The 144,179-nt window shown below is 40.6% G+C and overlaps 3 protein-coding genes across 10 annotated transcripts in view; 1 reads left to right on the top strand and 2 right to left on the bottom strand.

Moving 5' to 3' along the window:
• Window positions 1-8,459, bottom strand: part of Top2b (topoisomerase (DNA) II beta) — a 65,582-nt gene extending 57,123 nt beyond the window's left edge. Inside the window, exon 1 of the mRNA NM_009409.2 lies at window positions 7,939-8,459. Within this exon, the coding sequence (NP_033435.2) occupies window positions 7,939-7,986 (48 nt within the window). The 5' untranslated portion in view covers window positions 7,987-8,459. The remainder of the gene's footprint in view (window positions 1-7,938) is intronic.
• Window positions 8,460-61,738: 53,279 nt separating this feature from the next.
• On the bottom strand, window positions 61,739-124,351 carry Ngly1 (N-glycanase 1). 3 transcript variants are annotated; one of them, NM_021504.3, is made up of 12 exons: window positions 124,168-124,351; window positions 118,909-119,023; window positions 112,865-113,101; window positions 103,025-103,190; window positions 95,644-95,866; window positions 92,851-92,972; window positions 91,780-91,925; window positions 90,192-90,302; window positions 82,730-82,894; window positions 78,992-79,177; window positions 63,174-63,351; window positions 61,739-62,806 (listed from the first exon to the last, which is right to left on the bottom strand). In NM_021504.3, the coding sequence occupies exons 1-12, from the start codon at window positions 124,296-124,298 to the stop codon at window positions 62,631-62,633; spliced, it is 1,956 nt and encodes a 651-aa protein (NP_067479.2). In that variant the 5' UTR covers window positions 124,299-124,351; the 3' UTR covers window positions 61,739-62,630. The 3 variants fall into 3 exon arrangements, with proteins under 3 accessions (NP_067479.2, NP_001349361.1, NP_001349362.1); NM_001362432.1 differs by having other exon boundaries at window positions 62,128-62,806; window positions 124,166-124,351; NM_001362433.1 differs by lacking the exon at window positions 82,730-82,894 and having other exon boundaries at window positions 62,128-62,806.
• Window positions 123,857-135,013, top strand: Oxsm (3-oxoacyl-ACP synthase, mitochondrial). 6 transcript variants are annotated; one of them, NM_001359882.1, is made up of 4 exons: window positions 124,489-124,626; window positions 129,562-129,708; window positions 130,867-131,874; window positions 132,595-135,013. In NM_001359882.1, the coding sequence occupies exons 3-4, from the start codon at window positions 130,898-130,900 to the stop codon at window positions 132,995-132,997; spliced, it is 1,380 nt and encodes a 459-aa protein (NP_001346811.1). In that variant the 5' UTR covers window positions 124,489-124,626; window positions 129,562-129,708; window positions 130,867-130,897; the 3' UTR covers window positions 132,998-135,013. The 6 variants fall into 6 exon arrangements, with proteins under 6 accessions (NP_081971.1, XP_006518164.1, NP_001346811.1 ...); NM_027695.4 differs by lacking the exons at window positions 124,489-124,626; window positions 129,562-129,708 and adding an exon at window positions 123,857-124,188; XM_006518101.3 differs by lacking the exon at window positions 129,562-129,708 and having other exon boundaries at window positions 124,442-124,543; window positions 132,595-134,822.
• The last annotated feature ends 9,166 nt before the right edge of the window (window positions 135,014-144,179 follow it).

Here is a 144,179-nt window from a genome sequence, read left to right as displayed (position 1 = left end):
TAAAAGTACAAACACCCTGGCTGTACTGAGAACAGGTACAGGAGAAACAAGAAAGACTTCTGCCCTTGTTATTAACAATAACTCTATCTTTATAAGAAGATGTGCCAATAGCTTAGCCAGTTTTAACATTGTTGCTGATAGCATTAAGAATACAGAAAATTAGTTTCAACTAGCACAAACTGTAAACTATCTACACATTTTCTTCAGAAACATCCTCCCAAATCAAGCTTTCCCTAAGATAAAAAGCATGCAGACACTTATCACAGGGTTAGAGATGTATGTGCCCTCACTTATCTGACACCTGCTGTGCTCCAGCATGATGGGAGGTATCTGGAATATTCCAATACTTACATAAGAGCTCCACCAAGTAAATGCTGCCATTATGATTCCCTAATGTATGTGGAATGAGGTCTGAAGAAAACTTAACATTTAACAAAGCCAAATTATGAAACTATGTGATCTTAGTTCACAGCCCATACTTTCCATCATGCTATTATAGTATGATTATCATGCTATAATACTAGCTAGGTACACACACTCTGAAAAGGAGATAAAATCCTTCCCTTTTTTATGTCAAAGTAAAAAGATCAGTAGACAGAAAGAGACAGGCTTATCTCATACTCTGATTAGGGTACAAAAGAAGTTGTTTTGCTTTTAATGTTTTAGAGGAAGACTGTGGTAAAGAATGATGGTTAAGACTTAACCCAATTCACAGCCCACAACTGTCTCTGCCACATGCCCTACTGATCTATTTTCTACTTCCTGTTTCCCTAATGATAACTAGGAAAAATAAAAGTGTTTGTTTAAAACAGGGGTTCCATTTGTAGTGAGGTTTTACAAAGATGCACAAGAGGGTTGCTTTTAAAAGTGTACTTAGAATGGAACTCTCACCATCTAAGTGTTTAACAGACTTGAGACTACAGGTGACCAAGCATACTTCTATTCAATTTACAAAAAGTACTTCTAAATACTGTGACATTACCTTACTGGAGAATTTAGTGCTATCTACAAGTGATGAATGATTGCCACAGAAGGAAGGATTTGAATACCCAGTTCATCAACCATAACTGAAGGTGGAATATATAACCAGACTTTTGCTAAACATAACAAAAGATATAAAAAAGGAAAAGATATGGTCTCTGAATTGATAAGTTTATGTTATTGTTAAGACAAAACTATCATACATAAATATTCCCTAGAAGGGCATATGTTTTAGATAGAGTAACAAAAGTTTGATTTAAAAACAGCATAAACCAAAAATATAAATAAAAAGAGCATAATCTGAAAAATAAGTTTAGTGAGACTCTTAAGGTAGCCATAAAAGCACTTAAGATTTAGACTGCTGGGGCTCGAGATGGCTCAGTGGTTAAGAGCCCTGGCTGCTCTTCCAGAGGTCCTGAGTTCAATTCCCAGCAACCACATGGTAGCTTATAACCATCTATAATAAGATCCAATGCCCTCTCTGGCACACATGTATACATGCAGACAGAGCACTCATACATTAGTCAGACAGACAGACAGATTGATTGATTGAATGATTGATTGATTGATTGATTGATTGATTTAGACTGCTAACCAGGTGCCAGGTGGTCCTGGTGCTTTTTTGATCTGAAGAGGCAGGTGGATCTCTGTGAGTTTGAGGCTAGTCTGATCTACAGAGCTAGTTCTAAGACAGACAAGGCTACACAAAGAAACAGTCTAAATCAATAGACTACTAGGCAAGAGGAAAGAGGCATTCCTGATGAAATGTAAAGGGATCATCAAGTATGGAAACTATAGGTAACTAACCTCAATGGAGAGGACACACAGATTATGAACATAGACTTAAAGGCCCACTAAACTCAAGTTTTTAAAACAAAAATTTAAAGTGTTTAAATATAGTGACTGTACTGGCTGGTTTTGGGTGTCAACTTGACAAAAGGTAGAGTTATCACAGAGAAAGGAGCTTCAGCTGGGGAGATGCCGCCACAAGATCCAGCTGTAAGGCATTTTCTCAATTAGTGATCAAGGGGAAAGGGCCCCTCGTGGGTGGTGGGTGGAACCATCTCTGGGCTGGTAGTCTTGGGTTCTATAAGAGAGCAGGCTGAGCAAGCCAAGAAAAGCAAGCCAGTAAGGAACATCCCTCCATGGTTCTTCATCAGCTCCTGCTTCCTGACCTGCTTGAGTTCCAGTCCTGACTTTCTTTGGTGATAACAGCAGTGTAGAAATGTAAGCTGAATAAACCCTTTCCTCCCCAATGGCTTCTTGGTCATGATGTTTGTACAGGAATAAAAACCCTGACTAAGACAAATTGGTACCAGAAGTGGGGTATTCCTGTGACAACCTGACCATGTTTTGGGGAGGGTTGTGAAAGGACTTTGGAACTTTGGGCTAGAAAATTGGTGTTAAGAGCTCTGTGGGATGATGTATAGGAGCTTGGAAGATAATGTTGAGAACAGTGCAGAAGATGGAGGCCTGGCTTGTGAAATTTCAGAGGAAAAATTAAAGCCTCTTTTCAGGGCCATTGTTACTTTGATTGTGAAGATTCTGTGGTTCTGGTTAGCTGGGGCTGAAGAATCAGCTGTGATTAACAAGATACCAGAACTAGTAAAGTGAAACTTTTCTATTACTGGGACTATTGATGCTGGTTAGCTGGAGCTTAGAAATTAGCAGTGATTAAGAGAGACCAGCATCATTGAGGTGACATCTTCTGGGAAGTGTTTTCTGAGAGCACAGAGGCTATGTTCCAGAGATAGCCATGGTTGTACCTTGTGCTGTGGCTGGACTTAGTAATGTGTAAGAGTTACCCAGGTGGTACTGGTTTTGAAGGCATGAAGGGGTCATGCAGAACAGCTGAGGCTCAGCACTGTGAGAGGTCACAGAAGGCCATTGGTGAAAGTGCAGCCTCAGTTGCAATTGATGGCCCAGGACTGAAGGGGTCACGCAAAGGAGTTGAGGCTTGGCACCATGAAGAGAGCCTATGAGAGGCTATTGTTGAAGCCAAGTTACAGTGAAAGACAGCAGCATTTTGGAGATGCCAGTACCATGAGATGACTACCAAGAACAACAACAGCAGTGGAGTACAGGCGGCTGGAGCCTAGAAGACAACGTTTGTGCTACAAAGGGCATGGCTGGAGAAGTGATCCAAGCCCTTGGCGGAGCCCAGAAGATCGTGAGTTAGATCCCAGACATTGGATGGTTAGAGATTGATTTTTGCTTTTGATTGTGACTGTGCCCTGATATTTTTCCCTCTTGAAGAAGAAAGTATTTTAGTGGAGCCCACAGTTAAGAGACTTTGAATTTTAAAAGATATCGGACATTTTAAAAGGATTGAACTTTTAATATGTAAAGACTGTGGGACTTTTAAAGTATTTAAGATCTTGGGGATGAATAAGAACGTAAGGGTTGAGGCTTATTAGTGATGTGTTTGTATGTAAAGTTGACAAGGGGTCAATTGTACTGGCTGGTTTTTGGTGTCAACTTGACACAGGCTGGAGTTATCACAGAGAAAGGAGCTTCAGCTGGGGAGATGCCGCCACAAGATCCAGCTGTAAGGCATTTTCTCAATTAGTGATCAAGGGGGAAAGGCCCCTCGTGGGTGGTGGGTGGAACCATCTCTGGGCTGGTAGTCTTGGTTCTATAAGAGAGCAGGCTGAGCAAGCCAAGAAAAGCAAGCCAGTAAGGAACATCCCTCCATGGCTCTTCATCAGCTCCTGCTTCCTGACCTGCTTGAGTTCTAGTCCTGACTTTCTTTGGTGATAACAGCAGTGTAGAAATGTAAGCTGAATAAACCCTTTCCTCCCCAATGGCTTCTTGGTCAAGATGTTTGTGCAGGAATAGAAACCCTGACTAAGACAGTGACTTTTTAAAAAAATTACTAATATCCACAATACAGGCCAACAAGATAGCCCAGTAGTTAAAAGCACTTCCCATGAAGGCAGAAGGAAAAAAAAAACATGCCCAAAGCTGACCTCTGCCGTCCATATATTCACTGTGATTTGTGCACCTATACACATGCACAAACACATACAATCAATAAATGCAATCATTTTTAAAGAAAAATGCAGACAGAAAACCATAACTGAGCAAAGTGTAGGATTGTGGAGCTCAGTTAAAACTGATTCATCTACAACACAACTCCTAAACCTATGGCTCAGGAATCACTGTAAAAGGGAGGACAGAAAGACTGTTAAGAGCCAGAGAAACAAGAAACTTGCTGTGATATTGTGTCTCCTAGGACTCTCAGAAGCTATCTCCATGAAGTCCTACCAACCGGGCTGCCTAAACATGACCTGAACGAGGCTGACATGAATAGACATGTTAGCTAATTGTGAAGATGGCGAGATCAGGAAGCCTCCGCCCTAGAGAAACAACTACAGGCAACTCAAGAATGCTGAGGATAGTGGAAATAGTTTTCCCAAGGGAAGAGCACACCAACCAGATAGCCAATGCCCAACAGCCCTGAAAACATATATACACAAGTAGCATTATATGGATTGAGCAGGTTGTATTTATATATTTAGGAATACTAATACACACACATATATATGTAACAACAATTAAAGAAAAACGACTATGGATTTGAAATAGAGCCAGGGGTAGTACATGGGAAAGTTTGGTGGGAGGAAAAGGAAAGGAGAAATGATGCAATTATAATCTCAATTATGTTTTAAATATATGTTTAAAATATCCACAGCAGGGGCTCAGCAGGTAAGGGCACTGACTGCTCTTCCAGACATCCTGAGCTCAATTCCCAGCAACCACATAGTGGCTCACAACCATCTGTAATGGATGCCATCTGTAATGGATGCCCTCTTCTGGTGTGTCTGAAGGCAGTGGCAGTGTACTCACATACAACAAATAAATCTTTTTTAAAAAATTCATGGCAAAAATATAAATATGTGATATACTATTATATATTTTTTAAAGAAACTATAATGTTGTGACTATATCGTTTAAAGACAAAAACTTTCACATAAAAACATTGTAAAGTAAAGGTAGGTAACCCTGAGATGAATTTTACTGAAGCCTGATAATAGATAAAAAAGTATACAATTCTGGCTATCATGTTTTTAAATATTTTGTCACTTTATATAGCTTATTTTATTTTTAGTTAAAATAGAATTACATTGTTTCCTCCCTTTCTTTTTCTTCCTCTAACCCATACCATGTTCTCCCACTATATTAATCTACAATCCAGAGTATTCATTTGAAAAAATATGTCATTAATTTATAGCCTAGTGTTTTCTCAAAAATTTGCTACAACCTGATTAAAAAATTAGTATCTTCTACTAACCAAGTCTTACAAGCTAAAAATTCAAGAAACTTGACTGCTTTAAATTTAGTGTGTATTTAATTTTAAATAGTTACACTACATTTTTCTAATTTCAGTTAGGATACTAAAAACCAAAATCAAATCAAATTAATCATTATAAGCAAAAAGTAGTGTTAAGAACCCCTCTATTGCATTGTGTCTGACACTAAAAGGTAATCTTTCATCACAAGAGAGTATCAACACACAGACTGAAGGTAGTACAGCAACTCCTTGGCTAACATAAGGTAGGTGGATTAACTCCAGTTTTGTATTACTATTCACAAACAGATGGCAACATGAGACTAGCTTCACTGTCGCAGTAAGCCCCCAAACTCCCACAATGAAAATCTAACTTTTCACCTAGCTAAATAATCTTATGTAAAATCAAAAAAAAATAAAAAAATAAAAAAAAAGATTTAAGCTCTCTGAAAAAAAGTCTCACCTGCAATATGTATTGCAGACAGAATATGAGCCTATGTCAAAGCCCACATCAACTCACTGTAACATCTTCCAGTAAAGAAAACCAGCCAGGCCCTGTGTGATGGCTCACATGTGTAATCTTAGCACTCATGAAGCTAAGGAAGGAGGATCATAAGTTCAAAACCCATCTAGGTAGGAAAATGTGCATATATACACTCTCTCCTCTCATACACAAATGCACAAGAATTTAAAGCAACCTGTAAGCTTTATTACAGACATAAAGATGCTCGCTCTAGAAACATAAAGCAAGCACAAACCTGAAAGAGGACTTCTAATGTGATTGTCTTTTCAATAACCTAATTCAACAAGAAATATTATTTAAGATCAAATTCTATTTTACTGTAATTCCCATAATCTAGTTTATAGTAGATTTAGTCAATGTGACTATTTTAGTTTCAAATAGATTTTTTCTAATTTTGAATGAAACTCTACAAATTTTGCTCAATTTTGTATGTAAATTAAAGTTTCCCCATTGATCTTAAAAGGAAAGGTGCCCATTAAATTGTTTATAAAGTTAATAACAGCAAATTAAAATATTGCTACCATGAATTAAAAACAATCCAACTGTGTCACAAAATGTTTGCTATGGTGACAGAATTTGAGAGATGCACTAGCTGCTCTTCCAGAGGAACTGGGTTCCAGAGGATCTGGGTGGCTGCAGTTCCACAATATAGATGCCCTCTTCTGGTCTTCCTTGCCTAGGCACCAGACACTTAAGTGTTGCACAAGCAGGCAAAACACCCATACACATAAAATAACAACGTAAAAATATTTGCCAAAAGAGGGGAGGGGGAACTAGAGAGATAGTTCAGTGGTTAAGAGCACTCACTGCACTTCTAAAGGTCCTGAGTTCAATTCCCAGCACCCATATGGACGGTCACAATTTTCTGATGCTGTCTTCTGGTGTGTGAAGTACATGTAGACAAAAGCACTCATATACATAAATAAATCTTAAAAAGAAATATTTGCCATTGTGGAACCAAGTTACAGACAAACTTCTCAGATGTCAGTGCTTCACAATTACCAGTGACACTGGCATATGATCACACATGTTCAGATGTTTAGTTTTAGTATCCGATAAGGGACAGTAATTTCAATCATTCTTTTCATGGACACTTATCCACTACCTTACTATCTAACTTTTCTTCTCCACGCTCGCCTTCTATACTGTCTAGAAGTACGTATGTCTGGAGATTTGAAGATAAGTACCTGGCAAGTTACACTGTAAAGTATCTTCTCGAGGCCCTGCAAATGCTGAAACTGTTTTTCTGCTCTTCATAGAAACATCCTTTTTATAAACAACACTTGTCGATAGAAACGACTGCTACCCCAGCCTCATCGAAACCTCAACCAAACAAAGAAAACAAGGAACAAAAATGCCAACCAATACCAAAGTTCCTTAGTGTGTTCAAAAGGCGGGGAACTAGGATCCTCTGGAAGGGATGTGTTAAAGTCCCTGAAATGTGTAAATTTTCTGTCCAAGCTGCTGGCCTCATCTACTAAGTCCGGTGTTTTGTTTGGGAAATGACCCTGGTCTGAACTCAGTGCTGAGTAAGTGAAATGCTGGAGTTATCGATCTGTCCTGGGAGCCGCGTTCCAACTGCTCCCGCTGCACTTGCTAAGTCCACCTCCCTCCAGGAACTGAGCTCTGCAATCCTCCAAGTTCAGGCTTAAGCACCCCCTCACCTCCGAGGGACACCCCTGGGCCCCCACACGGTGTACACGGGAGGCTGACGTAAGTAAACTCTTCTTTTAATCCCGCGGGCGGTCTCTAGCCTGCTGTCAAAGTCGTCCCAAATACCCTCTCTGCGGAATGAGCCTTTTCTGGGGAGGCGCAACCCGCAGTGACCATTCAAGTGCACATTCCTCTGGGACAGGCCGCCGGAAGCCGTAGCATACCGGGCACTATTTTCTGGTGCTGCACTTATGGAGGGTTGGCCCGGAGGCTCGCATTATCGCGGTCCCCCCACTCTCGGTGTGCACCCTGAAGTTTCCGGTGAGCATTGTTCAGCAGCCTGAGCCTTGGTGGAGGCGAAAGCAGAGAGAAAGGGCACACGGGGCTAGGCCCCGACTGCAGCCTGACAGGGCGCCCGCCGCACCACGCTCTCACCCCGCCCGCGTCGCCCGCGGCCCACGAACAATGCGCCCGCCCGCGCCGCACTCACCACCCAGGTCAGCGCCCCGTCAGAGCCCGCGAGGCTGGACTTGGCCATGGCAGCGCCTCCCGTGCAGGCCAGGGGCTGCTCGCGCTCCGGGGACGCCGGGCCCGCCGCTCGCACTGACCGCTGCGCGCAGCACTCCTAGCCGCGCCCCATCGCGGGCCCGAGCCGCTGAGGAGGCCGCGCTGCCCGCCGCCCTCAAACTCGAGCGCGGCGCCCGGGCCTACAGAGTGGTCGAGGACTAGGAAGGGCTGGCGATGCGGCGCGGCCTTCCGGGACCCACGCGGGCGATTGGGATCGCGGATGAGGGACGAGGTTGAAGCGGGCCGGCTAGGACTCGCGAGCCAGAGCCCTGACAGGAATGAGCCGCTGCTTCTCCTCAAGCCACCGAAGCCGCAGAGTCCTCGCCGCGGTCGCCGCAGCCTCAAAGGCCGCCACTGCCTCAAAACCGCCCAAGCGGCGTCTGAACCGGTCCTCCGGAGCACAGTCCAAGAGGGACAATAAACAGAGCCGCCGTGGTGGCCTCCCTTTAGTCCGGCATAACACGGCACACACAGGCGCGCTCCGGGAGGGGGAGGGTGCGGTGGTCACCGGCTGTCAGTCAACCATGGATCGTCCAATCACAGCCTTGTCACTACAGTACTTCGACCAATCCCAAAATTTCAGGCCCCTAGGGGGGCGGGACCCGAGGGGAAAACGTCATTGCGGGTAGCAACTGAGAGGCAGACTTGGGTTTTTTGTTTGTGTCTGAGAGAGAGTGTAAGGGAGAGCGAGGCGAGTGAATGGGGTTTCCGTCAGAAGGGAGAGCAGGCGGCTGTCAAGAGTCATTCCGGGGCATCCAAAGGAGCCGGGAGTCCTGGGACAAGGGCTGTGGAAACCTCCGGACTGTGTCCTGCAGACTTGCCGCGAGGCCGCGGGGGGAGCGGGAGCGGGGGGGGGGGGGGGGAGGGTTGGGGGCAGGGAGGCAGGAAGCCCTAGCCGCCCCCAGGGACTGGGCCCCGGAGGGAGCTAGCGAACTGCAGACGGGACCGTGCGCCGCCTAGAGCAGCCGGACCCCGCGCTCAGGCCCCAGGTTGCTGCTGCATCCGCCCGACCCCCGACCGACCGTCTCTCTGCCTTGCCCCTAAACAGGGCAAGCGGTCTTCAGTGCCACCAGTTAGGGAACTTGGGGTGCTAAGAGTGCCCAGAGAACGTTCCCGGGAAGGAATGCGAACGGGTCAGGACTCCCTTTTCTGGCTACAGACCTTTCCTCCCAACAATGCAGACAGGTCCCTGTCACTTCTCAGCTTTCAGGTACACATCATGAAATAGACTTTTTTCGTGTGGAAGCTTTCTAAGAATAAAATTTGCAACGCCAAAGCTTTTGGCAGATGGAAGAGCTCTTGACTTCACCCAGCCTGTAAATGGAATTGCATTCAACAAGTTCTCTTTGGGCATACTCCCAGCCATGCTCTGTCAGGCGTGGCAATGGGTTTAAAGGGACAACAGCCTCCTCCGACGTCAATCTTCCAAGAGTGACTAACAGGAGGACACCACACCGAAGAACTTTACCCAGCTAGAGCTAACAACTTTCTGTGAAAGTATTTCCTTGAGTCTCTCCGGCAGCTGAGTGCTTCCCTTAAGGGAAACTTTGGGGTCACACCTCTCAATCGCTGCTGCATTCTGAATCCAAGTGGGGAGCTCTGAAACACGGAAATCATTTCAATGTAGTTCTTAATTAGCTCTCTGGAGACCGTGGAATTTCAGTTTATTTGGGGATTCTGACTAAGAACACCAAAACCTTTCTTTACTTTGAATCTAGTGTTAAAGCTTATAAAGCGCTAGGCAGGATCTAAGCTGGGCTGCGCCCCTGACTCTAAAGCACCACAGTCATGTTACCAGCTTTCCCAAGTCCATCATCGGGCCTTCTTACCTGGGGACTTATACTCATTTATGTATTGTGACTTTACATCCCTAAGTACCCAAATACTTCATGTTAGAAAACAGATGATTTTAAAGGTTGGGAATTTTACAGATAAATGTATGTATGCTTATATAAAAGCCAAGCTGTCCCTTTCTCTGATTTTGAGAGGTCTTGCTGTAGCTTAGGCTGACCTTGAACCCTTGATCCTTTATCTCAGGCTCCCAATCGCTGGGATTCCACGAATAACCACCATATTCAGCTCTTGTCTTCTTTTTAAAACATCATTTTAAAAACTCTTAAGCTTCAAATTTTGAACCCAAAATCCAAATAGTTAATTAGTAAAATTCATCTCCCTCTGATGCACTGTTTAAAAGTCATTGGCTTTATAAGTGTAAATAAACTTTTCTAATTATTGTTACTAACCTAGGGGCTGGAGAGATGGCTCAGAGGTTAAAAGAACTTGTTCCTCCTCCAGAGGACCCTGGTTCAGTTCCCAATACCCACGTAATAGCTCAAGACTTTTTTGTAACTCTAGTCCAAAGGATCCAATGGCCTCTCTGGCCTTCTTGAGCACAAGGCACACAAATGGTGCACAGATATACACACAGGCAAAACAATTGTATACATAGTTTTTTTTTTTAATTCAGTACACAAAATTAAATGAGCAAATGAATATTTTAAAGCAGACATTTGTGACAATTAGGTAAATCCCAACTGCTGAAAGACTTTTTATAATAAAACCAGTTGCTCAAAATTTGACCACAGAGTTTCCATCAAGAATACTGTTCAGTAAGTGTATCGTAAGCAGAGATCCTGAGTCAGACCCATGCAGGTTCTCTGGCTGTTGGTTCAGTCTCTGTGAATTCCTGTGGGCCCAGGTTAGGTGATCCTGTAGGTTTTCTTGTTGTGTCCCCCTCTTCCCCCTACAACCCTTACCTTATTTCTTCTTGTGGGACACCCAACAGTGGTAGTGGAGGGGGTGTCTCTGACATTTTTGCCTGCTTTTGGGATGATTTTCCTCCTACTGGGTTGCCTCTTCCAGCTTAATATAAGGGGAGGTCCCTGGTCTTATGGTAACTTGATATGCCATGATTGGTTGATATCACTGGGAGGCGTGCTCTTTCCTGAAGGGAAATGGAGGAGGAGTGTTTTGGGGGAAGAGGGGAAATGGAGGAGAAGGACTGGGAAGAGAGAAGGGAGAACAAACTGTGGTCCAGTTGTAATACATGACAGAATAAAAAAGAAAAAAGCAAAGAAAGCTTTCTTTCACTCAAGAACCAAAAATGGTGTTCATTCTCTAACCCAGTAAAGATGTAAAGCATTAAAGCTGAGTGCATTTGTAATTTGTTCTTCTAAATATTAAAAATGGATTTTCTCATATTTCACATTTAGAAATAAGTATATACATTTGCAAAGATATTTGTATTTTCATTGATATACTCATGTCTTTTAAATTATTTCTATTTATAAAGTATTTTTCAAAAAGGAATAATATCAAGTAATTTCAATTTACAGACTTTATAACAATAGCTGTTTCATTAAAAACTATATCAAGATTGGAGATTAGTAGTAGATAGTGGTTGTGGTGGTGGTGATAGTGATGATGATGATGATGATAATGATGGTGGTGGTGGTGATGGTGGTGGTGACAATGATGGTAATGATGGTGGTGGTGGTGGTGATGATGATGAGGATAGTGCCATGTACAACTTAAGAAAGTACACCTACCCTGAGCTATTCCTAGTCTTTTCTTTTTGTTTTGTTTCATTATTTTTACTTTTTACTTTGAGACAGTCTCTCTAAGTTTCCCAAGCTGACCTTGAACATTCTATCCTCCTACCTCAGATTCCACATTAAATGGAATTATAGCCCTGGGCTACCAAGTCTGGCTATATTTGTCCTTGTGTCTTTTAACTACTATATACTCATTGTATATGTATACCTACTACATTTGAAGACAACTTAAATTCAGTAACAAGCATGGCTCATAATGAAAAACTTTTGAAGTCAAATCTATGTCCACAAGTATAAAATATTGTATATATAATATTATATATATGTATATATGAATATGTATATCTATACATATACATACACACATATATATATAAGTTTCTCATTAACAACCATGGAAGTTCAATATCAGTTGTTGCTTTGGGTTTCTGTGTCTTTTGCTTTGACAGTGTTTCACTATGAAGCCAGCAGAACCACTATCTACTACTAATCTCCAATCTTGATATAGTTTTTAATGAAACAGCTATTGTTACAATACTCTGTAAATTAAAATTACTTGATATTATTCCTTTTAAAAATACTTTATGAATAGAAATAATTTGTGGGGAGCCGCCCTCACATTCGCCGTTGCAAGATGGTGCTGACATCCTGTGTTCTAAGTGGTAAACAAATAATCTGCGCATGTGCCAAGGGTAGTTCTCCACTCCATGTGCTCTGCCTTCCCCGTGACGACAACTCGGCCGATGGGCTGCAGCCAATCAGGGAGTGACACGTCCTAGGCGGAGGATAATTCTCCTTAAAAAGGGACGGGGTTTCGCCATTCTCTCTCTTGCTCTCTTGCTCTGGCTCTTGCTCTCTTGCTCCTGAAGATGTAAGCAATAAAGCTCTCTTGCTCTCTTGCTCTCTTGCTCTCTGGCTCCTGAAGATGTAAGCAATAAAGCTTTGCTGCAGAAGATTCCGGTTTGTTGCGTCTTTCCTGGCCGGTCGCGAACGCGAGTAAGAATAATTTAAAAGACATGAGCATATCAATGAAAATACAAATATCTTTGCAAATGTATACCTTAAGGTCTTACACTTAGGATCCTCTTGCCCCAGCCTCAGTACCCAGACTGCTGGACTTTCAGTCATGCAAGGCTTACAGGCCTATTAAGTGCCTGCTGTGTTAAGTACTCTGGGTAAGGAAACTGAAAGAGACAATGAAAATAGTTCCCACACTGACTTGATATAATTCTGTTATACATTTTTGAAATGTGTTGTAGAATTTTGAGCCAGTGTTTCAGGTCCAAAGGTAATTTTGTACTTGCTTATTTGCTACTCAATAGCCTCTTAAGGTCACACCTATCACTAAACTTTATACACAGTAGCTAATTTAATCAATAAATAAATATAGAAAAGGTCTCTTGAAAACAGCCCTGTACTGCCGTGTAGAGTTCTACTGAAACCATGCATTGGTCTGATATTGAGATTCAACATAATGCCAGATGTTTCAGTCAGTAAGCATTTAGAGCTGCTACTGCTGCTCCAAACTCCAGGCTGACTCCAGGCAGATACTGAGTATATACAAAGTTGCTGGAGTTAGAGCAAGGAGGAACGTTACAGTATCTGGCATTCAGTGTACTTAGTAGATAGTTATCCAGGTTACAATTTAACATTTAAATATAACTTTGTTACATTTCAGTTTTCTTCAGAAGCGGGATCAAGAGAGGGAAGAAAGGTTCTCTCAAGGTAGCATTTTATTTTTGTAGTGTGTCTATAAGTAACTGTTGTAGATTAACTCTGAATTGTCAGACTATTTAATCTCTCTCTCTCTCTCTCTCTCTCTCTCTCTCTCTCTCTCTCTCTGTGTGTGTGTGTGTGTGTGTGTGTGTGTGTGTGTGTGTGTGTGCGCAAAAGTACAGAGGACAGCTAAAGACAGAAGTGATGACCACAGTCCTAAGCCTGAGTGTCATCACTACTAGAAAAAACAAAAACCCAAACAAACAAAAATATCAAACTAAACATCTATTATCATCATCATTAAATCATCATTAATTTTCTTTTCTTTTCTTTTTTTTTTTTTTTTTTTTTTTTTTTACACTCCAGATTTTATTCCCCTACTGGTCCAACTTCCAACTGTTCCACATCCCATACCTCCTTCCTGCCCCCTATCTCTACGAGGATGTTCACACCCATACCCACCCCACCATATCTCTACACTCCCTGAGGCCTCCAGTCTGTTGAGGGTTAGGTACATCTTCTCTGACTGAACCCAGACCCAGCAGTCCTCTGCTGTATATGTGTTGGGAGCCTCATATCAGCAGGTGTGTGCTGCTTGGTTGGTGGTCTAGTGTTTGAGAGATCTCAGGGATCCAGATTAACTGAGACTGCTGGTCCTCCTACAGGGTTGCCCTGCTCCTCAGTTTCTTCCAGCTTTTCCCTAATTCAGCCACAGGGGTCAGCAGCTTCTCTCCATTAGTTGGGTGCAAATATCTGCATCTGACTCTTTCAGCTGCTTGTTGGGTCTTTTGGAGGGTAGTCATGATCCCTTTTTGTGAGTGCTCCACAGCCTCAGTAATAGTGTCAGGCCTGGGACCTCCCCTTTGGGCCTGTCGCTGGACCTTCTTTTCCTCATGCTCCTCTCCATTTCCATCCCTGCAGTTCTTTCAGACAGGAACAAATATGGGTCAGAGTTTTGACTGTGGAATAGCAACCCCTTCCCTCACTTCATGCCCTGTCTTTCAGCTGGAGGTGGGCTCTACAAGTTCCCTTTCCCCACTGTAGGGCATTTCATCTAAGGTCCCTCCCTTTGAATCCTGAGAGTGTCTCACCTCCTAAGTCTGTGGTACATTCTGGAGGGTCCCCCCTCTCCCCAATCTCCTACCTCCCAAGGTTGCCTCTTTCCATTCTTTCTGCTGGCCCTCAGGGCTTTAGATCTTTCCCCCCACCTAATACCAGATAATGTTCCCCTCTCACCCCCACACCCATCCCCTTTCCCTCCCAGGTCCCTCCGTTCCTCCCCCCCCATTGTGGTTGCTTTCTTCTCCCTCCCAAGTGGGACAAACTGAGGTGTCTTCACTTGGGCTTTTCAGCTTGTTGACCTTTTTGAGTTCTGTAGACTGTATATTGGGTATTCTGCACTTTTTTTGGGGGGGGGGGGCTAATATCCACTTATCAGTGAGTACATACCATACTTGCCCTTTTGGGTCTGAGTTATCTCACTCAGGATGATATTTCTTAGTTCCATCCATTTGCCTGCAAAACTCAGGATGTCCTCATTCTTAATAGCTGAATACTATTTACATTGTATTCCACTGTGTAATGAACCACATTTTCTGTGTCCATTATTCTGTCGTGGGACTTCTGGGTTGTTTCCAGCTTCTGGCTATCACAAATAAGGCCACTATGAACATAGTGGAATACATGTCCCTGTGGTATGGTGGAGTATAGTTGTATTGCTGGGTCTTCAGATAGATCACTAAACATCTTTAGTTCCTACCTGTAATGAATATAGGATACTTAGTTTTGTTTTCAAGGAATTTGGCTTGATTGAGCCCAGTAAGCTGTTCTGATCCTAGTTCTAATTACTTCTATAGACAGAAGGGACATCTTCATTCAATTTTCCTTGATATAAATCAATAATGATCCAGGGCTCTTAACTGCTCTCCTGAATTCAATAATGTAGAAAATACAATTAGCACATGCCTGACTTAAAACTGTTCTTGGCCTTTGCAATGGAGTCTAATAGAGTGGATTTTCTCAGCACAACTGTTTTGTTGTGAACAGCTCAGAACACCAGGTGCTGTCATCTGCCTGCCCTTCACAGACCATAGCCCAACACTGTTTATCTACATCAGCCCCTCTAAGGTCCTTTAGGAGTCATAACTGAAGAAACACAGCAGACTTTGTCTGCTCCCATTTATGGATTAAGAAACTCCATAGCTAGAGCTGTCAAGTTGTTTTCATCCTGTAATCTGTTAAAAATATTTTAATTGAGAAGTGAAGCCCAGGATGCATTATAAATATCAACACTAGAAAAATCTCACGTGGAAAGCCTCAAAGTGAGAGGACTTCTTAAATAAAGCAGAGAAGGAAGTTGAAAGTCACTGGAGGTGTTAATGGATTATCACAGCGCTGAAGCACACCCACTCTTAGTACACCAGTTAGCAACAACAAACCAAGTTATTCCTTCTTTTCAAACTTTTAGATTAATCTCAGTATTTTATGTAACTATTACTTTGTCTAGCATCTTTGCCTAAGATTGTCAGAAAGCAAGAAGATGCAGAAATCTAAAGAAGGTTGATTTCTTAAAGAACATATTCCTGTTTTAAGTGTTTGGGGAATAGAAAAACAAAGCCAGCCTGCTTAGTAAATCCCACACTGTATAGTGTTGCAGAACCACATTAAGAGTCTGGCACATAGTCAATGTTCAGTAAGTATCTGATCAAACCATGCAATGATGTGTTGGTACCCTGTGCTCAGATGTAGCCATTTGACATTTACTCTTCAGTATCTTACACCTTGGGTATTGTTCTTTGAATACTAGAGAGGGTCACAGTACCTAAAACTGTTTGAATTAACATGTTACCAAAAATTGATTAGGAATTGAATGGGCCAGGTACAGTGGCACATGCCCTGTGACACTCAATAAGCATTAGTGATCATTGCAATTTTGAGGCCAGCCTAGTCAACATAGCAAGCTCCAAAAAGGCTGGCCATGGTGGGGTTGCTGGAGGAAATTGGTTTCTCTTTGGAAATAAGAAATAAGATGGTGTGAGCAAGGAAAGACAAAGACAAGAGAAAGAATGGAGGGCAGAAAGGGGACACTCGAGCCATGGAAATCAAACATGGCCTCATAGTGCTTACCCTTCACTTTGTAAGGAGATTTTCATCCCACAGTTGGTTCAATATGGGCCAGGTTCTTTCCTAAATATCAGCCCAAGATACAGGGGTGTAATCAGTCTTACTGTATTCAATAAATAAAAGGCCAAGAAACTCACAAAGCTGTTTAAGTAGTGGGAATGAAAATTCAAAACCAAGCAGAGAATTCAGAATTCTCCCTTTCTCCAAGTCATACCCTTCTGCCACAAAGCCAGGCATAGCTGGCAAAATAGAAAATGTGGCAGTATGTTGGTACCTTGGAAGTCCCTTGAAAAACAGTCCTTAGCCCTCACCATTGGCTCTCAGCACACACCCTCCCTTCCCCTGTGGGAGGGGTGAACTCTGGTGACAACTATAGTCCTTATCACTGACTAATCATCTTCAAAATCAAACTGCATCTGCTTTGGTTTGCCTTATTACTACAAAGTCAATTGCCTTTAAAGTGTAAAATATGAAAGAGAAGCTGAGGATACCGGTCCCTTGTGTTTTGTAAGTAAGCCTTTGTCATTCAAACCCTAGGTCCTTATTCTAAAGATACAGTTGCTTTCCAATGCTGAGGAGAAAAGCAGACCAATGCTGGGACTAGGCTTGTGTGCACACTTGTACAGTTTCCAATGCACAGAAGCTATTTTTCAAAACAAAGGACAGAATAGTTTTCAAGGTGTTTAGTCACACAGATATGACTGGCATGTGGATATCCCACCACCCTGCTTACACACAGAGATAACTAGTCTTTGGGGGTCTCAGCACCCTGCTTATAATCTACATTATGTCTTACATTTTTGTGTCTTTCTTTCCAGCTTTTTGCAAATGATGTCTAAGTTCACTAGAATTAAATATCTCTGAGATATAAGAGTGAATTTTGGAAAGTTTGTTTGCAGAAACATGCAACATGCAATAGGTTTTCATGTGTAATGATCTAGACAGCCTGGTTGCATTTTCAATTTCTTAGGACACATGCAGGGAAGAAATTCTTGAACATAGTCAGGATTCAGTAAGCAGCTCTACAAACTTCACAGTAAGGCTCTTTCCAGAAATCTCTATTAGCATCCTGAGGAAATGTTTTAGAGAAAAGACTTATGGAACCAGTGTATGTTATCTGTTATCAGAACATGCTTATTTTATAAGTTTAGAACATTCACACCTCCTGGAGCCCAAAAGCTCCCCTGCTATGTATATGCATATAGACATGAGTACATGTACCTTACATGTACCAGAAAACATACTCTATATTGCACAAGTTACACAATTCACATATACCCCAACCTAAAAACAACTCAACTAGCCATTGCTGAGAGAATAGACTTATTTTATTGTGTGTGAGTGCAGTGGAGTCCTGCCCAGCAATAACTATGGCTAAACAAACTATGAATCCCAAATAGTATGATAAAGAAGACAAGCAGAGGGGAATAGACACTGTAAGCTGCCAACTACACAAACTTTTAAAGCATGTAAACTTTAACTACACTAATAGAAGCCAAGATACAGGCACCTGTGTATGTAAGCTTGAGTATGGTCATTTCTATTTGCTGGATTAGGTGATACTGTGAGTGTGCTCATCCTAAATCACCCAGTGCACACTTGTGCATTCCATACTTTGTGATACTGCTACATTTTAAGAAAAATGTTTTAGAGGCTGGTGAGCTGGCTTGGCTGATTTTCCGGAGGACTTGAGTTTGATCTCTAGTATTCACATGGCAGCTCAGAGCTATAACTCTAGTTCCAGGGGATCCAATGCTGTCTTCTGGCCTACCTGTGCACCATGCATACATATGATACACAGAAATACATGCAGGCAAAACACCCATCCACCTAAACTAATTAAAGAATATTCCTTAACATGGAAAGAAAAATATTTAGTTAGATGCCTTTAATCCCAGCATTTAGGAATCAGAAGTAAGTGATTTCTGTGAGTTCAAGGTCAGCCTGAACTACAAATGAGTTGCAGGACAGCCTGAGCTACAGGCTATCTTGCAAAATAAAAACACTATCTTGAAAAATAAAAACACCCTCAGTGGCTAGTCTGTGCAGGTGACAGTGCGGACTAGAGAAGCTACACAGCTTCTGGGACAGGCCCTGTTTTGGGCTCCAGACATCCGGGCACCTTCCCTGCCAGAGGAGAGGTGTTGGTCCAGGAGGGCCCTGCCAGAGCACCTGGGGGAGCCATCTTGGGTCCTGGATACTTCAGTGACTAGTCTGTGCAGGTGAGAGTGCAGACTACAGAGGCTACACAGCTTCTGGAACAGCCAGAAGTGACACAGCTTCTGGGAGAGGCCCTGTTTCAGGATTTCACCTTTAGTCAGTAGGCAGGTCCGAACACCAGATATCTGTGCACCTTCCCTGAAAGAGGAGAGTTTGCCTGCAGAGAGTACTCTGATCAGTGAAATTCAGAAGAGATCTACATTCCCAGGTCTGCTGAGAGAGGCTAGCAGAATCACAGGAGGAACAAGCTCCAACGAGAGGCAACTATAACAACTAACTCCAGAGATTACCAGATGGTGAAAGGCAAACATAAGAATCATACTAACAGAAACCAAGACCCCTCACCATCATCAGAACCCAGCACTCCCACCTCAACCAGTCCTGGATAGCCCAACAGACCTGAAATGCAAGACGTGGATTTAAAATCCTATCTCTTGATGTTGGCAGAGGACATCAAGAAAGACTTTAATAACTCCCTTAAAGAAATACAGGAGAACACTGCTAAAGAGGTAGAAGTCCTTAAAGAAAAACAGGAAAGCACAAACAAACAGGTGATGGACTTGAACAAAACCATACAAGAACTAAAAAGGGAAGTAGACACAATAAAGAAAACCCAAAGTGAGACAACACTGGAGATAGAAAACCTAGGAAAGAAATCTGGAACCATAGATGTGAGCATCAGCAACAGAATACAAGAGATGGAAGAGAGAATCTCAGGTGCAGAAGATTCCATAGAGAACATCGGCACAACAATCAAAGAAAATGCAAAATGCAAAAAGATCCTAACACAAAACATCCAGGAAATCCAGGACACAATGAGAAGATGAAACCTGCGGATAATTGGAGAACATGAGAATGAAGATTCTCAACTTAAAGGGCCAGGAAATATCTTCAACAAAATTATAGAAGAAAACTTCCCAAACCTAAAGAAAGAGATGCCCATGAACATACAAGAAGCCTAAAGAACTCCAAATAGACTGGACCAGAAAAGAAATTCCTCCCGACACATAATAATCAGAACAACAAATACAATAAATAAAGATAGAATGTTAAAAGCAGTAAGGGAAAAAGGTCAAGTAACATATAAAGGCAGGCCTATCAGAATTACACCAGACTTTTCACCAGAGACTATGAAAGCCAGGAGATCCTGGACAAATGTTATACAGACACTAAGAGAACACAAATGCCAGCTCAGGCTACTATAGCCACCCAAACTTTCAATTACCATAGATGGAGAAACAAAAGTATTCCATGACAAAACCAAATTCACACAATATCTTTCCATGAATCCAGCCCTTCAAAGGATAATAACAGAAAACAAACAATACAAGGACAGAAACTATGCCTTAGAAAAAGCAAGAAAGTAGTCCTACAACAAACCTAAAAGAAGACAGCCACAAGAACCGAATGCCAACTCTAACAACAAAAATAATAGGAAGCAACAATTCCTTTTCCTTAATATCTCTTAATATCAATGGACTCAATTCCCCAATAAAAAGACATAGACTAATAGACTGGCTACACAAACAGGACCTAACATTTTGTTGCTTACAGAAAACCCACCTCAAGGAAAAGGACAGATACTACCTCAGAGTGAAATGCTGGAAAACAATTTTCCAAGCAAACAGTCTGAGGAAACAAGCTGGAGTAGCCATTCTTATATCGAATAAAATTGATTTCCAACCGAAAGTTATCAAAAAAGGCAAGGAGGGGCACTTCATGCTCATCAAAGGTAAAATCTACCAAGATGAACTCTCAATTCTGAATATCTATGCTCCAAGTACAAGGGCAGCCACATTTATTAAAGAAAGTTTAGTAAAGCTCAAAGCACACATTACACCTGACATAATAATAGTGGAAGACTTCAACACTCCACTCTCACCAATGAACAGATCCTGGAAACAGAAACTAAACAGAGACACATGGACACTAAAAGAAGTTATGAAACAAATGGATTTATCAGATATCTACAGAACATTTTATACTAAAACAAAAGGATATACCTTCTTCTCAGCGCCACATGGAACCTTCTCCAAAATTGACCATATAATCGGTCACAAAACAGGACTCAACAGATACAAAAATATTGAAATTATCCCATGCATCCTATCTGGTCACCATGGACTAAAGCTGATCTACAATAACAACATAAATAGTAGAAAGCCAACATTCACGTGGAAACTGAACAACACTCTAGTCAATGATTCCTTGGTCAAGGAAGAAATGAAGAAAGAAATTAAAGACTTTATAGAGTTTAATGAAAATGAAGCCACAACATAGTCAAACTTATGGGACACAATGAAGGCAATCCTAAGAGGAAAACTCATAGTCCTGAGTGCCTCCAAAAAGAAACTGGACAGAGCATACACTAGCAGACGGACAGCACACCTAGAAGCTCTAGAACTAAAGGAAGCAAATTCACCCAAGAGGAGTAGACAGCAGGAAATAATCAAACTCAGGGCTGAAATCAACCAAGTGGAAACAAAAAGAACTAATTAAAGAATCAACCAAACCAGGAGCTGGTACTTTGAGAAAATCAACAAGATAGATAAACCCTTAGCCAGACTAACTAGAGGTCACAGGGACAGTATCCTAATTAACAAAATCAAAAATGAAAAAGGAGACATAACAACAGAATCTGAGTAAATCCAAAACATCATCAGATCCTACTACAAAAGGCTATACTCAACAAAAGTAGAAAATCTGGATGAAATGGACAACTTCCTAGACAGATACCAGGTACCAAAGTTAAATCAGGATCAGATTACGATCTAAACAATCCCATTTCCCCCTAAAGAAATAGAAGCAGTCATCAATAGTCTCCCAACCAAAAAAAAAAAAAAAAAAAAAAAAAAAAAAAAAGCCCAGGACCAGATGGGTTTAGTGCAGAGTTCTATCAGACCTTCAAAGACGACTTAATTCCAACTCTTCTCAAACTATTCCACAAAATAGAAACAGAAGGTACTCTACCCAATTCATTCTATGAAGCCACAATTACTCTGATACCTAAAACACACAAGGATCCAACAAAGAATGAGAACTTCAGACCAATTTCCCTTATGAATATCAATAAAATCCTCACAAACCGAATCCAAAAACAAATCAAAACGATCATCCATCGTGACCAAGTAGGCTTCATCCCAGGGATGCAGGGATGGTTTAATATACGGAAATCCACCAACGTAATCCACTAAGACAAAAACCACAGGAAAGCATTTGACAAAATCCAACACCCCTTCATGATAAAAGTTTTGGAAAGATCAGGAATTCAAAGCCCATACCTAAATATAATAAAAGTAATCTACAGCAAACTTGTAGCCAATATCAAACTAAATGGAGCAAAACTCGAAGCAATCCCACTAAAATCAGGGACTAGAAAAGGATGCCCACTTTCTCCCTACCTATTCAACTTGAAGTTCTAGCCAGAGCAATTCGACAACAAAAGGCCATCAAGGGGATACAAATTGGAAAGGAAGAAGTCAAAATATCACTATTTGGAGATGATATGATAGTATATATAAGTGACCCTAAAAATTCCACCAGAGAACTCCTAAACCTGATAAACAGCTTCAGTGAAGTAGCTGGATATAAAACTAACTCAAATAAACCAATGGCCTTTCTCTACACAAAGGATAAACGGACTAAGAAAGAAATTAGGGAAACAACACCCTTCACAATAGTCACAAATAATATAAAATACCTTGGTGTGACTCTAACTAAGGAAGTGAAAGATCTGTATGATAAGAACTTCAAGTCTCTGAAGAAAGAAATTGAAGTAGATCTCAGAAGATAGAAAGATCTCCCATGCTCATGGATCGGCAGGATTAATATAGTCAAAATGGCTATCCTGGTGAAAGCAATCTATAGATTCAATGCAATCTCCATCAAAATTCCAACTCAATTTTTCACTGAGATAGAAAGGGCAATTTGCAAATTCATCTGGAAAAATAAAAAAAACTAAGATAGCAAAAACTATTCTCAACAATAAAAGAATCTCTGGAGGAATCACCATGCCTGACATTAAACTGTACAATAGAGCAATTGTGATAAAAATAAATAAATGAATAAAACTGTATGCTACTGGTACAATGACAGACAGGTAGATCAATGGAATAGAAATGAAGATCCAGAAATTAACCCACACACGGAAAGTCACTTGATCTTTGACAAGGGAGCTAAAGCCATCCACTGGGGAAAAAACAAAACAAAACAAAACAAAACAAAACAAAACAAAACAAAACAGCATTTTCAACAAATGGTGCTGGCACAACTAGAGGTTATCTTGTAGAAGAATGGGGATTGATCCATTCTTATCTCCTTGTACAAAGCTCAATTCTAAGTGGATCAAGGAACTCCACATAAAACTAGAGACAATGACATTTATAGAGGAGAAAGTCGTGGAAAGCCTCGAACAAATGGGTACAGGGGAAAAATTCCTGAACAGAACAGCAATGGCTTGTGCTGTAAGATCCAGAACCAACAAATGGGACCTCATAAAACTGCAAAGCTTCTGTAAGGGTAAAGAAACTGTCATTAAGACAAAAAGACCACCAACAGATTGGGAAAGGTTCTTAACCAACCCTAAATAAGACTGGGGGCTATTATCCACTATATACAAAGAACTCAAGAAGATGGACTCCAGAAAATCAAATAACCCCATTAAAAATGGGGTACAGAGCTAAATAACGAATTCTCAATGGAGGAATACCGATTGGTAGAGAAGCACCTGAAAAAATGTTCAACATCCTTAATCATCAGGGAAATGCAAATCAAAACAACCCTGAGATTCCACCTCACACCAGTCAGAATGGCTAAGATCAAAAATTCTGGTGACAGCAGATGCTGGCGAGGATGTGGAGAAAGAGGAACACTCCCTCCACTGTTGATGGGATTGCAAGGTTGTACAACCACTGTGGAAATCAGTCTGGCTGTTCCTCAGAAAATTGGACATAGTACTACGAGAGGATCCTGCAATACCTCTCCTAGGCATATATCTAGAAGATGTTCCAACTGGTAAAAAGGACACATGCTCCACTATGTTCATAGCAGCCTCATTTATAATAGCTAGAAGCTAGAAAGAACCCAGATGTCCCTCAACAGAGAAATGGATACAGAAAATGCGGTACATTTACACAATGGCATACTACTCAGCTATTAAAAAGAATGAATTTATGAAATTTTTAGGCAAATAGATGGACCTGGAGTGTATCATTCTGGGTGAGGTAACCCAATCACAAAAGAACTCACATGACATGTACTCACTGATAAATGGATATTAGCCCAGAAACTTAGAATACCCAAGAAACAAGATATAATTTGCAAAACACATGAAACTCTAGAAGAATGAAGACCAAAGTGTGGACACTTTGCCCCTTCTTAGAATTGGGAACAAAACACCCATGGAAGGAGTTACAGAGACAAAGTTTGGAGCTGAGACGAAAGGATGGACTATCCAGAGACTACCCCACCCGGCGTCCATCCCATAATCAGCCACCAAACCCAGACACTATTGCACAATTCCAGAAAGATTTTGGTGAAGGGACCCTGTTATAGCTGTCTCATATGAGACTATGTCAGTGCCTGGCAAATACAGAAGTGGATGCTCACAGTCATCTATAAGATGGAACACAGGGCTCCCAATGGAGGAGCTAGAGAAAGTACCCAAGGAGCTGAAGGGATCTGCAACTCTATAGGTGGAACAACAATATGAACTAACCAGTACCCCCAGAGCTCATATCTTTAGCTGCATATGTAGCAGAAGATGGCCTAGTCGGCCATCACTGGGAAGAGAGGCCCCTTGATATTGCAAACTTTATATGCCCCAATACAGGGGAATGCCAGGGTCAATAAGCAGGAGTGGGTGGTAGGGGAGCAGGGCAGAGGGATGGTATAGGGAACTTTCGGGATACTATTTGAAATGTATATAAAGAAAATATCTAATAAAAAATAAATAAAAAAGAGTGAAAGATAGAATTAAATTATAGGGAATAGGTGTTCATGAGTTAACCAAATTTACAAAAAAAAAAAAAAAAAAAAGAAAGAAAGAAAGAAAAGAAAAGAAAAAGAAAAAAAAACAATAAAACAAAACAACAACAGAAACCAACCAACCAACCAAACAAACAAAAACATTGCCTCAGAAATGAGGCATAGTGACATAATATATCTACAATTCTAGCACTCTGGAGCTAAAACAGGAGAATCAGAACTCCAAGGTCATTCTTGGTGGCTTCGTAGCAAGCTTAGTCTTAGGATACAGGAGACCACATCTCAAAAGAAACAAACAAACAAAAGGAAACTTGACAAAGCGAGTGTAGAAAAGCAAGCTCACCAATGCTTCAAATCAGAGCAGGAGTGTTAGGGACCTTCCACCCATGTGTTTTCTTTTTGACTTGAGTACAAAATTATATGATTAGAGATTCAGTAAACACAGCCTAGAGTCGGTGTGATAGAGACATGAAACCCACGCAGAAGTAATGGAGAGCTGTAATAAAATTTCTTAGCTGCCATATTTGGCTTTACATCTTTACTTCCTAAATCTCAATTTTCAAGAGGAAAAATGTAGGAACATATGAAATTTCTTAGTATCAATAGTCATAACTATTATTACTTATTGGTATGGTGCTGGCACCTTTCCTGTTTATTGACTTTGATCCTGTTTGGATAGGCGTCTGGGTTTTTGGCAATTTATGTGATTTTTGTTAGTTTGTATGGTTAGGAGCTTGATCAGTGGTGTAAGTTGTTATTGTGAGAGCATCTCACTATAAGGTCCATACTGATCCGAGACTAGCTATATAGTACAGACTGACAGTCCTCCTGTCTCAGCATCCCACATGCTAGGGTGCCATTCAGACCAGCTTGAATTAGGCATTTGTTTCTCAAAGTTCTCAAAATTCATCATGTCTTCTGGTTATAAAAGGCTATAGAAGAGGGTTGTATAGGACAAGCAGACCTGCAAATGGTTCTTTAGCATAGCCTCTCCCTCACCTTCTCTTGCACAGCAGGGCTCTGTCTTTCTGGGGCATTCCAGGTATGCCAGCACAGCAGACACTCAGCAGGAGCCACCCATGGAATCTTGAGCTCTGTTCTGAGAGTTCCTTTACTTGTTTCAGGCACATCTTAACTCCCAACTCCCATAGTCTTGCCCAGCCAGCTTGCTCAGCGAAGGCATCTGCACGTGGCTAAGCATTGGAGACTGTGAGGCTGGATAATCACTTTACTCAGATCCATCTTCTCAGTTCACGAGCAGGCTCTCAGGCTGGAGGATTGCTGGGCTGGAAGTGGATGTTTTGTTACACACTGCGCATTTCAAGATGCTACAGTGGTTCCTGCTCTTTACCTGCCAGAAGCCAGTATCATAGCAACAGCCACCACCATCACTATTCTCCCTGTGTAAACAGTGTCTTCAGACATGCTGCGCCTTAAAAGACAAAGCACCTTCCCTCCCTGCATTGGTGAGAGTTACTATCATTTTCAATACTGTTAAAAAGATTTGGTGAATAACTTGTCATTATAGCCGGGCGTGGTGGCGCACGCCTTTAATCCCAGCACTTGGGAGGCAGAGGCAGGCGGATTTCTGAGTTCGAGGCCAGCCTGGTCTACAGAGTGAGTTCCAGGACAGCCAGAGATACACAGAGAAACCCTGTCTCGAAAAACAACAACAACAAAAAAAAAAAAACAAAACAAAAAATAACTTGTCATTATTATAAACCACTTTATAGAAGAGAACACTAGGGCTGGAAGGTTGACTGCCAAATGTTCTGCCAAGGTGAGCAACAAAGTTTCGATTTTAACAGATACGTGTCTTTTAAAAAATCTTTTCAATATTATTCCCCAAGTGATACAAGGAGGCATTGAAGACAAGTTTAAGGAGAGTAGACAGAACAGGGAACATTAGTATTTGCTAAGAACAAAAGCAAACAAACACTAAAATGGTTCCAACCAATATCCTTCTGACATAAGTTTCTCAGCTTCCCCAAAAGGCCAAAATCATAATAACAGTATGTAGGCCAAATAGAAAACTTTAAGGAGTTCTTAAGCAATCCACAGATAATGCTTATCCACGCTCAAGCGCTCTGAGAGTGAACCTAAGTTGGAGGGCTATCAGATTCCAGGTCACTGCTCTAAGAGGTACTGGCCAGGCAGCTTCAGCTCTATTGAATGATGGCCCTACATATTCTGTATTTCATATCCAAAACAGGATAGATATTGGTAAGAGAAGAACACAAAGTTCCTAAAGATAGTAACAAAAATGCACAATTATATAACTGTTTCTATTAGTTACTCCATGTCAGATATTCAACATAAATCCTTTGGCATCTGTTATATGTAACTCATTCTACCAATATTTATCGAACACCTTCTGTGTCAGCCAGGTTAGCACACACTAAAGAACAATTAACTAGAGACAGAACACACCTGTCACAAAGCATGTGGAAGGAAAGACAAGAAATACCAGCTGTTCAAATCTGTAATTACCTGGGGGGGGGGGGGGGGGGGAACAGCAGGGTACAGAAGAGGAGGCTGTTGGGAAAACTATTGAGCTCTGAGGATGGAATGGGTTAACACACCAAAACTTCCCAACAGTATATGTGAGGCTGAGGCAGGAGGGAGAGGACAATCACAGCTGAGAAGAGATCTCATCCAGATCCGGTAGGGTTGGCTCACATTAAGGATTCTTCTCGTAGACCATGGAAAACAAGAAAAAGATGAACCACTGAAGGATTTGTAAGAAGTACTACCACGCAACTACAGTTGGAGTTTACTATTTTATTTGTTCTAATATATACTATATGTTATATTATGTTATATATTATGTTATTTGTTCTAATATATACTATATGTTATTATTTAATATATAATAAATATATCGTTTTCTCATCACTGCCAAAAGATCAAGTATCAATTCTTTGAAAGTAAGCTAGGCTGGGTACTATGTTTCCATCCTTTTACTATTGGCAAAACTAGACCTTCTGGTGAATTATTGTCTCCCTCCTTCTAGCAGCAATGAGTCTTTCTTTCATAAACTTAAAAGTAGTTTTTCATCATCTGACAAGGGATTGATGTCTAGGATTTATAAAGAACCCAAAAATTGCACATAGAAAAAGAACTGGAGAGACAGGTCACTTACATCAGGGCTTCACTGTTGCCCAGAGACTCCACAGCATTTGTTTCTAGAGAGTGGTCATTTTGAGTGGAGTGAAATGCAATTACAGTGTGGCTTGGTTTGCATTTCTCAAGCTTCACAGATCATATCTATGCAATTTCAACACTTAAGAGTAAGACTCTGCCTCAAAAAAAAAAAGGAGGGGGAAATAAGAAGCACTATGTAGAGGAGGGGGACTGTTGGAGGAGGAGGATTGTGTGGAGGAGGAGGAGGACTGTGTGGAGGAGGAGGACTGTGTGGAGGAGGAGGACTGTGTGGAGGAGGAGGAGGAGGACTGTGTGGAGGAGGAGGACTGTGTGGAGGAGAACTGTGTGGAGGAGGAGGACTGTGTGGAGGAGGAGGACTGTGTGGAGGAGGAGGACTGTGTGGAGGAGGAGGAGGACTGTGTGGAGGAGGAGGACTGTGTGGAGGAGGACTGTGTGGAGGAGGAGGACTGTGTGGAGGAGGAGGACAGTGTGGAGGAGGAGGATTGTTTGGAGGAGGAGGACTGTGTGGAGGAGGAGGACTGTGTGGAGGAGGAGGACAGTGTGGAGGAGTATGTCCAGGAGGATGAGAAGAATAATCATGTCACTTGCAGGAAAATGAATGAAACTGGAGATTTCTGTTAAGTGAAGTAAACTAGATCTAAAAAGGCAAATATTGCAATCTGCCTCTCACATGTGCAATCTGCACTGTAAATTTTTAAATGTAAAATTAAAAGGGATTATGTGGAGAAAGAAAGAATAAAAGGGAGGAGAAACCAGAGAGCATAGTGGGGGTGGGGATAGAGACATATCATTCATGTTTTCTCTTAACACGTAGATTTTGTGTATATACATAAAGTCAAATGTGTATGAGTACATACATGTACCCACACTGAAAGACAAACAATTTGGGAGGAACAAGGAGACCAGGAGGAAGGGGAAGGAAAGGTCTCAGACTGCAGGAGCTGAGCTACACCTTGTGAGGGACTCCGACAGCTGCGTAAGAGGACATAGGGCAGAAAGGCAGGTGCTGGGTTCCCTAGCTTCTGACTTTGAGGGAATTCTTATCACAGGACAGGACGTTCACTTTCTGATGCAGCCACCTCCCACCTCTATTTATTCACCTTGCATTCCTTGTCTATCCAATCTCAATCTCTTTCACTCTTTCTAATTCATGTTTTGTTTATTTTTGAAACAAGGGCTTCCCAGTAACCACAGCTGAATTGGAACTCACTGTGTAGATCAGGTTAGGCTCAAATATCAGAGCTCTGACTATCTGTTTCCCAAATTCTGGGATTAAATGAAAAAAGTCAGCTATTTTTAGTCTCAATTTTTTTTTGTTAGATATCTTCTTCATTTACATTTCAAATGCTATCCCAAAAGTCCCCTATAACCTCCCACCGCCGTGCTCCCCAAACCACCCACTCCTGCTTCCTGGCCCTGGCATTCCCCTGTACTGGGGCATAGGATCTTCCCAAGACCAAGGGCCTCTCCTCCCATTGATGGCCATCCTCTGCTACATATGCAACCAGAGACACAGCTCTGGAGGGAGGGGGGTACTGGTTAGTTCATATTGTTGATCCTCCTATAGGGTTGCCAACCCCTTTAGCTCCTTGGGTATTTTCTCTAGCTCCTTCTTTAGAGGCCCTATGTTCCACCCAATAGATGACTGTGAGCATCCACTTCTGTATTTGCCAGGCACTGGCATAGCCTTGCAAGTGTTATCAGGGTCCTGTCAGCAAAATCTTGCTGGCATATGCAATAATGTCTGGGTTTGGTGGTTGTATATAGGATAGATCCCCAGGTGGGTCAGGCTCTGGTGGGTCAGGCTCTGGATGGTCCTTTTTTTCCATCTCAGCTCCGAACTTTGTCTCTGTAACTCCTTCCATGAGTATTTTGTTCCCCATTCTAAGAAGGAACAAAGTATCCCCATTTTGGTCTTCATTCTTCTTGAGTTTCATGTGTTTTGCAAATTACATCTTAGGTAATCTAAGTTTCTGGGCTAATATCCACTTATCAGTGAATACATATCATGTATGTCCTTTTGTGCTTAGGTTACCTCACTCAGGATGATATCCTCCAGATACATCCATTTGCCTGAGAATTTTATAAATTTATTGTTTTTAATTTCTGAGTAGTACTCCATTGTGTAAATGTACCCCATTTTCTGTACACATTCCTCTGTTAAGGGACATCTGAGTTCCTTCCAGCTTCTGGCTATTATAAATAAGGCTGCTATGAAAATAGTGGAGCATGTGCCCTTATTACAAGTTGGAACATCTTCTGGGTATATGCCCAGGATAGGAACTGCAGGATCTTCTGGTAGTACTATGTCCAATTTTCTAAGGAACCGCCAGACTGATTTCCAGAGTGGTTGTACAAGTCTGCAATCCTACCAACAATGGAGGAGTGTTCCTCTTTCTCCACATCCATGCCAGCATCTGCTGTCTCCGGAAGTTTTGATCTTAGCCATTCTGAGTGGTGTGAGGTGGAATCTCAGGATTGTTTTGATTTGCATTCCCCTGATAATTAAGGATGTTGAACATTTTTTCAGGTGCTTCTCAGCCATTCAGTATTCCTTAGGTGAGAATTCTTTGTTTAGCTCTGAGCCCCATTTTTAATGGGATTATTTGATTTTCTGGAGTCCATCTTCTTGAGTTCTTTGTATATATTGGATAATAGCCCCCAGTCTTATTTAGGGTTGGTAAAGAACCTTTTCCAATCAGTTGGTGGTCTTTTTCTCTTATTGACAGTTTCTTTTGCCTTACAGAAGCTTTGCAGTTTTATTAGGTCCCATTTGTTGGTTCTGGATCTTACAGTGAAAGGAAATAAAACTTGAGACATGTTATTCATGTAATTTATGTCAAATAGCCCAAAGAGTTGTTTGTGAGCTTTGAAACCTGGGGCTGAGAACATAGCAGAACAGGCCAGGACATGCCCGGGCAGGCCTGTCGTTACATGTCCTGACTGGCCTATTGCCTCCCTATCTCCCGCTCTTCTGACAGTCTGTTGATGTTTAAATGGACCACTCATGTAAAACCGTGCCAATTCCTTCCCCAGCCCCACCCCTTTTCTATAAAAGTCCCTAGCTCCCAAGCCTGGGGTCGAAACCACTGTCTCCTGTGTGAGATACGTTTCGAACCGGAGCTCTGCCATTATGGCTCCACCATGTGGTCAACACCTCTGTCTCCTGTGGGATATATGTGTCGGCCGGGAGCTCCGTCATTAAACTACCTCATGCTTTTACATCAAGATGGTCGTCTGTTCGTGATTCTTGGGTGTGCGCCGAACGGAAATTGAGTGGGGGTTTCCCCACTAGGTTCTTTCAACAGCACAAGCCATTGCTGTTCTATTCAGGAATTTTTCCCCTGTGCCCATTTGTTCGAGGCTTTCGCCCACTTTCTCCTCTATAAGTTGCATTGTCTCTGGTTTTATGTGGAGGTCCTTGATCCACTTAGATTTGAGCTTTGTACAAGGAGATAAGAATGGATCAATTCGCATTCTTCTACAAGATAACCGCCAGTTGTGTCAGCACCATTTGTTGAAAAATCTCTTTTTTCCACTGGATGGTTTTAGCTCCCTTGTCAAAGATCAAGTGACTATAGCTGTGTGGGTTAATTTCTGGGTCTTCAATTCTATTCCATTGATCTACCTGTCTGTCATTGTACCAGTACCATGCAAGTTTTGGTTTTTTTTGTTCTGTTTTGTTTTCTTTTGTTTGTTTGTTTTATCACAATTGCTCTGTAGTACAGCTTGAGGTCAGGCATTGTGATTCCCCCAGAAGTTCTTTTATTATTGAGAATAGTTTTTGCTATCCTAGGTTTTTTGTTATTCCAGATGAATTTGCAAATTGCCCTTTCTAACTCTGTGAAGAATTGAGTTGGAATTTTGATGGAGATTGCATTGACTCTGTAGATTGCTTTAGGACAGATAGCCATTTTGACTATATTAATCCTGCCAATCCATGAGTATGGGAGATCTTTCCATCTTCTGAGATCTTCTTCGATTTCTTTCTTCAGAGACTTGAAGTTCTTATACAGATCTTTCAGTTCCTTAGTTAGAGTCACACCAAGGTATTTTATATTATTTGTGACTATTGTGAAGGGTGTTGTTTCCCTAATTTCTTTCTCAGCCTGTTTATCCTTTGTGTAAAGAAAGGCCACTGATTTGTTAGAGTTAATTTTATATCCAGCTACTTCACTGAAGTTGTTTATCAGGTTTAGGAGTTCCCGGGTGGAATTTTTAGGGTCACTTATATATACTATCATATCATCTCCAAATAGTGGTATTTTGACTTCTTCCTTTCCATTTTGTATCCCCTTGATATCCTTTTGTTCTTTAATTGCTCTGGCTAGAACTTCAAGTACTATATTGAATAGATAGGGAGAAAATGCACAGCCTTGTCTAGTCCCTGATTTTAGTGGGATTGCTTCAAGTTTCTCTCCATTTAGTTTGATGTTGGCTACTTGTTTGCAGTATATTGCTTTTATTATATTTAGGTATGGGCCTTGAATTCCTAATCTTTCCAAGACTTTTATCATGAATGGGTGTTCGATTTTGTCAAATGTTTTCTTCTCAGCATCTAATGAGATGATCATGTGGTTTTTGTCTTTTAATTTGTTTATATAGCAGATCATGTTGATGGATTTTCGTATATTGAACCATCCCTGTATCCCTGGTGTGAAGCCCACTTGATCATAACAGATGATCTTTTTGATGTGTTCTTGGATTCGGCTAGTGAGAATTTTATTGAGTACTTTTGCATTGATATTCATAAGGGAAATTGGTCTGAAGTTCTCTTTCTGTGTTGGGTCTTTATGTGGTTTAGGTATCAGAGTAATTATGGCTTTGTAGCATGAATTGGGTAGAGTACCTTCTGCTTCTATTTTGTGGATTAGTTTGAGGAATATTGGAATTAGGTCTTCTTTGAAGGTCTGATAGAACTCTGCACTAACCCATCTCTTCCTGGGCTTTTTTGGTTTGCAGACTATTAGTGACTACTTCTATTTCTTTAGGGGATATGGGACTGTTTAAATAATTAATCTGATACTGATTTAATTTTGTTATCTGGTATCTGTCTAGGAATTTGTCCACTTCATCCAGGTTTTCCAGTGTTCTGTTGTTATATCTCCCTTTTCATTTCTGATTTTGTTAATTAGGATACTGTCCCTGTGCCCTCTAGTTAGTCTGGCTAAGGGTTTATCTATCTTGTTGATTTTCTTAAAGAATCAGCTCCTGGTTTGGTTGATTCTTTGAATAGTTCTTTTTGTTTTCATTTGTTTGATTTAAGCCCTGAGTTTGATTATTTCCTGCTGTCCACTCCTCCTTGTTGTATTTGATTCCTTTTGTTCTAGAGCTTTTAGGTGTGTTGTCAAGGTGCTAGTGTATACTTTCTCTTAGTTTCTTTTGGGAGGTACTCAGAGTTATGAGTTTTTCTCTTAGGAATGCTTTTATTGTGTCCCAGAAGTTTGGGTATGTTGTGGCTTCATTTTCATTAAACTCTAAAAAGTCTTTAATATCTTTATTTCTTCCTTGTCCAAGGTATCATTGAGTAGAGTGTTGTTCAGCTTCCATATGAATGTTGGCTTTCTATTTATATGTTGTTATTGAAGATCAGCCTTAATCCATGGTCATCTGATATGATGCATGGGATAATTTCAATATTTTTGTATCTGTTGAGTCCTGTTTTGTGACCAATTATATGGTCAATTTTGGAGAACGTAGCATGAGGTGCTGAGGAGAAAGTATATCCTTTTGTTTTAGGGATAAATGTTCTGTAGATATCTGTTAAATCCATTTGTTTCATAACTTCTGTTAGTTTTAATGTGTCTCTGTTTAGTTTCTGTTTCCAGGATCTGTCCATTGATAAGAGTAGGGTGTTGAAGTCTCCCACTACTATTGTGTGAGGTGCAATGTGTGCTTTGAGCTTTACTACAGTTTTTTTTAATGAATGTGGATGCCCTTGCATTTAGAGCATAGATATTCAGAATTGAGTGTTCATCTTGGAAGACTTTACCTTTGATGAGTAAAAAGTGCCCCTCATTTTTTTTGTTTGTTTGTTTTTTGTTTTTTGGGTTTTTTTTTTTTTTTGATAACTTTGGGTCGGAAGTCGATTTTATTCAATATTAGAATGGCTATAGAATGGCTACTCCAGCTTTTTTCTTTGGACCATTTGCTTGGAAAATTGTTTTCCAGCCTTTTGCTCTGAGGTAGTGTCTGTCTTTTTCCCTGAGGTGGGTTTATTGTAAGCAGCAAAATGTTGGGTTCTGTTTGTGTAGCCAGTGTGTTAGTCTATGTCTTTTAATTGGGGAATTGAGTCCATTGATATTAAGAGATATTAAGGAAAAGTATTTGTTGCTTCCTGTTATTTTTGTTCTTAGAGTTGGGGTTCTGTTCTTGCGGCTGTCTTCTTTTAGGTTTGTTGAAGGATTACTTTCTTGCTTTTTCTAGGGCGTAATTTCCATCCTTGTGTTGGAGTTTTCCCTTTGTTATCCTTTGAAGGGCTGAATTCGTGGAAAGATATTGTGTGAATTTGGTTTTGTCATGGAATACTTTGTTTTCTCCATTTATGGTAATTGAGAGTTTGGCTGGGTATAGTAGCTTGGGCTGGTATGTGTGTTCTCTTAGGGTCTGTATAACATCTGTCCAGGATCTTCTGGCTTTCATAGTCTCTGGTAAGAAGTCTGTTGTATTTCTAAGAGGTCTGCCTTCATATGTTACTTGACCTTTTTTCCTTACTGCTTTTAATATTCTATCTTTATTTAGTGCATCTGTTGTTCTGATTATGTGTTGGGAGGAATTTCTTTTCTGGTCCAGTCTATTTGGTGTTCTGTAGGCTTCTTGTATGTTCATGGGCATCTCTTTCTTTAGGTTTGGGAAGTTTTCTTCTATAATTTTGTTGCAGATATTTACTGGCTCTTTAAGTTGAAAATCTTCATTCTCATCTGTACATCTCATCTTCTCATTGTGTCCTGGTTTTCCTGGATGTTTTGAGTTAGGATCTTTTTGCACTTTGCATTTTCTTTGATTGTTGTGTCCATGTTCTCTATGGAATCTTCTTCATTTGAGATTCTCTCTTCCAAATTCTGATGCTCAAATCTATGTTTCTTGATTTCTTTTCTAGGGTTTCTATGTCCAGAGTTGTCTCCCTTTGGGTTTTCTTTAATGTTTCTACTTCCTTTTTTAGATCTTGGATGGTTTTGTTCAATTCCATCACCTGTTTGGTTGTGTTTTCCTATAACTCTCTAAGGGATTTCTGTGTTTCTTCTTTAAGGACTTCTACCTGTTTAGCAATGTTTCCCTCTAATTCTTTAAGGAATTTTTGTGCTTCCTATTTAAGGCCTTCTACCTGTTTAGCCATGTTCTCCTGTATTTCCTTAAGTGAGTTATTAATGTCCTTCTTAAAATCCTCTACCAGTATCATGAGTAATGATTTTAAATCTGAGTCTTGCTTTTCAGGTGTGTAGGTGTATCCAGGACTCTCTGTGGTGGGTGTGCTGGGTTCTGATGATGGTGAGTGGTCTTGGTATCTCTTAGAAAGATTTTTATGTTTTCTTTTCATCCTCTGGTAATCTCTGGTGTTAGTTGTTATAGCTGGCTCTAGCTGGAGCTTGTTCCTCCTATGATTTTTTTAGCCCCTGTCAGCACTCCTTGAAGTCCAACTCTCTCCTGAGTCTCAGTGGTCAGAGTACTCTCTGCAGGCTAGTGTGCAGAGGTCTAGAGCTCAGCTCTGCCTCCTGGCTGAAGATGAAGGGAACCTGTCCCAGAAGCTATGTTGCTTCTGCTGCTTGCATGCTCTCCTGTGCAGACTGGTCTCTTTGAGACCTGGGATACAAGATGGTGCTCTCACCTGGTCCTGCAGATAGAGCCCTCCCTGGAGGCAGCCTTTCCTCTGTCGGGGCAAAGTGCATAAAGGTCTGGGTCTCAGCTCTGCTTCCTGGCTGAAGATGAAGGCACAAAAGCTGTCTCAGAAGCTCTGTTGCTTCTGCAGCCTGCGAGCTCTCCTGCACACACTGGTCTCTCTAGTTTCAAATTTCTTAATTCATCCTTCCAAAATATAATTTCTCCAGGTCTCTAATTCCTCCCTCTGGGAAACAAAAGGACTCAAACTTGTTGTTTCCTTCCAACTGAGCCATTCAATGGTGGTTTTACTTTTACCATTATTCAAATGTAAGATTGACAATTTGAGAAATATGACCAGTTAGTGGCTTGCCTCTTCATAACCCATTCTGAGAAACTTTTCTGTAATTTGTTATAAAATTCAAATTCAACATTTCAAATTTTACCCACATTGTTGTCTTCTGAATGCAAGAGCACAGCCAGGCTTTTTCAGAGGAAGGAATGAGAGCTCCTACTGTTTCCCAGTGGGCTCTAGAACACAATAAATACTCTCACAATCTGGGAAGAGCAGGAGATGGGGGGAGAGAAAGGGAAGAAAAAGAGGAAAGAGAGTTGGGGAGAGGAAGGGAATAACTAGATTCCTCCTGTTTGGCTTTGAACTTTTCGAAACGACCTTTCACTGCTTAAAAAGTCATTTTTGTACTGGGCCCTCTTGTTAGCCTGTCCTCATGAGAGGTCACAGGACAAAACTTGAAGTCTTGGGGAACTGTTCCTCCAAGCTCAGCCATCCAGTGTCTCTCTCCTAAAGGCAGCCCGAGCTGAGCCAGTCTTGTGAGGAGGAGCCAGCAGGACACCCTCTCCAGCCCCACCCCTGCCTCCAGACTGTGCATATTTGTATTAAGTTGACTTGGTTTTTCTTGTTCCCTCCTTCTAGCAATTTGCTACATTTTTTTTTTAAATATTACATTTTCATGAGTTTAAAACAGGTCATTTAATCACTGGCTAATACCCAAATTATGGAACAGTCAAAAATAAAAAGTAGCAATTCCACAAACCCAGAGGGTACATTGCTAAAATTTCTATTTTCATATAAACAGGTACTGGAACATGAGAAAATTCTAACGTTGAAGACAAGGAGCCCTGTGGCTGGACCAGAATGTATTGATGTTCTCCAGGTGTCTTCCTTTCTTACCCCAACTTCCTACCACTAGAGCAAAGGAAACATCAAAATAAAGGAGAAAAAAATAAATAAATAAAACAAAAAACAAGACAGGTGCTGTGCCCTCCTTGACAGCGACACTTCAGGATCCTGTGCTGGAAGAAGACTAGAGTCATGGGGTGACAAAAATCCGGAGCCTTAGGAAAACTTACACAGCAGCAGCAGCTTAATTCCACAGCTTCTCACAGGGTCACCACAAAGTTCCCAACTTTCTGCAACTAGGAGGGATGCCTGTTGTGTGTGTTTTTAAAGTGCAGAGAAATTGCAAATATCCCTACAGGTACTGTTGAAACAGTGTTTTTATACATTAGGTCTCAAAGCTAGGACAAACTGCTAACTGAAGTGCCAATTAACATATCAAATTGGACCTGCTCCCGGGTTCTCCACTAACTCTGCAGCCCAGGGGCCTGACTTCCCAACCTCCTGCTCCTCTGGCCCCCATGTAACACAGCCTTTTTGAGTATGCCAGTCTCTTGGCCCAGGTTGCCCCTCTTGGTTGGCAGTTTCTCTTCCCCCCTCGCCCCTCTCCCCTTTCTTCCCATGGCCCAGCTCAGTCAGGGTCATGTTTACTCTAGACTCTCCAGATGTCTCTGTGTCTGGCTATGCTGGCCTCTTTATCTACAACAAACTTTTCTCCTCCACCCTACTTAGGAGCTGTCACGTTCTTTTTCTTCTTTCTTTTTTTCACTCAATATAGTACTACCCTGAAGGTGGCTTTGCGAGCTATGCCCTGTGTCTGAGACAAGAGCAAGAGGAGAGATCTGTGGAGAGCAGACATGGCATGGTGTAGCCAGCAGAGAGAAGCTTGCTTGATTGGAAGAGCCAGATGAAGGCTCAGATCAGCATGACCATGTTTCTCTACCACTGTAAGCTGGCCTCAGAGTACAATGCCTGCAGTTACTTTATATCCAAACATAGCTCCTCAGGACACAGAGAGGGCTATGCAAAAAGAGATTGCAGGTGCTGTGTTCCCTTAAGTATACCTGAGTTATGAATATACTGTATGGTATAATACATCTAGTCTCTCTTAAGCACTGAAAAGCACTTCCCTCTTCCTCTCCCCCTCCTCCTCTCTCCCCTCTCTCTGTCCTTCACCCCTCTCCCCTCACCCTTCTCCCTCTCCTCTCTCTCTTTCTGTTGTTTTGTTTTCTCAAGACAGGGGTTCTCTGTGTAAGAGCCCTGGCTGTCCTGAAACTCATTTTGTAGACCAGATTGGTCCAGAACTCACAGAGTTCCCCTGACCTCTGCCTCCCAGATGCTAGGATTAAAGGTGTCTACTACCACTGCCTGGCTACAGTGCCATTTTTATTTTTCAATAGAGGTGTGTCCACTCATGGATGATATTCTTTCTTTAACTTTAAAATTACTGTGCACATAGTCTTTTGTTTTGTTTTGTTTTTCGAGACAAGGTTTCTCTATGTTCCCCTGGCTGTCCTGGAACTCACGCTGTAGACCAGGCTGGGGCCTCAAACTCAGAAATCTGCCTGCCTCTGCCTCCCAAGTGCTGGGATTAAAGGCGTGCGTCACCACGGCCCGGCACACTTAGTCTTTTAATAACTCTCCCAAACCCACTTTTTCTATTCCTAAATATTTAACTTTTACTATTATAGAATGTTGATAAAAAATAGTTAGAAAACAGCCATTTAAGGCAAAACTTTTTTATTGAAAAACTTCAATAAAACGTAGTGTTTTACTAATTCATCTTACATGTTATTTTTAAACTGTTTTTTACTGGCATTTAGTGCACATTTTATAACAACTATAAATATCTGTAAATATTTATAACCAGCCATAAATATCTACTCCAAGAAATATCAGGAACAGGCCTCGGCCTCTGAAATGCTGTATCTCGTCCCACCTTGAGAAGGGTCTGGAACTCTTCTTCATTCAGGACTAACCACACTGAAAACTCAGAAGCTTGGATTTGAACATGTGCCCCTCCTTCAAGGTCTTCTCTGCTGTCTAGGCCCCTCCTGTGTGCTTATGTATACCATAAGTTTTCAGTAATTATTCAGCTACAGAACAATCTTCTCCACATAGAATCCTAAGAAATAAATGGGTGGAAAGGAAGGCTCAGAAACCACCAACCGAGCTTCTGTGTAGCAGCTGAGTTCTCGACTCACCAGAGAAAGAAAAATTCTGAATGATACAGGTGAAATGAAGAAAATAGCTCCACTTAAAAACAGCATCCAAAAGCAGAAGATAAGCAAGAGTGCATATAACAAAAGAAATGTACTATTTGCACTAAATGATGCTGAATTGAATATTTAACAGATTTAAATAAATGGAATGATTTGCCATGCTTATGGACTGGAAGACAGAACTGATAATATGCGCCCGCCCCCCCCTCCAAGCTCTGATTGACAGTGCAACACAATCGTTGGCAGGATGCCAGCTGTCATCTTTGTAGAAATTAAAAAAAACTGATCTTGAAATAAAGCTAAAGTCATACTTTCTGCTTCCATACTCTCTACACAGAGGAGTAACCAAGACACTGAAACACTGACAAAGGGTAATTATCAAACCATGGGAATACAGTTATGGACACCAAGAGTGGTCTTTTCAACAGATGACACTAGAAAAACTGACTACCCAGGTTGAGCCTGAGGTTAGATCCTCCCAGCATATGTAACATTCACAGAAATAAGGAAGAGACTTGGCTGGGTGGTGGTGGTGGCCGATACCTTTAAATCTAGCACTTCGGGGGCAGAGGCACGAGCAGTTGGGGATCTCTGTGAGTTCAGGGCCAGCTTGGTCTATAGAGCTAGTTCTCAGCACCCACATTAAGTGTCAGACAATTGCCTGTAACTCCAGCTCCAGGGAATCTGGCACTTTCTTCTGGCTTTCAAGGGCACCTGCAATCATGTGCACAGAGCCACTCACACATATACACACATTATTTAAAATAAAATAAATGTAGTAAAAGAAAAAAGAACCTAGTCTTAACTATTTTACAATATAAAATCTGACTTATTCTAGCTGGAAAATTTGAACTCCAAGCTATTTCCTATATTTAAGTTAAACACTAAATATAGAAACTATGTAAAAAGTTTGTTATGGCGTGATGAAAGCCCACATCAAAAGAACTTTGTGTTCTCAGCTAGAAGTGTGTCAAGAACATGCTAGGAGCTTGATTTTCATTAGGCTAAATATGAGGTCAGGGTAAATATAACTAAGGGCTAGGGTTCAAACTTAAAGAGAAATACAGAGAGACTCAGCCTGGAAAGGAAATACGAACCCAGTAACCATGATTGTAGAAGCCCCTGGAAGTCACATTTATTCCTTTGTCCTCCCAGGACTTTTTAAGTGTAGAGGCCAGTGTTTAAAAATAAATGAGAATCATTTATTCATTCAACAAACATTGACTGCTAGGCTAAAGCCTGGTAAATATGAACAAATTATTCTGTACTGATTGTATTATCTATTTTATATGATTTTCATGTCTGAAATACTTTATAAGTTATTAACCGATAAATTGTTCAATTTCAGTGTTCATTGATAGTAACTATTAATACTATTGATGTCAGGATTTTCTACATAGGAAATCATTTTTTCCTTACATTTTTATATTGTGTGTTCACATGGTCATCAGAATGTGGAGTTGGTTTTCCCTGTCTACCATGCAGCTTTTGGGGATTGAATTTAGGTTCTCAGGCTTGGCAACAAGTACCCTTCCCTACTGATCCATCTCAGGTGTATATACAGTATTTAAATATATATATATATATGTATATATATATACACACACACATACATACTAAAGGCAGAGCTAGAATTAACATTAAGTGAAAATTAATTTTTCAATTGATCCTAAATTTAAAAACTCTGAAAACTTGGGGGTTGGGGGGAAGACACTTAATTAATTTTGTTTGGCTTTTCAGAGTGCCTAAAGTTTGAGCCCTAGCTCATCCAGTGGTCAGTGAACATGTTGCTGGTGTTCTAATAAGACTCAGCATGCACTAGGGCTGCTTTGGGCCCTAGGGTATGGCCCCAATATTGATAAAGGAAAAGAAGTGTTTTCTCTCATTGCTCTCTGAATAGAATCTCCATCGCATCTTCCCACCGTTCAATCACAGAGCTCCTTTCTGAAGTTGTCCGTAGACCCACAGAGGCATAATTACTGAGTGGCACAGGGGTAACTGTGGGATGCTGCCTTATCGGAGCCGTCATAACAGGGCTGCTACTAAAAGACTCAAGGGAAAAGCAGCAGAACGATGATGACAGGCGTCCTTTGCTTGGCTGAGGACTAACACGATAGCCCTTTCTAATGTGCTTGCTCAGCTCAGCTTCCCATATGAATGAGGCTGTCTAAATCCCAACACAAGCCTCTGCCCCATGGAAAGTTCACATCCAGAGCAAAAATGGCAGAAAGATCTATTTAGGTTGAAAGGACAGAGGACAGAAGAGTTTTAATGCATGCTTTTCCTGTGTGTTTTAATGCATGCTTTTCCTGTGTGTTTTAATGCATGCTTTTCCTGTGTGTTTTAATGCATGCTTTTCCTGTGTGTTTCAGTTGAAGTGAGCACCAAGTTCTCTGTCTTTCTTCTAATTTCTTGTGGATGTTTCTAGCAGAGCTTCTACAAACAAGCTCCATTAGACCTGTCTCTTGTCAAGCAGCTCTGACAAATGTGGACCTACCTGATCCATATGCTGTCTTCATTTTGCTCAGGCTGAGAGCGTTGACCACATTCCTCTCAGCCTCTCTTCTTCCTACCTTTCCGTTTTTAAATTGCACAACTGGCAGGACTTTGGGTCTGACCCCCTCCCAGGCCTTCAAGAAAAACAGCAAAGAACTTTCGGCTTCAGTATGCCTAGGATTTGGGAGGAAGAATAGACAGTCAGATGGACAGCAGCCTGGGGCTGGAGTGTGAATCCAGCATTAGCCAATTTTGCAGATGTTGCCTCTGCAGGTGGAAACCAGGTGATATTCAGAACAAACACAAAGGAACAGGGTCTCCAGGTGCAGCAGGAGGCATCTGTCCCACTGGCCTGAGGTCTGGCCATGGGCAATATATGACATGTTTTACAGGATGGCCTTGACTGTTTGGCCTTATCTGCAAACTATTGCTTGTTTGGAAATTCATCGTTGCTTCCCATCTCCTCAACTAATAACCCTGCCTCTTTTTGTTGAAAAATAAATACATTTAGAGCCATCAAGAACATCCTGCAGGGTGGGCCATAGTTTCTCTTACCCACATTCAATTCACCCCTGATTCTCAGCAACAAGCAGAGATGGCTTTTCCGATGCTCAAGTCTATGTTGCTCCCCCACATCCACTCTCAAGCTTTGGTTTCACCTGGAATATCCTTTTCATTTGAAAAAACAGATGCCAGGGCCTGTACTAATTCTGCCCTCTGGACAACTTTGGCTTTCACTTTCTCCCTTTATTCAGTCAACCTCCTAGGCTTCTGTGTCAGCATTCCTGGGACTCTGACACTGGCTCTCTCTGTGGGTCGCCTCTGTAGTTCACATCAGGGTGCTTTTTTTAGTGTCTTGTTGTTTCTTCCATAGCTCCTTCACAAGCTCATTTCCTCTATGTGGCAAAGCTGCCTCTGCCTCCTGGGTCAGCCTATGCTCCCTGACCTCCTCTTATGGCAGCTTTAGCTGATCCCCAGCTCCTGCCCAGCCTCTTGGGTACACCCACATGGCTAAGGAGCTTGCACACAAGCTTATTACCATAAATCCCTTCATATACACTATGTAATAAGCACTAGGCCAGATTTTATTCCAGCTGCTGGGGATGGGACACTGTAATGTATGAATACCTCTCAGGGCAAGGGTGGAGACAACAGCTAACAAATAGATATCAAGTACTCTTTGAGGGAGTAAGACAAGCTCCCTCTTTGAAAGTTGCCACTTGGGTACGGACCTGAAGGGGAAGGAAGCTCAGTGTGTGTGTGAGTGGGGTTAGGGGTACTAGAGGTTTCAGGATGAGGAAAGAGCAAACAAGACCAAGGCATGGGGCTTCAGTCATGGTCCGAGAAACATGGGGGGGCAACTCAGTAATAGAGGTGGTGGAGGGCGAGGCCTGGGAGGTAGCAGATGCCAAGGAAAGGTACCAGTATTCTCTGAGGAACTGGTGTTATAGCTAACACTAGAGCCTCTGAGTTTTGAACAAGGGACATACTCTGACATGGTGCTCCTGTGTTCCAGCTTATGTCGCCAACTTACTCAAAAGTCCTCGGTACCTGTAACCCTGGAAACTCTCGTTACCTTTAAAAAATATTTTTTATATACAGCTTGATGGCAATAGTAGTTTTCTATGACGATTTTTTTTTGGGGGGTGGGGTTGAGACAGGGTTTCTCTGTGTAGCCCTGGCTGTCCTGGAACTCACTTTGTAGACCAGGCTGGCCTCAAATTCAGAAATCCGCCTGCTCTGCCTCCTGAGTGCTGGGATTAAAGGCGTGCTCTACCACGTCCAGCTTTCTATGACGATTTTTATATTTTGTTTTTGTTGTTTTTATTTTGATGACAGGTCTCACTGTGTGGCCCAGGCTGGCCTTGAATTTGAATCCTTGAACTTGAATCCTACTCATCCTGCACCACTGTGCTAGCCCAATACTACTATTCTTAAGGACAATTGCTGGCAGTATGTAGTTTTAAAATTAAATTTCCAAATGTAGAAAATAATGGCAATATTTATAATTTTATTAGAATCCAACAGAAGTCTTAAGGTAAAACTCGTCATAGCTTGTAGGCCAGGAGTCTTCTCTCTCTCCCAGGCTGCAACAGGAATGCCCATGGTTTCTGACAACTTTCAGGAGGGCAAAATCACACCATTGTGGTTATTTTATTAAGGGAGTGGCAAGACTTGCAGGTCGTCCAGGTCTGGGCCATGTGTGCTCCACATCCAAGGCACAGGCTGAGGTTCCTCGGTGAAGAAGTGTGAGTTCTGGAGTGGGTAGAGCTAGTTCCCCAGCTGGAAGGGCTCAGTTCTGCTTCCTGCTTCACCACCTAACCCACCTAACCGTTAGGGAAGTGCACAATTACCTTCTTATTTTGAAATTTGTTTTATATCAGTTGCCAAGGAAATCAATGATTTCTTAGAGGCTCCTTTCATCCTTACATTCCTGATAATTAATATCTTAATTAATAATTGCTCACCTAGTCTGTGTGGCAGGAGATGGAAGGTTTGGGAAGTTTAGGCCTGTGCAGTCTCCAGGGAAACTGGTTATTCTGGAAACTTTAAAATATCCCTGTACATGAAAAGAAAATAAGCACACCCAGACATTATCTACCTGAAGAAGTCTTCTTTGTCCACTGCAGCCAACCGGAGGCTGGAATCTTAATGTTGCCTAATAATGAAAGAACGTGTTCCATCCTGAAACTTTACTTTCTGCATCAGCTGGGGAGAGCAAGAAGCTGCTGGGCAAAGCACAAGGCGGTGGGATGCCTCCTGGAACCTTAGCTGCTCTGGACTCTGGAAACATGGATGCTAGGAAGATACAGGAGACTGACTTGCCAGTTCTTCCGTTTTGAGTTCTCACAGCAAGGATCCTGGGTTCTTGACAGTACAGGAAACAGAGACTTGAGAACAAAAGACTTAGACGAATTTTATCAACACCCCCGGAGTGTGCATCAGCAAGCAGGATTCCACTAAATTGGAGGAGCTGGAGCTGGAATTAAGGGCAAGGATTGTTGAGGAGGTGGGGAGGGGGCAGCTTGTAACTGCAAAGAAAGGGCTTCTAGCTAACAAAGAAAAGCAGATTAAGAGCAGAGAGGCCTCTCTGTGCTTTGCACCAGCAACCAGGTGACTGGCAAGCAGCACAGAGCCAAGGGGCCCTGGAAGATCTGTGAGTCCTAGTAACAAAGATGGAAATACACACTCTTCAACTAAACTAAAACTTCAGTTGAAGGTAAGGAAAACAAAGGCGGGGAGGGAGGTGGAAGGTGTTCTCAAAATGGGCGGTCCCTGTAACTCCCTCCAAACTGAACAACATAAGTACCTCACAAAATCCAGCTCCTGGGGACTCCCCTGAGAACCACTAAAGAACACATCAAATTCAAGACATACAAAACCCTAGGTAGCCTGAGACACAGGCTTCAGACAGCCAGCAAGCAGACAAGCCCCTCCTCCCATAAGCCACATTCCTCTTCCAGCTACAGGCCAGTCTGACCAGAGCCAAGCTGGAGCACTCCCCAGGGACAAGCAGGAATGCAAAGCAGAGCGGAATTGAGCTCTGGGAAGATTCATATCCAAGTGAGTTTTTATGAGGCTCACAAAGGACGTCAGAAAAACTAAGGCCAACTGGAGCACAGCCCCTTCTGTAAATCCCTGAGGTTGAATGAAGTGCCCCAGCTAATGAGAACTTCCTTTTGGAGAGAACTGTTCAACAAAGCTATTAGTTGCTTGGATATTGGGAGAGAAACCCAGTGATTTATTAGAGTTTGAAGAAAAGTAGAAACACTCATTCATGGTCTGAGTTCTTAAAACCTCAACTTCATCTTATCTATTGGTATGCTCCATTTTTTCCTTCTCCTCTTCCCTTCCCCTCCTCTCTTCTTCACCCCATCCTCTTTCCTCCTTTTAATCCCCCCTCCACTTCTCCTCCTCTATTGAATAAAGTCTCATATTGTAGTCCAGGCTGGTCCTGAATTTGTGGTAATCCTCCTGCCTCAGCCTCCAGACTGCTGAAATTTCCTGTGTCGAAATGTGAAATACCATCTTAAAACACTGTGATGCTGTACAAGGCGAGAAGAGAGGAAGTAGTGCTTGCTATACCTGAACCCTAAGCACCAGTTCGCACTGCCAGAGTAAAACACAGTTCTCATCTCACAGGGGATGAAAGAGTCCACTCTGGAGCCAGGTATGAATGACTATGGCCCAGGAACACAGACTCAGGTAAACCCAAAAACATGTTCAAATGTAGAAACAGGTTCATAAAAATTTCACCATTGAAGAACATAAAGTCATAAATCAAGGCTTTTTTCAAGGCCATTTATGGGACTAGAAGGTCAGAGGTTACAGTAAAGCAGTGTCAGATGCTCTCTGACAACATCCTAAGCTTTGGGTTTGGTGAAAACGTGTGGTCTAAGATATTACATTGCAAAAAGTAGTTACAAGGTTAGGTCAGGCAACAAGGAGAGACTGGCGAATGGCTAGTGTAAGGAATAAAGGCAGTCCTGTGGCTCTGCAACACTCCAGCATCCACCACCACCATGTTCTCAACACCTAGTCTGTGTGTTGTTTTAACTGTGCTCGAGCCTTTCAGACCTAAGCTGCAAAGCTTGTTCCACAGACTCTTAAAGGCCTTATGCAAGACAGCCATCATTATAGACCATCACTGAACCCTGGAAAGATGCTCTAACATCTGGTGTACTGAGGATACCAAGGTACCAACATTCCTATCAGCAATCAACTATGATGCCTTCAACCCAAATGGCAGTACGTGAGCAAACTCAATGTACTAGGGGAATCTCGGAAGCCTCTCTTCCTTGGTGTCAAAGAAAGTCCCTCAGGATACAGAAACTTCTGGGAGGTCCTGGTGGGCAGGAAGAGAACACAGAGCCCTACACAGAAGGCCTCTTGTAGAATGATAGAGAGGAACTGAATGCCTCTTCTTCATTGGCACAGCAGGGCAATACACAACTCTGGGTTGCCAAGCAGACCAGTCCCCATTGGCAGAGCAGAGAGGACATTTGAAATCCTCTCGGAGAGGCACTGATTGTGTGTGGTGCTGGTAGCTGGGGGTGGCAGGCGCGTACCTTCAAACCCCAGGATTGGTATGTACTCAGTAGATGTTCCCATGACCAAGTGAACTAAGTTCAGTCCCATCCTGTTGTAAACTTATCATGTAACACTAAACATTCAATTCAGTTTGTGCCTTGGCTTTTCCATGTGCTTAGTAGGCATGAGGCCTGAGAGAAGCTCTGTGTGAAATGTTCTGAGAAATTCAGAGTTGCCTTTCCTTTGTTTGTTACAAATTATGGGCAGGTGTCAAACTGTCAGTGTCAAAAAAGATACCATTATAGTATCTTTCTTCTGATCAAAGTCTTCTTTAGCTGGATACAGTGCCTCATGCCTGCAATCCTGGTACCCTTGAGGCAGAGGCAGAAGGACTGACAAGAGTTCAGAGCGAGACCCTGCCTTCATTTCTTTTCCTGGTACTATGGTCAACCATCACAACAAAAGCAAAGAAGAAAGGGTTTGGCAGACAGTTCAAGAGTTCACAGTTGTTGCTGATGGGAAAATCCAGGCAGCAGCAGGCATTGGAAACAGCCAGTCAAGTCAAAACCCCAACCAGGAAGCAGAGAGCAATGGCAGCTGCTGCTTAGCCCCCTTCTCTACTGAACCAATTAAGGATCTGTAGCATTACCGTCTCCAGTCAAGGAATGGAGGCACTCACAGTGGGCAGGGCTTCCCACATCAAGGAAATCAAGAGAGTCCAACACATGCACATCTCCCAGGTGATTGTAGATTTTCTCAAAAAGACAACTAACATTAACCATCACAGACTCTGTCTTAAAACCTTCCAAGCCAAAGGTTTCTCTAGCTTATGAAAACATTTTCCTCCTAAGTCAAAGCTAATCTCATTATAATACTTTAAAATCTTGAACTTAAATTGATTTATAACAAGTGAGTATTAAGAGCTTTTTGTTCTCCATTTTAAATATGCTCCACAACAATTTATTTAATTAATAGCACAGTAACCTATATATCCAGTTTTAACTGTGTTAACTACAGCTTTATCTATGACTGACTGAATACTTTTACTACAGCAAGCCTTGTGATTTTAACTAATATTTAATCTTCACAACAACTCAATAAGGATATCATTTCTTTTCTATATATGCAAAATCAGGCATTAAAATGGGACTCCAGCGAGGACAGAACAGAACCAGCCTCTGAGCAGATCTATACTTCCCAATCTTTCACTCCTCTTTTCATTCTGTCAATGAACTGACTCTACAATAGACCTATGAGGCCAGCCAGATGGTTCAGTGGGTAAAGGTTTTTGCCATACAAACTTGATGAGCTGAGTTTGATCCATGGAACCACAGAAAGATGGACAGAGAGAACCAACTCCACAGTTACTCTCACCTCCATGCACTCACTGTGGCAAGTACTCCTCTCAACTCAAATAATAATAATAATAATAATAATAATTTGAAGGAGAACTTTTAAAGATTTATTTTAGTGTGTATATTGTGTATATACATGTGTGATGGATATCTATGTATTACAGAAGAGAGTTTTGGATCTCCTGCAGCTGGAGTTACAGGTAGTTGTGACTACCATGAGTCCTGGGAATTTAGGTCTTCTGAAAAAGTAGCAAGTGCTCTTAACCACTAATCCATCTCTCTTTGCCTCACTGAAAACAGTGAAACTAAACTAGTTAACTCATTGTTTCCCCTTTTAAAAAGTTTTTTATTTTTAATTTCAAATATATCCATTTTGCCTGCCTGTATGACAGTGAACCACATGCATGCAGTACCTGCAGAGGCCATAAGAGGCTGTTGGAGCCTTTAGACCTTAAGTTATAGACAATCCTGAGTGGAATTGTGGGTGATGGGAAAACAGGGCCTGTACAAGAACAGTCAGTGTTCTTAACCACTGAACCATTGTTGCATTCCCCAAACGTTTTTCAAGACAATGTCATACATACACACACACACACACACACACACACACACACACACACACACACACACATACACACATACAAAGTCTTGGACAGACTAAAACTTTTGGCAATCCTCCTGTGTCTTCTGAGTGCTGGGATTATAGGCATGTAGCCACTGTGCAATGGACTAATTAGTTTAGAATAAGACACCTCCACCATGAGAGGCAAACATCCAAACTCACTGCTGATCCTGCCTCAGTTGGTCACACTTACTCTCCTTCATTATTTGGTATAAACTGTGTCAGATGTACAGCAGACACACAGTTTCTGACATTCTCTAAAATCAGACAACAGTTCTGATAAAGACTAAAATAAAGCAGAAAAGATTATACAGTGGTTGTCATGTAAAGATATTCCTTTAAAATTTTAAATATACACCAGGCATCACGGTAGTGCAGGTAGTACATACCTCTAATCCCTGCACCTACAAGGCTGAGGCAAGAGGATTAACTCCGAGGCCGGTTTGGGCTACCTGGTGATGTTTGAAACAAAACTGGGCTCCATTTAAAATGTCTTTTAGAGACAATTCCCACTGACAGGCATCAAAAGTCTCTACATCAGCTATTGCCTCATATATTTGGCTGATTGCACTAGGGCATGGAAAACCTGTTCTATGACTACTCTGGGTCCCTGCCAGGTTCCAGCACAGGTACTGTCTTGTACTTCAGAAGAAGAAGTGTGTAGTGTCATCACACCAGCTGGAGGCAAAAACGCTTGAGAAGCAAGTTGAATTTGGCTTGCAACCATCTGCACACATATTGAGTCTTCAATATTCTAGCAACACAATGGGTTTATATAGAAGTAGCGCCACTCTAGCCCAGGAGAGAAATATTATGCTTAGGTTACAAGCCAAGATAGTCAACAACAGCTCTAAAGAATCATGCATGTTTTAAATAACTTTGAAGCAGAAGCTGACTTCCATTTTCCTCAGTGCTTGGCATGTGTGCAACTTGACACTAACCTACACTTAGAAAATTCATAGTATGAAATTAGAAAAGCTGAAAGAGTTCTGACCAAGGAATCAAATAGTTATGTGTATTACAATCAATTGGGCAGGAACAGTTCACGTAAAGCAGTGGTTTTCAACCTTCTAAGGCTGAGACCCTCTAATACAGTTCCTCATGTTGTGGTGACCCCCAGCCATAAAATTATTTTTGTTTCTATGACAAAACTGTAATTTTGCTACTGTTATGAATCATAATGTAAATATTTTTGGAGATAGAGGTTTGCCAGAGGGGTCGTGACCCACAGATTGAGAACCACTGGCCTAGGTCATTTAATATTAGCCAGAATCATTGAATCAACTTCATTTGCCTTGTTTACTGATCAGTGTCATCCAGAAGACATAACATAGAGCTGCATTGTTAGTTAACATTATCTGACATCCTACTCTGCCTTTTAGAAGAGTTAAGAATGAGAATCAGCCTAAGATCAAAAATTTAGGTGACAGCAGATGCTGGAGAGGATGTGGAGAAAGAGGAACACTCCTCCATTGTTGGTGGGATTGCAAGCTTGAACAACCACTCTGGAAATCAGTCTGGCAGTTCCTTAGAAAATTGGACATAGTACTACCGGAGGATCCTGCAATACCTCTCCTGGGCATATATCCAGAAGATGTTCCAATTGGTAAGAAGGACACATGCTCCACTATGTTCATAGCAGTCTTATTTATAATAGCCAGAAGCTGGAAAGAACCCAGATGCCCCTCAACAGAGGAATGGATACAAAAAATGTGGTACATTTACACAATGGAGTACTACTCAGCTATTAAAAGGAATGAATTTATGAAATTCCTAGGCAAATGGTTGGACCTGGAGGGCATCATCCTGAGTGAGGTAACACAATCACAAAAGAACTCAAACGATATGTACTCACTGATAAGTGGATATTAGCCCATAAACTAAGTATACCCGAGATATAAGATACAATTTGCAAAACACATGAAACTGAAGAAGAACGAAGACCAAAGTGTGGACACTTTGCCCCTTCTTAGAATTGGGAACAATCACCCATGGAAGAAGTTACAGAGACAAAGTTTGGAGCTGAGACAAAAGGATGGACCATCTAGAGACTGCCATATCCAGGGATCCATCCCATAATTAGGCTCCAAACGATGATACCATTGCATACACTAGCAAGCGTTTGCTGAAAGGACCCTGATATAGCTGTCTCTTGTGAGACTAGGCCAGGGCCTAGCAAACACATAAGTGGATGTTCACAGTCAGCTATTGGATGGATCACAGGGCCCCCAATGGAGGAGCTAGAGAAAGTATCCAAGGAGCTAAAGAGATCTGCAACCCTGTAGGTTCAACAACATTCTGAACTAACCAGTACCCCGGAGCTCTTGACTCTAGCTGCATATGTATCAAAAGATGGCCTAGTCGGCCATCACTGGAAAGAGAGGCCCATTGGACTTGCAAACTTTATATGCCCCAGTACAGGGGGATGCCAGGGCCAAAAAGTGAAAATGGGTGGGTAGGGGAGTGTGGGGGGGAGGGCATGGGGGACTTTTGGTATAGCATTGGAAATGTAATTGAGGAAAATACGTAATTTAAAATAAATAAATAAATAAATAAATAAATAAATAAATAAATAAATAAAAAAAAGAAAGCATGGGTGAGGTGGGAATAGTTTCCTTCTGACAAGAAAATGACACAGCTTGCAATAAAAGCCAGGAACTATGCTGGCACAGAGAGAGAAAGGACAATGCCCGTGAAGCCCAAAGCACAAGTAAAAGCCCTCTCCATTTGGTTTTATCACAATAGACATTGTCTATTATTTGTCTTTGGCATCAAAATCAACCTCAATTTCTGCCATGTTCCTGTCCTCCCAGGACACTTCAGCATTGTATGAACACACAAATGAACTGCAATACATTGTTGCAAAAATTATCAAAGATACATGGAGAGAAAGGGAGCAAAAGAAGGGGAAGGGAGAGAGAGACCCCATAATGATGTCCATGGATCCCAGTATTTTAACATTTCATTCCACTGACTATTTGTCTTGGCTGTGAAGATCAATTTAATATTCCTGAGTTATAATACAATATACAGTATAATTACTTAAAAAAAATGAGAATCAGCAAGGATAGCAGAGAGAACAACATATATAGATAGACTCACCCTAGGATCCATTTTAACCAATTTACAGATTTTGCCCAACTTGCAAGATTTCATTTTATGTACCATTTTCTTTAAATCTGAGTTAATTATTCTAAAATTTGTTGATGGTTTGCTTAAGGTTAATTGTCTCAACTTTGAGAAATACTAAAGGGCCAATGGAAATCTCAGTGCAAACTTCTACACTGGGCCTAGATATCTCCTTAATCTAAAATGGGTGTGATGTCTTAGTCAGTTTTCTATTGCTGTGGGTAAGACACTATGACCAAAGCAATAGAAGAAAAATAGTTATTTCGAGCTTATAGTTTCAGAGGATTAGAGTCCATGGCCATCATGTTGAGAGCCTGGCAATCCACAGACTTAAAACAGAGTTAGCAGTGTTAACTGGGCATGCCATGGTCTTTTAAAACCTCCAGTGACACTTCTCTTCTAACAAAGTCATAGCCCCAAATCTTTCCCAAAGTGTTCCAACAACTGAGAACTGAGTGTTCAAACATTTGAACCTGTTGGAGCCATTCCCATTCAAGCCACCACATGTGGCTTGTCTTGAGTGTCCTTTAGGTCTGGGCTAGTCTATAAGGGTGCTTGAATGTGGGTGGCACTATTTCATAGGCTGTGCCCTGCAATGAGTGAAAAGGGAAAAAAGGAAAACACCAGGTGAACATCTCGGTTTTGTGACTATGCACACAATGTACAGCCACCTCAGGTGAACATCTGTCTGTTTTCTGGCTGTACACACAATGTACAGCCACCTGATATTCTTCCCACCAGGCCTTCCCTGCCATGGTAAACTGGGTCCTATCAGATGGCAAGTTCAAAGAAACTCTTCCCTTGCTTAAATAATTTTTGTCACAGCAGTGGGAAAGTAACTAATACAATGCTTAAAATCCACAGGCTCATATATTCATTTGATTTGCAAAACATCTATCCAGTAGTGCAAAACCCAACATTATAATCTGTTGTAACAGATGACAAGCACATTGGATGAACCTAAAAAAATAAAACAATAAGTCAGATTGAGTCTGCACAAGGAAGCAGAACAGGCTGACTTTCAAGTGGAGGTTGTTGAAATCATCACCTCCATACTCAATGTGGTCCAAATCACAACTAAGAAGATTCGCTAAGAAGAAGTGCAGTTAAAGTGTTAATCCCTCAGGTACTTCATTGTCAGTGGTCATACCAGTAATGGCACAGTGCTTTTAGCAGTAGTCATTTTCCATAATTAACAGTTCATGCTCAGGACTCACAGGCACAAGTTAAAAACGGATTCAGAGGCTCGTGTTTGGAAACCTGACCATGCTGTGGTCTAGCCAGCAATCACCATTTGGGGAAATTCCACGCCATAAGTGGGATGGGGAGTTCACTTGTGAAGAACAGAAGAAATGTTTGAGCTGAGGACTAACATGAGTCCGTAGACATTTTGTTTGTTTTTGTTTGTCAAGACAGAGTTTTCTCTGTGCAGTCCTGGCTGACCTGTAGCTCTGTAGACCAGGCTGACTTGGAACTTGCAGAGATCCACCTGCCTCTGCCTCCTGAGTGCTGGGATTAAAGGTGTGCATCACCACCACTCAGTTCAGTAGACTATTTAAAGATCATGTGCTTTACAGTGCTATGTTCTAGAATGTTCTGGAGAGAGACACCAGCTACAGAAACAAAACGAGGAAGTATGAGGGCTTATTTCTATATTGTGAGATTGGAAAGGAATGCATGGAGGATAGTAATGTTTTAGAAACACCCAGAAAGGAATTGAGGAGGCACAAGTGATAGTGAAGGGAACTGAGGCAAGGATTCGCCACAAATTAGCCTGTGGGATGCCTTGCTGGTGATCAGTCATCTGGCTATGTGATTTTTTTTAACTTTAAGTGTCTACTAGGATTTCATTAGATAAGGCTACTAGGAACAGGTGATTTCTTAACACACTTACTTCCTGCTAATTATAACAAGCAAGGTATAATATTTATTGCTGTTTGTTTGTTTATTTATTTATTACAGAAAGCTGGGGTTTAGCCTTGTCTTTAAGACCTTTCTTTCCTAAGCAGTGTTGACTACATCTGATCAAAGTACAGCTGCTACACGGAAGTGCTGCCTCCACTGGCAAGTTATAGGAGATAGGGGCCCACTCATGACAACCACTGTCTTTCACAACCTCTGGCAGCTCTAAGAGCTCTGGGGAATAAAAGATGGGGGTAAAAAGGTTTACAGTCACATGTCCTTGCAAAGTCACCGCCATCCTGCAAGGCCAAGCATATCTGCCATGGGTGAGGGATGCCCTCTCCTAGTCTCAGTGTATTCATCTTTACACTAGAGTGAAAAGGCAATGGGAAGAGGAAGTGCATCCCTATACTAATTGCATCCAAAAGCTCCAGCTGCTTTCACCCAAAAGTGTAATCCAAAAGGAGTCCAGGGAAGACCCAGTACTGAGGGGGTAGCAGAAGCCAGAGCTCTCAAACCAGTGAACCTTTGCAAGTGAAGATTTGTTTGGACAAAGGGGTATACTGTGGGACACACTGTAACATACTGCAGCTTCCATGGAGAGATTTTTTTCTTTTCTGTTTTTATTTTTTGTTTTCTTTTGGTGTGGGGGAGGTTGCAAGAGTGGAGAGCATATACAAAGGGACGGGGAGATGAGTGGGATTGCGGTGCATGATGGGAAATTCACAAACATTTAATAAAAAAAATTTTTTTTTAAGGCCTCAAACTTTCTGCTTACACGCTCCCACTGTGATCTTGGTGCTGCACGGAGACTGAGTGGCTTATTAGGGTTCTATAGCACACAGCATAGGAAGGCATCCAGGCCTAGCAGGAGAGAAGAGAGGAAGGCATACAGCACCCTGGTGTTGGCAGAGCATAAAGGTGACATCTCCAGGTGTTGCTAATACAGGAAACTGGGCTGCTAGTGACATCATCTCAGAACTGTTCTAGGTATTTTTTAAAATACTGAATTTTTTAAAAAGTATTTTCTTTTCTTGCCATTTATTATTTTGTCGTAGGAAATCTGGCACAAACAAAAGAGGAAACCAATCAAATTACTGACATATTTAGCCTGCATGAGTTCTTGACTAAATATGTCAATGGAAATTAGGGGTCTACCCACTTTGTGTCTCTGCAGAGTAGCTCCACAGACAGAGTATGAACCAACCAAGCAAAGGACAAGTGGGCGGGCACTCAAGAGTAGTCCCTGCTTTCTTATCTCCTCTGCAAGCTTGGTCTGAGAGAAGAAACTACAAAAGGCTGGAATTACACCTTTTTCATTAAAACCAACAAATAAGCAAAGGCAGCCAGAATGCCATGGGAAATGACAAAGACAAAGCCCATTGGTAAACTATTGAGGAAACCAAAAATAACCAAATTTAATCACTGTAACCATTGTAATCTCCCAAATATTAGCTATTAGTCTGGAAATGGCCGGCTTGTTGAGAGCACAACTTCTTCCTTGAGAAAAGGAAAGCACCAGAGACAGGGTGTAGGAGTTCCAGGCTGTAATCGTAGCTCTCAGAGACCAAGGCAGGAGAATTGCCATGTGCTGAGTTCCAGAAAAAAAAAAATGGACCAAGCATCTGGGAGAGCCTGAGAGGGGTGAGTGCTCACTGGGCTGTGAGTACCTCAGTCTGAATATTCAAAACACACATAAACTTGTGTGCCATCACACACATGCAAAAACACTACTCCTGAGGCAAGACAGCAAGCAGGGACAGAATTCCCGGATGCTTGCAGGTCACATCCCCTGGTATATGCAGGACCACACCAGAGAGATCCAAACTCCAGGCAGGTGGAAGGCAAGGATCAGCAGCTGAACTTGTTCTCTGAGCTCTATGTTCTGTACTGTGGCACCATGCACCTGCTTGTGTGCTCGCTCCCCTCCCTTCCCACATACTCAAGACAGGGACTTCTTAATAAATTCACTAGCCTGAGTCTAAGAATTTTGACACAAAAATCACCGGTGTAGCCCAGAGTTCTATCTCTCTAATGCCTCCTCCTTCTGGTGAGCAGTCCTGGTGCTATGGGTGGGATGCAATCCTCATCCTACGGTCTGATATGTCTAATGATCCCAGGCTCTAGGCACCAGCAAAAAAGAAGAAAAAAGAAAAAAAAAAAGAAAAAAAGAAGGAGCAGAAATATCAAATATACATTTTCTTTTCTTCCTGGTTCAATTTATGCATTCTCATTGTAAAATATACTAAAACATAAACCAACAGTTCACAGAAGGGATTATTTCATAAATAGAAGTATAATTTACTCAGTATGTAATTCATTCTGTGATGAGGGAACTAAAAATTATATTTTTATCAGGAAACAAGGCTTAAATACATTCAATCTGAGAAAAACAATTAACATACACTCACAAAGCAAAATGAAGTTTCCATAAATAAACTTAAAAAAAAAAAACTCATGGTTTATTATGTGAAGCATTTGAGAAGTCAGGTGTCGAATGGTTCTAGTTGTAAGAGCCATTCCTTTCTCTAAATCTGTGAATACCTAGAGCCAAGGGTCTATGGAACAAGGAGGGAGAGCAGAAAAAATGGTGCTGAGCAACTAGGGGCTGAGGTTCTCACACCCACCTATCTGGAGAGAAGAAGTCTGGTGTTTAGAGTAGGGCATGTAGGCATACATCTATAATCCCAAGGGGGAGACTGCAGCAGGAGAGTTGTGCCAGGGCAGACAAGGCTACACAGCAGACTCCATGCCCCAAAGGAGGGCACACATTAGGTTCTCACTGGGTCTTTGGGTAGCTCCTCTGCTTCTTACTATTTTCAGAAGACATTTTATTAAGGAAATGCTGGGCCTTCCCCCAGCAGGAGAGGGCAGGCACTCCACAGTCGGTGTCGTGAGATGCTTGAGTCCCAGCAAAAGTGCAGCTTCATTTCCTCAGCCACAAAGTTCTGGAACTCACTACCTCACAACTCATGCTACAAAGCTCTCCATCACTATTCCTCTTCAGCATTTAAAGTTTCAAATTTGAGATTACAGGAATTGTGAGATCCTTGCTGGCTATGTTTATTAATAGGAAATCAAAGGCTGTCTTTGTTCCTTAAGTCTTTTATATCTGCAAGGGATATCACACCATTTCAGACAACAGTGTTTCTCCATCCAGGAATTCAGTATGAGAAATATGCCTTTGTTTCCAAACATTCACTTCCACAAAGCCTAGATCATTCCCAAATAGTAAGCTCACTGATGTCACACAGGACATCCTGCTCTAGGTCATATTTAAGAGCCGTCTTCAGCATACTATTTATGGCTGCTAGGCTGCTTCCTTTTCTTCCTGCTAAGTCTCTTTCCTAGTAGGAATGGCTTCAGTACTTATAAAGTAATAGAAGGTATTCATCTTCCCAAGCACACTTGATAGAGAGGATAGATTCCACTCTGTGGTGTTTTCTGATAATCATAAATTGGCAAGCAAATATCAAGGTGGGGATCTTATATTATAGGGTCTCTCCTGCATTGAGGATGACAAACTTCAGGTCTAACCAAATGACTGGAGCATCAGCTTGCAGAAGGATGATAATTCATTCCATGCACACAGGCTTAAACATATGCAGATCAGTAGTGTCTTAGTATTTATTTGCACAGCCAGAGACCACACAATAAACAAACTCTAAATTTCTGATGGCAGGTGCTTTTGGAGAAGGGGGTACCCAACTATCTGGGTACCAAGAAAATAATGAGAGGTGCCTTTGGAGAAGGGGAGAGGGGAACAAGAGGGTCCTGAGGAGCTCTTGGTACTGTTGTTTTTCATTAGAAGATGTAGATGAAAGCAAAAGTTTATATTACTTAAGGATTTCTTGTATCATTTATGTTTGGGGGGTATATGCTCATGAGTGACAAACAGCAGGAAGCACTCTTAACCACAGAGTCATCTCTCCAGTCCCAAGTTCTTCATACTCTTGAGAGGAAAATACATTGTTTCATACCGTACTATCTTTAGTTTTATTATTTTTGCAATTTTTTGTATTAGTTTTTAACAGTAGGATAATTAAATAATGGCAGAGGTATCTGGAAAGAACAATAAAGATAGTAATGACTTTCTTCTTTTTTTCCCCTTTGGGTTTTTCAAGACAAGGTTTCTCTGTGTAGCTTTGGCAATCCTGAAACTCACTCTGTACACTAGACTGTCCTCAAGCTCATGGAGATCCACCTGCCTCGGCTTCCCAAGTGTTGGGATTAAAGGCACAGGACACCTCACCATCCTTTTTTTAAAATACGGTTTTTCTATGTAGTCAAACTGACCTGGACCACTCAGTCCTGTTTCAGTTTCTTGATACTGGAATTACAACTATGTGCCACCATGGTCATAGCCTAATGATGATTTATTTTCTTTAAACTGAGAATGCTCTAGAGAGCTGGCCAGCTCTGTAGAGATGGTTTCCCAAAGTGCAACAAGAATACACTTTTCAAAATACTCTGAGCCACTTATAGTTTGATTTTAAAGACAGCAACAAAAACTGAGTACATTTGTTTCACAGGCAATTGGAAGAAACCGAGGAAAGACAGGAACTAACACAGAGACTCTTATTTTGGTATTGATAAGAACGATTGCTGGAAGCTTTAGCAACCTCTTCATGGGTCCTAAGTTGCTGCAATGTTAAGGATAGCTGCCTCTTCACAAACTACTCAGCATTTCTAACTATCTTTGCTTAAGCAACTTGCATTTTAAAAAAAAATCTATATTAAATGGCTGAAATATAAACATAAAGCTATAAAGTGAAGATTCTCATAGGGCAGAACACTTCTACGCAGGTAACTCTTATATGGGACTGTGTACAAAAATCCATGATCAAATAAAATGTGGAGTGTATTGGTTTGACTTCGATTTTTACATTTGATCTACACGGAATCAGAATATTTAAGAACATGGGTGCAAATATATTAGAAAAGAGTGACTGGCACGAGATGTCACTGAAGCTGGGGGTTTACAGAGGGAGGGTTGGGGCCTGCAGGGATTCTTGTCCTAGAGAAGGCTTTGCCAGCTGCTCCTACATGGGGGTATAGGCCTGTACAGATACAGGCTTTGCCAGCTGCTCCTACATGGGGGTGTAGGCCTGTACAGATACAGGCTTTGCCAGCTGCTCCTGTTTGGGGTATGGGTCTGTACAGATAGACTACAGCAGCCACCACATATCACTTCTTAACATGCATGCAAAATCCAGATGTTATGTCAAATATCTTCATTTAAAAGTTTCAGTTGAAAAATACTGGAGACAAGCCACCACTGTGAATTGTACACAATGCCCGGAAAGAGGAAGAAAGCTGGGACAACTATGAAGCTAACAGTTGTGGCACAGATCTACAGAAGAAAATTCCTGGAATTTCTAAAGCTTAGGCAGCAGGATCCAGAGTTCAAGGCTAGCTTGGGCTACCACCAACACTGCCTCAAACCCCAATAAAACAAAATAGAAAGGCAAGGTGAGGCTCTTACAGGATTTTATAATGACTATAGTGAAGTGAGAAGAGAGGTAGGCTTGGTTTACATCTTCAAAAAAGAAAAAGGAAGAACTCAAAAGAATATATAAACAGGAAATTAGCAGAAAGCAAAACTAGCTAAGGAAAGTGGCCTCTGAAGTGGCCCCTGCATCTAGTGGCACCTGAGAAATCGACCTCACAGTAAATCTCCAGGGTTTCATATGGCAGGATCGTAAACATGGCACACTTACCATAGTTATCCATTGCTGTGTAACAATCGTTCCATGTCTCTTAAGGCCACTTATTCTCAAGGCTCCGGCACATGCTAGGAATGCAGCAGTGCTGGTCCTGAGTGGCACAGCTCTGACCTGTGCAGCACACTCTCAGGAAGTGCAGCCTCAGAGCCCCTGCGGAAGGGCTAGTCAGTGCTGGCTTTTAGAGTGAAGGGCCATCTCTTCCTTTTCTGGAGTTAGCTGGATTATCCCAGAGTCACAGAGGAGAGCCTTTCCAGAGTCAGCAGGCCTTTAATGACGGACCTCAGAAGATCACAAGCATACATTCATCAGCTGACTGGACACAGAGCCTGCTCTAATTTTGTGTGGAATGGGAACAAGGGACTTCAGAGGCAGGGAACACTGGCTGGCTGCCACCACTGCAATTTAGCTTTTGCAAAAAAGGGAGGACATTGCTGTTCGTTAATACCATTGTTAAGTGTATAGCCACCAAAATATTAAATGCACATATCTTTGCATATATTCTATGTGAAATATGTATAAGGATGTTCTACACAATAAATCTAGCAATAAAAAGAAAACAACAGTCTGTAAATAAAGTGACAGTATAAATTACAAAACAGTGTGGTATAAAATGAGGAGATTAATGACTGGAAATGAACAGATTTCTAAAAGTGTTAATAAAGCTAGCAGAGAGAGGCTGCACATCCATAGAGAAAAAAACCCAAAGATATGAAAGCTGATCTATGCACACAGGTGAAGCCCACAGGAAGTCTTGGGTATCCCACATCAGTAGTCTTGCTGGTCACCTCTGGAAATAGTATAGGGTTGGGGGTGGAGGCAGCAATTTTTATTTTCATGACTATCTTGTTTGAATTTTTAGCTAAAATAACTTTACCAATTGAAGCATTTGTGTAGCTGCCTGCGGCCACGGGAACTGGGTTCCTCTGAAAGGCAGGCTGGGGCTAAAAGAGATCAGATGGTGAGAAAAGAGGCCAAGACAAACCTTTCTGTTCAAAGCCTCTGAAGTTTACTGAGAGTCTGTGTTTATAAAGAGGGTAGGCCCATCCCCTGCCAGCTCAATCTTGGTGCCTGGAGCTAGCCCGTAGGTGATCTACAGGGTGTGTCTCCGGAACAATGTCTCAAGTACCTCTCAGCAGGAAGCAGAGTCTTGGAGAAGAGCAAATAGAGCCATCAAGGTCAGAAGGCTCTACCCTAGGTAATCTCCTTCTCAGTGGCAGCAAGGTCAAAGTCTGGATCAGCCTGCTTCAAGACTACACATTTGAAGACTGATAAGGTAGCTGGAGTAGCAACTCATAGTGTGACATTTCTGTGACATGCCCTGTCAGGCCTTACAGTAGCAGCTATTTAGTTTTTCAAAACTTTCTGGATTACTTATGAATTTCCTGTTAATTAGACTTTGCAGATTTCTAGAGTCTTGGGGATAAAGGTCAAGTGTGGTGGTTCATCCCTGAAATTCTATCATGTGGCAATCTGAGGGAAGAGGATTGTCCCCAGTTTGAGGCCAGCATGAGTTACAGAGACTCTATCTCAGAACTACATAGGCTTTTGAGGGAAGAGCAAATTAAGAAGGAAAATTAAGATCTCATTGTACAGTTAGCTCCCATTTAGCTTTTCAATTTGGTATCTATACATTGGGGATGAGATAAAGTAGTTGTGGCCAATCTAGAGGAAACACCCACGTGTAATAAATCAGCTGGACTTTGTAGTGGCTTAGTCTTCATTTCTTTCAAAAGCATTTAAGGAAGGCATGCTTGAATCTCCTAATTTATACATAAATAAGACCAAAAAAAAAAAAAACCCCAAAACTTCTATTATTATAGACTCTCCAAATTTAGAATAGCTTATATTGAATTAACTGGTTCTAAAAACACTGCTGTTGAGTATCCTAGAATATCCATAAAATGGTACCCACAAACTCCTGAGTCTATGGCCTTACACTTCAGGAAGATGGTCTTGGGAGAGAATCCTGCCTGTAGTGACATTTAAGAAACTGTTTGGATGGGTCAAGACTAGCTTTGTTTGTTGATGAGGGTTTTTGTGGTGAAACTATGACAAGCCTAAACTAGCTTACAGCTAATCTTAAGGGCCTCAAAATTCCACGACAAGGTGAATGTTCCCTAGGGCTCTGTCATTCAGAGGCACTTAGTGTTTTGTAAAGTGCCTGACCATTTATGCTGCTACAAATAATTTGAAGTTTGAGACTTCCTGAATATTGATACTTAAGACATAAAAGTTCAGCTACATAAGCTACTTGAAAAATTAAACAAGGTAGGTTTATTTTTGAGACAGGGTCTCATGTAGCCAAGCATAGCTTTGTATTCTTTCTTGATCATCCTTTATTCAGTTTATCTATTCTTTTGTGTGTCATGGTAGAAAATATTTATGAGGAAAAGCGAAATACAACTTTTTAGGAAGGGAGCACTTCTCAAAAGTTGGCCTACTATTTACTGGTAAACACCTAAAGATGCTGGTTTTAAATGGGAGAGATGAGGTTTAGAGACAATTGCTACTCTTTCACTCTATAAGATTCCAGTATTTTTATTGATTTGGTATTAAATCCTATAGCTAGAAACAGATTCACGCAGCTTAAACTATAGTGACCTACTCTATAGTATATCACAGCATGTCTCAAACAGTATCTGCTTTCTGCTTAATGGTTTTAGATTTCAGTCACATCACTTAATCTTCTCATACAAGACAGTTTCAAAGCCAAGAATATTTTATTCAATGAGGTATCTTATAATTCAAAGGTAAAGAATACCCAAGTTCCCATGCATTATGGAACTTGCAAAGTATCTTTAAATAAACTGTTAGTAATAAATGTCTGAAAAACCAGTATATACTGAGGTAGTTTTCAATATTCCTCATACCCAGGAAAGCCAATTTTTAGGCAAGGTAAGCACTGAAAAGGCATAAAGCAAAAATAATCCATTTTATTTTTTAACTGTCCAGATATTTACAATGATAAAAACCTTCATGCATCATATGACATAAGATACTTGACTTTGACAGTTATTCAAAATTGAGAATGTTTGGAAAAATCTAATCAGAAAATGTTAAGTAACTAGTAGCCCTAGATTGTATCACATTCATGAACAGCATTTAATCATGAATACCATCATTTTCACTTACAACTTTAGTAACAGTGTTTAGATTAGAATTTCATACAGTTACTTTATGCCAAATATTTTATGCCAAATTCTAATCACAGGCAGAAGTTAGCATTTAATTGAAGATTTCTTATGGTCCACACTATGAAGATATACTTTAATGAGGATTACATGATGTACAGCCAGCAAAAGAAACCTGTTGCACAGGATGGTGAACTGCCAACTAGATACACACTGAGCTAATACACTACTGGAGGCCATGGCGGGTCGGTGATTGTAGCCAGCATTTCCCTGAAGTTCAGGCTTTCAGAGGTCATTGAACGTTATAATTATTTCCAAGCCATTTTCTCCACTGTCATTTAAGCTTTGTCTAAACAGTTGGGTATGTTGCCAAGCAACGTCTCCATCTCCTCTGCTTAACTCTGCTTCTAATGTAACCTCTGTGGCACCAGAAAAATCATTATAGGAACGTAGATTTTTATCTGTTGGAGGGAAAAAAAGAATTTACAATTGAGTTTTGGTAGTTTGAAAAACGAGGAGAAGTTTCAAATGTACCTCTTATAGGACTGATAGAGTTTAAAATCCCCTCTTAAAAACAGGTATTTTTCTTTATAGAAGAAATATATTCTTTGTAACAAAGAGGTTATTTTTCTTCCTGAATTTTTTCACCACACACACACACACACTCACACACACACACACACACACCAGCCTGTCTAATACAAAATGAGATGAAATGAATTTTAATATAGTTATATGAGTAACTCTTCAGTACACCTCAATGAAATGCATACAGCCCTGAGTGTCAGGCAAATGGTCACTTCCTGTGAACACTGTAGTTGGACCTACCTCCCAGCAGGTTGACTTGAGCTGTCTCAGATCGCAGTTTCCACCTCACTGATCCAGACTCAAAGCTTTGGCTACTTGTGCGGATGGAAACAGTATCTACTTTTAGACCAGCTGACCCACATTCAAACTTCCAGGAAATATAAGCAAAAGATGATCCTTCTTTTCGGGCCAAATAAACCTAGAAAATTTGGGGCAAGTGGGAGGAACTTTCAGAAGAAATTAAATAATGTAGAAAATGAGAGTCTTATCATTGCAGAATACTTTGAACAAAGGGTAATTAAAAATGAAAATTTCCCCACTAAAAAGATGCTTAATACTATAATTTTTCTTGCTATTAGCAATATATCCTATGGCATCTTTTTGTGCATATAAAAAGCTATTATAATACATATGTCCCCTAAAGTATAATCTGTTTAGAGGTTTATTACTTAAAGCAAGCACCGAGAAAGACAATGCTGAACATGACTGTCCTTCCAAATAACTGCCCCACTGACTCATCTCCTCAAGTCAGTATTTTAAAACACGCTTCTGATGACAGTGATGCCACAGGCTCTCAAAGAACATGACACAGCTCAGCCACCACCAAGGGCCGTGGAAGTGACATACAGGTCTGCCTTTCCAGTGAACCACCCCTTCTCACTTGAAACAGTCATAGCTTAAGGTGCTCAGGTCTACTGGCTGTTTCCAGTATATCCCTGTCACAGCCAAACTTCCTTATGTGTCATGAAACTCACATCTCTACCTGGGTTTTCTGTAGCTCAACCCCCTTACTCAGGCCTGACTGTAAGAATCTCACTCTATTCTCTTACTCTGTGTCTGTATGAGAAGAGATGTTCTATAAGAGGCCCTTTCTCACTATGCTGCACTAGCTATGCATGATAGTATCTGCTCTTGCTGCCCAACACCTCTCTCATCAGGTTTGAGTTTTAGGTTCCATGTCCTCCATGGCATCTGCCTAGTCTATGTACCTCAGATCGCAGGCTCTTGCCTTAAGTCTGTCAGTGTCCAAGGTCCTTCAACACTTCATCATGCCTAGACTTGCCAAACTTTCCTTACTTCAGTGTAATTATTTGTGTTTTGTCTAATGGAACCACATCAAAAGGACTGTGTGGGTATAAGCTCTGGATTCATGGGGAAGGGGAATTTCTAATAAACATGAAGTACTTATTAGGCATTAAAGCTATGTAATTTATATAATACACACAAATGGACAGATATGCAAATTAGACTGGTTCATTTAGAAACATAACTGATAGTCTTTAGATGTAGGGCAAATGGCTGAAGGACCAACTATGGACTATCTTCCTGTATGTGCTACTCTGTTGTCTAGTTCTATCATCAGGTAAGAACAACAGTGACTAGCATTTACTTGCTGTCCTTCTTCTTGGTTAAATATGCTTGTATGAACTGTTTTTGTCAACTTGACTCACACCTAGATATATTTGGGAAGAGGGAATCTTAATTGAGAAAATTACCCTTCCAGAATACTCCAAATGACAGAAGAAAGTAGAATATAAAGAAAAACATGTGATTCTATAGTTCTTAGTTCATATTCAACAATATAATTAAGGTTTACATTAATATGCAAGTGGCTGAAAATAACTTACCAATGTAAGGTAATGTTGCCAAGTAGTGAAAGGAAATAAACCTTGAGACCTGTGATTCATGTAATATATGTCAAAAAGCCCAAAGAGTTGTTTGTGAACTTTGAAATCAGGGGCTAAAAACATAGCAGAACAGGCTAGGACATGCCCGGGCAGGCCCGTCGTTACATGTCCTGACTGGCCTGGTACCTCCCTATCTGCCCTTCTGACAGTCTGTTGATGTTTAAATGGACCAATCATGTGAAACCGCACCAAGTCCTCCCCCAGCCCCGCCCCTTTTCTATAAAAACCCCTAGCTTCCAAGCCTCGTGGTCGAAACCACTGTCTCCTGTGTGAGATACGCTTTGACCCGGAGCTCCGCCATTAAACTACCTCGTGTTCTTACATCAAGTTGGTCTTCTGTTCGTGATTCTTGGGTGTGCGCCGAACGGAAATTGAGTGGGGGTTTCCCCACTAGGTTCTTTCAGTAGAAGATGAGATAGTGTTACTAAATACTATGTTATGTGTATAGAAAAAAGATTCAAGGACACTAATCTGACAACATATGACAGAAGCTGTAGCTAGTGGTGACAATTCTATTTTATAATGAAGTTTCTGGAAAATGAAGTTGTATTATTACAGATAAGGATTGATGGGGATGCGCTGAATACAAAACTCAATCATACAATCAGTCTTTAGTACCAGATATTCCAGGCTACCAACAGTTAGAAATATGGAGTAACTGAGTCCAGCATATATAAACACAACACCTGTTAGTTAAAAAAAATACTAGAAAATTCAAGTATTGAGCAAGATCTCTGGCTTTAAACACATCTAACCTGAAAAGCTGAAAAACAAGAAGCAGTTCGCTTAGGAAAAAAAAAAAGCAATTTAAGTTCATTGTATAAAAAACGTGAATGCTAGAGAAATTAATTTATGAAAAAGTGGAGGGAAACTTTTAGCCAAGGCCACACAATAAATTGGTTACATATATATGCATGAAGGTAAGTCTATGAGTATTGCCTTGATGATGATGTGGTAGGGCCCATGTCTGGGCATGCTGTACTTTGTTGTATAAGAAAGCAAACTGAACTAGCCCTGAGGGAAAAGCTAGTGAGCAGCAGACCTCCATGCCTCTGCTTGAATTCCTGACTTATGTCAGATGGACTACAAAGTGGTAAGATGAAGTACCCTTTCTTCTCCAAGCTGTTTTTGGCACCGTTTTACAGCAGCAATAGAAAGTCTAGCAAGGACAATACTCGTTAATGTGAAATGTTATCAGAATGATTAAATTAGACATACTGCATCTACTGAACGATCCGGCTCTAAGAAGGCGGTCTTGGGGCTGGAGAGATGGTTCTGGCTCAGCTGTTAAAGAATATCTTGTTCTTTCAGAGGACCTGGATTCCTTTCCTAGCATCTACATGGAGTGGCTCACAACTTCCTCCATCTCTAGCTGCAGGAGATCTGACTCCGTTTTCTGCCCTCACTGCCACGCTCCTGCACTTATCTGCCTAGATAAATACACATAATTTAAAAAATAAATATAGGGGCTGGAGAGATGGCTCAGTGGTTAAGAGCACTGACTGTTTTTCCAGAGGTCCTGAGTTCAATTCCCAGCAAGCACATGGTGGCTCACAACCATCTGATCTGAGGATCTGAGGACCTGAGGACCTGATGGCCTCTTCTGGTGTGTCTGAAGACGTCAACAGTGTACTGATATGCATAAAGTAAATAAATCTTTAAAAAAACTTGAAAAAATATAAAAAATAAATATAAATCCTTAAAAGACAGCAGGAGGCAGAGGCAGGCAGATCTTTACATCTAAGGCCAGTCTAATCTCCATAGCAAGCTAGATAGCTAGACAGTAAGACCCTGCCTCAGAAAAGCTGTTCTCACCCTCAGATTTAGATATTTATAGTCAACTATTGCTTTCTGTTATTGGGGTGGGATGTATGACGCTATCAAGTGTTCCACTCAAGGTCAAGACAATCTCACTACAACATCCTCTGCTGTTCAAAATTTCCTACAGTATATGGACACTTGATTTTTGACAAAGAAGCCAAAACCATACAATGGAAAAAAGAAAGCATCTTCAACAGATTGTGCTGGTATAACTGGATGTCTGCATGTAGAAGAACGTAAACAGATCCATACTTATCACCTTGCATAAAACTCAAGTCCAAGTGGATCAAAGAAGTCAAATAAAACTGGACATACTAAATCTAACAGATGAGAAAGTGGGGAATAGCCTTGAACTCAATGGCACAGGAGACAAATTCCTGAACACAACACTAATAGCTCAGGCTCTAGGATCATGAATTAATAAGTGGGACTTCTTGAAACTGCAAAGCTTCTGTAAGGCAAAGGACACTGTACTTAGGACAAAACTGCACCATACAGGATAAGAAAAGATCTTTACCAACCCTACATCCTACACAGGGCTAATATCCAAAATACATAAAGAACTTAAGAAGTTAGACACCAATAAACCAAATATCCTAATCTAAAAAATGGGGTATGTAGCTAAACAGAAAATTCTCAACAGAGGAATGTTGAATGGCCAAGAAACACTTAAGGTTCAATGTCCTTAGTCACCAGGGAAATGCAAATCAAAACAACCCTGAGATTCCATCTTATACTCATTGGAATGGCTAGGATCAAAAACTCAAGGACAGCACATGTTGGTGAGGATGTGGAGCAAGGGACCACTCCTCCATTGCTGGTGGGAGTGTAAGCTTGTACAACCATTTTGGAAATCAATTTGGTGTTTTTTCAGAACACTGGAAATAGTTGTATCTCAAGACTCCTGGGCATATTCCCAAAAGATGTGCTTGCTCAATTATGCTCATAGCAGCTCTATTTGTAATAGCCAGAAACTAGGAACATCCCAGATGTCCACTGAAGAATGGATAAAGAAAATGTGGTACATTTACACAATGGAATACTACTTGGCTATTAAAAAACAAGGACATCATGAAATTTCGGAAGAATGGATGAAACTGGAAAATATCCTGAGCACAGATCCAGAAAAACACACATGTATGTACTCACTTAGAAGTGGTATTAGCCATAAAGTACAGGATAACCAGACTACAATCCACAGACCCCAAAGTAGCAGAGCCCAAGGGAGGATGCTTGAATCTCACTCAGAAGGGTAAGTGAAATAGACATAAGAAGTGGATGGAGAGTGGTGGGAGAGGGAGTAGGATGGGCAACAACAGAGGTGGGGATCAGGTATGGGTAGAGTGAGGGTTGAGGGTGATAGGGCTGAGAGAGAAGGGAAATCAGCCAGGAGCATTTCTAGAACAAGTTGGAGACCTGGGACGGGAGAGATTCCTGGGAAGTTATGAGGGTGACCCTGAGACTCCTAGCAACAAGAGATATGGAGCCCGAAGTTGCTATCTCCTGTAGCTAGGCAAGACTTCTAGTGGAGAGAGAAGGATACCACCCCACCCACAAAACCTTCAACCCAAAATTTTCCCTGTCTACAGGATGTATAGGGATAAAGATGGAATAGAGATTGAGGGCATGGCCAACCAATGACTGGCCCAATTTGAGACATATCACACAGGAGAAAGTCATCCCTGACACTATTAACTTAACTCTGCTATGCTTGTAGACAGGAGTCTAGCTGAGAGGCTTCATCCATCAGCTGATGGGAACAGATGCAGAGACCTACAGCTAAACATCAGGCAGAGCTCAGGGAGTCTTGTGGAAGAGTCAGGGGAGGGATTGAGGGAGCCAGAGAGGTCAAGGGCATCACACACAGACTTACAGAACCAACTAATCTGGGCCCCTGGGGCTCACGGAGACTGAACTACCAACCAAAGAGCATGCATGGAATGGACCTGGGCCCTATATATAGTAGCAGATGTGAAACTTGGTCTTCATGTGGGTTTCCCAACAACTGGAGCAGGCAGGGGCTGTGTCTGACTCCAACTCAGACTCTTTTGCCTGCCTTTGGACATGTTTCCCCTAGTTGAGCTGCCTTGTTTGGCCTCAGTGGGAGAGGATGAGCTTAGTCCTGATGAGACTCAATGTGCCAGGGTAGATTGATGCCTGTGCCAGAGTGGGGAGGACTGGGAGGAGAGGAGGAGAGGGATGTAATCCAGATGAAAAGTGACTAATTAATTAATGTGGAAAAGGAATAACAAAATCAAACAAACAAATTTTCCTACTGTATGTTCTTGTAGTTATTTGTACAAGGGACCTGGGACTTTGTGATGGTACCATGTTCCCTGGAGTCATTGATATCAACCAATTTAAACTACTGGTTCTCCATTTTAGGATTAGTCACAACTTGAATACCCCTTTAAGGGAGTGGCAACTAAAGGTTATTTAGCAAAGATAAGCTAAGGAAAGGTGTTACCAAAAGAAAGGCAGTTGGAAAGAAATAAGTCTAGGAGAAGTAGTAAAGACAGAAATAGACATTCTTGTCTCAGCATACATTTCTAAGTCCATCCAGTATATTCTTGGAGCTCACTAGTTATGTTTCCCCTGAAGTATGGGCATAAGGTATCATCATTTAAAGTCAAATTAATTTCAAACTACAAGCATACTCTAAGAATTACCTTGATGTAGTTAGTGGGTCTGGGTTTCAACTGTAGCTTTTATCGGTTAATAAGGGTTATAAAAGCTGCTGAACATGCCTGACAGTATCTATCTATCTATCTATCTATCTATCTATCTATCTATCTATCTATCTATCTATTTCTAGTCTTAAAGGTAGTACATTTATTTATTTATTTATTTATTTATTTATTTAGTGTATGTCCATTACAGGTGGTTGTAAGCCACCATGTGGTTGCTGGGAATTGAACTCAGGACCTCTGGAAGAACAGTCGGTTCTCTTAACTGCTGATCCATCTCTCCAGTCCAAAGGTAGAACCTTTTAAGACCATGGAAACTTAAGATATATTAAGGTTCATAGTTTTAATTAATCAATGCCAAAAAAATAAACACACTGCATGCAAATAAAAGGTTATGTATACTAAAGTAATATAATACAAAAATAAACTAGACCCTATTCATATTTTAAAATTTCTTATAACTTTTCCGTATAGTATATTCTGTTTATAGTATTTTTATCCAATTAAATAGTGAAGTAATAATTTTAGACATGGTAAGAATATTTAGTTTGGTAACTTGAAATGCATTAAAGTAATAGGATTTATATAAAGACTTTTGATTATGGTCATGTCTGTAAATAATAAATACCACCAGGATAAGAAATTCTAACTTACTTAGGAAAAAACATTTATGAAATTCCTAAATATTTACTTGTCTAGTATTTTTATATCTTTTGATTTTCTTTATGGTTTGTTTGTTTTTTTTTTTACTTTTACAATGTGTGTGTCTGTGCATATGTGCATGTGTGTTAGTGTAGAGTGCATGTGCTTGTCAAGGCCAGAAGAGGGATTTGGATTGTGTGGAGCTGGAATTATAGGCAGTTGGGAACCACTTGATGCAAATGCTGAGAACTAAACCTGCAGCCTCTGCAAGAGCAATATATGTTGGTAACCTCTGAGCACTCTTTCTGGCCCCTGTGGGTTGTTTTTAACTTCCTACTTCACAGACCAGTTTCTGCTTCCTGGGATTCATAGTTTATAGGCTTCCTTTACTAGATGCAGATGTATATGTTCTCTGTGTGTCTAATGAGGAGGTAAGTGCTGCTCTCTGACCTCAGCAGGAATGCTGATAAAATTTGAAATCATGGATCTTTTCTCCAGCAAACCATCCCAGCCCTTTTTGGTATCTGCACACATATCAAAGTATGTACAACCTGTTGGTAAGGTGTATAAGTCATGAAATATACAGAAAGAACTAGTTTTTAGGACTGAGAACTGCAAATCTGCCTCCTTGAGTATTTATGAGGAATGAAGAAGATTCTTGTTAAACATTCTGTGCTTGCTATGTGTCAGGCTGCTGGGACTTTCTGGAGTTTGGCTTTTGGTGAGGGCTGAAGTACATCTTCAGCTTGACTGCTGAGGTTTACTCTCAGTTCCCTATTCAGCCCACAAGCACCCTGCAGAGCAGCTGTACTTTAAGGGACTTTAATGTACTGCTGGCACACTGGTATTCCCATGACTCCTCTTTGAGTTGCTCTGTATTTAAACCCTCCTTTCTAAGTCACTGTACCTCTAGCTCCTGGAGTCACCTCCGTGGGCACTAGTATAATCACATCATTCACCTGCCTGAGAGCCCCATACTTCCTGACTACACAGCTGTAAGGTAATTTGAGTTCTTGGGATCCGACAACTTTTACCCTCTAATTTCCATTCCCTTCTGCTCTGCATACTCCTCTCTACCTACTTGTCTCTGCACATGGCCTGTGTTTCCCACTCTGTGCTTTTATATTCTCTATTCCCCTGTTCCTAAACACTCTGCTTCATACCTTGTCCTGAAGCTGAGAGACTCTAGCTGTTTTTTGTTTTTCCTTACAAGAGCCTACTCACATCTTATTTCTTCTGCAATGACTTCTCTGAGTCAGGAAGTTAGTGACTTTAAACAAAAATCTTCCCTCTTTCAACATCTCAGAGATTCAAATTCTTCTAGAACTTATGCTATCATTCAAACAGCTGACATATCTAGGCCACTTAAGGTCTTACTTAAGGTTACTCTTGCTGTGATGAAACACCATGACCAAAAGCAACTTGGGGAAGAAAGGATTCCTCCTCAAGTTTACAGTTCTATATAACAATTCATCATTAAAACAGTGAGGACAGGAACTCAAGTAGTTGATGCAGGGGCCATGGAGGGGTGCTGTTTACTGGCTTGCTCCATGTGGCTTGTTCAGTATGCTTTCTTATAGAACCTGGCACGAGCAGGCCAGGGATGGCCCCACACACAAATGGGCTGGGTCTTCAAGACCCATCAAGAAAATGCCCTACAGCTTGTATATAGTCTGATCTTATGGAACAGTTCTTATTTGAGGTTAACTCTTCTCAGATGACTTTAGCTTGTGTCAAGTAAACATGAAACTAGCCAGCACAGTCATAGGCCCCTTGAGGGTTACTACTTCTGTCATTCCATCCTGAATACCAAGCACATTCTGCATGTTTGTTAAGTGACTAAATGAAAAGCTTTTGACCATCTTCCGCCTGAACCACCAAGGGCTCCAGAGTACTCTCCACGCCACAGGACTTCGGGATCACCTCGGGATCATGGGTGAGTGGAACACAACATCAGCTCCAAAGAATCGTAGAGGGTCTTGTGACACCAGGAACAGGGAAAAAGGAACCCCGCCGGACCAGAGGCTGGGATCCATTCCAGTCGGGGCCAGCCCTGCCATCTTCCAAATGAACCCGGCCGAGGGCACCAAGGTCCACAGAGGACTCTCAACTACGCAGGACCCCTAGCACACCTGGTACCTCCCGATCACAGATGAGTGGAATGCAACATCAGCTCCAAAGAATGGAGGAGGGTCTTGTGCCAGCAGGAACAGAGACAAAGGAACCCTGCCCGGCCAGAGGCTGGGATCCCTTCCAGTCTGGGCCAGCCCCACCATCCTCTGCGTGAACCAGGCCCAGGGCGTCTAGGGCCACAGAGGACTCTGCATGCTGAAGGACCCCTAGCACACCCAGGACCTTGTGATCACAGGAGAGCACGTGGGTGACAGAAGCAACAGAGCTTCTTGGACAGGGTCCCTTTAGGCCTTCATCCTCAGCCACGAGGTGGAGATCAGACCCAGACCCCTGGGCACCTTCCTTGCCAGAGGAGAGTCGGCCTACAGGGAGGGCTCTGACCCCAGGACTCAGGAGGTGGATCAGAGCTCCAGACTTCTGGACACCTGCCCTGTAAAAGGAGAGCTTGCCTACAGAGAAGTGCTCTGACCACTGGGACTCAGGTGAGAGTTGGACTCCCAGGAGTGCTGACAGAGGCTAACAGTATCACAGGAGGAACAAACTCCAGCTAGAGACAGCTAGAACATTAACACCACAGATTGCCAGATGTTGAAAGGCAAACTTAAGAATCTTACTAACAGAAACCAAGACCACTCACCATCATCAGAACCCAGTATGCCCACCACAGTGAGTCCTGGATACCCCAACACACACGAAAAGCAAGACTCGGATTTAAAATCATATCTCACAATGGTGGTAGAAGAGTTTAAGAAGGGCATTAATAACTCACTTAAAGAAATATAGAAGAACACTGATAAACAGGTAGAAGTCCTTAAAGAGGAAACACAAAAATCCCTTAAAGAATTATAGGAAAACACAACCAAAGAGGTGATGGAATTGAACAAAACCATCCAAGATCTTAAAAAGGAAGTAGAAACATTAAAGAAAACCCAAAGGGAGACAACTCTGGAGATAGAAACCCTAGGAAAGAAATCAGGAGCCATAGATAGGAGCATCAGCAACAGAATACAGAGATGGAAGAGAGAATCTCAGGTGCAGAAGATTCCATAGAGAACATGGATACAACAATCAAAGAAAATGCAAAATGCAAAAAGATCCTAACTCAAAACACCCAGGAAATCCAGGACATAACGAGAAGACCAAACCTACAGATAATAGGAGTAGATGAGAATGAAGATTTTCAACTTAAAGGGCTGGCAAATATCTTCAACAAAATTATAGTAGAAAACTTCCCAAACCTAAAGAAAGAGATGCCCATGAACATACAAGAAGCCTACAGAACTCCAAATAGACTGGACCAGAAAAGAAATTTCTCCCAACACATAATCAGAACAACAAATGCACTAAATAAAGACAGAGTATTAAAAGCAGTAAGGGAAAAAGGTCAAGTAACATATAAAGGCAGACCTATTAGAATTACTGCAGACTTCTCATCACAGACTATGAAAGCCAGAAGATCCTGGACAGATGTTATACAGACACTAAGAGAACACAAATGCCGGCCCAGGCTACTATACCCAGCCAAACTCTCAATTACCACTGATGGAGAAACCAAAGTATTCCATGACAAAACCAAATTCACACAATATATTTCTACGAATCCAGCCCTTCAAAGGATAATAAAACACCAACACACAGATGGAAACTACACCCTAGAAAAAGCAAGAAAGTAATCCTTCAACAAACCTAAAAGAAGACAGCCACAAGAACAGAATCCAAACTTTAACAACAAAAATAACTGGAAGCAACAATTACTTTTCTTTAATGTCTCTTAATATCAATGGACTCAATTCCCCAATAAAAAGACATAGGTTAATAGACTGGCTAAAGAAACAGGACCCAACATTTTGCTGCTTACAGCAAACCCACATCAGGGAAACAGACAGACACTACCTCAGAGTAAAGGGCTGGAAAACAATTTTCCAAGCAAATGGTCTGAAGAAACAAGCTGGAGTAGCCATTCTAATATGGAATAAAATTGACTTCCAGCCCGAAGTTATCAAAAAAGACAAGGAGGGGCACTTCATACTCATCAAAGGTAAAATCTACCAAGATGAACTCTTAATTCTAAATATCTATGCTCCAAATGCAAGGGCAGCCACATTCATTAAAAAAAAACTTTAATAAATGGATGTATCTGGAGAATACCATCCTTAGTGAGGTAACCCAATCACAAAAGAAATCACTTGATATGCACTCACTGATAAATTGATATTAGCCCAGAAACCTAGAATACCCAAGATACAATTTGCAAAACACAAGAAAATCAAGAAGAAAAGAGACCAATGCGTAAATGCTTCATTCCTCCCTAGAATATGCAACAAAATACTCATGCAAGGAGTTACAGAGACAAAGTTCGGTGCTAAGATGAAAGGATGGACCATCCAGACACTACCCCACCTGGGGGTCCATCCCATAATCAGCCACCAAACGCAGACACTATTGTGTATGCCAGCAAGGTTTTGCTGAAAGGACCTTGATATAGCTGTCTCTTGTGAGGCTATGCCAGTGCCTGGCAAATACAGAAGTGGATGCTCACAGTCATCTATAGCAAGGACCACAGGGCTCCCAATGGAGGATCTAGGGAAAGTACCCCAGCATCTGAAGGGGTCTGCAACCCTATAGGTGGAACAACAATATGAACTAACCAGTAACCCCAGAGCTCGTGTCTCTAGCTACATATGTAGCCCAAGATGTCATAGTCGGCCATCATTGGGAAGAGAGGCCCCTTGGTCTTGCAAAGTTTATATGCCCCAGTACAGGGGAACACCGGGGCCAAGAAGTGGGAGTGGGTGGGTAGAGGAGCAGGGTAGGGGGAGGGTATAAGGGACTTTTGGGATAGCACTTGAAATGTAAATGAAGAAAATATGTAATAAAAATTAAAAAAAAGAAAAGAAATTGGGCGTGGTGATGCACGCCTTTAATCCCAGCACTTGGGAGGCAGAGGCAGGCTGATTTCTGAGTTTGAGGCCAGCCTGGTCTACAAAGTGAGTTCCAGGACAGCCTGGGCTACACAGAGAAACCCTGTCTTAAAAAAAGCAAAGCAAAGCAAAGCAAAGCAAAGCAAAGCAAAGCAAAGCAAAGCTTTTGACACAAATGAGTATAGTGACAGAAAAATAAAACTGTTCAAAAGTCTTGAGCTTGAGATATAAAGCAGCAGGATGATACTTGCAAGCATGTGCAAGGCTCTGAACAATACAGGGCAAAAGAAAAAAAAAAAGATAAAACAGTACATTCAGGGGGCAGATTCACTGCACATATCCAATCATGCCTTCTAGCCTTCCCCAGTCTCCACTACAAACTGGCTATGCATTAGGCATCAGATATATGGCCATGACAGGATATGGGAAATGACAACGGGGCTCTGACAGAGACTAGTCTCCTCTTACACACAACTGCTAAAAAAAGGGCCAGGGTACAGAGTGAAAGGAATCTAAAAGGTTGACATGTAACATTCAGTTGGCTGGGAATGCTCTGATGACAAGAAGTCAATCAAAAAGGAAAATAAAGTAGGTTCTGAGGAGGAGGACAGATAGTTGCAAAGAGAGCACAGAGCAAGATGAGGCTGGACAAACAGCTAGGGTGACTTCTGGAAGAACACCAAATTCTGGAGCAACTGAAATCGGGAAAGCATTTCTCCATGATAGAATAGAGCACATACAGGTATAATGCAGATGGAGACGAATTAGGTAACTGTTCACCTTGCTTTTAAAGGTGAGGTGCTATCACTTGCCTCCCAAAGTTGCACCAGCCTTGGTTTGATTTTCGTGCTCTTTTGAATTTCTATATTACTGAGCAATGCATTTGACAACTATAAAATGTAGTAAGTCTCTGTGGCCTTGGGAGGTAAGAGTCTCTAACACTGTGAGAAGAGGTTGCTTGTTATCCACTGTGTGGGAGTGGAAGAGTGCTGGGAACGAGCCTACTATTCAACAGAGCTGGCAAACAACCAAAGATGGCTGATGCCTCTAGATGGGAAAGACAAGGTTTAATGACAATTGATTACTACTCTGATTTTCTTTCATCCCTCTCCTCTCTTTCCCTTCTCTCCTCTATTCCTCTCTCAGCTGTCTGCCTTCTCTCTCTCGTTCCTCTTCCCTCCCTTATCCCCCCTCTCATCCCTCCTCCCCCTCCCTCCCTTCCCCTTCTCACCAAGACTCTAGTATTTTTATTGACTTAACACTAAGTTTTATAGTTAGAAACAGATTCACTCAATGAAGTATTGTGCTATACTCTACACTAAATCAAACCAGGTCTCAATAGGCATTTCTGCTTTCAGTTTAATAGCCTTTGTAATGCATCATATCACTGAACTCCTCCTACAATGTACCCAATCTGACTACAGTGTTCTATTTTGATTCATGTACCAAAAACAGAGCATGTATCCCTGCTGTTTTGAACATCTACTAATCTTGCTCATGTCCAGCTCAAATACTGCCTGTTTTGAGGAGATCTGCCCAACTCCCACAGCCAGAGTTAATTACCTCAGCGTTTCCATAGTGCTATCCTTATTATAGCACCCTGTATGGTTGTTAAGATGGCTGTTTATGTTTTCCCTGTTAGACAGTAAGAAAAAGGACTCATATTCACTCATTTAGCTGAGAAGAAGCCTAGTGTACATAACAGGTACACAGCAAATGTCTGCAGATGAACACAGGAGCATGGAAGACAAAGGAGCAGTGTGCCAGCAGAGCTGCCCTGTTTCTCAAACACTGCACCTTTTGTCACATGCCATCATTTTCTCTATTATTTTCCCTAGCAACACTGCTGGTTAGAGAGAAACATGAGTTTCAGTTTAGCAAGTACAGACTAGTTTCTGCATAGGCAAAACTTCTATTCCATTGTGCTTTCTGCTTGGAAATTTAGGCTAAGGGTAGTCTTTTACCAACTACAGAATCACACAGACACTGTGAAATTCCAAGTTCTTTTGTTGTTCTGTTTTGTTTTTGCTTTTTTCAATATAGGGTTTCTCTGTGTAGTCATGGCTGTCCTGGAACTCACTCTGTAGACCAAGCTGGCCTAAAACTCACAGACATCCACTTGCCTCTGCCTCCCAGGTACTGGGATTAGTGTGCCACTACCACCTGGAGAAATTCTAAGTTTTATTGTTTGGTTTTTATGCATTTCTTTAGCTAAGTAAAAATATTTGCAAAATTGCAAGCTTAACAATCCCATAACCTATTCTCAGTTCAGCAAAGGGGATCCCCACTTTATGGTTAGATGCAATCGCTCATTTTTACAGATGGTGTATGTGTGTATGTGTCTGTGTGAGTGTGCATGTGGGTGCCTGTGCCTATGAGTGGGTGTGGCTAGCCTCTTTCTTCATGATCTGTGTTTCTTTTGAAGCAAGGTCTCTCCCTGAGTGTGGGCTCATTATTTCTCAGTTAGGCTGACAACCACAAAGCCCCAGCAATATACTCCAGCTTCTGCCCACCTCAAAGCTGGGTTATAGATATGTGTGGGGTGCCCAGCTTGTTTCATGGGTGGCTGAGCTCATGATTGCACACTAAATGCTCTTAACTCTTAAGCCACCTCTCCAGCCCTGATTAGATATGATTTAGCTCAACTGTGTAATAGTGCAGCTATAGCTAAGTTTAGATACAAAAGCCCATAATTGAATTTGAGAAAGAGAGCAGACCTTCTTTGTTTCTTTGTACTGTATGGTAGATGCTCATGAACATGGCATCTTCATTCTATGACTTATTTTTTGATCTATCCAATGTCTTACAAGTGAAAAATGTCCAATTAAATATTTTGTATGCTGATTTTAAAGCTCCCTATGAGTTAATTAATGTCTTGGCAGGAGTGGAGGACAGCTATCGATATGTTTGAGGCATCAGACAGATGGCTCAGTGGGCAAAGGCATCTACTGAGGAAGTCTGCTGACCAGTGCTCAATCTCTGGAACCCACATAAAGGTGAAAGGAGAGAATCGACTTCATAAAGTAATCCTCTGACCTTCACACATGGTCCATGGCATGTGTGTACACTCTCCGTCCTCCAACATTATTAATAAAAAAATACAGTATTATCTATTGTTGTCATGTGGGTAACAGATTATTTATGGTGTTTCCATGGAGTGGAGATGCTTTAAAGCAAAGCTCTCATCCCTTATGGGTAATATGACAATGGTGTACAATCTAGGATGTATAAGTGAATGGGACTGAAGCATAGCCTTCAGATCTTTACATTTTTAGGGTACAGACAGGGAATAACCAATACTTGAGCTCAGCTACTCACATCCTTATGTCATTTGTGAGATATTTAGCTTTCTGGACATTGGGTTAACTCTATTAAAACTCACTAGAACCTAGTCATTAGTAGGCTGGCAATTTATGTATGTGAAGGAATTAAACGGCAGTACTCATACACAGTTACATGGCAGTCATGAGAGTTATTGGTCACTTGATTATTTTTTTCCTAAAAAAGAATTCGGACAGTGGTTAAAAACATTTGTTGCTTTGCAGAGGACCAGGATTCAATTTCTACCACCACATGGTGGTTCACAACCATCCATAACTTTAGTTTCACGTGACCTGATGCCCTCTTCTGACCTCTGTGGGTATGAATCATGCACAGGTTGCACATACATATATGCAAGCAAAATTAAAACATAAAATAAATGAAAAAAATCTAATAAAAATTTAAAAGTGTTACATTTGAATAATGATAAAATAGAAATTTCCAGGATATAAGAATCGCTAATGCATTTTTGATTAAATACTGGGAACATGACTTTCTTTTCCCACTTCAAGAATTACCCAAAACAATTATATCAGTTTCATATTATATATAATTGGAAAATGAAGGCAATCTATATCTGCTTAAACAATGACACAAATTTTAAACAGTTTCATGCATTGAATTACCATGTTCCAGTCTTTCTCGACTTTTCTGAATATGGATTCCATTTTCCACACACCATTCTCCCATCCAGAAATGTTTATGTTGTTGTCTGAGACACGAATGTAACGGTCTCTCACAATATCATAACGGAGGTGAAACTGCTTAGAAATCTTTTCATTTTCAGAAGGGATGAACAGAATCTCCTTTCTCTTAAAAAAAGGCAGAAATTCAATATTCAATATTGTGGAGACATGAAAACAAAGAGATACTATGTACAGTATAGTAAAGTATAAAAACTACATAAACTCACATTGCACACAACAAGTCAAATACTGATATAACACGAGGCACTGCTGGAAAGGAAGTGTGACTAAGTGTGATTTAAGGATTACTCTTCTTCATCCACTCTGGTGACCTGAACAAGAATGGCTTCTATAGATTCATATGTTTGAATACTTGGTCTTCTTTACTGAAACTATTTGTTAGAGGAGGTGGGTCATGGGGAAAGGGTTTGAGTCTTCAGAAGTCCCCTAAGATTGTCAGAGAACTCTGTTTCCTGTTTATGACTCTCAGCTGCAAGTGTCAGTGCCACGTCTACCTACTTGCCTGCCTGCTGCCATGTTCCCCTTCCCTGAGGGTGGTGGACTCCTTTTCTTCTGGAAATAAAAGTCCAAATAAACCCCATCTTCTGTAAGTTACCTTGGTCATATTGGTTTGTCCCAGCAATAGAAAACCCATCTACCTACATACACTCATTCCCTCATTTCTACTCTTCTACCTCCATCTGTAACTCTGACACTAAAGGTTATTACCAGCTTTGCACTCTTTCAACTTCTCTGTCTGTGCTCCACACAGATAATAGTGATCCCAAGGTGAAAACTTGATAACTGAATTGTCTCCAGATCCTGCCAAGGCCCACAGGAAGGCAAAACCATCAGCAATCTTTGTACTCTCAACTTGATATAACAGTTATTACTCCATCACAACAGTGGGGCACACTATGAAAATATCTAACAAAAGTGTATGTATGTGTACATGCATGTGTGTAATGTTTTAAAATATCATTTAGTGGGTGTGGTGGAGCAAACATAATTGCAGTCAGTACTGGGAAGGCTAATGAAGGAATAAAATAGCAAGTTTGACACCAACCTGAACTGCACTGCAAGATCTTATCTTTAAAAGACAAAAAAATAGCAAAACCCCTCATCAGTCTACATATGAAGGAGAATGAATTTCTTTAGCAGAAACTGTCTATTTGCTCTCAAAGGTGAATAAAAGCAAGTCATTATTTTTTAGAATTTGATTTTAGCAAGTTCTGTTTTAGCATTCTCAATTCTCTTCCTATCTTCTTCCTTTCTCCCACCTTCCTTCTTTCCTTTTGTGGCACTGAGGACCTATCACCTCAGTGCCACAAAACATGAGCATGCACTTCTACAACCCAACATCTTCTCTGTTTTATCAAAGATATTTCAGAGTGCTAACACAAACCACAGAAAAGTGTTTGGAATGATAACCTATTCTCCCATAAAGGATAACTATCTGTCAAAATTTTTAAAAAGCACATTACTGAATATAGCATGTATGGAAAGAAGCAAAGCAACACATAACAAGATTAATATTTCATTAAAAAAATAGAGACCATGCTGATCTCAAAATTGAGATCCTCCTGTCTCAGTCTTCCTAGGGCTGGAACTACAGGCATGTGCCATCCCTCTTAGTCTTCATAAAATGAAGTTAAGATAAAACTTTCCTTTCTGGAAACAATATCAGCAATATTTTCTTCTTGCTCCAAATGATTGTGAGATCAAGATGCAATTATTATTTAGGGTTAACACTCCTTTAAGCTCACTTTTAGAACATCCATTTGTAATGTGAGAATCAGTGGTTTCTTTTTAAATCCATGGCAGTAAGATGGTCTCCAGAAACTGAGAAAATCTCAAAGTTTTCAACAGGGAAAAATAAGCTCATTCTATGGCCCAGTTTGTATTTTTAAAGTTTAATTAGTGTATACCCATGTAAGAGGAAGCACACTCACTCCAAAGGAAAGGAACTCAAGACCTAAATAATGTCCCTGTTTTCAGCTGAACACAGCTGTGAGTTAAACGAGCTCTTTAATGGCTAAATCTAGACTCAGACTCCTAGCTTTCACTGTGTCAGCAGTGAATGGAACTATTTGTTGAACTTGGCTGTTATAATTCTACAGCTAAAGCAACATTACTAACAGCCTGCCACAGATGATGGAATGAACTAAAAAGCAAACACAGAATTTACTGGGACTCTGGGACATGAAAAATGAACAATGGCATACTTAGATAAAGGTGACATAAAAGTTTAATTTGTTCAGAATTGTCACTATGTAATGGGTCATTTTCCTTTCAGGCACTTTCATTATGTAGCTTCCTAGGCTCTATGTCTGCTGAATAATGCAGCAATGCTTCTTGAAGCTCCCTAGATAAGAGGCAATCTAGTGCCCTATGTCTCCCTGCACATGGACTTCCACCATACAGATCAGTTCCAGTGTTAGGCATTCCATTTCTATAGATATAGGTGAGAGCAACCCTACCCTCAGTACTGAGGCCTGAGGACAGAGCCTCACACATGCTTGGCAAGTGCTGTACTGCTGAGTTTCTTTCTCGAACTTCTTTCCCTTTGACAAAAGTTTCACTGATGGTCATACTGAACTTGAAGTTTTCCTGCTTTAGCCTCCCTAATATCTAGTGATGCAAGTGGGTGGCAACAGAAACAGGTACATAATAATTCTTAGACTAAATAAAGCAGGTTTTGATAGCCTTATCCACTAAGGCAACCAATTGTTAGAAATGTGAGCAGAGACTGAAGGAATGATCAGACAGAGACTCCCCCACCTGGGGATCCATCCCATCCATCCCTTTTTTTTTTTTTTTTTGTTTCTCTGTATAGCCCTGGGTGTCCTGGAACTCACTTTGTAGACCAGGCTGGCCTTGAACTCAGAAATCCACCTGCCTCTGCCTCCTGAGTGTTGGGATTAAAGGCATGTGCCACCACGCCCGGCTGGGGGATCCATCCTATATATAATCACCAACCCCAGACACTATTGTGGATGCCAACAAGTGCTTGCTGACAGCAGCCTGATATAGCTGTCCCCTGAGAGGCTCTTCCAGTGCCTGACAAATACAGAAGTGGATGCTCACAGCTATACATTGGAGCACAGGGTCCCCAATTAAGGAGCTAGAGAAAGTACCCAAGGAGTTGAAGGTGTCTGCAGCCCCATAGGAAGAACAACAATATGAACTAACAAGAACCTCTGGAGCTCCCAGGGACTAAACCACCAACCAAAGAGTACACATGGTGGGACTCATGGCTCCAGCTACATATGTAGCAGAGGATGGCCTAGTTGGTCATCAATGTGAGTAGAGGCCCTTGGTCATGCTGTGAAGGCTCTATGCCCCAGTATAGGGGAATGCCAGGGCCAGGAAGCAGGAGTGGGTGGGCTGGTAAGCAGTGTGGAGGGGATAAGTGGAGAGGATTTTTGGAGGGAGACCAGGAAAGGGAATAACATTTGAAATGTAAATAAAGAAAATATATAATAAAAACAGTAAAAAAAAAGAAATGTGTCTAGTTTTACTTTTAGATGGAAGAGAAAAGTGAGATTTAAACTGTGTTACATATTGTAAATGTATCCCTATATACTACTCATACAATCTCCCAGGAAGAAAACTCTCATCACCTAGGACTTCGGCCCACACATAGTCTAAGTCAGCCTTCTTGCCTAGAACACATACCTCTAGACCCGTCTCACCTCGGGCCACTCTCCAAGCCAATGACCCGGATACCCTTCCACCAAGTTCTCCAGGTCTTGGGGTTTTAGGAGATATAAATTCAACAAGCTCCACAATTATCCTCTGGAGAAGTTCTTTCCTTCTGCTTTCTGATAATGATAGCTGTCTCTGTAATTAATGTTTAAAATTAGAGTTTATGAGAATACAGAAGAATACCTTTAAGCAAAATAAAAACTGAAGAGTTCTTGAAAGAAATAATAAAGTTTACTACTTAGAAAATTTAAAACTTCAGAAAACTTAATTTTATATATTTTATTTTAATAAATCATTTAGCATCTATTTTAAACTCTCATGACCTGGATTATTGCAGCTTTAAAATGGGCGGTAGCACCTTCTGTTTGCTTGTGACAGACTAGCTTGTGTTGTACCAATGGCCTAGCTATAAAAAACTATGAGACATGTGTACACGTGCGCACACATACATAGATAAAGAGGGGATGGGGGAGATTGACTGGGTATATAAAGTAGGAAGTTACCAAGGAGCCAGGATGCGAGATTATTTCAGGGGAAAAGGAACTGATGTGAAGGTGCCTACTGTACCTCTTCCCCTCCCAGGGACTCGCCAGTTATTAAGCACTATGAGAAGAGGCTGAGAAGTCAGGAATAAACTGTGGGCCAAAGCTCTGAGAAGCAACACAGAATTCCTAACAGAGTGGAAGGCAGGCAAATCAAATCATACAAAATGCTCCAGCCATGCTCTCCCATTCCAGGCTCGGGTCTCTATCAAGCTTCTCTCTTAAGACTGAAAGTGAGTTCAAACTAGACAGAGACGTTACCATATATGTCAATCTAGCATCAGATTTAGGTAGTTGGCTTCATTTTTGCTGTCAGGTAGAACAAAATTGTTTTTGAATGTACCACAAAACTGCAAATATACACAAAATACTACCAAAAGGTTACAAAAGCCTCTTCCATCTCAGACCCATTCTTTTTTTCCTTAGTAGTCAGTATAACCATTCCATGCCTTATTTTAAAAAATTATGTACATGAACATGCAGGTACACTTATATATACATATGTACACAAGTACAAGTACATCATCATACTCAAGATACAGTTTGAAAACTAAACAGGATACTTTTCCATTCTTCAGGTGGGGTCTCTCTATGTAGTTCACGTTAGCCTGTTAGCCTGAAATTCACTATCCTCCTACTTCAGCCTCCCAACAGCCCCAACGGCTAAGAATGCTAAGATTACAAACATTCACCAACATGCCCAGCAATGATGTATGTGTGTATGTGTGTGTGTGTGTGTGTGTGTGTGTGTGTGTGGTGTGCACATGTGCCTATCATATGTTCCAGAGAGAAGTTAGAGGTTTATATCAGGTATCTTCCTCTATCTTTCTCCATGTTACTTTTGAGAGAGGATTTCTAATTAACCCACATCTCACCATCTTGCCTAGATCAGCAGCTGGAAGGCTCCCAGGATCTATCTGTGTGTAACTCATCAGTGCTGGAGTTACAGTACAACCTATCACATTTACAGTTTACCCATGTAAACTATAAATTCTGGGGATCCTCATGTTTATGCAGCAAGCACTTTAACTACTGACCTATGTCCCAAGCCCACAACTGCATACTTTCTATGCAAATACTATGAATACTGAAATGCTGTTTTATTCATTTTGAGAAGAAATGTGACACTTAGCATATAACACCCTATAACACTTAAATGAACTATGCAAAAATTTCCATAAATAAAAAGACATTGGCCCTTCTGAGCAGACCTTGGGCACAAACTCCACAGCCAGTCCCACAACACCCAGAAAAAGCTCCATTCTCAGGTGCTTTAATACACCCAGGCCCACAGGTTCACAGGACCCCAGGATCCCTGGAACTTGGCCACACCAGAATCTCAGGGTTCCAGAGGCAGCTTGACTCCTAGGAACTCTGACACACCCAGGATCTTAGGATCACGGGATCCCAGAATCACAGGATTACAGAGACAGCTGAACTGAGGAGTTCTGACACAACCAGGATCACAGGAAGGAGAGGTTCCAATCATATATAGCAAGGGAAGGTAGCATTAGAGATAACTGGATGGCAGGAGGCAAGCAAAGTGTGGACACTGTGCCCCTTCTTAGAATTGGGAACAAAATACCCATGGAAGAAATTACAGAGACAAAGTTTGGAGCTGTGATGAAAGGATGGACCATTTAGAGACTGCCATATCCAGGGATCCACCCCATAATCAGCTTCCAAATGCTGACACCATTGCATACACTAGCAAGATTTTGTTGAAAGGACCCAGATATAGCTGTCTCATGTGAGACTATGCCGGGGCCTAGCAAACACAGAAGTGGGTGCTCACAGTCAGCTATTGGATGGATCACAGGGCCCCCAATGGAGGAGCTAGAGAAAGTACCCAAGGAGCTAAAGGGATCTGCAACCCTATAGGTGGAACAACATTATGAACTAACCAGTACCCCAGAGCTCTGGACTCTAGCTGCATATGTATCAAAAGGTGGCCTAGTCGGCCATCACTGGAAAGAGAGGCCCATTGGATACACAAACTTTATATGTCCCAGTACAGGGGAACACCAGGGCCAAAAAAATGGGAATAGGTGAGTAGGGAAGTGGGGGGGAGGGCATGGGGGACTTTTGGGATAGCATTGGAAATGTAATTGAGGAAAATATGTAATAAAAAATATTTTAAAAAAAAGAGTTGGGGATGTGTATATCTGTTTTTTTTTTTTTTTTCCATTTTTTATTAGGTATTTAACTCATTTACATTTCCAATGCTATACCAAAAGTCCCCCATATCCACCCACCCCCACTTCCCTGCCCACCCACTCCCCCTTTTTGGCCCTGGTATTCCCCTGTACTGGGGCATATAAAGTTTGCAAGTCCAATGGGCCTCTCTTTCCAGTGATGGCCGACTAGGCCATCTTTTGATATATATGCAGCTAGAGTCAAGAGCTCCGGGGTACTGGTTAGCTCATAATGTTGTTCCACCTATAGGGTTGCAGATCCCTTTAGCTCCTTGGCTACTTTCTCTAGCTCCTCCATTGGGAGCCCTATGATCCATCCATTAGCTGACTGTGAGCATCCACTTCTGTGTTTGCTGGGCCCCGGCATAGTCTCACAAGAGACAGCTACATCTGCGTCCTTTCAATAAAATCTTGCTAGTGTATGCAATGGTGTCAGCGTTTGGATGCTGATTATGGGGTGGATCCCTGGCAATGGCAGTCTCTACATGGTCCATCCTTTCATCTCAGCTCCAAACTCCGTCTCTGTAACTCCTTCCATGGGTGTTTTGTTCCCAAATCTAAGGAGGGGCATAGTGTCCACACTTCAGTCTTCATTCTCCTTGAGTTTCATGTGTTTAGCAAATTATATCTTATATCTTGGGTATCCTAGGTTTGGGTGTATATCTGTTTAAAGGAACTCCAGCCATTGTCTTTATTGTATTCTAATAATCCAATTTGAGTATGGAATTTAGTTCTTCCTACTTAAGCACAAGTCCTTTGCTGATACAAAGAATAAACCCTTATCTAGTTATTGAAAAAAAAAAAGAACATAAGCAACAGACACCAAGGTTACTTGGCATCAGCAGAACCCAAGTCTCCCAACATAGCAGGTCTTGGATACACCAAAACACCAGAAAATCAAGATTTGGATCTAAAATCACTTCTCATGATGGTGATAGAGGACTTTAAGAAGGACATAAATAACTCCCTTAAACATATACAGGAGAACACAGGTAAAAAGCTAGAAGCCCTTAAAGAGGAAATACAAAAATCCCTTAAAGAATTACAAGGAAACAACCAAACAGGTTAATGAAATGAAGACAACCCTCCAAGATCTAAAAATGTAAATAGAAACAATAAAGAAATCACAAAGGGAGACAACCATGGAATTAGAAAACTTAGGAAAGAGATCCGGCAGAATACAAGAGATAGAAGAGAATCTCAGGTGCAGAAGATACCATAGAAAACATTAACACAACAGTCAAAGAAAATGCAAAGAGCAAAAAGCTCCTAATGTTTTATCCAGGAAATTCAGGACACAATGAGAAGATCAAACCTAAGGATAATAGGTATAGAAGAGAGTGAAGATTCTCAACTTAAAGGGCCAGTAAATATCTTCAATAAAATTATAGAAGAAAACTTCCCTAACCTAAAGAATGAGATGCCCATGAAAATACAAGAAGCCAACAGAATTCCAAATAGACTGGACCAGTAAAGAAATTCCTCCTGTCACATAATAATCAAAAACACCAAATTGTACTAAACAAAGAAAGAATATTAAAAGCAGTAAGGGAAAAAGGTCAAGTAACATATAAAGGCAGACCTATCAGAATTACACCAGACTCACCAGAAAGCTAGAAGATCCTGGGCAGATGTCATACAGAAACTAAGAGAACATAAATGCTAGCCCAAACTATTATACCCAGCAAAACTCTCAATTACCATAGATAGAGAAATCAAGATATTCCATGACAAAACCAAATTTACATAATATCTTTCCATAAATCCAGCCCTACAAAGGGTAATAGATGGAAAACACCAACACAAAGAGGGAAACTACACCCTAGAAAAAGCAAGAAAGTAATCTTTCAACAAACCTAAAAGAAGATAGCTACATGAACAGAATCCCAACCCTAACAACAAAAATAACAGAAAGCAACAATCACTTTTCCTTAATATCTCTTAACATCAATGGACTCAATTCCCCAGTAAAACGACATAGACTAACAGGCTGGATATATTAATAGGACCCAATATTTTGCCGCATACAGGAAACACACCTCAGTGATGAAGGCAGACACTACCTTAAGTAAAAGGTCGGAAAACAATTTTCCAAGAAAATAGCCCTAATAAACAAGCTGGAGTAGCCACTCTAATATGGAATAAAATCAAATTTCAACCAAAAGTTATCAAAAAAAGATAAGGAGGGACACTTCATACTGGTCAAAGGAAAAATCTACCAAGATGAACTCTCAATTGTGAACATCTATGCTCCAATTTCAAGGGCACCAACATTCATAAAAGAAACTTTACTAAAGTTCAAAGCACACATTGCACCCCAACAGGATAATAGTGGCAGACTTCAACACCCCAGTCTAATCAATGGACAGATCATGGAAACAGAAGCTAAACAGAGACACAGTGAAACCAACAGAAGTTATGAACCAAATGGATCTAACAGATATTTATACATTTCATCCAAAAGCAAAAGAATATACCTTCTTCTCAGCACCTCACAGTACCTTGTCCAAAATTGACCATATAACTTGTCACAAAACAGGCCTCAACAGATACAAGAAGACTGAAATAATTCCATGCACCCTATCAGATCACCACAGACTAAGGCTGTCCTTAAATAAAAAAAAAACAAAAACAAAAACAAAACAAAAAACAAACAAACAAACAAACAAAACAGAAAGCACACAGACACATGGAAGCTGAACAACGCTCTACTCAATGATAACTTGGTCAAGGAACAAATAAAGAAATTAAAGGCTTTCTAAAATTTAATGAAAATGACACATCATACCAAAACTTATGGGACACAATGAAAGAAGTGGTAAGAGGAAAACTCATAGCTCCAAGTGCCTCCCAAAAGAAACTGAAGAGAGCTTACACTAGCAGCTTGACAGCACACCTGAAAGCTCTAGAACAAAAAGATGCAAATATGCCAGAGAGGAGTGGACTGCAGGAAACCAAATAGAAACAAAAAGAACTATACAAGCAATCAACCAAACCAGAAGCTGGTTCTTTGAGAAAATTAACAAGATAGACAAACCCTTAGCCAGAAGAACCAGAGGCACAGAGACAGTATCCAAATTAATAAAATCAGAAATGAAAAGGGAGACATAACAACAAAATATATCATAAAATAACTATGTTTGTTGAATAGCAATAGTTGAAACATTAAAATCATGTTCTACAAACATCATGGAAATATTTATAATTTTTCTCACTGTCCCTGAAATTAGCATTTTCTTAATATTTAACTTCAAAGAGATTTTGCTGTTTTGAAATTTTTCAAATATAATTACTGAAAAAAATAATTTCTCTCCTAGAAACATTGATAATCTTTTTAAAGTAAACTTATTGTTAGGCAATATACACAGATACATAATGCATTTTAAATACTCTCTCACTATGTCAGGTTGTATCATATAAGGGCTTTTGAATATAATTCTTAATGATTCATTTATAATATTTCATCCTCTTTTATTATGCTTAACTCCCAAAGAATATTTTATATGTTTTGAAACTATTTAGAATTCAACATTAGATATAGGATCCTCAGTTATAGATAGTATTAAATATTCCTTAATGATATTTTTAGGATATGAAAGGATATGAATATAAAAGATGAACAATTTTTATGTATTTTTTGATTCTCAAAATACTCAATATTATTAACATGTTTGATGTATAAAATACATTTAAATAATAAAAAATTAAGAATAAAAAAAGACACTGGTTTATTAAAATAGTCTTGGTAGAAAGATGTAATACTTTAGAAATTTCAATGGTGGATAAGAATTAGCTCACTTGGTAAACTGCCTAGAATGCCTAAGGCCCTGGGTTCCATTCTCTGAACTATATAAACTTGGGTGTGGCAGCTAGTTAACTGGAAGCGAGTAAGAGACTGCAGAGTTCTCAGCACATGGTGAACACCTGTATCACACCTCTTCCCTCAAGGCCTGGGGCGTCACCGAAGAAGAGGGGCAGAAAGTTTGTAAGAGCCACTTGTGGCTGACAGACTACAATTAACGTGCTTTCCAGACACAGCAGGGAAGCTGTACATGTAAAACTCACAGTAGTCATGGCAGCATGCACAAGACTTGTGCATACACTCAAGCTGGCAAAATCCCAGCACTGAAGCAGGGAGGTAGGGATGAAGTCCCACCATTATCTAGGGAGCTACTGGTAATTAATAATTGCTGGGGTGAAGACAGTTTTCCTGAAGGGTGTGACACCTGGTGTAGATCAAGCTCCAGGTCAGGCCTCACACCAAGAACAATCAGGAGGCAGAGGCAGGCGGATTTCTGAGTTCAAGGCCAGCCTGGTCTACAAAGTGAGTTCCAGGACAGCAAGGGCTATACAGAGAAACCCTGTCTTGAAAAAACCAAGAGTATTTGGGCAGCACACATTAGGACCAAAAAAAAAAAAAAATATGATATGTAGATGATATGTAGGTGGGGGTGAGGGAGGGAAGGTGAATCTGGGGATACTTGTGGGGTGGTAAATATCAAAATGTACTGTAGGAAATTGTTAAGGAATAAAGGTAATTTTTAAAAACTAGACATGCTGTTGCACATATTATCCTAGCACATGAGGTCAAGGATACATGAGATCTTTCTCAATAGGTAAATAAAGAGTTAAAACGGACTATTCCTGATATGTAAAATTTCAAATGTCCTCTTTAAAATGACAGCCACTACATACCTGCTTATTAAGCCCATTAATAGTTTCTCGAAGTAACTCTTCTTTAACCTTGGTCCTCCTGGACATCACCTCATCATGTTTACAAGAGTATCGCCAGGTGACATCAACTACCTGGAATCAGTTACAGAACACAACTATTTAACAAAAATCACAATGTTCCTTTAATTTTTTTAAAAAATAGCTTTATTTTTTAAATAGCTACAATGCAAGGAACTCTTACAAGTAACTAAGAAAAATATCCTGTGTTAGAATTTAAAAACCAGAGTTGAGGGTATTGTTCAATTAAAAAAAAGAAAGAAAGAAAGAAAAGCTGAGCATGATAGATTACGACCATAATCCAGGAATAAGGAGGCTGAGGCAGATCCGTGAGTTCAAGGCCAGCCTCACAAGCCATAGTAAAACTAAATGAAAGTGAAAGACATTGAAAAGAATATACTTTAATTTTTTTCAACAAAATAGTGATAAGTTAAAATATTTTCAGAATGTTAGATTTTCATATTGTAAAGAGGCTGCCATCGCAGAACTAAACAAATGAAACTTTACCCTCATTGCTGCATGACTACAGAAGCAAATTCTGACAGAGAGGACAAGTAAGGAGAGAAGCCCAGCCTCCTCAGCCATCTTGGGCAGGGCAGCTCAGTAATGTAGATGCTCAAAACAAGTCTCAACTAACTAAAACATAACACGCTCTAAGGAGAAAATAAGAGAAAATCAGTGTCAAGGAGCAGCAAAGCTTTCTTCCATATAATGTAAAAGCAAAATCTTTAAGAGAATTTGACTGATTTCTTTTCTTTTACCATTTAGAACACACGAGGCAAATATTAACAACACAAAATTCTAAAAACAACTTACATAAGAACTTAAAAAAAAAAAAGAAACCTCTAGACTCAGAAGAAAAGAGACACGGGTTTAGAAAATGAAACCTAGCTCATGCTCCAGGCAGGACACTGTGTCATTAGGGAAGCACACTTGGAAAGCACAACCATGCTCTCATTGGCAGGGCTGAACTTAAAAAAGTAAAGCCACAAGGCTAGTGTTAAGGAATGACAAGGACAGGAGTGGGTGGGTGGGTGGAGGAGCACCGTCACAGAGGCAGGGGAGGGGGGAATGGGATAGGGTGTTTCTGAAGGGGAGACCTGGAAAGGTGAAAACATTTTAAAAGTTAATAAAGAAAATATTCCCCCCACCACCGACTCAAAAAAAAAAAAAATAGTAAAGCCACACTAAACTTTGGCAAGGATATGGAGAAACTAGCAAATCTCATGTACTACTGGTAAGAAAATAAAATGGTGCCACTGCTTTGCAAAATAATCTGACAATGACCCAGCCATTCCACTCCTAGGCAACAAGAAAAAGCAAGTATATACCTGAATGTTTACAGCAGCTTAATTTAAGATTAAAAACTAACTCACCCACTATTCATCTATACGTAAATGGATACAAATATCCCTTGGACACCGACAGGGGACACACTGATTCCAATGACTTTATGGTGTTTACAAATGACAGAAGAAACAGCACCCTACCAATGTATGTGGCCCATATGTCAAGTACACTTTGAAGGTGTGCATTTTCTCTGATGTCCTACCTCATCTTTAGAGAATGCTATTATATAGGAAAGCTTCTTGCCCCATCCTATTTCATAAAGGAGGGGTTTGTCACAGACATCCTCACATGCATCACAGTGTAGCCACCGCTGCTGAGATGGAGAATAGACTTCTGTCCAAACATGGTCTACTCATGTGGGAGAAGAGAAAGAAAAGGGAAGTAGAAGTTAAGTTTATAAAACAAGAATGACTTCTAATAACTATAAGTAATCCTCTAAGAATCATATAATAAACTAACTTATAATACTTAACACCGAGTTAATTAGCAAGAACATTTTGTGGCACACATAATTATACAGTATTTGTATTTAAAATGTAGTCAGTTTAAGTCTTAACTAAAAATGATGTGTGCTGTGACTCTAAGGCAGGTAAAGCTTTCAGAAGAGCATCCGAACTAGTGGGCTGTGAAGGAATAAATGTGACTTCTGAAACAAGAACCTCTCCAGACCTGGTTATTCATGGTCTATATTTAGTTTTGAAATGGAGTCTCCTTAGTAGGCAAATGGATACCCAGGCTGGTTTCAATCCTCCTGCCTTAAACACCCTTGAGCGCTTGAGGCTCTATATTTGATTCTGAGAGAAGACTATCAGCTGAAGGTTTCATCTAATTCTAAAACAACAAGGGAAACAAGGAAAACCCTGGAACAGGGAAAGCGACTTTCAACACGAACCTGACATGAGTTTTTTTCTAAATGAAGAGCAAGTTTTCCTTAGTGTCTACAGAATGCAGTAGAGGCTTACTACATCAACTACAGCAATCCTTTAACATGATCTCTATAGCACGTTACTACACACATTCCCATCACACAGAACAAGGTACTGTTAATGTCACCGATAGGATAGAGTCCAGACACTGGGAATGGGGCAGCTGTGAGACAAATGTTACAGTCTTGAGATCTCCTGTGAGGCTGCTACTGCTGTTACCTTACAGAAGGTTAACAGAGAACTCAGGTGATATGAAAAAGAGAAAATGAGGGGCTCAGGCTGTAAACCTCAACTTCAAGTTTACAAAGCTCCTCTCTTCTGTCTCTTCTCTCCTTCTCACGCTGTACCTGTGTAATCCCACACATATCGAGCTTCAAACCCTAATGCACGGCAGCACAGAGTAAAACAATTGGCCCATTCACCACAGCGTCCACATCTTGTTTCCAAAAGTTTCTCGGGGTTGTTATATCTGTTTTAAAAAACAAAAAGACGAGAGCTGTGATTCATGATCAAAATCAAATTTTTAAAGAACTTAAATCACTTGTATGCTAAAACACCAATCATGACTTTTACTGTCTTATTTTAAAATACTGACTTAAAACACAGCCTATACAAGGTACTGTGCTAGTCTTTGTGAACCATGCTTAAAAGGTACAACTGTCTTCAATGAGTGTAGTTTACTATATGCAGTCAGTTTTAGTCTTAATTAAAAATGGGTGCTAACACTTCAAAGAAGGTAAATGCACTGATTAGCCTATTCATACTGCCACACTCAGAATCAGTATTACAAGCCATGTAACAGCTAAGATGTAGGAGAATGGCTGGACAGGGGAGTTTTCATCTTGACTGGATTCTAAAAATATTTAGATAGGCAGTTTTTCTAAAAACTGTGATTAAGATATTCAATGGTTCTCTTGCAAGTAAATAAGCTTGCTATGTAATTACCTTTAAAAATTACTCAATGGATTTTAGCTTGGGGCAGGGGCAGGGGCAGGGGCAGGGATTTAGGGTAGGATACTTGACTATCATACATGGAACTTCAGTTCAATTCCTATCACCAAAAAAGATGTACATGTATAATCCCAGGGCTTGGAAGGGAGGAGGAGACTAGGAATCCAAAGTCATTCAAGGCTAGCCTGTGCTATATGAGACACTGCTTCCAAACTTGAAAACCCAAATGAGGGCTGTGGGGATTAGGGATGGAGAGATGGCTCAGTGCTTAGGAACACTTGCTGTGGAAAAATAAGGAACTGATTTTGGATCCAGTACTCATGTAAAGAGCTGTGGGTGTGACCATGCATACTTGTAACCCCAATGCTGTGGGTGATGGAGGCAGGATTCTTGGGGCTTGGTAGACACCTGTCTCCCTGGAATAAGGTAGAGAATGGTTGACAAGACTTCATTCTCCCTGTGTGTAAACACAGCTGGACTCCTCACTCATATGCAGATATTTTAACTTAGTATAAGTTCCAGTTTTCTTTTTAATAATGACTTTTGATTAATTTCTGGACCCACTTAAAAATGCTTGCTAATTTACAAGCAAGATGTGTGCAGCATTCTCCCAAAAGTTATTTCAATTACAAATGTATCACAAGAATAGAGAGCACTGAGATTTTTACTCTGCACTGAGAAAAGCTGGTGTGTGTCTTGTGCTCTAGCTAGGCAGAAAGGCTAGCTCCAGACCCGGAAGAAAATGAATGAACTGGCTCTGCATTGAAAAGTCGGCTAAGCAGCTGCTTTGCTTAAGCTTAAGTGAATTCAGCATTCTAACTGAACAGGGATTCAAGGTTACATTAAGGCATATTAATGAACTGGAGCATTCTGGTCTTGGGCCAAGTCAAATGGAGTAGAGCAAGAGCAATTCCTCAGTGGTGAAGCACTGCACCAGCAAAGCAGAGGCCTCGAGGTCTAGCTCTGCTAACTAGAAAAACATAACAAAACACCTCCGCCCCACCCCCATGTGTTTATTCTCCAACTTTGCACAGACAACTAAAAGTAAAGCAGGAAATTATTATAAAATGACTTTGCATAAATACCATAAATAGCACTAATCTATACTATATTGTTAGTTTAATTCTGTTGCCTAGGGAAAAACAAACAAAAAGCCTTATAAGAGGGACTTAACTAGGTATGGTACTGTAAAGGTGTTGTGTAAGTGTATGTTGAAGAACAACAAAACAAAGCTGGTTTTATATCAGCATTGGGTATAATATTCTTTTATGTATAATGTAGGGCTGGTTCCAAGTTAAGACAAAACTGAGTACTAAACTCCACCAGAACAGGCTTTTCAAACATGTGGCATCTTTTCTTGCTGGGCAACAGAACTAAACTTCGTAACTATTGCCTATTAAGAAAATCTAACATGAAGCTTATAAGCTACAGGTTGAAAAAGTAAATTGAAAAATTTTAATTTCCCAAGTTTAAAATGGAAATATGATTATTGAGGTTTAGTGTGCACATGTGCAATTTTGATATGTAAAAGGATAATTGAACTACACAGCAGGACTCAGTCTCAAATGAAACCAAATAAACAAGAAAAATACAGAGATTGAGATAGATTTGAAAGGCTGGGACAGAGGAAGTCCTAATTAAAACAATTTCTGCTCTTACTTTTACCCCCGTATCTGATGATTAATTAAAGGCATCACTATCGCTAATATTTTCACTGTATACATCAGCACTTTCATACAGTCAACAAACTGCATAAAGGAGACAGTAAGGACTGGAGATTAGCTCAACTGATAAACTGCCTGCCTAACATGCACAAAGCTAGAGGTTTAGTCCCCAGCACTGGATACATTGTGATACATGCCTACAATCTTAGCACTCAACAATTAGAGGCAGAAAAATTAGAAGTTCCAGGACAGCCTGGGCTACACAAGACACAGATATACACACACGAGGGAGAGACAGAAAAGACAGCCAGAAAACTGTCACAGGACCCATAAGTCAGAGGGCTGTGTCCTACAAAACCAGAGAATGTGGATATGGCTGGGTCTAGTCTGCCAGTTTAGTCTGCAGACTTTTGTCCTAAAGAAATATCAAGTCCAGTTAAAAATGGAGATTAAAAAGCTAATTTAATAATAAATTTGTTTACTATTCCACTGAGAGAGCCCCCACCTCACTTGGCAGGTACCCACCTTGGGAAGCGGTTGCTCAACTGGCAGGCATCACAGTAATGATTCTCCACATTCTTTGCACCCCACTTCAGTTCATCATCATTGGGCAGCAATGCCTCATCTCTAGATCTAGTCTCTCCACCACATTTGCTGCACACAATGTTATTCACCCAGCGAAAAAACTCCTCTTTAAACCAGTGTAGGAGCTCCAGTAGAAGGAAGTCCTCATCACTTACATTAGTACCTTGGAAGTTAGAAGAGAACCAGTTAAGGTTGAAAGCCCCCAAAATTCAAAACTTCCTATATACTTCATGCTCAGACTGGGAGCAGAAATATATGAAAGTGTAAAATGATAAAAGTCTTCACAAAGAATATGTAAGGACTGTTAGATGATGTGGACAGGGCTAACACACACACAGTAAGCTGTGTGACTGCAGTTACAGCAGAAGGGACTACTGCAGTCTCTGCTATGCAACTGACCAGAGCATGGCATTGTCTCAAGGAATAGGGGTCAACATGGAATCGATCCATAAAACACAAGGGAGATAGAAAAATATGATTTTGAGAAACACAGCTTAAGTGGTAGCACACTTGCTTGATGTGTGCAAGGTCCAGAGTTTTGTCACCAGCACCATCAAATATTAATTTTGGCCATATTAAATTTGTTATTAGATATATGCATAGGTAAACATGAAATGATAAGAAAATTATAGGTGGATGTCTGAATACCAGATATGGTAAATATCATGCTGTTAGCTTTTTAAAGATTTCTTTTATGTGTATTGGTGTCTTTCCTAAATGCCTAGTTTCAGATCCCACAAAACTAGACTTACAGAAGATCGTAAGCTTCTATCTGGGTACTCCTCTGTAAGAGCAGACAATGTTCTCCAGTATCTATTATTTTTTTTTGGCAGTGCTTCAACTGTGTAATAGAATTTATTCTTGGATATGCACAACAAAAGACAAACACCCAAGCATATCTAGAGTGTACAGAACAGCCCCAGCAAGTAAGCATGACACAAAATACTGTCTAATTTATCAATAAAACATCACCTCCTGTCTATTTTAAAAATTACGTTTACTCATGGATGTGTGTGTGTGTGTATGCTCATGTGTGCCAGAGTATACTTGTGTACAGATCTGAGGACAACTTGTAAAAATTGGTTCTTCTTATGTGGGTCCTCAGAGAAAATCCTCAGCTTGTTAGGATGCTGGCAAATAGCTCAACTTGCTGAGGTATCTTGTCAGCCCTGCCTACCCGTCCCACTGGGCTATCTTGCCAGCCTTAATCTCTACATTTAATGTTTTGAAATTAAAAGAAATAAAAAATCTATGAAAAAGCACATAGTATAGTGTTATCTAATACATCTGCTATTCATCACAGGTGTCTGAAATAATATAGTATTCTTTAACAATACTAGGATATAATGGGATCTCTGCAAAACTGTTTCTTAAAAAGTAATTTAAGCCCTTCAGAAACAGGTATTTGCAATGCACTTACTCTTTTAAAATCAAGTAGTAAATTTACATTAAGTTGTTAAAAATCTCAACTTGTCTAGATATGAAGTAATTTAAAAATCTTGAAAAGTGTATTAAAATACAAACCATTAAAGTAAAACAAAAAACCAAAACCAAAACCACCAAAACAAAACAAAACAAAACAAAACAAAAAAAGTAAAACATGATGAAAGAGGTCTTCACAGCTGCACACTTGGCTATCAATGCCATCTCATTCCTTTCCTTATAAAGAAGAGCTGGGACACTGACACCAATACTATGGCTAGTTTTAGTTAGGATAGATTATTGCATCTTTATATTTGCTTCAATTTCTTAAGTATGACTGGTGCCACTGAAGCCTAGATTGTGTGAGTTAACTTTTAATAAACTACACTTTTAAACTTTAGTTCTAAGTATAAACCACAACCCAAGCTCACTCTAAAAATGCATGTGTGCACAGCAAGACAGAACCAATGGGAAAATGAATTAGGATGCATATGCATGGGACATATGAAAAACACTTTAATTTATAGACCCATTTATAGGTGGGCCAGTATAGTTCAAACCCATGCTGTCCAAGGGTCAGCTGGATTCCCTTCTCTCCTAGCTTTGTTTGATATATTTCACAAATGTAAAAGCATGGGGAGGTGCCTACAGTTCAGCAATACATAGTATCTCCGAGAAAGTTTGTTCCTTTTAAATTTGTTAATCCCCATATTATTTTGTAATTAAATATAATCTCAATTAAAATTATAAAAGAATTTTTCTCAAAAAACTATTACTACAGAATTTATATGAAAAGAAGAAGATGTTACCTAATAGGCAACAGAGTCTGGCAACTGAGCTCAGGGAACACTTGTCTGAGATGTGCAATACATGCCCCAATACAGCAAACAAACACAACAGCTCGTACAGGTCTCCTTAAGAACTACCACGGAAAGAACCCAGATGCCCCTCAACAGAGGAATGGATACAGAAAATGTGGTACATTTACACAATGGAGTACTACTCAGCTATTAAAAAGAATGAATTTATGAAATTCCTAGCCAAATGGATGGACCTGGAGGGCATCATCCTGAGTGAGGTAACCCAATCACAAAAGAACTCACACAATATGTGCTCACTGATAAGTGGATATTAGCCCAGAAACTTAGGATACCCAAGGTACAAGATACAATTTGCAAAACACATGAAACTCAAGAAGAACAAAGACCAAAGTGTGGACACTTTGCCCCTTCTTAGAACTGGGAACAAAACACCCATGGAAGGAGTTACAGAGACAAAGTTTGGAGCTGAAAGAATGGACCATCTAGAGACTGCCATGTCCAGTGATCCATCCCATAATGAACCTCCAAACGCTGACACCATTGCATACACTAGCAAGATTTTGCTGAAAGGACCCTGATATAGCTGTCTCTTGTGAGGCTATGCCAGGGCCTAGCAAACACAGAAGTGGATGTTCACAGTCAGCTATTGGATGGATCACAGGGCCCCCAATGGAGGAGCTAGAGAAAGTACCCAAGGAGCTAAAGGGATCTGCAATCCTATAGGTGGAACAACATTATGAACTAACCAGTACCCCGGAGCTCTGGACTCTAGCTGCATATGTATCAAAAGATGGCCTAGTCGGCCATCACTGGAAAGAGAGGCCCATTGGACTTGCAAACTTTATATGCCCCAGTACAGGGGAATGTCAGGGCCAAAAAGTGGGAGTGGGTGGGTAGGGGAGTCAGGGGCAGGGTATGGGTGAATTTTGGGATAGCATTGGAAATGTAAATGAGGAAAATACCTAATAAAAAATATTAAAAAAAAAAGAACTACCATGGAAGTGAGTTCTTGTCTACTGTTGACGAGATAATCAGCACTGTGTATATTATCTACACAGCATAGGTTTATCTGTCATTTTACTCAAAAACTAATGCACTGTGATAATAGTGCATGTTTAAAGTTTTATTTATTTATTTATTTTTTCTTTTAAGATTTATTTATTGTATGTTTTAAGTACACTGTAGCTGTCTTCAGACACACCAGAAGAGGGCGCCAGATCTCATTACAGATGGTTGTGAGCCACCATGTGGTTGCTGGGATTTGAACTCAAGACCTTCGGAAGAACAGTCAGTGCTCTTAACCGCTGAGCCATCTCTCCAGCCCATAGTAAATGAACTTACTGATTTTTAATAATCAAATATCATTTATAAAAAAATCAATGAAAAAAGAAAGAGTACTGAGAGACAAACCTCTTTATTCTTTTTGAGACAGGTCTTCTGTATCAGTCAAAAGATAGTTTAAAAGTGAATAAAAGGCATTTGATAAAGGTGGCACTGCATGCAATGGTGCAGGCCTGTAATCTTAAGCACGCAGGAGACTGAGGTAAAAAAGCAGTCCAGGCTAGCCTAGATATACAGGAAAACAGTAGCTCAAAACCAAAAACAAACTCATTAAATAGAAAAAAAATCATTAAACACCAAGACAAAATTGTCATGTCAAAGAAATGTTAAGAGAATGGGTCACCCATTAAGTTGAGACAAGTGGTTACCTAGATATCTGATACTGTTAATACATTTATGTAAGAAGTCTGTCTTTCTCTATAGTACTACAGTAGTTAAGAGTTACAAGAGAGCATGCTTATAACTGGACCCCAGAAGGCCTCCCTAGTATGTGCATGTGTGTGTGCAATGCACATGTGTATGGATGTGTCACAGTACACAGAAGGCGAGCTCAGGTGTTGATCCTTGCGTCTCACACTGTTTGAGTCAGCATCTCCTTTTGTAACTTGTATGGTCGGAATAACTGAGCTTCTGGAAGTCCACTGACTCCATCCCCCATCTTCCTGTAGGAGTGCAGATTACACATATATTCCACTACATCAGTCTTTGTGAATTCTGGGTACTCAAGCTCGGGAATTCATCCTTGTGCGGCCATTTCCCCAGCCTGCGAAGGTTTTCTTAAAAGCATGATTCGACCAATAATACAGAATCCAGAAATGGAAAATTATGTTATTTAAAACTTCTGAATTTTAGAAGGTACACCTAATAAATTAACAAAGAACATTGAGATAGGGAGTAGTAAAATTCTAATGTGTCTAGCAAAGGAAACTATCAATCTAGAACACATAAAACTGTCCTACAAATCAGTGATAATAATCCCTCTTAAAGTAACATCAACATCAGAAGGACAAATACTCTTTCTGTGAAACAATGCCACATGCCATTGGCAAGAGGGAATCTGTCCAAGCAACAGGAAGCAGGTTTCACGAGCACTTCAGTGGATGGCATTCAGCACAAATAAGAACAGAGAGTGATCTCAGTGCCCATGCATGGGGAACTGTGCAAGTTAAATATACACGCAGTGCAGTGTTTAAATACATCTGCACTACAACAGTTTATAGACACCTAACAAGATGTTCCTGATATGAAAATGAAAAGTATAAAGGAACTAAATGTACATGAGATGATAAACTTTGAATAAACTCCACACAGATTAAACTACTTTCTTCATAGAATTACTTGGAAGAATGAATTTTGAAGAATTGCACAATACGGTGGGACCAAGGATTGATTGACTGTGAGAGAATCTTAAGCTTTCTTTAATAATGTTAATGTTTTCTAGAACAGTAATCATGACATAGTCACATTCAAAATAAACTGAGACCTGCTAGCATTAGCATCTTCCTCAGCTTTGTCCCCACAGGTAACAGTATTCTCACTGGGAAAGTCTGTTTGCTGAAGGCCCTGGGTTTTATCCTCAGACTGGGGGTACTATGGAAATGGGAGTGTAGTTACTGAAAAATAGGACGTTAATCAAAACACTTCAATATATTTCTCATCTCAGAATATGAAAAAAGAAAATAATACATGTTAGAAACTTAACTTTACATCAAGAAATGAGGAACACAGGGAAAGATCAGATTAAGGTTAAAAAAGAACATTCCTTTCCCTAATCTTGATCCAACACATAACAACACTGCCTGAGTCATCACAGTGTAGGACAGTGAAATAAATTTCAGCACCACCACTGTGGGGGGGAATAAAGGCAAGGTGCCTTTCACAAGGTGCCTGCAGTGCACACAAGTGACTAGGACTCTGAAGATACAGTACTAAAAAATGCTTATTATAAAACATGGCAACCCCTTTCCCCCAAACATCCAGTGAGCTAATAAACAGAGTACTGAACAATAAGATGACTAGATAAAAATCAATTACATAAAAAGCAAAAACCCTATGGACATAAAAATACTAACAACTAAAATCCTGAGACTTATTAATGTTACCAAACAATTATAAAGGTCAAAACTATTGTTCTGGGCTGTTTAAATGTACTAATTCATTTGTTCTTTTAATTATTTGTATTTCCAGATGGAGGGACAGAGGCAGAGGGGATGCTCAGTGTAAGTAGCAAGCCTGAGCTTATACAAAAGCAACTGTTGTGGAATTATTCTGCATCAATAAATAATATCTAATAACAAAGTGAACCTGTGTCTACCTTTAGGGGTGAATTCTGTTAGAGTCACTACAGCTAGAGATGGTGGAGCATGCCTGTAATGAGATGCAGACGCAGTAAGATCATGAAGGCAGTGCCAGCCCCAAGCTATACACTGAGACCCTGTTTTAAAATCCAAAGAGTGTGGGTGAAGTTCCATGGAGGACCACTTGTCCAACAGATGTAATTCATAGGGTTCAATCTGTAGCACAATAAAAAAACCAACACATACAAATAATACTTGCTGTATATTCCATAAAGTTCTATCTTCCCCATAAACATACATATACCAACATTATAAAAATTCATATCCAGATTAAAAATACTTTTAAGAGAAATGTTAAATAGACATTTTCCAAGGACAATATACAAATGCCCATTAAAAGATGTTCAACATTATTGGAAAGGCAAATCAAAACTGAGATGCTACTTCAGCTCTATTAACATGGTTTTATATATATATATATATGCATGTATATATATATATATATATATATGTGTGTACATGTACATATATGTATATGTACATATATGTATATATATGAAAATATTTTGTTTTATGTAATTATCACATATATTAATATAAATATATGTGATTTTATAGGTATCAACATGTAAAACATTATATATATGTATATATAATAGCTGCTGACAGAGATAAGAACTGAAATCCTGTGCACCACTGATAAGAAGGCAAAAAAAAAAGGGGGGGGGGAACAGACACTGTGAAAAAATTTGGTAATTCCTCCAAAAAAATAAAATAAAATTAGCATATTAGCACCTTCAAGTTAAAATACCAAATAATTATAACTAGGTCTCAAAGTGATATCTGTTTATCCATTTTCACAGCAGCATAAGAGCTAAACATGAAAGCAATACATGTGTCCACCAACAGATGACTAGTAAGGCAAGACACGGATGTACACATAATGGATCATCATCTATCTCACAACAGAAGACAGCTCTACAGCATCTTGTAACATGAACACGTCTTGAAGACATTACACTAAATCAAATAAGCCAAACACAATGCACTTCCATGCAATAGAGCTGTCAAGATCAGAGACAGAGAGTAGAACAGTGATTGTCAGTAGCTGGAGTTAGGGAAGGGCAGGGCATAACCATTTATTCGGTAGGTTTTCTATTTTATATAACAAAAGGGAGGATAGTGATACGGGTCATGTAGCAGCAGAAAAGTACTCAATAGAATGAACTGTATACTTAAAATGCTAGGATAGGAGGATTTCTACATTACTGTTACCACAAAATACTTTTTTAAAAAAGCAAATATATGTCCATTATTGTTATGCTTCTTAAAAATCCACATAGGTGTAGGTAATGTATTTATAGTGTGCACATATAGCCAAAGGCACTACTATCTAGCAATGATGCATACTTAGCAATAAATCATTATGGAAGCCACTACCTTTATCTAACTTTCTAGCTCTGAATAACTTTTCTTGAGCTTTTCTTTTTAGTTCACTGACTGGGATACAAGTCAATGCTTTCTCCTGGAGGACAGGGTTTTCATAGAGCTGCACATGCTGAATGTTGGACTGAAGAACTTTTAAGATGGTTGAATCACCAACAACCTAAGAAGAAAAAAAAAAACTACAGTTAGCCTTTTGCAATACTACGGAAATGATATAATAATGCTGTGGTTCTCAGATTTCATTAAGATGATGTGAATTCACCAAAAACAATTACATGGATACCTTTACAATACTAAGATCGGGGCCTGTCTATTTTCCACTGTGTTTCCACTCATATGCTCTGAACAAGACAGTGCGCTGAGCATATGAGCATCTTTAAACCCTTGGAACATAGGGCATCACAGAGGAGGCATGGTTTTATCAGACAGAGAACGTCAGTACATACCTAAAAGAGGAAAGATTTATGCATGGACAAGAGGGGGAAAGCAAGGCAGTATGCCTACCTGCCAAACTGCTGACAGAAAGTGAAAAAGTTTCCAAAATAACTGTAAGGTGTGAGAAGCTAAAGACTGAACAACAGGATGGGCAGGGTCTACAGGAGGAACACTGCTTCTTCTTCTTAGTCATTTCATCACCAAAAAAGCCTGCCTCTTGACACTGCATGCTTAGAGTTGCGAAAGAAAGGTTAGTCATCAAGTCCATACCAGGTGCTTCCATACAGATGATGGAAACAAATGCAGCTGGCAGCTCCTAGGCTCTGCCAGGTATGGAGGGGTCTACAAAACTGGCATGAGCCATGAGAAATGAAAAATGTGTTAGAATTAGTATCAGAAAAGCAAACCCTACCGAAATAATGGAAAACACAGGTGAAATTGAAAAGAAGTACATTTCCAAGACTAGAACACATATCATAAAGACATTCCTCCAATGGGGTTATATCCTGGAAAACGTGTCACAAGTTGACAATATTTTGAGTGAAATTGGTGACATAGCACACTGCGGACCTTAGGATGCTGAGACTGGTGGAGGTGAAGCTCACTGCCCCTGTTCATCATTGCTAGAAAGTGTCTGCCATATATCTCCAGTCCAAGAAGACAACGAACACACTTAGTTTTTAGGGATGGTTTCTCCTGGATGTGCACTGCCTTTCTTTCATACTACTGTAACACAGAAAACTCAAACCAAACCAGTAAGTTAAAGACTGTAAAGTGGGAACCACCAGTATTCAAAAAGCTGTAGTACAGATCTTAGTAATAAAAGTTTAAACACTAAAATAAAGAAGCCACTGGTATGATCAAACAGCAGAATAAATGCATCAAAGAAAGATCAATCAGAAGTCTAAGACATTTTCTAAGAGTAATGTATAAAAAGAACAGGCATTCAAGATAAATCAGTTTCCTAATCTAGGAGGAATTCTAGAAAAAATTACAAACAATGGAAAAAAAGAAACATCTCAAAGGGGGCTGGGAGCTGGAGAGATGGCTCAGTGGTTAAGAGCATTGACTGCTCTTCCAGAGGTTCTGAGTTCAATGCCCAGCAACCACATAGTGGCTCACAACCATCTATACTGAGATCTGATGCCTTCTTCTGGCATGCAGGTATACATGCCGATACAGCAGTCATATATAAAAAAATAAATAAGTAAATCTTTGGGAAAAAGAAACATCTTAAAGAAATAACAGAAGCAAATCTCACATAGCTGAAGAGCTAGGATGAATGGAAAACTAACTAGACTACAACAGTGAATAGCAGTAGGTAAAAATTATTGAAACCCTAAAAGCCTTTAAGCAGTAAGAAAAATTAAATGTGTATGGAGAACAGGGCAGAGAGTCATGGTATTTTACATGAAGCACATGGTTTGAAATTCTGATGAAAAATGACTAGGAACATAGAACTTATATACAACCTAGCTAATTATGTAGAAGGGTAAAATTAATATACTTTCTAAAATATCACAACACAGAAACCATTAATCAGGAGGCAGGTGCTACTCAACAAGAGCAATCAAGAGTAAATATGAGTGGATTAGCAAATCATTACTGAATGTAGTATGCCAGGCATTGTGTTAAGCACTGGAATATGTGTACAAGAAAGAAATAGTAGCTAAGATCAGTGGCAGGGGCTTGCATCCCAGGTACTGCAAAGGCTCAGGTCAGAGAATTGTTAGGGTCAAGGCCAGAGTGGACAACTAGGTGACACCCTGTCTCAGCAGGTGTCAGGTAAAAAGAGGTGAGGACATAGAGTTCAGTGGTACAGTACTTGCCTAGCATGTATGAAGCCTAGGTATAATCCTCAGTATCTCAGACTTACATACAACACACACACACACACACACACACACACACAGAAGAAGAGAAAGAAGAGGAAGATATAATGAAGAAATAAAAAAATGAACAAAGGAAAGGAAAAGAATAAATCATATATTCATAGATCCACCACAGTGAGTTAACAAATATCTGTTTGTGAATGAATCAGACACTGGAAAAGTAATTAAGACTGAAACAAACAAGGCCACAGCCTCAAAGATCAAGTAGCCTATGGTGTACAGGAATCCAACGACACTTCTATAAATGTTTACTGATCCCCTGTTTACTAGGATACTAGAAATTAAATGGTAAGTTAAACAATTTATTCTTAAGTACCAAAGAAGGCTAAGGATGGAGCTCAGTTGATAGAGTGATTTTCTAGTATGTATAACTGGACATAACCTACAATCACTTTGGGAGAGTCTTAATGAGGGAACATACAGTGAAGTAGGTGGTGTGTGGGGGACTGTCTTAATAAAGTAAATTGATATTAGAAGATTCAGCCCACCATGGGAGGCACCAAGGAATGATGGGTAGATTTTTCTCATGAGAAGCTAGATTAGCAGCTAACAACTTACAACAAGAAATGACCAGCTGCAGTCAATAGTGAGCGATCAAATGAAAACAGGCTGAGCTAAGCCCTTACAGCCAGGTGTGCTGCTACAGACCACAATATTAGACTTGGAGGGCAGAGGCAGGCAGCTCAGTTGATTACTCTTGGTTACACAGTGAGTTCCAAAGCCAGCCTGGGATATACAAAAGCCCGACTAAAACAAAGAAAACAGCTGAAGAAATGTAACAGAACAAAGGCTCTAGATTTCAGAACAGTTTGTAATAATAGAAATAGGGAAAATAAGTTACAAGGGACCAAGAAGTCCAAGTGGCACCTAACGTGGGCTGACTGCAGGCACTGATGAATTGTACCGAATGGTTCAATGGGAAGAAAATGCTAGAACTACCATCAATCTTAGTCAAAAATGTAAAGCGATGAACTTATAATACTGGTTAATATTTAAATGAGAAGTGGCTCCCCCATGAGCTGCAGAAGTACTCAGAGGAAAAACAAGAATGGCAGGAAGTAGAGGAGCGGCCTGCTCCTACGGTGTCTATGATGTGTGGCAGGGTTACAGTTTCAGGTGCTCCTGGCTAAGCAAATTTATAGGTATGGAGGCTTTCGGTTTGGTTTTCAAGACAGGATTTCTCTTTACAGCCCTGGCTGTACTAGAACTTGCTCTGTAGACCAGGTTCACCCCAAACTTAGAGGTCTCCCTGCTTCTGCCTCCTGAGTGCAGGTTTTACTAAACATCATCGCTGGCTTTTAAATATTACAAAGAACTATGACTATTAAAGCTAATACAAGTAGACAGGCAAAAATGAGAGGGCATTCTAGTCTAACATGGATTCCTTCTCTTCTTCATCATTCACCAGCAAACTCTGCACCATAATGTACCAACAACAACAACAACAACAACAACAAATCATGAGCGCTAACAAAATTACACCCCCAAATCCAAAATTATCAGTACTATGTAAAATGGAGATTTATGTTCATAGTTAGAAAGTAAGCAATGTATTTCCAATTTTTAGAATTATGTGAGTTTTCACTGCATTGTTGTATAATGTACACAGTATTCATGAATAAAGCAAAATATATTCAGAATACGCGTCCCTATCTTACATAATGAAAGGATGGAGACACGTCAGACAAGTGTTTGAGAGAAATGGAGACAATGAGAGGATGGGAGAGCAGCAGCATCTGAGATACCAGTGCCACCCGGGAGAGAACAGGCCTAGGAAAGGTACAAGTGCCACAAGAAGCCTTCCTGAGAAGAGAGACCAGAGTGTCAGAGGATGAGATCCCAGTTAACAGCTATATTCAATAGTTGGGAAGAAAGCAAACACAAGTTCAGTTGTAAGGAATGGAACAGTAGAAAATTCAACAGGGAGAACATGCTGACTGACACAAACAGAAATTATTATAAAGCAAAATTTATATAAAACTCTTCATTTTTATTTGAAAAAATTCTTATTAAAATGATACATTTAAAGTGGTGTCTTTTTCCTAAATGCAGATTTTCATTTACTGAGAGGACAAGAACTCATTTAGAGTATTTTTATTTTCAATTTATCCCTTTCTATCTGGAAATTACCTCATTCATTGTAGTTTAAATAGCACTCAAATGATCTTCAACAATAAACTTTATTTTCTTACCTTATCTCATTACATACTCATTGGCCCATAAAGGGGGGCTTAAACCATAGAACTAGAAGGCTGTTGATTGCAGGGCAATTACAGCAGCTGGGGAACCATGTGCTAAGACAGGAGTTAATTGCCTGACACAGGAAAACTTATTTGGAGTTTAAGTGGAAGTTTAAAATGTGAAATCTGTTTGGGACCAAAAAGGTTTCTTGCACTATTCATACTTCCAGTTATTTTGGCTCTGATGTTAGATGTTGAAGACTCTGTAAGAAAGCACAATGCTCGGGATTCTGACAAATCAGTGATGCTGGATGGCCACCCTCACTTCCTAAAAAGAATCAACCATCTCCAAGCCCACCAGTTCTTTTCCACCTTTCACACCATCCTTTATATTTGTGACTTCTCGATGGGAACCTATTCTTAACCATGAAAGTTCTGTATAATAATACATTTTAAGTGACAGTTTTAATTCTTTTTGGAATTAATGAACATTTCTTACAAAAAAAGAAATTTTTCTGTGTGAAAGCTATATATTGTTGCAAAAAGAAACCCAACGAACTACTAAGAGGTGTAAATGTCACCTACACTGTTACCACTTTTCAGAAGATTATGGTTATGTGTATGTGCTTTTCCAGACTTTACATTTCATACGTGTGTGTTTTTGATAAGAAAAATTGAAATGTTACATACATATAATTTCTAGTGTTTAGTTTTACCAGTCTCAGTTTTCCTGTCTTCCCTAGCTGGTCTCAAACAGACTATAACTTATTATTTGTTTTGGCAGGGTCTTCCTATGTAGCTCAGGTTATCTTGGAACTCATGATCCTTCTGGATGCTATAATTAATGTCCCACCTACCACATTCATCATCATCACAAAAAAAGATGTATTTTTACCTTGTGTGTGGGTGTGAGTGCATGGGTACATGCATGAGGGAAGGTGCCTGTGGGGACAGAAGAGCTTACTGGATCCCACAGAGCTGGAGTAACTGATAGTTGTAGGCCATCTGATATGGGTACTGGGAACCAGTGTAAGACTAATACATGCTTTTAGTTATTAAGTAATCTTTCCAGTCCTAGCTTCATCATTTTTAATAGAGACTAAATGTGCAAACATTAGGATCTTTCATAATTGAAGTAATGCCCTTAAGGATGTAAAGGTATGTTTGACATTTAAGAGTGGCAGACTAGCAAATTACTGAACATTAAAATTCGTATACCCAAATAGATTTCTTCTCTTATTAAACAGATCCAGATTAAGAAATTGCCTTATTGTTGGTTTATGAGACAGATAAATTTAAAAATTAATAATCTCAGAGAGAATATAGCTCAGTAGTATAGCATCTATCACTTGAAAAGCCTTGGCTGTCAACCCAATACTGTAATAAGAACAAATATGTAGGTGACTTTATTTTCCCATTATTGTATTATTTAATAATTTCAATGGAATAACCATAAATTATGATAATTGTCTTAAATATATCCTTATATAAAATAGGCAGTAATTTGTAGTGGTTAAGAATTTATGAAAAATTCCTAACAATTTTATATGCATCATGACTTAAACTTTAAAAACTAACTTGATATAGCTACAGAAACAGTTACAAAGTTTACTAGAATTTATTTATCTTCAATGGAAGCTAAGTTTTTTCAATTTGATGTTAGTTCATTATAAATCTCAATTGGTATTAACACTCAAAATGATGATGGTAAAAATAATTGCTAAGTTCTCCTACAGAATAGAAACTGATGATTAAAAGTTTAAATGAAATGATATTTAGAGCCAGAGAGATAGCTCAGTGGTAGAGTGCTTACTGCTTTTACAGAGTACCTGGGTTCAGTTTCCAGCACCTACATAGCAACTCTCAGTTGCCAGCAACTCCAGTTTCAGGGCATCTGATGCCTTCTCCTGACTTGAACTCATATAGGCTCACAAACATAAAGATAAGTAAAACTGATTTTGTAAAATGTATTGCAGATGCCTGTTGGTAACCTCAACACTTGGGATGTGGGAACAGGAGGATAGGAAGTTGAAGGTCACTCTTAACTACACACCAAGTTTGAGGTCAACTCAGGTTACAAAAAAACCTGCATTCTAGTAATTCACAGACAACCAAAAGATGTTCATAAATTACTAGAATTTCATAAAGTTCATAAAGAAGTAAGAACAAAGGGGGAGTTGATAAATACTATCCCACCAATAGTACATGTCTCTAGAAGTTCTTTTGGTAATAATGCAGTTTATCTTGACTGATAGTATCTTAAAGCTGTCATTATTTATGCCTTACATAATGCCTGAACTGCAAGGTTAGGAGCAAACCATGATTCAGAAAGTAGGAAGAGATCTCCTGAGCAACAACACTAATGAAGTACTTAGTTCAGGAATATTTATAAGTTTTTATAAAATGCTAGCATTGGACATTTTAAACTTTTAACACTAATTAAACAAAAGAAAGTAGGAAATTTTAAAATAATGTATTCTAACACTCTAATTAGAAAACTTCAAAGCCATTAAAAAAAAAGGTAAAGTCAGGCTCTGTATATGTATCAAAGTATCTAGAAACCGATAAAGACCTAAGTCTGTGTCTGATGGGCTGCTTACACACACGGAAGGGATATGAGAATCCACAGGAGGGTTTTTAAATTTATTATTTTCTACTTAGTTCTTACATGATTGATACATGAAATATTATTTTAGAAGCACACAACCTAGAAATAGACAGTGATTATATTATGTTTAACATTCTATTACAGGTAAAATGTACACTGAAAAATGTGGCCTATCCTATAACCTCAGCATCTTGTGGGTGAAGGTAGGAGGATAGTGAGTTTAAAGCCAATCTGGCTCAAGTGAGGCCTTGTCTCAAACAAAACAAAACAAAACAAAACAAAACAAAACAAAACAAAACAAAAACAAAACAACAAAATAAACCCCAAAAACCCACAAAACACTAAACACTACTTGTAAGGGGTGAAATGACTGGAGTTATACCCTGTCAGTCAAGTAGGTCTACTGTCTGTAACTGACAACTTTGTACTGAAGATGTGAAACGCTACATAGAGAATAACTGTTTCTAAAAGCAAACTCTGAAAGCTCCAGAGTTTTCATGGCTTTCACTTCACATATGCTGGCTCCTGTATGTTTGATGATTCAACAGTTACCTTTCTAAGAAGTAGCTGAATTTATTACTATAAACCAATGAAATGCATGAAGCAAAGGAAAAGAGAAACAAAGACTTGAAGTACTTACAGGTATAATAAATCAAAGGAGACACAAATGAGTATGGATAGAGGAATTAAACCTTCTCTAGACGTTCAAGGAGTTAAATCTTTCACAAAACCAACCAACCAACCAACCAAACAAACAAACAAACAAACAAAACCAAGCAACCAGGAACTATTACTTAATACAAATTACAAGAAAGGATGAGACACATCTGTCTCTTAGCTGGCCAGGACCTACACCTTTAATATTTTCAAAGGAGCGTCTTGGGGTCTTCTAGGATGAGACAAAGAAAAGAGCTTCAAGCATCCAGAATTAAGCAGTTTGAATAGATGATGGGTGGATTTAAGAATTGATCTAGTAAAGTTTTACTGTATGGAGGATATTGACTACTAAAATTAAAATAACTGTATAAGAGTTTAAACTTGTTATTCATAAAATTACTATGGAAATAGCAGAAAAACTTGACAGTGAAAATTGAGAATATCTAATAAAATTTATCAAAAGGAGTTTTTGCAAACAAAGTATCTCATATTGTTAGAGAATATTGTCCTCTAGGTATGACATGGCCCATGTTATCTTAGAATCACAGAAGCTGTGATGACCAGCATTTGGGAAACCTTCACAAGACTGGGCTAGTCCCTCACAGAAGGAAAAAGTACGAAGGGTATTAGAACCTGTGGTGGTTTGAATGAGATGTTGTCACCTTGTCTTGGGCGTTTATTTGAATATTTGGCCTCTAATGTTGGTATCCTTTGGCTGTTTAGGAGGTATATGGCCTTGTTGGAGGAAATGTGTCAATGCAGGCAAGCGCTGACATTTCAAAAGATATATGCCATTCTCAGCCCTCTTTCTGCTTCCTGTTTATAGTTCAAAATGTAAGTTCTCTCAGGCTGCATGCCTCCCACCTTGTCATTATGAACACTAACACTTTTACCCATAAACTCTAAATAAACCTCCCTGTCTATAAATTTGTCTTAGACATCATGTTTTATACAGCAACAGAAAAGGAACTAATACAGACTCTCTCCTAAGACTCTGCTTTCTCCCGGCGGATTCTAAGACCTAGCCCAGCTGCATGTGCTGCCAGGAATGACCAGAGTAAATGAGGAGTAGAAAGCTAACTTCAAAGCAGATTCCATCTATGCAGCTTCTGGGAGGAGTGCACCCATGACCCACACCGGGTGGACCTTTTCTGTGATGCAGCTGTTTGCATATTCTTCATAAGCCTATAAGTAAGCCCAATAAATTCAGTAGTTCAGCAAGCTAGACTTGGATGAACTCATTTTCTTGGTCTGCTGCTAGTGAGATATAGTCGATATTTGTTTGTATCTCCCCAAGAAAAGACACACAGCTATTTTAAATGGGATCATTTAAATTTATCAATATAGTGCCTGCTAAGGCATCAAAAACCTTGACTTCAGTTCTTCATGTTAACAACTAAATTTCACTGAGTTTAAGTATTTATTGTCAGTTTATTAATAGATTATCATTTACTTAAAACCTAAAGAACACATTTTTTTAATTTAAGATATATATAATAGTTGGAGCAACTGAATTAAATTCCCATCAAGATTGGCAGCAGGTAAAATTTAGATTACAAGTGTAAATACAATAGAGGCAACCAATTAATCTAATTGCCATAATACACACAGGTTCAGTAATTTCATTTGTTTGAGGTTAAAGACATACTCATTTGTGTAACTGATTTAAATACTGAGAAAACAAGTAGATTATAAGTAATAAACAAAACCTAATTGTTTCAGAAGAAGTATGTCACAAGTTTTACTTTAAAATGTAAATGCAGCAGCTGAGCATGTTTATACACAACTATAATCCCACTACTCAAGAGGCTGAAATGTGTGCATCATGGCTTGAAGGTCAGCCAGGATACATAGAAGCTGTCTGCAAGAAACTGAAGGAAGAAGGAAAAGAAGGTGGCCATTTCCCTCGCATTTGCTACAACTCTGACAATTTTCAAAATTCTTAGCAAATTTAACGATGTTAGAGTTCTAAACCCAAGACCATTTGAGACATGACTTGGGAATGCTTCTCTTTTGCTGTTTCAACCCTGACAAAAGTAAGGAATGTTGGTTTTCACAGTACCATTGGAGCAGAGGGTAGGCTTGGCAGCTGCCCTGTTTGGTTTCCTGAGTGCCGTATTAACCCAGCAGGATCTTCAGACTGCTCCAGAGGAAGCTTGGCAGCAGCCGGGTGCTGAGAGAATTGCACCTTCTTACTGGATCCGTCCAGTCTGCTGCTTCTCTCTATGGCAATCAGATCACGGATTTTCTGTAGCTGTTCCACTGAAGCTTTTTTAGGAAAGATAAGATGCGTTTCTCCCTGGAATTTACAGAAGTGAGAAAAATCTTAATTTCTGCTTTAAAGTGACAGTCACTCTTATATACAGTGGTATTGATACTGTTGAGTATATCATATATTTAAAAAATATGCTCTTATGTGTATGGGTATTTTGCATATATATATATATATATGTGTGTGTGTGTGTGTGTGTGTGTGCATGTGTGTGTGTTGTGTGCATGTGTGTGTGTTGTGCACTGTGTGTGTATGGTGCCAGAGAAGACAGAGAAGTGTCTGCTTCACTGGAGTTGCCATTACACATGTTTTTGAGCTGCTATTTGGGTGCTGGGAGTCAAACTCTAGTTATTTTGAAGAGTACTTTTAACCATAGCACCATCTCTCCCGCCTTATATGTATCATATATCAACAAATATGCTAGTTTTTAAACTAAAAGAAAATGTGTTTCCTTATTAGCATATAAAGCTTGGCATATTTGATGTAATCCAGGGACCTTTATTTATTGTTTTTTGAGACAGGTGTCCTATATCCCAGGCCAGCCATGGATTTGTTCTCCAGCTGAGGGTGACCTTGAACTTCCTGGCCTTCCTCCTCCTATTTCCTAAGTGCTGGGGTTATAAACCTGTGCCACCAAGTCCAGTCTATGTAGTGCTGGGGCAGCAGTGCTCTACCAACTGAACTACATCCCTAGCCTTAGGAAAGCTTTAGAAAAATGTAACACTTTACAATATAGCATACGAGCACCAAAATATATATTCCTATATCCTCTGCAAAAAAAATAAAATACTATCATTTTCTATTAATTCCATGCAAAGTAATGTTAGAAATACTGCCATGGAAAAGGCTTGAGCCAAGAGGCTGAGGCTTATAATCCCAGCTACTCAGGATGCTGGGCAGCAAAATTCCAAGATCAATAAAGGCCTACGCAAGTTAGTAAGATGGTCTCACAATACAGTTTAAAAACAAAAGCACAACAAAAAGAAAGTCTTAATAAAACCAGTAAGAGGTTATGTAACACATACTAAGACAAATATGGTTGACAATTGACTATCTCAAAATAGTCAATAGTATTTTCAACGTTCCAAAAGAAACTATGTATGTCTGAGATGACATGAATGTCAGTTACCTTGACCTTGTTTAATAAATTGTATATAATAATTAGATGTATACAATTTTAAGTAAAACATTTTTATAAAAGTTATAAAACAATTTCTAACCCAAGTCTTTAGAAAACAGTTACATAATCAGAAGTGTGTTCTCTGGGGGCACCATTTCCCCAAAGCAGTTAAAAGTATACATTGATAGAAAATTTTATTGTGGTGCTAAGAGTCTTGCACACACTAAAATAGAATAAAATGGTGAGAGTGGAAAAGTATTTATTTGTATATTCTCTGCCATAAAATAAAGTATTATTATTTTCTGTAAAATTCCATACAAAGTCCTGATGGTAGAAATGCTGCCACACAAAAGGCTTGAGTCGAGAGGCTGAGGCCTGTAATCACAGCTACTCAGAATGCTGGGCAGCAGAATTCCAAGATGAATGAAGGCAAGTCCTCTACCCTAAGTGACACTTTTAGTCCCAAACTATAGACTGATTTCTTAATTTTTTTAAATTTAGGGTTTCATTGTGTAGCTTTGGCTGGTCAGTAACTCATTATACAGCCTGGGTAGGCAACAAATTCACAGAGATCTGCCTGCCTCTGCCTCCTGATTCAAAGAATGTGCCACAATGCCTAGTACTACAGAATATTTTCTTAAAGATGCATTTTTATATTTATTTATTTATTTATTTATTTATTATTTGGTTTTTTGAGACAGGGTTTCTCTGTGTAGCACTGGCTGTCCTGGAACTCACTCTGTAGACCAGGGTGGCCTTGAACTCAGAAATCCACCTGCCTCTGCCTCCCGAGTGCTGGGATTAAAGGTGTGCGCCACCACGGCTGGCTAAGATGCATTTTTAAAAATAATTTTATTTATGCATCTGTGTGTATGCATGTGAGTGTGGATACTCACAAAGACCCTTAGAGGTCACTGGATCTCCTGGAGTTACAGGCCTTGGTGAGCTACTGTATGTGGGTGATGAGAAGCAAAATTAGGCCCTCTGAATAAGCAGCAACTGCCTTTAACAGCTGGGCTGTCTTTCCAGCACCTGTCACTGCCCCAATCCCTGTTGCTGCTCCCCCAACACAGATATACAGTATTAATAAGGCTTCTAACAAAATACATCTAAATAAGCAATATTTGTTGAGAGCGGTTAAGTGCTTATCTGCAGCACAGACAGCTTTAATATAAAACTAATTTAAAATAGTAAATTATAAACCAAGAGACCAGGTGATATGAAAATATACTCAATCAAGTTCCGAGGAGTTGAGAAGCAGCTGTGGCAAACAGTAACTCTACAAACTGTAATGTGACTAAAAGCTGTTACCACACCTCCTGAGCCCAGGAGAGCAGGTGCCTTGCCTTCTCCTCTAACCAATCCTAAAAACTGTTATCTACAGGCCAACATGTTCTTGTTCAAAACCAAAGCATCACATTTTCATAAAAATTCGAAATTACAGGATAAATATAATAGCTCCAAGAATGTTTTAAGAAATTAGGGATTCTAAGATTCAACAAATCTGCTTATCAAAACATTTTTCCATGACAATTCTCATTGCCCCATGACAACTAAATGACAGCAATGTGTTTCAGAAAACCAAACAACCCAAATTGTTCTGAAAAACTGCCCTGCTTCATCCCTACTGAAGCCTGGGAGAGGGGACGCAGCAGGAAGACAGGTGTGGCTCCCAGCTGAGAACTGCCCTGCTACAATAAACTTCAGGGTCACAAAGTCATTTGGATCCCATTCTTCCTCAACCTCACTCATAATGTTCAGGATTTTAATATATACTGGTAAATTTCAGGGTAAATTTTAGATATATCTTCCAACGTAAAAGCCTACCAAAACTCCCAGTACATTTTCAGCTCTATCAGTCCATCACACAGCTTAGTTACATGGATGAAACAGTTGCTTCTGGTCTGTCTTAAAGTGTGAAATCTAAAGATGGCCAAAGAAGCAAATATAGTATCATTTTATCAGAACACTGTAACTCACATCAAATACTATTCCAAGTCTTGGAACAATTTGTTATCTGGCATGGAGGAAACCAACCATGATGAATGCCTGACACTGGGGCATTTTCTGGGCAAATTAGATCAGAGGGTTACCCTACCTAGCAAAACAAATATTTGTTACAAAAAAGACAAATATTATCCCCTGGATTCCATGACTTCAACAATGAGAAACTGATATGGCTTTTAAACACCAAAAACTAAGTTTTCCTGTCTAGTTTTATCTTCATCTCCTTGCCAAGAATCAGCAGTGCTCTCATTTTTACCACTCTATAGTCTGAAATTCTCCATATTCCGATGTTTATACGGAACCTGCAATCAGATGATACCACAATTTATAATCCTGGCCAGGTCTCATTTGAGCTGTGGGCTCATCTTATTCCACTAAGAAATATTTTTACTTCAAAAGTATTCAATAGTAAAGTAGCCCAAACTGTCAAAAAGTCAGGCAGTGCTTTCTCCCATAAAAACTGCCACTTTACAAGATTTTTTCATCTTAATTAGTGGTACTCCTGTTTACTTAGTGTCTGAAACCTAAACCTATTCTGTCAGAAATTTCTCCCTTTCCCCTTGTACAGATGTTAAATTCAAGACCAATTCATTCCTCTGCCCATGTATACACACACAATTCTTGAATCCATTTACATCTTGTCTCTATGTCATCAGTGCTTTGTTTAGCAACTGTTTATAGCCTACTAACTGTGCTGTAATAGCAATACTCTCGGAACTAGGAACATTGGAGCAAACAAACAAAGGTTCTTCAGAAATATATATAACCACTGCCATGCCATCTTAGACCAGTGTAAGAAGCCAAGTGGTTTCTCTGTATCATCCCTTGCCTACACTCTAGATTATCCAGAATATTCTCTTTACAATAACTGAAATAATATTTGGAAATTGTCTTCCATTCTTTAAACTTTCCAGTGGTGTCAATACTAGTTCCTTTTCTTGTCTCTTTGAGAAAATAGCTGACATAAACAATTTAAAAGATGAAGGATTAATTTTGGCTCAGGTTCAGAAGGATCAGTGACTAGGGAGTGAGTCACTTGGCAACATGTTTCTGAGCCCACAGCCAGGCAGAATATCATGATGGTGGGACCAGTGGAGGAGGCACCCTTTCTAGGAAGACAGGATGTGGTTAGCGTAAGAAATAACATCCAAACATATTTCTCTAGAGAGCTACTTCCTCCACAGAGGCCACCATCTCCATAGTTCTAATTAATCAAGTCAAAGGTTGAATCCCTCGAGATTAAATCATTCATTTAGTCATAGACCTCCTGTTCTGTAATCCCTGAGATAAGAAGTACGTTTTACCAATCTCCCAGATGTTTAATCAATCTACTCAAACTGATAACCAAGACTAATTAATGTTAACAGTCTAAGTGTTTACCTGATGTGGTCTGGTCTTTGTCTATACATAAAGCTATTTCCCAGGTCAAAACTACTGCAGCTAGAAGCCCTTTGCCCAAGCCAATCCCCTGTATGAACTGAGTTTCAGGAACCTGAGCGGTTTCTTGCCACTCAGGTCCTACCCTTTACCACCTCAGAGGCCTTCTGTGGTCACTTCACTGCTACAGCAGCTGCAACTCTAATTTCTGTGAGTGCAGAATCATATCTTGTGGTCTCTTTCCTGTTTTCTAACCTATTAGAACATAAGCTGTGGGTGAGATATTAACTTACTTCACTGTTAATCTTCACGGTGTGCATCAGAATTTGGTTCGCAATGGTAGACAGGAAAAAACCCCTATATCCTATTTCTTTAACAACATCTACAAATGGCACCTGTATTCCTGCTCAACTTTTAAAAAAATATCCTATACACCAGAAATAGGGGTACATAGAAGATTCAAAATCCTCAGTCTGTCTGTCTGTCTGTCTGTCCATTTTACATTATGTAATAGGCTGCCCTGAACTCATGTCCTCCAGCCTCAGCTTCCCAAGAAGACTACAGGATGTATAAGTATGCCTGGCTAAAATTCACAACTTTAATAATGACATTTACTGTACTATAATAGTAAACTGTGCCACAAGGTTTGAGAGGATGGAAACACCAAACTCTTCTTGGGAAATCAAATGGTACACCATCTTGAGATTACTGTTGCAGGAGAAAAGCATTCTGTGAGGCGAGTGACTTTTCCGTATTTTACTTTTTCTACTTCTTACTGGACAGTGGTGATACTGTAGTATTCAATGCACACTCACAGATAGATCAATCAAGTATGCTGCTGGAAGACTGAAGGGGCCGCATTTGATCCTTGGGTTGTACTTCATGCTCTTTATTCTAAACTTTGAGATTTTTAAGAATCTATAGAGACTCGTTACACTTTATCCTGACTTCATTATACTTTAAAAAATATCTAAGATGTTAAAAAAACAACAACAAATAATTATACACATTTCCAAAATGACCAATTAATTTAAAAAAAATGTCATTCAGGGGGGTTGGGTAGAGATGGCTCAGCAGTAAAGAGTACTGGCTGCTCTCCCAGAGGTCCTGAGTTTAATTCCCAGCAACCACATGTTGGCCAACAACCATCTGTAATGGAATCCGATGCCCTCTTCTGGTGTGTCTGAAGGCAGCTAATGTGTACTCATATACACTAAATAAATAGATCTTAAAAAAATATATTAAAAAAATGTCATTCAAACAACTATTCACAGTCAGTACTGTTTGCTTTGCACATAAAGAATGGGGAGGGGACCTTTCAAATACTTACCTCTTCAAAGCCCATTTCAAATAAACACTCAACAGCTCCTCTGACAGGCAAGAGTCTAGTAGAAAACGCTGTGTTCCCAATACGGATGGATCTGTATTTTTCATCACTGGGGTTTCTGATTAAAAAAAAGAAAAAAAGATAACATAATGGGCAATATACCACCACTCATCTTTTTAAGAGTTTATATATGTTTCTTTCACCTTTCCTCTCAGCTGTCCTTCTACACATGGTAGTATAAATCCCAACTATAAGGAATGAGCAGTCGAGACGATCATTCACACGTCATGATTCGTGTACTTCAGTACCACTGAGTACTTGTGCTGTCCAACTTCATGGATGACAGTATCATTGTTGCCATAGGAAACTGTGTGGCTGTTACAGGTAAGTACTTTTTTAGTCTTTTAAGTTTCTAGAAGTCGCCCCAGACAGAGGGTAGCACTGTGTCTGCTTGCTCTGAGGGGTCCTGTCATCTATAATGGTGCTCAGGGTACAACGACTGTGATTAAGAAGCATTTGTGAGTTGAAACAGCTGAAAAGCTTTGCTTCCAGCATAATGAACCTTAGTGGTCACTTAGCTTCCTTTCCTCCCTGTACCAAGGACTGTCTTTACTGTAAGTTTCTACCTTGTTTTAAAATGTTTTTGGAAAGGAAATAAGGTAATTGTCTTAGGGTTTTACTGCTGTGAACAGACACACACTGTGACCAAGGAAAGTCTTATAAAAAAAACAACATTTAATTGGGGCTGCCTTACAGGTTCAGAGGTTCAGTCCATTATCATCAAGGTGGGAGCATGGCAGCATCCAGGCAGGCCTGGCACAGGCTGAGCTGAGAGTTGAGAGTTCTATGTCTTCATCTAAAGGCTGCCAGTGGAAGACTGACTTCCAGGCAACTAGGGTGAGGGTCTTAAGCCCACACCCACAGTGACACACCTACTCCGACTAGGTCACACCTATTCCAACAAGGCCACACCAATAAATGGTGCCACTCCCTAGTCCAAGTATATACAAACCATGACAGTAATAAAATAAAACAAAACCACAAATATTCAAAGACAAAGCTCTAAATATTACTGTTTAACTGTCATACGTTAGTGTTGGTCTACAAACTCCTTCCCACAACAATTCCAATACTGTGTGTTCAATAACTTTTATAATAACTTGATAATACTATGAGATTTTCACTGTGTTCTATAAAATTTGTAGGTCCACAAAAAAGTGGAAATTAAAAAAAATCTTTTCACCAATGATTTCAGAAGCAAGCATTGATTGCTGGCAGCTTGGGAGTGTTTACCTTCTCTACATTTACTATGTATTAGGGGCAGAGTTTCTCAGTCTTGACCCCCATGAAATGTAGACCACAGCTGAGGGGAGACTCCCTATGCACCACAGAATACTCAACATCCCTGTTTTCCCTGAGACACCACTTAAACAAAATCTAAAGTACAAAATGAGCCTAGCATGTGTCAATGCTAACCACAGATGACTTGTCATGATGCACATCAGCTATCCCCATGGCATACCCAGTTAAAGCTGAAGATGTGCTGCCCACCTCACAGCTTCTCAGGCTCTCCATGGCCGCTGCATGCTGCTTACTGGGCTCTGTCATGCCATAGCAAAGCCCAGCAGAGACGGGCATACCCAGTTCCCAGGTCCCTCTCTATCTTCCTTTGGCTTGTTTCACCTCAAACTCACAATCCCCTTGTTTCAGATCTTAGTTGCTATGAATGTTTAACCCATTTTTAAATTAAAAATGCTAAGCAGACTTGCTTGAGTTCAAGCATAGACTAAGCCCAAAGTCAGCCCTGCCTTTCTATGGTATCCTGGGCATTGAATTGAATTTTGCTTGATTCTCTATCAACTTAATTTTCTCTGTACAGTTTTTTGTTTTTGTTGTCATGCTTTGATGCTTCCCCCATCCATCTCTGTTACCTATTAAATACTTTTGTAAGTTGTAATATTTACTTCACTTTTTAGCAATTATCTTGTATCTTTTCTTGGGAAATTTTTCTGAATATGTAGTTTTTCATGATGTTAAAAGGATAGAATCTTGAGAAGGCAGCAGAATTTCTTGTACTGTGCTCAACTTTATCTTTGAAAATATTTTTGTCTTTTTTGGTGTTTTACTCTCATAGTTATCTACCAAACTATTTAATTTTCAGAAAAATAATATTTGCCTTTGTATTTGAATTAGTTACGGAAAGTCACATTCTCCCTCCCACTTTTTCTGAAACAGCTCTGCCTTAGGAAGGATACAGAACTACCACTGGCCCCTCCTCTAGCATCCACTTTTCTTTTGAGCAAACACTGACTACTTATCAAGGTACAGTAGTGTATACCTATAATCCCAATATGCCAAACGACGGAACTGTTTCAATAACAAAAAACAATTCTCAAACACCAAAAAAACCACAAAACCCCCACTGTAGGGCACAAGACAAAACATTACAAAAATAATTGCATGTGGGAGGAATTTGTACACTAGAGGGGATGGTGACAGGGAAAGAGATGAAGAATAAACAATGGGCTACAGACATGAAATTTCAAAGAACAAACAGTCAAACACTCCACCAAACTTTTCACCTAATTTAATAGAAATAATAATAATAGCAACCACCTCAGTAGTTGCGATATATGTGCCAGGTCATTTATGTTGGGTAGTCCTAGAATAGAGTATTTTTCTTCCTTTTATAAGGTAAACTTAAACTTGGAAATTATATGTAAATTGCCTATAATGACACTTAAAATAGTTGACTAAAATTGAAACTTACTGCTCTGGTTAAAATGTTTATACATATACCACCACACAAGCTGCCAGCAGACTCACCAACTTTCAATTACACTCAATTTCTCTACGTGTCAGTGGCAACCTACATTAAAAATTAGAAGTTTTTTGTCTTCTATTACTTCTTGCATTGTCATTGAAAATTCTCTTTCTCCATTCCATTGGGTTTATTGTTATGATTATGCAGTGACTTCATAATCAATGCCTGTTTCTTCTAATGGTTTCCTCCCGGAAACTCCACTGTAGAAACTGTGAGTCACCTTTGCCTATCCCTTCACTAAATGTCTCATGTTTGGTCTCCCTACTACCTCCTAACATAAAAATATAAAGACAGAGACATTAACACTGTCTTGGAATTGTTCTTTGATGTTACACTGTAGCTGTTTTTCAAACCTTTCTTCTCCCAAATACATTTATATTATTTGAACAAAGAAACTATGTTTGATTCTTGGTTCTTCACTCAGTACAGTTAATAGTCAAACACTATGTGTGCTTTGTAAACAAAACAGTACAATATCAAATATTTATATTAAAGAATAAATGAACTAGGGACAGGGGATCCATTTAGATGGTAGAGTGCTTGCCTCCCATTCATTGAGCCCTGGCTCAATCTGTGGCAGCTCATAACAGCAATTGTGGTAGCCCACACCTGTAACTTAGAGGTGTAGGTAGGAGGATAAGAAGTTCAACATTATTCTTAGGTACATGAAAAGTTCTAAACCAAACTCTGGTTCATGAATCAAATTAGCTAAGCAGCTCACCTGTGATGTCAGGAAAACTAATACAGAGTTGCTTTGTTTTGCTCTTGATAAAGTCCATAGTAAGCTCATCTTATCTAAAATGGGTGGCAGCTTTTGCATACAAATTAGCACACATTTCTTTTGGAGCTTATTTAGATTTATTACTGTTAGGATATGATAAATATTCAAGCAGAAATTTAAGAGTATTATTTCATTGTAGATTTCAGTGACAAGTATCTACTTCAAAACAAGCTAATGCATTTTTATTTGCATATCCATTCTATAAATTGTTCTGATACTGAGGCAAATGAGATGCTGGGACAATATGCCTTCAATAGTGCCTCCACTATGGCACTAGTGGGTTTAAAAGAAAATAGCAATGCAAAGAGGAACCTGATTTTCTCTACCAAATTACAGAAGTATAATTATAATGTGCGGTCAGGGACCAGGAAGACATGGAGCTTTTCCTTAAGAGTTAAGAAGTCACTGGATTTGGACATGAAGAAGCAGGATATCATCTCCCAACCAAGCCAGACCTTGAATTCTAAGAACACAAGGACACTTGTTGAAAACAAACTAAAGGAGCATTTTCTCACATCAACCTGAATCATTTCTCTTACAAACTGCTCTAATTTCCTTTATAAAACAAAAACTCCAAGATCAGAAATGTAAGCCACAGTAAAGGCTGTAAAATGAACCAGTTTCTTTAAGAAATTTAGTAAATATTCATAATGATGGTCATGATCCGAAATAACTGTCTGCATGCAAAGCTATCTTTCAAAGTACTCTGATCTTAGCATCTTTGGTTTCATTGTACTAACAGAATCGAAATGTCTTTACAAATCCATCCTTCTCTTATGTATGGGGGTGGGAGGTTGAAGACTTAAACAATTCAGTATGAAACGCCAGCTGTGGGCTCTGGAGAATCAAGCTTATGAGTTCTTTCAGACACCTTGTACTCTGAGGTGCTGTGAGATCTCAGGGTTAAGCTGAGGTGTCATAAAGGAGGAAGGCCATCTTCACACAAGTCACAATTATGTGCAAGCCCAAATGCTGCATAACATCTGGCATAGAATCACATTATATTCCCTTTTCAAATATATTTTAAATATCACTAATGTCACCTAAATGAAGAATTATGGTTGTGGTGGCACACACCTGTAATCTCAGCTTTTGGTAGGTCGTGACTGGCATGAGTTCTGGGGTACAGATCAAGTTCCATGCCAGTTTGGGGTACAGGACAACACCTCAATGTCTCTAACAACTAACTCTCTAAAGCTGGTCCGCATGAACTGTACAGCCTTTAAACTAAGAATTCCTACAGACTTCGGGTCGGTGTGTTTGTAAGAGCCAGCGCCCAGGGGCTCAACTGAAGTGACCTCCACTGTCTGCCCCTCCGCATCCCTTCCCCACACTCTTTGACCGGAGCGGCCATGGGAGGTGCTGACTCAAACTCCCAGCCAGTTGTGGAAAGTGCTGCACTCAGTACAAAGGTGACTTGACACAAAGTTCGTAACTTAAACTATAAATGTGTCAACCGCCAAACTCGGCGTGAACGTTTAACTGGCACTCGGGCTGAGCCACAGCGCCGGGATCCTGCAGCGAGATGGGACAGCACAGCTGTCAAACTCAGTGACAGCCTCGGCGGGCCCTCGTCGCCCAGCCCGCCCCGCCTCAGGCCCGAGTGTCCGCGGCCCCGCCCGCCTGCGGCCCTCAGGCTCGAGGGCCCCGGCTGCACCTCAGGATGTTGTCGGCGTAGGTGAGCAGCAGCTTGGAGGCCTCCAGAAAGGTCTCCGGGGTGTTCTGGCATAGCTCGGCCACGGCCGGGGACGCAGAGCTCGACGAGCTGCCCAGTGTGGCCGACGCCATGGCTGCGCCGCGGCCTTCGCCACCTCGCGCACCGCGGCCCGCACTGAGCAGGCGCTGAGGAGCGCCTAGGCCGCCGCAGAGGCCTGCGGCCAGAGGGCGGGGCGAGGAGCCGAGGGGCGGGGCGTTCCGGGAGGGGCTAGGGGCGGGGCGAGCCGCGGAGAGGCCGGTTGCGAACGTTGGGGTACGGGGTACAAGGGGCCGAGCCAGTGGAGTAGATCTCGAGCTGTGGTGGCTGCTTGTGTCGGGTAGGGTCCCAGAGATAATTGCACAGCCTTCTTTTTACGGTAGATAAAAGTCTTTTGTGGAAGAAAAGACTCCAGAAGACCGAGCAAGTTTTTGTTATGTCTTTTTTTTGGGGGGTGGGGTGGGGTGGGGGCGGTTATGGGGAAGGGAAAGTGATCATGGTCTGTGGCCTAGGCTGGGCTCACACGGGAATTTACTGCAGTCTTGCCCTTTGGTTACTAGTGTCCGGCTTCAAAAACAGAGCATAGCTCAGAACTCTTCTGGGTTTCTGATTTGTGTATTTTCCGAATTCTGTTGATGAAAACTCAGTTGTTGCTCACAAGGTATGATTCTGATGCAAGGAGCATTTTGGGAGTGTCCTATGGATACTCGCATAAAACCCATATACAATAATAGAATAAAATGAGGAACAAACAAGTAAATAAAGTTTATATACACATTGTATCCTTTGACTCATACTGGCATATCCCTTACCAGTATCCTTAATTTATCTTAGAAAGGGAATCACTAACCTCCTTAGCTGATGCCCTTGTCACTGACATCAACCCTGGAAATTGGCTCCAGCACTGAGCTTCATACTCAGTCCTCATTACTTCTTTTTCTTCTTCAGAAGAGGGTTTCTCTGCATAGTTCTGGGTAAAGTGGAACTCCAGCTATAGATCAGCTTGAACTCAGATCCACCTGATCACTGCCTCCTGAGTACTGGAATTAAAGGCTTGTCTACCACTACCTGGCTTTTTTTTATTACTTTTTAATGTTGAAATGCCACTAAGAGTGCACTTGACCTTGATTTGTAGTCAGGAGTTTTCCATGCTCCACTCACCTTGAATAGCTGGAATTACATATATGAATCACTAGCACGTAGCAGGTACTTGTTGGCTTTGTGTTTTAAAGATATTTACTTATGTGACCTCGTTTGACACTTTATTATCTGTTGTTTTTTAATGTTTCTGGGCAATTTCTTCGGAGAATTTTCAAGAACTTCTGAATATTCATCTGTAAAATATACCTACATTTTTAGCACTTAGGTTTGTAGACCAACTTCAAGAATATTGTTTTCAGCTAGGCATGTTGGCAAATCCCAAAACTTGGAAGGTAGAGGCAGGAGAATCAAATATACATACATACATACATACATACATACATACATACATACATACATACATATATCACTACTACCACCACCACCAAAGACATGAAAGAAGGAGGCAGATGAGGGAAAGGGGGGTTAAAGGGGAGGGCAAAGGTGATGGAAGAGAGATAATGGATGGACTGTGGCCAAAGAACATTGTATATCTATGAGACTTTGAAAGAATAAGTCTTAGAAAGAGAATATTATGTTCAACAAAGTATGTTATTAGCTGTTGTTTAAATTTTTCAGTGGCTAACTACTAGCATTTTTTTTTCTGGTCCATAACAAAGTAATAATTATGTTTGTGGCCCAACTTCAAATGCTGTATTCCCAGCTATTTGCTGTGAGTGTTGACTGATCCTTGTAATCCCAGTATATAAAGGATACAGGCAGGCCAGCTGCTGCAGCCTTGTTAGGAAAAGTGCATTATGGGAGGCAGTTAGGTTTTGAGAGTACATGCTCCTGCCCTATGTCCAGGTTACTCCCTCTGCTTGTGCTTGTGGTAAAGGATGTGAGTATTCAATTTCCTTCTCTGGCTGCCATGCCTGCTGCCATGCAGTTCTGCCATCACGCACTCTAACCTTTGTACCCATAAGCCAAAGTAAATGGTTTTATAAGTTGCCTTGGTTGTGGTGTTTTATCACAGCAATAGAAAACTAGGGTAAGCATGGTTTCAGATATTTTTTGAAAACTTGTGCTGAGCTTGGAAGTAAATTTATCATATTGTGTTATGGAAGTCGTTATTCCTGCAATTCTAGTACCAGCTGCTATTTCTAAAGCGACCAAGAGTGGCATGACCTGAACTGCCCTCTTATGTTGGGCAGCTATCATATCTACAACTGGGATTGGTAGGGGCTCATTTCCCTGGATTACTCCCAGTTCAGGGAAAAGGAGTACCAACATGCAAACTCCTGACTGACAGAAACGAGTACTAAGAGAGTGGGATATTGCTGGGATGAACTTGACCATGTGGTTTTATTTTGTGGGGCTAGGGGAATATTTATAGAAGGCTTTGGGAAGACTTGGGCTAGAAAACAAGATAAATTGTACTGTTTGTAGAGAAAAGGAGATCTAGGGAGCTTAACACTACAGCCAAGGCATGTGCTAGAGAGAAGATGTTTCACATAGTTGAGAAGTTTGCCTTGTACTGGAACAAAGGTAAAGGGTACTCTCTAGCCAAGACCTCACTCAGCAAAACTTCCAGCTTGTACAATAGCCTAAAGTCTTTTCTGATCCCAGAAAGTTACTGAATGAAAAAGTATTGCTGCTAATGTGATTCAAGTGACCCCATCCCTGGCTGGCAGCCACAGTGCCAGGTTTAGACTTGAAGGATACAAGAATGAAGTGTCACAGATCCTACCTCTGTGGCTTCTGAGAGCCTCTGAGGCCAGGCAACATGTGGTATGGAATTCTCTGCATGAAGATACTGAGAGAATAAGAGTCATGATAGGCCATTTTGTAGAGCTGTGAAAGGGAAGCTTGGGTTCCAGTGGAGACCACAAGATGTTGGAGATATCAACGCTATGAGAAAGCTGCCAAGGAGGTCAATAGAGAAGGACCAGCCTAAGAGAGAGATGCAGGCTACTGGCAGGAAAGCTGGAGGTGTGGAGCCCTTAACAGAAGACACGAAGCTACAGGATTTGGTGTTTTGTCCTGCTGGATTCTAGTCATAGTTTGGTCCATTATGTTCTTATTCCCCACTTGGACCTTTTGGGATGGCAATCTGTGCCATATATTGGAAATATGTGATTTGCCTTTTTATTTTACTGAAGGTTGAATTCTGTGATGCTTTGCATCTTAGAAGAGACTTTGGGCTTTTAAACAGTATTAAGACTGTGAAAGACTCCAGGGCATCTATGAAGACCGGGGAGTAGAGTGTGGTGGTTTGAATGGAAATATTTCCTACAGGCTCTAGTATTTGAACTCATGGTTTCCAGTCAGTAGTTCAGTTTGGGAATAGTTAGGTGGCACATCTTGCTGGAAGAAGTATGTCACTGAAAGTAGTAGAGAAAACACCTTTGTTTGCTCTCTTGGCTTCATGCTTGTGGTAAAGGATGTGAACTTTCCATTTCTTCCTATAGCCACCATGCTTGCTGTCTGCTGATATGCTGTCGCCATAACCTTCTGGAAATATCCCTTTGCCTCTGAGCCATTTCTCCCACACCTCATTTTTATTTGTGTGTGTGTGTGTGTGTGTGTGTGTGTGTGTAGCAAGTGCATACACATGCCCTTGCCATGGCATTTGGAGATCAAAGGACAATTTCTGGGAGTTGGTTTTTTTCCTTCCACTGTTAAGAGTTCTGGAAATGGTTGCAAGCCTCAATGGCTGAGCCGTGATGATGCACACCTTTAATCCCGACCCTTGGAGGCAGGGGCAGATGGATCTCTGTGACACTGAGGCCAGCCTGGTCTACAGAGTGAGTTCCAGGACAGCCAGGGCTACACAGTAAAACCTGTCTTGGAAAAAGAAAAAACCAGAGCAAAGAACAACAACAATAACAACAATGACAAAAAAAAAAAACCCAAACCAAAATACACACACACACACACACACACACACACACACACACAGAGAGAGAGAGAGAGAAAGAGAGAGAGAGAGAGAGAGAGAGAGAGAGAGAGAGATGGAATTCAGGTTATCAAGCTATAAAGCTTAGTGGAAGATAACTTTATCTACTAAGTCCAGCTTCTCAAATTTGGCACTGGCCCCAAAGTCCTGGTGTTTTGTCCGTATTGTACTACTGTCTGTTGAAATGCTTGCCTTCCCCTCAGTTACTACACATGTATTCACCCAGTTTACAGATTGAAGTCTAGGTCCACTTCTTTGAAGCATTTCATGACTTAATGAGATAGCACTGACCTTGGTCTCCTTTGTGCTAAAATAATATTACAAACAGAAGTTTAATTGTTTGGATAGAAAGTTTATTTAATTGAGAACTGTATTTGGAAATAAAGCTTTGAACCAGAGAAATAATAAGAGGAGGCAATGATAAGCAAAACCAAGTTGAAGATTTGTATTCATGAATACACCATGATATTTTAGCAAACAATACGGTAATAATTCACATATAGCTGTTATTATGATTTTAAAAACTTCTTAACCCTTTCCAGATGGAAGTAAAATGATCACAGAGAGAAATATAAATATACATTATGGTCTTGTTATATCACGTTTTATGTGGGTGCATTGTTTTGAGAACAATTCTTTCCCTGGGAAGATGTAAACAAATACCCAGCCTCTTTATAAAGCAACAACAATAAATCAAAGCAAAATCCCCAGGTCCGACTTAGGGCACTCTAAGTTTATTCAGCTTACTTCAGAGCATGGGTGAAGGGTTCCTTACAGGAGTAAGTGCCTAGGGCATCTGCACGGCCAGAAAGTTTCACTGCAGCATGGATGATGACATGACTTCTCCATGGCTGCATAGACAGAGTTCCCCTTTCAGCTAACCTTCCACAGTCCACATACCCCAATGCCTTTTGAGATCAGAAATTTGTATGTAAAACAAATTGCCAAAAGGTACTGGAGGAAACAGCACAATTTTCACTGCAGGGAGATCATACTAAGCAAATGGTGAGCTACTGGATCAGGAACAAGTTGAATTTTCTTAAACATTTTAGACAGAGTAGACAATAAATCATATCCAGGAGTAATGAGGAAATAGCTAAACTTACCTCAGATTCTTTTCTACATTTGGAAAGCAAGCATACGTGGCAACGATGGCCTGAAGAGGTTATTGCCCACAAGAAAATATATAATCATGACTACAAGATAGCATAGTCTATCCTTTATCTGAAGAAAAAGCAAAGCTCACACGTGGGACAGACTTGAACAGTTAATAGACATCCCCTGGCTGTGTTGCTACTTATCCTACTTATCCATTACAGATTTATCTCTGAGCAAGTAAAACTTTCGTAAGCTCAGGAATTTCCACTTCAGATATTGGGCAATCTTCTGGTCACTTCCTGTCATGAGTCAGCCCTTTTTATTGTTACAGAAGTAGCTGTTTACATCATTTGCTAAAGTAAATAAAGGTAAGGAAAAATGGAGGTAGAGGGGACACCATAAGCACTGCAGATCACTACAGACGTTAGGTTTTGTTATATTTTAAAGACAAAGTCTTCAGGTTGGTAGCCCAGGCTCCCTTTGCACTCTCTCCACAGCTGAGGACAGAGCTCCTGATCCTCTGCCGCCCAGGTGCTGAAATTGAGCGGTACCATTATCTGATCTCTTTGCAAACCTTTAAAAGTTTTGTAACTAACGTCTCCTAACAAATTCTCAACGTCTTTGCACATTTCTAAGTATTCAGCCATAGTATTATTTTATTGTCTACGTGGCATTTAGATGTTTCCCCAAACGACCTCGGTTTCTTGGTGACATTCTGAAGAGTTCTATGAATATTTTCTACAGAGCTACCAGGGAGGCTACAGCTATAGGTCCTCCCCGGAATGTCCTGGGGAAATGACAGCCGCCCTTCTCTGGCAGCACAGGAATATCTAGGCATTATCGCTGTTGACTAGGTGAGGTTTCCCAAGCGATCAAAACAGGCTCTGAGGCTAGAGCGGGGCACTCACAACCCGGAACCCGGAGGAAGCTCTGGCCGGAGCGTCTGACCTCTGACATCAGGCACCGGGCGGAAACGCTGCGCTGCGGATGAGTGCGCATGCGCACTCGGTGGGCGCCCGCAAAGGCTTGTTTCAGGTAGTGACTGCAGTGTGCACCCGGGTTTCAGGGTAGGGGTGGAGGGCGTCGCGTGGCTGTGAATCCCTGAGAGCTCCTAACGCTGAGCTCGGGAAGTTACACCCGGCCTTCCTAATACGGCGGTGCTGGGCTGTGGCGGGACCGCCTGAAAGGTTATCTGCCCTACACGGAAGTAGATAAAGTGCACAAGGCAGAATGGGCCTGAGGCGGCCTCCTGTGCATTAATCTTAGAAATGCCACATGGACTCAGTCCACACTGTACAGTAATCTTCGGTGAGCCTGAAGAAGGATGCCCCCTGTAGGGTGGGTTGGCGTTGTAAAACCCAGTGAGCTAGCTATCAGTTGACAGTCTGAAGGACCTCATAGATTACAAATAAAAGTTAAGTCCAAGCGAGGGTTGCATTTCTCTGTGACCACAGTCACACCTAGGGTGTGTGTAAGATTCTACTGTCGTTTAAATGATGCTTGCTGTCTCTTGTGGTCTATTCCAGGAATGTGTTTCTGATCTTCTGAATTTCAACCATGTTGTCAAAATGCTTGCAACATTTTCTAAAAGCCACAATCTCCCATCCATATCCAGCGTCATATTCTTGGTTAATAAGCAAACACAGATTTTATGGAACTGTGCCAGCAGCCATGTTGCGCAGACGAGTTGTCATCACAGGCATTGGCCTAGTGACACCACTTGGCGTTGGGACTCAACTAGTTTGGGATCGGCTTCTCCGAGGAGAAAGTGGAATTGTTTCTGTGGTTGGTGATGAGTACAAGAATATCCCTTGCAGTGTAGCTGCTTATGTACCAAGAGGTCCACATGAAGGTCAGTTTAATGAAGAAAACTTTGTGTCCAAATCAGATGCCAAGTCCATGTCTTCTTCCACCATCATGGCTGTTGGGGCAGCAGAGTTGGCCCTGAAAGACTCCGGCTGGCATCCGAAACGAGAAGCAGATCAGGTGGCTACTGGCGTTGCCATTGGCATGGGCATGGTTCCTCTTGAAGTTATTTCTGAAACTGCTTTGCTGTTTCAGACCAAAGGTTATAATAAAGTCAGCCCATTCTTTGTCCCTAAGATTCTGATCAATATGGCTGCAGGCCAGGTTAGCATTCGCTACAAACTCAAGGGCCCCAATCACTCAGTGTCCACAGCCTGCACCACAGGTGCACATGCTGTGGGAGACTCCTTTAGATTCATAGCCCATGGTGACGCAGATGTGATGGTGGCTGGGGGCACAGACTCTTGCATTAGTCCATTATCTCTCGCTGGGTTTTCCAGAGCCCGGGCTCTGAGCTCAAACCCAGATCCTAAGCTAGCCTGCCGGCCGTTTCATCCAGAGAGAGATGGTTTTGTCATGGGTGAGGGAGCTGCTGTGCTGGTGCTGGAAGAACATGAGCATGCTGTTCAGAGAGGAGCTCGGATCTACGCAGAAATTTTGGGTTATGGACTCTCGGGTGATGCCGGTCACATAACTGCCCCCGATCCCGAAGGAGAAGGTGCTTTAAGGTAAAGAACGGTTGTTCTGTTCAAAATATATTTTCCTCTTAAGATACTATATTAAGGCACTATTGGAACTTCAAATTAAAAAAACATTACCTGGTCTTGGTGTATAGTATATATTCTCTTAGATCAAAGGCTTTTTAAAAATTCTTTGCTTGAAATGATTGAAAACATTTGAAAATATTTAAACAAAAATTGAATGGACTTTAGTTAGAGCCAATAGAGTTGTGTCTTTGCTAGCTTCTTATACCCCACCTTCTGTTTGGAAATCATGAGTGTGCTCCCTTCCTCAGCCTCCCTCTGAACACTTATCAGACCTGGAGAATAGAGATAGATGTGTCTAGGTATATTCTGTTCTTTTCAAATCTTTTCAAAGCAGCATTTCTTAGCCCTGAATCACCCAGGAGTCTTGTTAACATGCCAGTTCTGACTGCGGATCTAGATTGATGCTTAAGACTCTACATTTCTAACTAGCTCCAGTCTAAAGACCACACTTTGAAAAAAAGTCCTTGATTATATGATGCCATCTAAGCTTAAACTGTATTATGTTTTATCCAATTAAATCAGCCAGAAGTTTAGCAGGCTTTCCTATAAAGGGACAAAAACTAGCTACTTTTAGCTTTGTGGATCATAGGGTCTTTGCTGTGACACTGATCTTATACAAGCTACTCAGATGAACAATCTCCTGTTATTAAACTTTATTTGATAATTTTCTTCTCTTACCAGATGCATGGCTGCTGCTGTAAAAGATGCAGGCGTATCACCTGAGCAGATATCCTATGTCAACGCACATGCCACTTCCACACCACTGGGTGATGCCGCTGAGAACAGAGCCATCAAGAGGCTCTTTAGGGACCATGCTTGTGCCCTTGCCATATCCTCCACAAAGGGAGCCACTGGGCATCTTCTGGGTGCTGCAGGGGCAGTTGAGGCAACTTTTACTGCACTGGCTTGTTACCACCAGAAACTCCCACCAACTTTAAACCTGGATTGTACAGAGCCTGAATTTGATCTCAATTATGTTCCACTGGAGTCACAGGAATGGAAAGCTGAGGGTCGGTGTATTGGACTCACCAATTCCTTTGGGTTTGGTGGTACTAATGCAACTCTTTGTATTGCTGGCATGTAAACACTGGCTTTTAATGGTCATAAATTTATAAATATTATATATGTAGATATGTCTTATATCAATATCCAATGACTTTAGCACAATTGGTATTTGTATAGTTCTTTGGTAGGGAACAGGGTGCCCAGTACTTGTTATTTTATAGCATCTTGGTGTCTCCATTGAGATTTCAGTGGCAACTAGTGACAACCAGAAATGTCTATGGAGGACAGAATAACCTGCACACAGAACCATTGATTTATGTTTTTCTAGTGCACGATTTCATCCATCATGGTCCTTTTCAGATATTTATTTAGAGACCAGCTTCTCTGAGCAAGGCTGTGCTGCTCCATGGTGTAACTAACTCTAGGGTCACCACTGTTGTACAGCATATAAACAGGACTACAATACAAGTACTCCTATTTGTATCACCACTCAGCATCCCTTTAGGACAGCTGTCAGCCAGTGATTCACCCCTGACCCATGTAGTGTCCTTGGTGGAATTTCCCCAAGCTCCCAAGATTTCAGTTCTCTGAAGGAGGAAGTAAAACAGGATTTCCTTTTTCTTGCCTGTTCTTGACCGACCTCCCTCCCTTCCTTCCTTCCTTTCTTTCCTTCCTTTCTTCGTCATCTTTTTTTCGCCTTCTTTGAGACATGGTTACTCAGGTAACCCTAGCTGTCTTGGAACTCACTCTATAGACCCTGGCTGACCTTGATCTCTATAGGGATTTGCCTGCCTCTGCCTCCTAAGTGCTGCAATTAAAGGTGTACACCAGCATAGCCTGGCTGGTTTGGCTTTTCTCATTCTAGATATGTTTGTGATGTGGTGAATGGACATAAAGATCTTTGGAAAAAACTCTTGTTAAGTTAGGCCAGCTCCTCTCTAACTTCTAACTTTGTGACTGTGACAATGTTCTCCAAGCTTCCTACTACTAGGGTAGCAAGTTCTTCAGAGGTGACAGCCATCCAGGAAAGCATTTGGTAGGCAGGGCTTTTATCTCTTCTGAGTAAGTGTTTTCATGTCTATGCAGGTCCACAATGATATGGAGCTTCAGTCAAGTGCCTACATTTCCTGGGCTCAGTAACACCTTTAATGGCTTTCTGTCCTTGTACTGTTTAATGATTTTTATTCCAATTCCATGACAAACTGCCTTTTGGCCTCTGCTTTCTTAGTGGCACACACACACACACACACACACACACACACACACACACACACAGTGTGAGAGAAAGGGAGATAGTAAAAAAGGAGATAAATGGCTATATGCCTATGTGCCTTTCTGCAGAATGGGGAGCAGTCTCACATTTTACTTAAAACTTTTTGTTCTTGTTTTAGTTTTTTTAAAAAAATAATGTGTATGAGTGTTTTCCCTGAGGAGCAGAAGATGGCCTAGTCAGCCATCATTGGGAAAGAAAGGCCCCTTGGTCGTGCAAACTTTATATGCCTCAGTATGGGGGAATGCTAAGGCCAAGAAGTGGGAGTGGGTGGGTAGGGGAGTGGGGGAGGAGGGTATGGGGGACTTTTGGGATAGCATTGGAAATGTAAATGAAGAAAATACCTAATTAAAAAAAGAGCTAAAAAAAAGGCAAAAACAATGAGAGGATTGTTGTGTATACTGTACATGCATCCTTGGGAAGAGCACTAGCTAATAATGCAATCAGCACATACAATGGTGAGCCTCTCCCTACGGTAAATGTCATTTAAACATTGTCAACAATTATATCTCCTTTCAAAACTGTTGCCTGTAAAATGATTGAAAAGCACTAAGTAGACTATATCAGAATGGGAATGAAATCTAGACAGTGTGATTCTTTTCAAGCTGTGGTCACACAGTTAAGGGGAAACAAAGCTGGGAAAGAAAAATTATTAATTTTAAAATTCACTATTTGAATGTAACAATATTGTATGAACTCAAAAATGTACTTTAAAAGGAAGAAATTGTTTTTAATGTGTAATTCATGGTTGGTGAATGAAATTTTTATTTTTGGTACAATAATATAAATGAAAATAAAAATGTTGTAAGATAAACAACAAAAAAAGTCTTCATCAGCTGATTCTGCCAGCTGTGTTTGAGATTCTCCCTTCTGCTATACATCATGCACAGCAGTTTTCCTTTTGATTCTTTAACTGGCAGAGAAAATGAAACCAATCAAAACCCCTAGATGGCCAGGTGTGGTGGTGCACGCCTTTAATCCCAGCACTTGGGAGGCAGAGGCAGGCAGATTTCTGAGTTCGAGGCCAGCCTGGTCTACAAAGTGAGTTCCAGGACAGCCAGGGCTACACAGAGAAACCCTGCCTCGAAAAATTTAAAAAAAAAAATTAAAAAAAAAAACAACAACAACCCTAGATGGTAATGTCAGTCACCTCGACCATCATCTTGGTAGGTCTTGGTGGTCTCCCAGGTGGCAAAACCCAAGATTTTATTCCTGAGCAATGTGAGCCATTGGTGTTAGTCATCTGTTTCACACATAAGTGTGGGGGCCAGAGTTTAGATTCCCAGTATCCATGTACATACCAGGCAACCGTTGCCTGCCTGTAATTTGAGCATGTGGTTACAAACACTTCAGTTTGAGACCCTGCCTATTCAGTTCTTTTTAAGTGTTCGTTGGTCACAGATACTGAACCTGTGTGACAGTTCTGAGGTTCTGCCTTGTGTATGTGTCATAAGACACTAGAATGCAGACTTGAGGGACTTCCACAAGCTATGCAAGTAACCCGTGGATATTGTTAGATCCATTTCTGCCACTTTTGTTAGCCAGATGCATCTTGTGTGTGCTTTGGAATAGCTAGTGACTAAGACTTGTTAATGTAAATTGGCAGCCATTTGCATCTGTGCTATGCAGGTGCTTCTGGGGAGTGAGTATACATGTGGCCCATAAGGCTTCACTCTTAATATGGTTCTTACAAGTCCACTCATATGCCCCTAATTGAAATATTTCTCTCTTGTTCCAGTCCATGCTTCCTAGACTACTAACCAAAAGCCAGGCCATGTATGTATATATTTCACTTTGAGGCTACCAAAGAGCGGTGGTTAAATGAGAAATGTACCTCATAGGCCTATGTATTTGGACACCTGGTCTCCAGCTGGTGGTGCTGTTGAGCTATGAAACCTTTAGGAGGGATAGCCTTGCTGGAGGAAGCATGCCACTGGGAGTGGGCTTTGAGAGTTTATAGCTTGCCGCATTTCCACTCTACTCTCTCGTTTTCTATGAGGGACTGAATCTCACAACCTTCTGCACCAGCTGTTTTGAGGGAAGAGGAAGGAAGGACGGGAGTAAGTCGTGGGTTAGTTGCCCAGGAGGCCCTGCTCTTCTCAGAGTTCAATAAGGAACCAAATGCCCAGGAATGATGTAAGTAAAGACACAGAAGAGATGAAAACAGGCAGAAAGTACCATTAGGAAAGATAGTGTCTCAGAGCCAGAGGACCATCAAGTAGACTGGGCTGGTCTTTTACTGGATCTTGGTTCTTCCCCCACCTTTTTGTTAAATCCCCATTTTTTCTTAACTTCTTCCTCCTCTTTCATTACTTCTTCTCAACCTAGATGGCCCTTGGTCCAGGGAGATTAAACCCTGGGAGGAAACATCCCAGCTTCAGAGTCCTGATATTACTTCTCTTGATTGTTCAGCTGCTTATGTGGGAATTTTATCTCTTTCCCTATGACCTCTTCCCTGATTGCCTATTCATGTTAAGTTCTCATACATCCACCTGGTGCCACAGTTCTCTGTCAATATAGTCATCCCCTTTGGAACCATAAGCCAAAGCAAACTCTTCCTTCCTTCCATCTTTTTCATTCCTTCCTTCCCTTCCTTCCCTTCCTTCCCTTCCTTCCCTTCCTCCCTTCCTCCCTTCCTCCCTCCCTCCCTCCCTCCCTCCCTCCCTCCCTCCCTCCCTCCCTTTCTCTCTCTCTCTCTCTCTCTCTCTCTCTCTCTCTCTTTTCTTTCTTTGCCATGGTGTTATTATCAGAACAACAAAAGTAACCAATACACAGTGTCACCAGTGCAGCCTTGCCTGCTTGCGTAATCTCCTCCCCCTCCCACCTTGGCCACTTCCAGTTCATTCTCAGCATCACAGCAATGCAGCTGCCATTCTTTTCAACGTGACTTCCAGCAAGAACTATTTAGGAAGTAAAATCAGGATTCAACAATTTCCTTCTGATCCAAATACCCTGTTTCGTGTTTCATTTTGTTTTGTTGTTTCCTTCTGTGTTCCTATCCCTGCTATCTTAGTTTGTTTTCTGTTGCTGTGTTAAACACAACAAGCAACTTTCAGAGGAAACAATTTATTTTAGCTTATACCTTACAGTTCATCATGAAGTCAGTGTAGGAACTCAAGGCAGGGACTGAAGCAGAGGCCATGAAGGAGTGCCAGTTACTAGATCATTCCCCATGGCTTGTTTAGATTGCTTTCTTATATGATACAGGCTTCAACCACCCAGGAGTGGGACTACCCACAGTGGGCTGACTCCTCCCTCCCACATTAATCATTACTCAAAAAATACTTCCCCAGACTTGACTATTGGCTAATCTCTTGGTGGCATTTTCCCAATTGTTGTTCCCTTTTCCCAGAAAATCCTCCTTGTGTCAAAGTGACAAAAACTAACCAGCATGCCTGAAGTCATTTCTACGGCATATAACAGTATCTGGCCCAGAATTTGGTGATGGTTGGTGTTATCAGCTGTATGGACTTTAGAATCACCTGGGAAAGGCATCTCAATGAAGAAATATTTGGGTTAGGTCGGCCTGTGTAGATGTTTCTGGGGGTTATCTTGATTACCTTATCTGAGGTGGGAATATCTGCTTACTTACTGAGGACAGTGGGGAGCTGTGCCTCTTGTGCCTGCTCCCCCAAATGCTGATGGTCTGATCAAGTACACATAGTAGTTACATGCTTCATTAACATTGTTGTCTCCATTTTATGGATAAAGCATCCAAAGGCCCTTTACATTTTGGTATTTTGAGACAGGGTCCATGCCATGTGGCCCAGGCTGGTCTTAATTTCCAAGTTCCAGGCTTATAGATGTGCACTTTAGAGACCAGTTTAGGAATCTGAAAGTTCAATGGATTGGTAACAGGACAGGAGCTCAAAGGGACCTTATGGGCATCAAAGAGCAAACTCTTGACATCAGAAACATAAGACCCACTTGAAGAGTAAACTTGAGTCTCCCCACTAAGAGTGGCCTTATACTCACAGGGAGGAGCAGAGCTTTCCTAGACCCTGTTCTGAATTGAATGAAATAACTGAAGAAATACATTGTGTTTCACATGTTTTCACTTAATAAAAATCAAAGTATGGCTATTTTGTTTTTGCAGATACTGATGGTTATATTAGAATTTGTAAACCATGTTAGCCAAATCCCAGCCCTCACATTAAAGAGATACATAGATAGAGGTATTTGATAGTCCCTGGATTTAATAATACATGTTTTTAATTATAATTAAAAAAAACTACCATAAAACCTTAAAGAAAAAACCCATTGTTTACAGATTAAAAATATAGGTTTTTATACATTAATTTATGTATATTTGCATACATGTAAAAATAAGCTTTAAAAGAGAAGTTAGCACAGCGCGGAAGCTGTATCACCTCTACACCCCACCCCTCCTCACCATGCACAGTGGAATGGATGGGGATCACAGGTGGGACTGAAATACTCATGCTTTGTATAGCCATTCTATTTTTTCTCTCAATATATTTTAAATGTCTTTTAGTTGAAAGCAAGAGAAGAAAGTTTGGCTAGAAACAGATTCAGATGGAGAAAGAATTGGAAATTTCTAATTACTGATCTAAGCTAACACATTGCTGAAACCATTGTGTCAGATTTTCATTGAATAGTGGCTAATGAGAATTGCCTTCATGTCTGTGCTGTTTGGTTCTGCTGTGGCCATCCCCTGTTAATGATAGACTTGTGGGGAGTGGCTCACCACAAAGGCTACTTGCTGTTCAAAGTGGCATCCTGAGATGAGAGGAAGACTCAGTAGATCTGGATCTAAGTTCCTAGTCTAGGCCCTAAAGTGAATTTAATAGTGCCTGTACAACAAGCTAGGCAAAGTGGTACCTGCCTGTAATTTCAGCACTGGAGAGGCTGAGGAGGGGAGAATGTTGTGAATCTGAAGTATCAAGAGTTACTAGAGCATTCCTGGCCATTCTGGGCTACAGAGTGGAACCCTCCCAAAACAGCTATAATAAAATAATAGTAAATGATAATGTATCTAACAGTGGTCTCTAAGCTCTAGTAAGGCTGGCTAATGGAGCATAGCTAGTTCTTCTCAGGGACATTTCTATATTCGGGAAATTGGTTGTTAGGTTCACAAAATGTTTTTATATTGTTAATATCTATATAAACATCATCATCATTATCATCAGGCATGTTTATTCTGTTATCGTTGGGATTCATTGGGGATTTGTACATGAGAATGGTTTGCTACAGTATAAAGTGCCTTATCTAGTCTTCAAGAAAATTGTCCTGAAATAATCAGCATGAAGCATTGAAACAATAACAAAGCAACTTGGAGAATTCTTCCTGAAAAGACGAAAGGTGGGGAGCTCCCTTTCCAGCAGGGCTGTGAGTGATTCTTTCTCCCTGATATTTTGTTTTTAAATGCTTATTCACAGATTATGCTTAGGTCACTGGTATGGGACCCTTTGCACACAGGCCTGGTTTGCATGCATGCTTGAGATGAGCAGGGTTTGCATGCTCATGGTTTGCACAGCCCATTGCCCTGCATCTCCTTTTTTTTCTCCTTACAAGGGTTACTTTGGAAATTGTCTTTTGGTCTAAAGCAAGAGAGAGGTATTTGATTGAAAATGCATTCAAAAAAGCAATTAGGGTATTTTAATAACTAAGTGCTGTTCTTACATTGCCATTCAGAGAGAGAAATGTAAAACAGCATAATGCAGAGATCCTGGAAGGAATCCCCCAGACAAGCCCGTGCTGGTGCTGCATAATAAGTAGAACAGCACTGGGGGAGAACAGAGAGAATTCTTCCATCATCAGCCTCAGCATCCTGCAGGCACAATAGTGAGACAGGCTCTGGAGAAGTGTGGGGCTCTGGGGACCCTTTAGAGGCAGAACTTTCCTAGAGAAAGTGGCTGACTAAGAAGGCAAGAAGCCTTGAGGATTGCAGCCCAGGCTCACTTCCAGTCCTAACCTTCTTCCTTTGTGATCTACTCAGATGTGAGCGAGCATTATCCCACAGTCAGCAGCTGCACTTGCCACCATGCCCCCTCTGGTATTGTGTAGTAACATTATCACAGAAATGGCAAAGGCAGTTAATACAAGAATGTCCCTGTAATAAATTCTCTTCCGTCATTTCTGAATTCTTTCACTTTTAAACCGTAACACTGAGTCTCTTGGAGGACCTCATTTTGTGCAAATCTTCCCTTGAATTCTTGTATTATTAAGGATGGAAGATAGTTGGGATAATACATAAAAAGAAATAGTACCACAAAGTTCTACTTTGTCTCTCCAGCTTCTTTCTTTCTTTCTTTCTTTCTTTCTTTCTTTCTTTCTTTCTTTCTTTCTTTCTTTCTTTCTTTCTTTCTTTCTTTTTCTTTCTTTCTTTTTCTTTCTTTCTTTTTTTCTTCCTTCCTTCCTTCCTTCCTTCCTTCCTTCCTTCCTTCCTTCCTTCCTCCCCCCTCTCTCTTTCTTTTTTCTTTCTTTCTTTCTCTCTCTTTTTCTTCCTTCCTTCCTTTTTTCCTTCTTTCCTCCTCTTCTTCTTCTTCCTCCTCCTCCCCTTCTCCATCGCCCTCCTAAGAATTTTCTCCCATAGGGTACTCCCTTTGTCTTCCCGACTCTGAGATGACATTTCAATGGGAGATTCTGAAGAGCAACTCCAGTCACATTTTCTGTAACTAATCTAAACATAGATGATAAAAAATGTATCATTTATCTTGTCAATCTGCCTCATATCAGCTTGATTTGCATTCCTTTATGAAACAGGTGCAGAAAGCAGCAGAGAAGTTCTTTATTGATGACAAGAGCAGCACCATCCATTTATGTATGTACTGTGAGTATCTCTCTTGAGCCAGGGTATTTGTCACAGAAGCTTGGTTACCAAGCCAACATTTTCTATAGCCTACTTTTAAAAATAAAGATTTATTTTATGTGTGTGACACATATGTCTCTCTGTATGCATGCACATATACATGTTCTAGTTGGTGACCAGGAGGCCAATAGAGGGCATCAGATCCCCAGAGCTGGAGTTACAGGTGTTTGGGGGCTCCTGCCATGAGTGCTGGGAACAGAACTCTGGTCATTTGTAAGAGATTCAAGCTCTTCTCACTGCTGAGCCATCTTTCCTGCCTACTATCTGCCTTTTGTAGAATATGTTGCCAATTCTCACTCTAGATGGCAAGTAGACTCATTTAAGATAGTAAGTTCAATTCTTACACAATATCTAATAGCACACGAATGCTGCTTTGCTATAAAACACTGTCTCACCTGGACTAATGAGGTAACTAAAGGCAGGAAGTCTGAAAGCCTCTGTCAGGCATGTTAGTCACTCAAGAAGTGTCTGCCTTACCTATTTCATCCTGCTTCAAGGCTGGCAGCACAGAGGTTGGTCATGGTCCTGAACCTTGAACTCCAAGAGGACCAGAGCCTCATAGTGAGATTACCAGTTGAGGGCAGTGACACAGGTCGTCGAGGCTGCACCCAGAAACAGAAGCAGCATCCTGAGTGACCCCTAAGGACTTCTATGGAACACCTTGCAGAACAGGATCTGAGACAATGTCCACACCTTGACCAGAGCTGCTTAACAACACACACCTCTGTCTCAGTGCTGCTTGTCAGAGTCATTTCTCTGACCACTAGATAGAATCTTTTTTTATAAACTTCATTGCTTCTTTGTGAGATTCACATCATGCATCCCAGTCCTCCTCATCAAACTGTCCCCTCGTATTCATCCTTTGCCTTTGCACCTCCCCCAGAAAATAACACAAATACACAAACATCAACAAAACCAAAGCATAGAAAACATCTTATCGTGGAAGCTGTAGTGTGCCACAGTGTGTACATGTATCCTACAGTATATCCATCTGTCCGCACATCTTCACTTGTGAATACTCATTGCAATGAGCCATTGGTCTGGTTGAAATTCTCTGGCTTCTGTGACACCATCAACATTGGATCCTCACTGGAGCTCCTCCTGTTTATTCAGTTATTGCACTGTATCATGGAGATCTTGTAGTTTTAGAACAACAGGACTGATCCTTTCACACAACACAACTGTTTGCAGATAATTGTGTTTGATTTTGGGTTGTGCCAATTCAGAGCCCTGGAAGTGGGCCTGGGTAGTAGCTGCGCTGGTTGGACTTAGGCTGTCCTTTATCAGCACCACCAGGTTAAACTCTAGATCTCCCAAGCTCATGACCCCATGGGCAGCTTTCCTGACTGCCAGGGGTGGCAAGGGGCAGGGGAGGCATTATCTGCATTTCTTCCACCCCATGGCAGATAAGTGGCAGTGTCAGCTCTCCCACACTCGTGCTGTCAGGGTTGGCACACCCATACCCCACTTCTAGAACCAGCTCCACCATGCTGCCTTTTTTTTAGGTGCAGAGCCTGTTCTTCTGAGTGCTCCTGCAAGTAAGAGATGGGGCCAGCTCTCCTGATTACCACATCCAATGAAGGGCAGGACCAGCTATGTACAGCCCCTGGAAGAATGGAGATGTCCTAACCAGGGATATCCCCATGTTCTCCAGTGGTAATTTGAGACACAGATATCAATACTGACCCTTGTTGCTGAATAGTCACAGACTCAGAAATAGCCCTCAGTGGCAGCTTGGGCTGGGACATCACCAAGACCTGAGGTGGCAGGGCTCATAACAGGCTACTCCTCTCCACACTGAGCATCCAGTTCCATCTCTTCACAATGCTCAAGCTGCTCCACATTTTCTCTGTCATATGACCAGCACATACTTTCACACTGTGGTGGCTTCCACTGCAGGCTGGCCACATGGCTGAGGGGCCCTGGGTGACATCCTCCATCCTTGCTATACATCATGGCAGCAAGTGGGTGTCTATGGCCCACCTGTATCATAGCTGGAGGTCAGGTCTGTAGGTGGCATGGTATTCACAGGTCTCTGTCTGTTTTCTTCCTCCTGTGATGTACTGCCTGGATTTGATTTGATTTGATTGATTTGTTTTTTTATGAGTCTTAGGCATAACACAACATTGGCCACCAAGCCAGGCATCAAATTAGTACCAACAAAGGACTGCCATCTGCTCTGCCCCTGATTGGTATAAAAATACCACCACGAACAAGGTGTCTCTTTGCCCGTTGCCCATTGCCTTCAGGGTTAATGAAGGGGGGTGCTCTGCTGTCTCTATGGCAAATACAAAAGGGAACTAGTAGGTATCTACTTTAGGGAACAGAAAACCATTTTAGGGTCATTGAAAAAATATATTCATATGGAATCAGTCTTTTTTTGCCCAAATTGTCAAGATTATCTATCTGATTTATCTGGATGAATGATCCTGTCTGATTCTTTTCTTCCAAATTTTTCTCTTTATAATCATCTTTACTTTGTAATTGAAATAAACCAAGGATCAGAATCATTTTGAGACATCAGTCAGTCATCACGTGCAGAATAAAAATACACATACACATACATACACACACACACACACATACACACACACACACACACATATATACACACACACATACACACACACATACACACACATACACACATACATGCACACATACATGCACATGCACATACACATATACATACATTTATATACTTACACACAGACTTATATCTGGCATAGCAGTTTTTCTAGATGTAGCCAGTATTGTTATTAATTCCAATGTGTAAGTCAGCTCATAAGTGATGTCTTTGGAGTGATAGTTGTACAGATAAAACATCAGTTAAGCCAAGTTTCCAATCTTGACTCAAGAGCATCCTGCCTGGTCTCCCTGTGAAGCATCTCTAACCAAGAGAAACATCTGCTTTCTTCTCTGACTGGAAGCACCTCATCTTTCTCAAGTGGTTATGTCATCGATGATCCTGATCAATCATATCCCAACAGTAAACTGAACTGATTGCCCTTCATTCAGTTAGCTCAGGCTTGCTATAATTTGAATCTGGAAAGGAGCCAGTCAGTAGATAATTAGAATGTTTAATGAGGGCTATTATCAGCTGTTACTCATAGGCAAAGTTGTAAATGCAAGACCGTTTTTGTCCCAGTGCTCACAAGT

Source organism: Mus musculus, chromosome 14 (assembly GCF_000001635.26).
Source record: "Mus musculus strain C57BL/6J chromosome 14, GRCm38.p6 C57BL/6J".
Lineage (NCBI taxonomy): Eukaryota > Metazoa > Chordata > Mammalia > Rodentia > Muridae > Mus > Mus musculus.
This window is presented reverse-complemented; position numbering and strand designations above follow the sequence as displayed.

Excerpts from the sequence above, each read along its gene's own strand:
- Oxsm (NM_027695.4), top strand. The coding sequence starts at position 130,898 with ATGTTGTCAAAATGCTTGCAACATTTTCTAAAAGCCACAATCTCCCAT. Across the intron at positions 131,875-132,594 it reads GAAGGAGAAGGTGCTTTAAG|ATGCATGGCTGCTGCTGTAA; the intron begins GTAAAGAACGGT and ends TTCTCTTACCAG.
- Ngly1 (NM_021504.3), bottom strand. The coding sequence starts at position 124,298 with ATGGCGTCGGCCACACTGGGCAGCTCGTCGAGCTCTGCGTCCCCGGCC. Across the intron at positions 90,303-91,779 it reads TAGCATTCTCTAAAGATGAG|GTAGTTGATGTCACCTGGCG; the intron begins GTAGGACATCAG and ends AACTGATTCCAG. Across the intron at positions 63,352-78,991 it reads TCGAGAAAGACTGGAACATG|GTTTATTTGGCCCGAAAAGA; the intron begins GTAATTCAATGC and ends CAAATTTTCTAG.